Source organism: Schistocerca nitens, chromosome 5 (assembly GCF_023898315.1).
Source record: "Schistocerca nitens isolate TAMUIC-IGC-003100 chromosome 5, iqSchNite1.1, whole genome shotgun sequence".
Taxonomy (NCBI): Eukaryota; Metazoa; Arthropoda; class Insecta; order Orthoptera; family Acrididae; genus Schistocerca; species Schistocerca nitens.
In genome coordinates this window covers 147818200-147962378 of record NC_064618.1, presented here as the reverse complement: position 1 = coordinate 147962378, position 144179 = coordinate 147818200, and the positions used below count along the sequence as shown (strand labels likewise).

The window sequence follows — 144179 nt, the reverse complement described above, 5'->3', positions numbered from 1 at the left end:
TTTCAGTTTTTTGCTGAATATAGCTCGCCTAAATGTTCGTAGTTATTAATCAAAGAAATGGTTCATCGCGTTTACATAGGTACGATGCATAATGAATGTCATTAACAGTTTCTTTCACATAGGTTTCTGCGTAGTTGCAGAGTTAGTAATGTTCATTAATGTCCGTGAACAATGGTTCACTATGCAATGTCCTTTTGGCACTCGTTTTGTTCAAATTTCTTTTACATAGTAACAGTTACATTATACATCATTGAAAGAGAAGAAAAAAAAATATAAGTAATCATACATACACACGTCACATATTTTCTTAGCATAAACATAATACAGTTGCACATAAACATGTTTACATCATTATTACATAGCTATGGGTTATTACATTGTGTCACATTTGATTACATGAATTGCAGATAATTACGTCCTCTTTAAGGGTTTTGCTGGGATTTTATCGATGTTTATTTTGTGATGTCATCTGAAATTAAGATAGGTTAGACACAACATTCATTACATCAGTAGGCAAGACCAGGCATTTTCACTACTCAATAAATATTCAAAATAGTAAGAGAGAAAATGTTTGATTCCTCGCGTTTTGTGCGTGTGTGTATAGTGTCTGTGTGGCCTTGACTACTGATAGATGATTTTCGTGTTGAGAGATGTGCGTCTAATCTATTTCTCAAAGTAAAAGTTCGCTTCACAGATGACGTCTGTCGGTTCGTCAGGTGTCACACCAAGTCAGTGATACCTACAGTCACAAATGTTCCGTGAAAAAATTAATATATCATTCACTGGTACGTAAACATAAATTTTATTTTAATATTCCGTCTTCCAGGTGGTGGCGCGCGCTGAAAGAAGAGTTCTTCTGCCTTCAACTGCGTCACTGGAACCGCTGAAATGAAAATTTCTATACTACTTACTATCTGTGTTGTAGCAACAGAGTTTTTTGGAGTTGCTTAGCAATGTTTTGATGGATGTGACTTTGACATTATTCCGCATGAAATGCTCTAAGATCTCGGTGTGCGTATAGCCCAATAATTTTGTTAGTTCTACGATGTTGTAACAAATACGCACCAGGATGCGGTATGTTAACAATTATATAAGGTCCTTCATATAGCAGACGCCACTTAGCGTTGCGTCGTTTGAGTGCTACAGATTTATGATGAGTACGAAGTAGTACAAGCATTCCTACCTCGAATTTTTGTTTTCTTTTTATTATGTTTCTGTGATGTTTGTTTCGTATCTGTGCGTGATGTGTCAGCGTAGTCAAAACTTCTTTTATTTTCTGTTCAGGTGTGATTTCCTTGTCTGACAACTTAGGTAATGGTTCTATCCACTGATCGTTCTGTTTGCAATTGAACATGATCTCGTTAGGTGTGTAATTTGTATCGTAAATATTTAAGTTATTGTGTACGTCTTCGAAAAGACTTAGGTAGGACACCCAATTAGTATGTTTTGATGAAATATAGGTCCTCATGAATCGGTTTAATTCTCGGAAAAGTCTCTCAGTCGCGTTACATTGTGGACTAAACTTTGAAATAGATATACTTTTAATGTTATTGTCCTTCAAGAAATTTCTCCATTTGTACCCAGAGTAGTATGCTGCATTATCTGACAGAATTGCTTTAGGTTTTCCCACGTGCGTCAGGTAATCACTTGAGAATCTTCGTATTATAGCACTTGCAGTGGCGGATTTTAAAGCATAAAGTTTTACATGTTTAGAAAATATATCGTAAAAAGCCAAGATATATTTGACGCCTCCAGTGCTTGCTGGATGCGGTCCACTGATGTCAGTACACAGAATTTCCAGGGGTTTACTGGGTAAAATAGAATGTAGATCTGTCTTTGTGGATAAATTCTGAGGTTTTGATTTTTGACATATGACACATGTTTTCAGTTCCCTGTAAATTTTTCTTCTCATATTGCTAAAATAACAGTATGTGCTGAGCTTTGCTAAACACTTCTTCGTCCCATAATGACCCCAAACTAAGTGTGTGTGCCAAATTAGATTACATTCAGACTCTTTGGGAATGCATACACACCAGTTAGTAGCATTTGAATGTCGGCGATAAAATAACACATCATTGTGTAACTTGTAATACTTAGTCAAAGGATGATTGTGTTTTTCTACCAGTAATGTTATTATCTTATACCAGTGAGGATCAGATTTTTGTAATTTAGCCATGTTTCTGCACATATCAATATAATATTGGTGATACTGCTTGTCTTGCATTAAGAGAATCCTGTAGTCATTTATATTTTCTAAGTGACTGTTGGTTTCATTCATACCTTGTGAAAGTCTAGACAAAGCGTCGGCAATGGTGTTGTCCTTACCTTTTATGTACTTAATTTCAAAAGAGTAGTTCTGAAGTGTAACTGCCCATCGTGATAGTCTAGGATGTACAAGTTTACAAGTTAACAAAAACGTCAGGGCCTAGTGGTCGGTATAAATTACTGTATGTTTTCCAAATAAATAATAATTGAATTTCTTGAATGCCCATACTATGGAAAGTGTTTCTAACTCAGTAGTGGAGTATGTACGCTCACATTCAGATAGAGTACGACTCGCAAACCCAATAATTCTTATCTGTTCCTTATCTTTATTCTTTACAACTTGAAATAAGCAACATCCCAAACCAGTACGTGAAGCGTCACAAGTCATACAAAAATCTAAATTGAAATCTGGATGGCTCAATAAGTTTGCATTCACTAAAGCATGTTTAATTGTATTAAAGTCATTCTGGCACTGTTCCGACCAGATCCAAACTTGATTCTTTCTGAGTAGATTTAGCAGATGTTTACTGTTCAAAAGTGGTTGTGGCAAAAAAGTCTGAAAAATGAACATAGCCCAAGGAATGATTTTAACTGCTTTTTAGTTCGAGGACTAGGAAAGTTTCTGATAGCATCTAATTTACTGGGATCAGGACGTATGCCCTGTGAATTAATGATATGTCCTAAATATTTTATCTCACTGCAACCAAACTTTGATTTTCTAAGATTGGCTGTGACTCCAGCTTGTGCAAATTTTTCTAAAATTCTTTGAAGTGTGTCAACGTGTTCATTCCAAGACTGTGTAGCTATCAGTATATCATCAACATAGTGTGTGACTGTCTCAACTAAATCATCGCCAAGCACGGTATCCAGGGCTGTAATGAATACCCCAGAACTGACATTCAGTCCGAAAGGTAGAACACAAAACTGATAGGTTCGCCCCCCGAACATAAATGCAGTATATTTCCGAGAATCAGGAGTGATACTCACCTGCCAAAATGAATTAGCGAGATCTATTGTGGAAAAATACCTTGCATCTAGAAATTTCTGTAATTGCTCTTCTAAATTTTCGGGTTTTGTGTGAACTGGTAAAATTATTTCATTAATTGCTCGTGCGTCTAACACTAACCTGATGCTTCCATTTGATTTTTTGACAACAAGTAGAGGACTACAGTAAGGTGAGGTGGATGGTTCAATGACCTTCCAGTCTAACATTTGTTTTAATTCTTGCCACACAGCAGGTCGTTGAGATAACGGTACGTTATATGTCTTGTGGTAGAAGATCTTGTGAGGCTTAACTTCAATCTTGTACGCATACGTGTTGATAACACCTATTCGTTTGGCAAAAACTTGTAAATATTTGGATAACACTTCCTGTAGTTTTATACGTTCATGTGCACTGAGAGCTGTAGCTTCATTTATCTTATGATCAAGCAATGTTTTCAAGTCCATTAGCTCTGTGTCAAATGAGTGTGTGTGCGTGTCTTGAATGTCATTGTCAAGTACTAACTGAACCTTGTACCCTGTACAGTGTTTGTCATGCTTTAGAGTTCTCCTGTCCAAATCAATAATAATTACACTGCCTCTATCATTTAAAATACATTTACCTTTGGAGAAGTCTATAATGCAGTCCTTCTCGCTCATAATATCTATTCCTAATATGCAATTTGTCACAAGGTTTTGTACAACCAGGAATGGCCATTGTACGGTTCCATTACCTATTTTAATGTTTACAAAAACTTGCTTCGTAACCCTACATGACTTATTACCTAGTGCAGTAGTTATTTTACAGTTTTGGGCAGGAAACTCAGGCACAGGTTCCAATTCACACATCTTTTTATAGAAATTAAAAGACAAAACGCTCACAGCTGCACCTGTATCTAGAATAATAGTAGTTGGAATCCCACCTACTACACCAGTGGTAGATGCTAAAACAATTTCATTTGTGTTTGAACGACATTGTGTACTGTCTTGTAAAAGTTCATCTGATATATTGTTATTGTGGTTGTATCTTATAAATAAAACAGGTAATTTTTGTTTAGAATTATTCGGCATATCATTATTCTGATGTTCAACTGTGGTGCCAAATAACTGATTAACATTGAAGTCGCCCCCCAAGAATTCCTCAGCCACGACCTGGGGCATAGAAGTGACTGTTTCTAGTTTGTTGGATTAGCATTTGTACTAGGTACTGACACAGATTGAGGTTGTGTGTCAGGTGTCATTTCTATTATATTCACATTCGGATATTGCCTATTGTGATCTCCAAACTTTTGCGGTTGTTGTTGCTGTTGCGCATTATAACTTACCTGTCGGTCATAAGGTATGCTCCAATTTTGTCCTGGTGGCTGCTGTGTTAAAGCAGTGTTTGAATGAAAGTACTGATCGTTACGAGTCCAGCCTTGACGCTGTCTTGGCTCGTAGTTATTATTATTATTTCTGTTTCTGTTTGTGTTTTTGTTGTTGCCTATGTATCCGTTGTTACCGCTGTAGTTATTACCGCGGTGCCTTTTGTATGGATTGCCGCATGAAGTGTTATTACTGTTGTAACTATTGTTTGTATTGGAATACGCGTGTTGATTTTGATTTCCGTATTGAGACAGCATGTGAGTTTGCTGTTTTTGTTGTACCGCGTATCCAACTGTGGGCGCGCCAGAATTGAGTTGGCAAGCCTGCATGTTTTGCATTCCACTAGTGTAAACATTGTGGCTGCTGTTTTGCCGCGCGAAGCGCTGATCTTCAAGTAACATGTCAACCGAATCTAAAGCTGTTAAAAAATAATCTGAATCGTCATCCGGGATATGTAGGAGTTTTTCTTTAATGTTGAAAGGCAATTTGGCCTTCAACGCACGGAGTATATCGCGTGTTGCGACTGGTTCGTCTAAAAAGTGTCCCATGTTCAAGTATTTTTCAAAATATCTTCGTAAGTTGCCATTTTTACTGTTAAAAGTTTCAGGTTCTAGAATTTGTCTTCTGAGTCGCTCCTGGACGGATTGCGACCAGAATTTGTTCAGAAAAGCACGCTCAAACTCACTGTACGTGGTACATACGTCAGCTTGACTGTATGCCCAGACAGCTGCATCGCCTTGGATGTAACCGACAATATATGAAATCTTTTTCCGGTCACTCCAAGTGCGTGGAAATGCGTTACTAAAAGATTTAAGAAAAATCACCGGATGAATGGTTCGTTTTTCTGGGATAAAAATCTGAAATTGCCTGTGTTTCATTAAGCTTTCTTCTTCCTTCGCATTGTGATATGGATTTGTTCCACTGTAATTACTGCAATGTTCAGCTGGCGAGTAATTACAATAATGTTGCTGTGGTTTACCATGATAATAGCTTGTGTTTGTGTTTGTACATCGTGGTATGTGTTGTAGTCGTGGTGTGTTTTGTTCTTGTGTGTTTGTCGTGTGCGGTATGTGTGTGTCATACTCGAATGTATATTGGTTCCTGAACTGTACATTTTGACTGATATTTTCGTTACATTCAGACTGTGGTCGATCGGTGAATTGTGTCATTGGTCCAGTGACGGATTGTACTGCGTCACTGATCAGCTGTTTGTTATTAGTAATGTATTGCGCTACGGAGTCGTGCACAATTGTTGGTAAATTTTCACGTAGGCATCTATCAAAATGTTTGTCTTTGTTCACTACCCAATCATGAAATTCTTTATTAATGTTTTGAAAATGAGCTGTAGCATCAGATTGTAAGATGTCAGTCAGGTGTTGTTCAACATTGTCAAATTTATTCTGTACGTCAGTAATTCGTTTTTCAAGGTTGTCGTGTACTGAAGGATATGTTTGAATTTGTTCAGTAAGAACTTCACACGTGACATTAAGATTTTTTACTTGTGTCTGTAAAAGTGCTACGTCAGTTGTAGTCTTTTCTTGTGTCGTATTAAGCTGGGAAAATTTAGTACTGAGTTCAGTCATCTGTTTGGTCAGTGTGGCGTCTATAAGTTCCACACGTTTACATAAAGTGTCATTACTCGTCTTGAGTGCTATGAGGTCAGATTTAATTTCGTCATTTTGTGTCTGTAAGGTTGCCATGTTTTCGGCGTTCTGTTTCATTATCATTTGTAACATGTCGGCAATGTTTACCGTTTGCAACGTCTGTGCCCCCGCCGCGTCATTAGACGTGACGTCATGCATTAACATGGGCTCTGACTGAGACTTTGAAATTTTTGTGGTGGACGGTCTACTGTCAAAATTTCCGTCAACACTTGCGTCAATGTTTGATAAATCGTCACTACCGGTTGCTGTCGTAAAGTCATTTTCTAACATTTGTCTCTCGTCCGAGTCGGATTGTGTCTGAATAGTACGTCTTTGCTGTTCCATTTTTGCGTATTGATTTCTAGTCATTACCATGCCACACGTGATTTATGTTTCAAGAAAATATTTGACACTGATTTTAAAATGAAATGCAGTTGAGCATGAATCGCTCGTAGCAACAATGGCTGTCCCGTTAATTTAAAAATATAAACTGAATTTGAGATTATTGGTAATGGCTGCTGGCCATGTTACATCATATCGTACAGAAGTCGGCCATATTGTACACTCGTGTATTGGTATTGTTGGATACGTTATTGTTTAGGGAAAAGTACTAGGAATGAAATTTGTTACTGAAAACTGTTATGCGCGAAAGAAACACTACAGAATTTACTGAAAAGCTAATACACTGAATTATACGTCTGGTCAAGCCTGCTAATGCAAAGATGCTGCGTCTTACCTTATTTTGCTGGAAGCTTCATTGCGTCTTCCGGCAAAACTTTAGAATTGGAAAATATCTTCAGATTTTCATTATCTCTCATACATTCACGTCCAGGTCCAGAAAGTTGATTTTTGACATGAAACAAAAAGAACAATGTAACAAATGACAAAATAACGAGTCCGACACGCAGTCGCCAATATAAAATAAATAAAAATAAAATGGAATAAAATATTAATGATTAATTATTCTGTATGTATGATGATTGGTTGTAATTGGTATTTGCTTATCTGGAACGTGGACGTTTAATTATTCGGTATCAGACGCTTGACAATGGCTATTTGGAAAAGGCAATGTAACTCGTAGTTGACCGTGAAATAAAACTGAAATAATCGGACTTCGTAATTAAATCGTTTCCAAAGACTGCTGCGGTAGGTACGGACTCATGATCTAATCTCAATATTACAATGATTTGCCAGCCATGCCAATACGTCGTACAGAGGTGATTGTCTACTAAACATAAAAAAGTTACACAGTTAGTTAAATCAGATATATTCAATGAAATAGCCTACAGTTCATAATCCTACTTACTTTTATAAATATAAATTCATTACAGAATCGAGTGCCTAGTGTGGTTGCAACTCGCAGTATTCTTCTATAACATGAAAATATGGCGGTGTGCCAGACAATAAAATAAAATACGTGCTTCTCGCACCACTTCTACCTGAGCTCTCCCCTCTCTTAAAAAAAACATAAGAGTAACGTAATTATTCTTTTGTCTTTATCAGCGACACAGCGCTGCAGTTGTGTGCCATAGGCTTTATTTATTAGTCACTGATTATTTATTTAATTAATATTTCGCGTTTCCGCGGAAACTCACGCTCGGCATGCAAATGTGCCTTTATACATTCTATGTCTACTATTCAGGAACTTTATTTTTTGCTTGTGGGTGCAAGGTTTCACACAGTAAAATACCTCAGCCAAGATATAAAACATTCCTAATGGTAGCAGTTTCTGGTCTATTGAATCTAGTATATAATCTGTCAAACTCTTCAGCTGACAGCTCAGTTTGGTATACACTGACGGGAAAAAACATCGCAGCACCAAAAAATAGTTAATATAGAGTAATGAAATTCTGGGAATACATTTGCCTAGGTAACATATCTAAGTGATTAACTTTACAAGATCACAGGTTAACGTATGCGTGAGGAAAGCCATTGCAAATGTGGAATACCGGTGCATAAATAACCGGTGTAACTGCCAGAATGTTGAATGCAAGTAAGCAAATGTGCATGCATTGTGTTGTACAGGTGCTGGATGTCAGTTTGTGGGATGGAGTTCCATGCCTGTGGCACTTGGTCGGTCAATACAAGGACAGTTAATGCTGTTTGTGAATGACGCTGGAGAGGTTGTCCGATGATCTCCCATATGTGCTCGATTGGGGACAGATTTGGTGATCAAGCAGGCTAAGGCAACAAGTCGACACTCTATAGAGCATTTTGAGCTACAGCAGCGGTATGTGGGCGAGCCTTATCCTGTTGGAAAACATCCCGTTGGAATGCTGTTCATGAATGTCAGCACAATACGTCGAATCATCAGACTAACGTACAAAATTGCAGCCGGGGTACGTGAGGTAACCACGAGAGTGCTCTTGGTGGCATACGAAATCACACCCCAGAATATATCTCCAGATGTAGGTCCAGTGTATCTAGCATACAGATACGTTAGTCGCATACCATCAATTATCCTCCTTCTAACCAACACATGGTCATCACTACCACTGAGGCAATCAGCTTTCATCGGAAAACACAACAACCTCCACCTTGCTCTCCAACGTGCTCTCGTTTGACACCACTGAAGTTGCAAATGGTGATGGTTTTGGCTCAGTGAAATGCACGCTACAGGGGTCTGGCTTGGAGCTGTCCAAGTAACTGTTTTGTAACAATTCGTTGTCACTGTGGTGCCAAGTGCTGCTCAAATTGCTGCTGCAGATGCAATACGATGCGCCAAAACCATACTCTTCGATGGCGAGCCAGAAATCAGTTCAAGGACTTCGTCTGGAGCAAAATCGTGTCCGACCGCCGAGTTCTCCGCAGGCGTGACTACGGTGGGCAGAGCACGCACGATATCGCCGCCGTCATCACCATATGTATCACATTGCGAGTACAGGTCCGTGAAGTACCGTTTAACTGCAGTAAGAATATCACTCTGTCGGGTCAAATGGAGTCCATCAGCTGTGTCCAGCTCCCCGATACAAGCTCGCTTGCGATTGGCGCGATGTTTTATGAGGTGTTACAGCGATGCAAGTTCGTCCTCTTGAAGCGATTTTGCTTTAGATCTGATCTTCAGTCCTTCAAGCTGCGTTCGCTTTATGCCTGTTAGCTTCGCCTTTATTTGTTTGATGGTCGTCAGCTGAACTGTCTGGCAAAAATCAATCGTGCGTTTGACATTTTGCGCCCGTTGCCAGCTGTAGTGTTTTAATTATAATCGCATTTTCCGTTTGACCACAACATTCCACCAGGCTATCTTCCTCGGATATCTGCAGCATTGCTTGAGACAATCCGCCCATGTCGTGGAGATGACATCTTGTAGCGCGGCATCGGCGAGAATAGAAACATTTAGGATCCACGGAATCTTATGCCATTTAGTAAGCTGTTTGGCCAGATTTATCGTGACACAGAGGGCGCAGTGGTCGGAGAAACTAGCCGGAATGACATCGGCGTCCAGAACATGTAGGCAAATGTTCTCAGAGATGTACAAACGGTTTAGACGGCTACATGCGGTGGCGGTCAGGTACGTGTATTTTACCAGGGTAGGAAATTTTAGTTCCCACGCATCCTTCAGCTGCAGGTGACGCACCAGATCATGTAGTTCCCTACAGTAATTAAAGTTTGGCGATTGATCTTTCCTGTGGATCACACAATTAAAATCACCACTAATTATCAACTGGGTTGGGTTGCGGCGTAACAAGTAGATGATGTGTTGTTTAAAGAAGTTAGTTCTTTCTGATTTTAGAGTCGTTCCAGATGGAGCATAGATATTGACGAGGGTGACGTCAAAAACGTGGCAAGCTATGTCTCTACCGGAGTCCAATATTTCGATATTGCTCACTGTGATTCCGTCTCGTGATAGAATGGCCGTACCTGTACCCCCGTCCACCGCGGTGTTTACGATTGTTGCAAATCCTGATACATGAAAACTTAAGATAGACACTTCCTGTAACAGAACTATATCAGCTTCGGACTCGTAGATAAACTGCCGTAGCATTGCTAATTTTAAATCTGTCCTAACTCTATTAATGTTCAGGGACAAAAACTTATAAGCTTGATTCATAATCGTCAGAGAGGTGTGGGTGTTGGGAAGCGTAGGAAGCACCATCGGACTCCGAACCTACATCCGCAGGTTTTGTACCAGGTTTTGCGCTGACTTTACTTTGTGACTTACTTACAGCCACGGAGTCATTTGGTTTAACTTTATTTTGCCGTCACACAGTTGTCCGAAGAAGACGGCGGAGTCGGCTAGTCATGGCTGTAAGCAGTATGTGACAGTCCTTGCTTCGGAACGGGTGACGGCAAATCCGAATACGCGGCTTCAGTAGGCTCACTGCGTTTGTTTGGAGCCGCACTGACTGCTTGTATACAACTTTCCGGTTCCTCGCGTTGTTTGGAAGCAGTTCCGAGGTGGCGGCTGTTTATGTTATGTTCTACACCGCGTGCATCATCCTCTGTGTTTACGATTTGCAGTTGACTGACTGCCGCCTCTTGTGTGTTGACCACCTGTGGTGAGTCGAGAAGAGGCATCGGAACGGATTGCTGTAAACACTCGACTGCACTCGTATTGACAGTTTCTGCGTCGGGCGGTTGAATGTGAATTTGGCAGGTCGTAACTGACAATGAGCCATCCGACATATGCGTGTCCTGTGTGGGGGCCCGTGACTCCGCGTCATCGATTTGATTTTTTACGACCTGGCCAACGAGCCACTACCGTCACTAGTACGGCGTCGTTTGTTACCGACAGATACTGCAACACCGGCGGCTAGGGGTGAGTAGCCACGGGTTTATGAGGTAAGGGTGGGAAGGTGCCGTTACCGAGATCGTTGTCGTCTGACACAGATGCACTTGGTTGGGAGTCAATCAAAAAGGCGTCTGATTTTGAGTTAGGGCATCAGCCAATGTTAATCCCTGTCGTTGTTGCAGATTTTATCGCAGTACGACAACGCGCCGTGGGCGATCATCTCGTAAATTGCCACTCGTGTTACAGATAAAACAAGTGCCTACTTGTCCATCGTAAATGACATGAACCTTATAACCACAAACCGTTATATAGGACAAACCGTTATATAGGACTTTAACAGCCATGTCAACTGAACGAACTCCACTATAACATTGGAGTTTGTGACGGCTCGACCATTTTTCGTTTCTAATCTGTCGGATGTCACCGTATTTGGCGAGGACATCTCTAAGAAAACAGTTCTCAACCTCAGGTGGCAAATTGAACAATCGCACTTGTTTATAGTCAATGTCAGCGTTAGTTATTGAAACTGTACTCATCGACTGATCACGATGTCGGAACTCTGCTTTCCCACCAGTATTCATCAAAATTTTCTCCAGTTGTATCTGGTCTAAAAACTTCAGAAAGAAACAGTATTCCGCCATGTCATAATATGCTGTGTGGACCTGGTCGGAAGTGATGCCAATAATATCTACTATCCAGTCATGGATTCCTAGAGAACTCGGTTGCACATTCCTGGAAGATTTCTCAAATGCAAAACACAGGGTATCTTACGGGGTACACTGGGAGCCAAAACTGCACTATATGCGCGGTCGGGACCGCTGTGAGTGAATTAAGAAGCGTGTGTACGACGGTAGTGAAGAAGCACTGAGAATATCACAGGTCACAATCCAAGAATTTCTATAAACACGGCTTGCGGCGCTACGACTACGCGGAAGTACCGACACGTTCGATCGCTGTCGCGTCCCAAGCGGAACTGGGCCGCAGAGGGCACAGAGGATAGTGCGCGACTGCAGGGACTATCTCGCGCACGCCTCGCGCGAGACAAAAATTCTCACCTTACAGGTCCACACACTACATGCGTAGTGTCCCTACCCAACATACTCATCACTCGTGGAAGACATTTTTACCAAGTCCCGTAAGAGTTCGGGTAATATGGTGCATCTGCACAGAAGAGGAAGGTCATTGCCGGTATTGCCAGAACTATATACTTATATCGATATAGCGTCTGTTCTTTCGGACATTTCCGAAAGAACAGACACCATATCCATATAAGTATATATTCTTGACTAACGTCCACTCACCACGTCCAGTCTCACAAGTGACTAACGCTCACGACCGTGTTTAAAGCAAACCTTATTTGCATCCTAATAATGGTGGTACTAGCGCCACTCTTATGCAACTGGTGCGGAATTTGAATAATGTGGAAACAGGCCTACCAACTTTCGTTTACGTCGCACAACTCATTCATGGCGCTGCGATTTTTTTTTCGTCACTGTACAAACGTTTGCTATTGAACATGTTTTCTTATATTATTCCTTATATTTATATGGTCTATTGTACACGACCTTATCGAAACGTTTTGAAAATACTGTCAGTGAAGCGGTTGTTTAGTATATCTACCTCATTCCTTATCTTATCTCTCCACCTAATTTCCAACATCTTTCTATACCATCATATCACAACTACTTCGATTTTCTTCTTTTCCAGTTTTCCAACAGTCTACGTTCCACTACCATACGATGCTGTGCTCAAAACGTACATTCTCAGGAACTTCTTGCTCAAGTTATTGCCTGTGTAGAATACTAGTAGTCTTCTTGTGGCCATGAATCTCTCTTTGCCCATGCTAGCTTGCTTTTAATGTCCTTCTTGCTTCGTCCATCATGTGTTATGTCTTGGAAGACATCAGAATCCCTTAATTTCGACTAATTCGTAGTCTAGTCCTCAATTTCTGATACTCTTCATTACTTTCGTCTTTCTTAGGTTTATTCTCAATATATATTCTATGCGCAAAGGACTGTCAATTTCATTTAATATGTCCCATAATTCTCCTTGTTTCCTCACAGAATAGCAATGTCACCAGAGGGTCTTATCATTGGTACTCTTCCACCCTAAATTTTAATCCTGATTTTTTTTTATTTCCGTCATTGTTTCCCCACTACAGAGGTGGTACAGTTGAGGTAAAGAGCTGCATCTCTGTTCTTTTTTATGCTAACATTTCAACATTTGTATTCCATTTTCATTGTTTCTTCTTGGTTGTTATATATATCGTATGTTATCCGATGTAAGCTGTCAAAGAAAAACAGGATGCATATATAAAATACTTAAGCAGCTCCACTATTTAGAACAAACAATACTATAAGGAGAAAAGAAATAACGCAAAATGCATAGTAAAGAAAGCACATCAGTAACAGTGGGATAGGTTTATTTCTAATATCAAACATGATATCCACAGAAGACAACAAATGGCTTATAAGGTTTTAAAAACCTTAAACAAAACAGAAAGAGAGAAGATACAAATAAATAGTATTGAAGAAGAACCGTGGATAAATCATTACAGCGAATTGTGGTACGATCATACAGCACAAGAAACTGAAATTCAACAACTAGACGAGAAAGGATTACATGAAATACAGTCTGACGAATTAACATCTGAACATCACTTAAGAATAGAAAAGCAACAGGGAAAGACGGCATCAATGCTGAATTATTAAAATATAGAGGAATGATGGAACACCAACGACTGCTATATCTCTTCAACGAAGAGTATTCCCCCTGGAAAACAGCTAGAGTGATATCAATTTTTAAAAAAAGGAGATAAAAGCTTATGAAGTAATTACAGAGGAATAAGTTTACTGGACTCAGCAAGGTGTATGCTAAGATTTTAAATACAAGACCCAAAAACATTTCAGAAGCAGTACTGGATCAGGAATAAATGGGTTTTAGGAAAGGACGCTCCACAATAGATGCAGTTTTTATTCTACAGCAAATAATAGAAAAATGGAGAGAGTATAATAAAGAAACACACATTGCTTTCATTGACTTTAAGAAAGCTTTTGATAAGTCAGTAGACAGAAACTTCGGAAAGTAATGATGGATCTAAGATACCCAAAGCATCTACTAAATGCGATAAAAAGTTTATATCAAGACACAAATACTCTAGATCTCAATGGTAAAACAACTAATGAGATACCAACTAACAAAGGGGTACGACAAGGCTGCTGCATCTCTTCAACTTTGTTCAACATCTACATTAATGAAATAATACATATACGGAAACCAGAAATTCAGAAAGGCATCTACCTATACAGGAACTTTTTTTTAAATACTTTTCTATATGCTGATGATACAGTGATCCTAACAGAGAAGGAAGATGACCTTCAGAGAGGAATCTACTTGCTAAAACAAATAAGTGCAAAATTTAACTTGGAAATTTCAAAATAAAAAACTAAGACAATGGCCTTCATTGGGAAAGAATCAATCAGAAACAAAATAGTGATAGATTAGAAGATTTTAGAGCAAGTAAACCATTTCAATTACCTCAGATGTGAAATGAAATATAGCTACAGCTGAGATATTGAAATTAAGCTTAGTAAATTCAACCAGGTATGTGGCACAATTAACAGAAACCTAAAAAAACAAAATCAGGAAAGACACTCATATTAAATTTTACCAAAAATGTAGTTCCCACACTGCTCTATGGAAGTGAAACCTGGGTGTTTACCAAGAAGCAAGAAAGCCCTATTCAGGCACAAGAAATGAAATTCCTTAGAGATGTTAAAGGTTTCACAAGAGAAGACAGGCTAAGAAATCAAGATATTAGAAAAAAACTGCAAATCTTTAGCCTCAGTGATAAAATTCGAGATTACATAAGAAAATGGAACGAACATCTACAAAGAATGCAGAGTGAGAGACTTCCCTTAAAGGCAAGAAATTGTGAGTGCCATGGGAGAAGAGACAGAGGAAGACACCGACAGAGATGGGTACCGTAAGAGGCAATTCCTGCCTAATAGCTGAAGAGAAGATGAAGATAATGATGATGGTGATAATGATGTTATCCGTCCTTTTCTACAGGTGATACCAATTTTTCTGAGAATTTCGAACATCTTTCGCCATTTTACATTGTCGAACGTTTTTTCTAGTTGGTCAATTCCTCCGAACGTGAATTAATTTTTCACAAGTCCTGCTTTCGTCATCGAGAGCAATGTGAGAACTGCCTCTTTGGTGCCTTTATCTTTGTTGAAGTCAAACTAATCCTCATCTAACAGATCCTCAATTTATTTACCTTCTTCTGTACAATATTCATTTTAGCAACTTGGATGATATTGCTGTTAAGCTGATTGGCAGTTGCTCTCGTACTTTCCTGCTGTTAGTTCGTAGACTACTTTGAACACTTTTTCATAAGAAATTGATCAGTGGAAGCCGATTAAATGAACCTAACCTCTGGGTTACAACCGTAATCACAATATCATACAAAACGGAGAGAAGACTGCTTTGCATCAAGTGTCACAGATGATGACAGGGTCGAATCACATGATAACTTCATTGTAAAATTTTAAGCAAAGTCGCCAGAGCATTAAAATAGAAGTACATCCAAGAAAATATAAGGTCCTCCAGCAACAACATAAGAACTATTCGGGCATAATAAAAAATAAGATAAAAATGAATTCGGAATATGAAGAAATTTTTAAAGGTAGTCAATAATAAACTGATGAAAGATAGCTAATTGTTGTAAAGAAATTTAATTTTTTTTTCTCCCGGGAACAAATATTTAGGTAAATGTGATTTGAGACTTTCTCGGCGTATTCCATTCGTGAAATCTTCTCGGGTGATCAGCCGAGTAAAGGCGTCGTCTTCTCGCAACGTTTCGAAGGGTTTCGTACCCATCATCTTCAAGCTTGAAGATGATGGGTACGAAACCCTTCGAAACGTTGCGAGAAGACGACGCCTTTACTCGGCTGATCACCCGAGAAGATTTCACGAAATATTTAGGTTTCAGCTCTCTCTTAGTAGATAGTTTACAGTGTCTAAGAAAAGGATTCCAAAATAAGTTTGATAAAATTCAACTTCATCCTGAATCTCCAAATAAAAGTTTTCAGTGTTACAACTCTTTTAAAAATAAATTTTCAGGTGGTTATTATGAAATCAGTAGCCATACTCAAATGATGCTAAACTATATAATATAGTGCATTACTAATATGAGAGTGCTTTTCCAAGCTGTAATTTCCCAGAGACGTTTAAACACGCTGTTGTCACGGTACTTAGATATATCTATACTACAATTGAAGAAAGAAGGAACATGTGAAAACACTGACAAGAACAGGGTACATAATTATAGGATCAGGACATAGCTTCCATGGTACTGGGGGGACCTGCAGAATGTAAAGACTGTAAGGGAAGACAGACATTGGGAAACATTCAACAGACGATTGAGAACGTAGGGTGCAAATGTCATTATGAAATGAAGAGCCGGCCGAAGTGGCCGTGCGGTTCTAGGTGCTGCAGTCTGGAACCGCAAGACTGCTACGGTCGCAGGTTCGAATCCTGCCTCGGACATGGATGTGTGTGATGTCCTTAGGTTAGTTAGGTTTAACTATTCTATGTTCTAGGGGACTAATGACCTCAGAAGTTGAGTCCCATAGTGCTCAGAGCCATTTGAACCATTTTTTGAAATGAAGAGGTTGTCACATGAGACATGTTTATAGCAGCCCGAATGTAACCAGCTAGAAGATTGGTGACCCTAAAACAATGATTATAGTACACAATACATTACGTTGTTCATTAACACTAGTCTTGCTGTTTACGTCTTTGCAGTATTTGACAAATATTTCTTGACTTCCGTCAATTCCTTTATCATTTATTTCCCATGTAGTTTGCCAGTTCCATCTACGAGTATGTACTCTGATAATCTCAGTAGCTAACTACTGATGCCTGAGAGACCAATAACTACAGGAATTACAATATGAACTTGCAGTCTCAGTGCATCCACCAAAATGTTGTCGAGTGTATTGCTGCTGATACCCATAAATCTTGTTGCAAATTGTATGGCGAGAGTTAGACTGTATGAAAGGGCAAGGGACTCCAGTATAACCTCAGAACAGATATGCTTTTAAAAACGGAAATTTATATCTTGACTTAGTATTACGTCGCTCTGCTTCGGAGTTAAGAAGTTTAATAATATATGAGTCAAAATTACCAGATGAATCCCAGTATATTGTCACTAATTATATTAACTTTCCTTGAATATTTACCTCTGCAGCAAAAGTTTCAAAACGCTAAATTGTTCAAAATCTGTGGGTATCAATACTTTTATATTACTATCCCTTTTTAATGTAGATGATAAGCCCTCCTTTTTCTGTGCCTCACCTGCAGGAACTGGATGCTAAGTTATAGCGATCCTTATTTAGCATTCCTATAGCAGTGTCAAATTATGTTCATAAGCACACTGTTTTACTAAACAGGTATCTTGAAAACCAGTTTACTTGTTAGTGATTAAAAATCACGCATTTACTTATATACCTTAGAATGGAGAAGTGGGGGCATTTGGGGAAAATAACCATGACATTATAGGTAATGTGATCATATTTTCTGAAGCTGAAAAAGTGACACTTCTCAACCGAGCTTTTTAAATTAGGCTACTCAATGTATTTTTTATGACAAACGCAATGTTATTACAATATACAAAATAATACTATGTATAACATACTAGTACTATAAATATAAACACAAAACAATTATCATATTATATAACTCATAACACTGTTATTGGACATATTTTTCTGAAGAATGAATTTTCTTTAGGTTCCTCAGTCTGCTTCAAGTAATTGTGTATTTGAAATTTAGTTTGATAAGCAACATTGCTTTCAGCGTTTCAACTTTCAGTTGAGTTTTTTCTGATGTCCATATCAATATTTTGTTCATGTTTGCAAAATCTCTCCCTATAATTGCATTAGTACGTGGCAGTGATAAACCAAATTGTACTATCTTAGATAAGTTGCTGAATGATAACTTTTGAGGGGAGAAATACTGGAACATTTCTATCCATCTTAAATCATTTTTTTTCTCATTACTCCACTAAGCAATCCTGCCTGCAATAGCAAATTGCTTAACAAACAAAATCACTGAAAATGGTACACCATCAATATTTGTTGATTCAGCAGATGCATAGCTAATGACTGACAAACGTTTTTCAACATCACTCCATTTTGGAATGTTGTTAAGCAAGATCCATATACATTTCGCATTCACTTAAAATCTCTCATTCCAGACTGTTACATACTCAATACATGAACCATAGAAATCAAATACTACTTTTCAGAAATCCTCTACTTTCACCTCACTTTCATCTTCTAATTCACACAAAGCACATTTTGCAACATGTGGGATAAAAGTGTTCTCCTTTCCCTGAGTTATATTTTCTTTCAACTTGGAAAGAGCGTTTGCTAGTTCAACATCCGTTGTAAACTCACCTCCTACCCGGAGAACTGTCTTGTGGAAACTGGTTGCTTGGTTGTAGAGAAAAAGAAAGCAGCTTTTACCAGTGGGATTAAATAAAGGATTTTATTATCAATGGAGTTTTTCTGACAAAGTAAATAGAACCTTAGTCCTTCAAAAAGAGCAAGAACTCTTCCAAGTGTTGAAATTAATGCTAACCAACTATTATTACTATAACCCAATAATTTCCTGTTCTCAATTTGAGCAAAGCTGCAGAAATCATTCTATGGTTCTATTTGCGTGGTGTATGTGCGAAAACGATGGTAAATTTTGTGAACAACCGTTTCTAGCAGCAGTCTTAATTGTGTTGTTGACTGTATGTGCTGCTCATTGAACCCTGAAGGATTTCACGATTCGGTAGCATTATAGGTTTGTAAAAAATATTTCTTGTTCCTTTGTATGCTGCCCCACCAAAGTTACCACTGGTCTTACCATCATAGAACGCTATTATTTTGCTATCTAGGTTGTTTCTTACGAGCACATCAATTAGGTAATTGGTAACAATATTTGCTGTTTCACTGGTGCGTTCATCAAGTTTCAGAATTCGGACGCGGACACCCTGTAGTGGCAAAAAGTACCTAATTATAACAGGAAAAATGTTTCTCCCCAGGATTGGAAGTATCTGTAAACACTGTAACATAACTGACTTCCTGCAACTCCTTTTGTAACGTTCCACGAGAATGAGGGGCGAATACTTACTCAACAATGGCTTCAGTCTTCAGTCGACCACAAGAGAATTTTTGTTCTAATCAATTTCTTATTAGTTTCGAAGCACAGACATTTGAGCGAGAACTATGATTTTCTTCAACAACGTGGTAAGCATAGCCTCCTTCAATTGCAACCAAGTGCAATTCACGGTCTGGTGCTGAATTTCGCCAGAAAAATGAAGTTACACTTCTGGATGGTGCATCTGCCTTTCTATGTCTACTTGAATTTATATGTTGATCAATGTCACCCCTCTCTCCATGACATATGCAAGATTTGATGTTACAAATAGTGCAATGAACATCAGACTCGGACCGCATTTTCTTTATGAATATGTTGATTGATGCATAATCATTACGATTTAATTTAAAGTTCTCTACGATTTACGAGTCCTATGCCATGGGCCAAGATACTTAAGTTTTCTTGCAACGCAGCAGTGGACACACACTTTGGTTTCAGAATCCCGAATCTCTCACGAAACTGCCAAAACAATGCACATCACACTCTGGCTGTCACCGAGTCACTAGGGAGAACAGAATCGAATTGTCGAAGTGAAGCATGGAAAACAAAACAATGTCAGCAATGTGCCCATTTAGAAGATTTGTTTTCATAACAAATTTTGTTCATTGATAACGTAACTTTCGTTCTTAGCAATTATGGACACAAAGATTTAAATATTATATAGCATAACATAGCGAACAGAAAATAATAGCAGCTTTTTAAGAAAACGAGACAAAGAGGCGTCCAGACAAAATCTAGCGGGACGCCTGGATCACAGCCTGAAAACCAGTACTGTCCCTTTCAAGATGAGATTTCTGGGCACTTTGCCATAAGGGCAAGTGTCATTGGCAGTCTGGAAACAACGCAGCCTGGCCCCGTATGTACACTGTCGGCATTTAAGGAAAAAGTGGTAGCGGAGCACTAAGAAAAATGTCACCTGATTACGGGTTTTAAGGACATACATGCAAACAAGAGAAAGTTATGTTTATGGAACGAATGTCCGAGAAGTCGAAATATCAAAGAATAAGTTCAATGGCGATGATGCCTACAGACTTCTGCCTTGGTGGATACTAGCTAGCGTGACAGTAAACACCTAACCATGGCGAGTGAGCAACAATCACAGCAACGAGGAAACAATCAGTGTGGCGGAACAAAAATATAATATTGTGGGTTCTTTCTGTCAGTGTTGTTGCTGATGCTCAGTATTAGTCGACCACAACATTATTGCAGCTGGGAGTGAGAGCGCTTCGGTCGGCTTATGGCGAGTTTTTATCGTTATATTTCATAAGTACACTCTGAAACATTTGATAGGGTATGCACAACTTTTTGGAAATCATTCACAATACGAAATATTAGCTTTGGTTATCACTACTCTTGTTTACTGGAACGTCGTCGCATGTTTCCGATAACGGCCATGGGAGGTCATGTGCAATAATATCGCGTTCAGGTAGCAAGTGTTTAAGCAGACCAAACAGCAAAGGTCATCCGTCTCCTGTTTTCCCCCTAGGACAGAAGCAGTGTACCTAATCGGTCTGCATATGGAGTAATCTTTCTGTGCAAGTGTGAGAAAGTGCATTAAGTATTTGCGTAACATGTATCTGAGACATAACCTGGAAACAGCCCGGTATTTACCTGATGAGATATAGGAGACTGACCCAACGACGTTAATCTGCTGAGTCGTTTCGATTCTGGGCCAGCTTACCTCTCAGTCCTAAAAGTGGTCCCCCCAGGAGGCTCTCCACTCTTTGGCGGATTCATGCATGGTTACCACAGGGGCCCCAGCCTTTGCAACATTTTTTCCCCTCCATGCTGCATGTCTATCCTCTTGCTATTCTTTTTCCCTTCCCTTGGGGAACATGTCTGGGGTGTTATTGGAAACGTTCTGCATTGTCTGTCGCTGACATAAGAACAGTATCACCTTTGTTTATCGCTCCGTTTTCCTTTCTTTGTTTCCCCTCTCCTCTCGTTCCTCCACTTCAGCGTTTGAAGTTCGTCTTTTTCTTCTTCATCCTTGTGTGATCCTGAAGGCCGACCTATGCATCTGACGCGTAACAGTGACTGGGTAACGCGTAATTCCCAGCCCCAGGTCGACAGGTAGAGTTTGCACGTTCCCCCTAGTACAGGCCAGGCTCAGGGAGGGATGACTGCCTGAGCTGCAACCTTCCCAAATTGTCGATTGGTCCCTCTGTCAGGTATTCGAGAGGTGTAACCTGAGGAGTGAACAATCACCTAAGGCAGGTGCGCCACCTTGTGAAGGGGGCCCCCAGTTGAAAGGAGCGCGCCACCGGAGACTCTGGCAAACATGGGACATTTTCTCGATAACATGACTTTCGTTCTTAGCAGTTATGGACATCTTCATCTTCACAATCAATATCTACAAAACGTAAACGTAATGAGACCAATGACTCAAAGACCCTTCCCACTGTACCAAGGCTCCTCGTGGTCTCACATACCGAAGACGGTTAGTCTTTTGCGATAGTAAATCCGTTTATTATTTAGAAAGATGTTGATGCAATTGCTGGCCCTGTGAAATTTTGCTCTCGTTTATGGAATGGCACTTTGCTTTTGGATACTGCTTCAGATTCCCAAGCACAACAGCTGCTAGCTGCCTCGCTTCTCCAAGCTGTTCATGTCGAAGCCCATAGAACTTTGAATTCTTCGCATGCTGTCATTTACATTAGGCTGCTCAATGGTCTAGCCAAGGCCGAAATCCAATCTTACCTCTCTGATCTGGGTCATTGCCGTCCATCGTGTAATGAAAAGGTAGATTCCTCCTTAGTGCCAACATGCACTCTTTTTCTCACCTTTGATAGAGTGGTGCTCCTGTCCAAGATCAAAGCAGGCTATGAAGTTATCAGTGTCTGGCCATACATTCCAAACCAAATGCGCTGCTACCAGTGTCATCATTTCAACCACACTAGAACGTCTTGTCGACATCCACCTAAATGTGGAACCTATGGTACGGATATGCACGAGGGTGATTGTCTGCCCACTTCTCCTCGCTGCAATAGCGGCCATGCCGCCTCCTCTCGGGATTGTCCTATGTATCTTGATGAGCAAGCTGCCCAAGAGACCCAGGTAAAGGAAAAAGTGCCTTACCCAGTCGCTCACCAAGTTACTGGTTAGTCGCAAACCTTGTGTTTTTCAATATGGCACCTATAGGTCTGTTCTTGTTACCCTCTCGCTCCATGAAGGACATGGCCACGTAGACGTGTAACCTCAAATTCAGCTCTGAGGTTGTGAAATCGCCCAGTATCAAGGTAGCGTCGTCATCCCCCAGTCCAGCTGTCCAACAAGCAGTCAATCTCTCGCCTCAAGGGACGAAGCCTCCAGCTATACAAATGGTAGACCGGAAAGGACAGAAGGAGCATTCCCATGAAGACTTCCTCTGTCCCTGCAGCCAAACAACAAAAATGGTTCAAATGGCTGTGAGCACTAGGGGACTTAACATCCGAGGTCATCAGTCCCCTAGAACTTAGAACTACTTAAACCTAACCGACCTAAGGACATCACACACATTCATGCCTGAGGCGGGGTTCGAACCTGTGCGGTTCCAGACTGAAGCACCTAGAACCGTTCAGCCACACCGGCCGGCAGCCAAACAACACCAAGCCTTCCTCTAACTGGAAAGGCTCAAAGAAGTCCACAAAAAGCACACGGTCTTCTCCTTCGCCGACTCGAAGATCCTCTTCGACTGTGTTGCCACGTGATACCTTAGCGTGGGCGGCCTTCGTGTCGCCAGTGTGCACCACCAAACGTTTTTCAGTGTTGGACTCCACAGACGGACCGCGCAAGCAAGCCGATGCTTCTGTGGACCCCATGGATGCCATCCACATTCAGATGTTGCAGCATCTTTCTCTTGTGGGCAAGCTATTTCTGCTTAACACGTACAATGGCATCTGGACAGAGGCACATTTCCCAGATGCTGGCATGAAGCCACCATCATACCCATACCTAAGCCCAATAAGGACAAAAATCTTCCTTCTAGCTACCATCTCATCTCTCTTACCAGCTGCGTTTGCAAGGTGATGGAACGTGTGATTCATGCCCAGCTGGTATGGTGGCTCCAGTCTTGCAACCTGCTGACAAATGCACAGTGTGGATTTCGACCGCGGCGTTCTGCAGTTGACCATGTCATGAATGGTTTTCTGCGGAAATCCCAGACAGTGGCCGTGTTTTTCGATTTGGAGAAAGCCTACGACACCTGCTGGAGAACTAGTATCCTCCATACTCTTTACACGTTGGGCTTCTGTGGCTGCCTGCCCTGTTTCCTTGAGGGATTTTTAAAAGAAAGAGTTTTCAAGGTTTGTGTGGGTTCTGCCTTGTCGGACATCTTTATCCAGGAAAACGGTGTGCCCCATGGTTCCATTCTGAGCGTCGTCCTCTTTGCTAAGGCCATGTCTCTATTCTTCTCCTCCCTTCACCATCAGTCCCCCTCATACTCCCTGCTGCTAGCACTCCTATCTAAAATCTGTCTCTTCAATAATGACTAATTATAACAGTAGTTATGATCTACGAATATAAACTCTATATGTATGTATTTTTCCAGGTGTGCTTTTGTAATTGTTTATTTCACTTTTTGTACTAGATGTTGTTTAACATGCCTACTAAAACATATGAATGTAAAATAAGTAGAATGCCTGGTTAGATCTAAGAGAGGGCCTGATGGCCCTAATATTGCCAGGTTAAATAAATAAATAAATTAATTAATTAATTAACCCTATATTGGCCCGTCTCCCGCTGGGTATCTCTGGCTCCCTTTTTCTTGACGATTTTGTCATCTATTGCAGTTCTCCACGAACCTGTCTCACTGAGTGGCGTTTTCAGTGCTCTCTTGATCGTCTATAGTCCTGGAGCATCGTCAATGTCTTTCGCTTTTCGACTGACAAAACCATCTGTCGGAATTTCTGTCGACGCAGTTGGTTTCTCCCACTGGATTTACATCTTAGGCCTCCCCTGGTCCTCCCATGTGTCTTACCTGGTAGCCCGCAGTGTCCTCAATGACAGCTCCTGGGGTGCCGATCAAACCACCTCTTCTGTTTGTACCGGTCCCTTGCCCGTTCGAAAATCGACTATGGGTGCTTTGTTTATGAGTCTGCACGTCCATCTCTCTTATGCCGTCTCAACACTATCCACCATCGTGGCATCCGTTTGGCCACCTGCTGAAGCAGCTGAACTATCACTCTCCTACTACCGTGACTTTCTCCTCAGCAGGTATGCATGCCGTTCGTCTACCACGTGTGGCCACCCATCCTATGCCTCCTTCTTTGATGATTCCTTTGATCGCCAGTATAGGGCACGTCCCTCTTCTCTGCTACCTCCTGGAGTCTGCTTTCGGCACTTGCTACAGTGACTTAACTTCACAATACCTGCTACCTTCCTTTTGGGTGTGAACCCTTCACCACCTTGGCTTCGTGAAGCGGCCCGCATTAACCTTGGCCTTCATTCGCTTCCTAAGTGCACTACTCCAGTCTCTCTCTATCGCCTTAAGTTTCACGACCTTCTCATGGAACTTCGCGATAGTACCTATGTGTACACTGATGGCTCTCGGACTGACCGTGGGGTCGGGTGTGCCTTCGTTATTGGCACCCGTGTCTTTCGATATCGGCTTCCGGCACACTGCTCCGTATTTACAGCCGAGCTCTTCGCCCTGTCTCGGGCCATGGAGTACATCCAGCGACGCAGACTTTTCAGTTGTGTCCTCTGCTCAGACCCTTTCGGCGCCCTTCAAAATGTCTGTGCGCTGTACACCTCCCATCCCTTAGTGCAGCTAGTCCAGGAAAACTGTCACTTGGTCATTCTTCGTCTAGCCAGTGTGATGTTTCTGTGGGTCCCTGGTCATGTCGGTCTGCCAGGAAACGAGGCTGCTGACGCTGCTGCCAAGGCTGCAGTCCTCGTACCCCAGCCCACGAGTTCCTATATTCCCTCCGACGATCTCTGTGTTGCCGTCTGTCAGAAGGTGGAGTCCCTTTGGCATCGCCAATGGTCTTCCCTTCACGGGAATAAGCTCTGGCTTATTAAGCCTCTCCCAGCGGCTTGGACGACCTCCTCTCGGCCCTCCCACCAGAAGGAGGTCATTTTAAGTAGGTTGCGTATTGGGCACTGTCTTTTTAGCCATCGTCATTTGATAAGTGGCGATACCCTACCACTTCGTACACATTGTACTCAGGTTTTAACTGTCCACCACTTCCTGACGGAATACCCATTTTTTAACCGTTATGTTCCCGCTTGGGATTGTCGTCTGAATTGTCGGCCGTTTTAGCAAATGACGCGCGCGCTGTCGACCGCGTTTTACTTTTTATCCGCCAAAGCAATATGGCGAAGGCCATTTAATTTTTACTTTAAAGTCGGTACCGCCATTAGACTGTTATTTATTTACAGTGTTACATTTACACTTACACAATCATGATTTCGGCTTCAAAGTGACATTATCAAGTGTTTTAAGTGTTTAGGCAATTTAAGTGTTTTAAGTGTTCTAAATTGCCATCTTAGGCAATTTATAACACTTAAAACACTTGATAATGTCACTTTGAAGCCGAAATCATGATTGTGTAAGTGTAAATGTAACACTGTGAATAAACAAGTCTAATGGCGGTACTGACTTTAAAGAAATATACAGAGGGGTCCAAAAAATGTATCCACTGTTTAAAAGTCCGTAACTTACAAACTAATTGACGCAGTTGTCTCATTTTTGGCGAAAGTGTAGCTTAAAGTCCAACTTAAAGATATCGCTGTAGGTGTTCGAAATGGTCCCTGAGACTTAAAAGTAAACAAAGCACATGCTTCCAAGTGAAAGAACACAGTGAACTTTAAACAGAACAGACAAGGAAAATAAGCCTGTTTGGATGTCCAGTCAAACAAGTGTGACTGTACATCCAAAGGGAGCAATGTAGTGCTACAACGATGAAAATTAATATTACGACGATGTCAAACCTCATTTTCATGATTTAAAGAAGTATTCATGATATTAAAAATGTAATTATAATTTTATTGTTTTCATTTTTGTGCTGAGTGTATCAAAGACTTTCTAGTGTACGAAATAAATTAGCATTGTTTGTACTACGAAACTATATATGATTGTTAAGGGTTAAGCATGTAATAATTCGATGTAAGACATTTTGTTGAGTCTGAAATTTGTTCTCGTACTGGTCGGTAGAGAAGGAAAAGTTCCTTAATCGATGTGAAGGTATAAAGGCTGTAAAAAGGAGAGAGAAGGAAGGTAAATACAAGTTATTCAAAACAAATATCTCTAAAGTGTAACGTCTTGTGATTTCCTATAACTAAAAATTGCAAGGTCTAATCTGAGCCTGTCCTCAATAACAGCGAAGAACATTTATGTTATCATATATTTTCTTCGTTTGAGCCGGCCGCGGTGGTCTAGCGGTTCTGGCGCTGCAGTCCGGAACCGCGGGACTGCTACGGTCGCAGGTTCGAATCCTGCCTCGGGCATGGGTGTGTGTGATGTCCTTAGGTTAGTTAGGTTTAAGTAGTTCTAAGTTCTAGGGGACTTATGACCTACGATGTTGAGTCCCGTAGTGCTCAGAGCCATTTGAACCATTTTATTTTCTTCGTTTGATCACGGTTGTGATTCGCATGTTTCTTTTTGTTACGCGACGTGTTATGAATATTTTCATTATATGCGCAAAAGTGCACACAGCTTTAATCGAACCTGCATCTTTCGGAAACGATAACTTTTAATCAGTACAATTACGCGAATACCGTCTAAATCGCAACCGTGATCGCAAAAGTGTTTCCTGGACCAAATAATTCTTATAAAATGTGTATTCTCCAAAGCGAGCAGCATTGCACTATCGCTGACTCGCAACAATCGAAAGAGTAAAAACAGTGCTTGAATAAAATTGCCACCTTTTAATAATTATTATTATCCCATTAAATAAATAAATAGCAATTCAGTGGCTATCCAATCAATAAACAGAGAGGGCAATTCAAAGCTCCGGTAAGACAACCCACACCACACATTTACTCCTGGCAAATTCACGGCTTTGTCTACATGGACGTTCGGATTTTCGGCGGACCAGTAGATTTACTGTACCATTGAGTTTGAACTGCGCCTCATCAGACCACACAATCATCTCTGCAAACTCTTCATCGTTGCGCACCATGTTAGTAAACCACACTCAGTACTCCATTCTACGATGTGGGTCGTCCTCGTTCATTGCGTGTAGCAATCGTGGGATGTAGCGCTTCCACTTTGCTGTCTTCAAAATTCGCCGAACACTTGAGCGACTCACTCCAGTTTCACGGGCACACTGTCTCACAGACTTCTGTGGTGAATGAGTGAATTGTTGTAACACACAACGGGAGTTAGCTGGACTTGTTACTGTTACAGGTCGTCCAGATCGTTGTTTATGTACATCTTTAACACAGCTTCAAATTTGTCTCGAATGCGACGAATCGTTAAATGTGTCGGTGGCTCTGTTTGATACTCATTTCGCCATTGCCGTCGTTTTCGTACTTAAAATACCACTTCAAAACTGACTTTCTTTCATCGAATGTAAGCCTTGCGCTAGCCATTTTTACTCGAGTAACTAGGTGCAACTAAGAACAAAATACTATCTGGCAATTGTCATGTAACAAAACAAAACAACGCAATGCAACGCTTGTGTGGCGATTGCCGGAACTACAAACTATTACACAACCAAAGATGAGACAACTCCGTCAATTAGTTTGCCAGTTATGGACTTTTAAACAATGGATACATTTTTTGAACCCCTCTGTATTATGACTATGTCCCCGCATTATGAAAAAATTACTTTATTTTTAGTTTTGGACCTCCGTTTCTGTATGATGTCTTTTTTAGCCCTTTTTCCACATTCCTGTTTTTAGCTGTCTTCTCTTATGTCACGTGAGACTGACGTATAGTCATTTTTTTACTCGTCTCTGTTTTCGTGTTCTATAGTTTTGATTTGGGCGCGTATGACCCCAGTTGTTTTTTGTGTCCTAAAGCAAAACAAAACCGAAACTAAACCAAAAGTGGTCATGTTAACACAGGCGGCTACCCGGAAGGTTCTCTGTCAGTGCCTGCCTCCACCGCTGAGTGGTCAGCGCGGCTGACTACCATGTGGAGGACCTGGTTTTATACCCAGTACTTCCATGGATTTTTCTTTGGTATGAGAACTGGAACGGTATCCATGAAGCCGGGTGATGCCAACTGAGGAGACACGTGAATCAGAAGTAGCGGTTTCAAGGTCTACGACACCGAAAACGCCCGGAAGAGCGACGAGCTGACCCGCGACCCCCCATGCGGTATCCAGATGATGGCTTTTGGCTGAGGATGACAACCAGAATGCCGGAGCTTCGCTTTGCCTCTGTGTCAGTGCCTGATTTCAGTATTTACCAGTGACGACGGTCCACGAATAGCAGCATGAAGATTTTTACAAGTAACTCCAATTCTCCGAAAACGTGCGGGGACAAAGAGCCTTTTGTAAGTGAACACCGCTACCTTTCGACAGCGTACAGCCATCCAGGGACACCAGTGGAATAATGAAGAAGATACCAACAGGATAATCAAACTGCAGAGCAGTGAAGACGTTTGAAGACGAATATGGCGCCGCCTAATGTCTCAGGAGATTTTATTAGCAATACAGCAGACTTCCGTGCTTATTTTACAATAGTAACCGACTTGGAGGTATTTCTGCTATAAGTGATTTTTCCCTATATTTTTTATTCAGCAATCTACTTATTTTCCTCATGACTGGTTCATAAACTTACCACACTGCACCTAATCATGACATTGTTAAAATGTAACACAATATTGACTTTGATACTCATATACTAGCATGCAGTGCAGGTACCTGGGGGGATAACATAACAAGTTGAAGGTTTGTGCGAATACAATGTACAACAGAGAAGACGTGCAGGCGGGGGTGGCCGAGCGGTTCTAGGCCCTACAGTCTGGAACCGCGCGACCGCTACGGTCGCAGATTCGAATCCTGCCTCCGGCATGGATGTGTGTGATGTCCTTAGGTTAGTTAGGTTTAAGTAGAACTAAGTTCTGGGGGACTGATGACCTCAGAAGTTATGTCCCATTTGAACCATTTGAGCAGAGAAGACGAGGTAGAAATGCTACTAAAATATGGAGAATGTGAGCTAGCGGAACAGTCACGACTGGTGTACATTTGTATTTCCATTTGTTTACTGTTAACTCTAGCAACTGGGCGAGTTTACGCCAGGTACGTGTCCTGATGTGCCAGTACAGTAGTACGGGAAAGTCAAAGAAAGTTCTGTGTTTATATGAATGATACACTGTGATGCGTTTCTGGTCATGTTTTGCGGAGAGGAAATGAACTGCCGGTTTAAAAACCTAGGGTGTTCTTTAAAAAAGACCTACTGCTGTTCATATTTCCGTAACGGAAAAATACAGACGACAGGCAATCACGACTCATGCTCGTTAATGTCCCCCTAACAGTTAAAAATATGTTCTTGTTTTCTTCTTTATTTATTTATTTATTTATTTTTCTTCTGCATAGACGTTATTTGGGGTGGTCAGGAGACACTATGGTGCTGTTTCTGGATGGAATATTGTATAGTTTCCTAGGCGTTTGCGAAAAGTTCATGGAAGCAAACTATCAATCTCATCTCTTCCTGAGCCACTAGAAAGTGTTAGCAACTAACTGAGAGTACGGCAGACATAAAACTCCCTATCAACTCTAAATGAATGTAAGACTCAAAAAACCAAAGTCCATTATATCAAAATCATAATTAAATGATAGCATAGTCTATTTGAATACGCAGGGTATGCATCTTCGTGAAATTCGCGAGAAATGCTTAACAAATATGAATCTGAAATGCATATTTACGTTTCGTTTTAGCAAGGCTGAAGCGACAATATGGGATGATTCCAACAATCACATTGACACACATGAGAAACGGAGATCTTCCTGAAACAGGTCATCGAATTATTACAGCAGAGGAAATCAGTCAGTCTATCGCATATGTGTGATTACGATGTCAATACAGACCAATTGATAGCTTTCAGATATTAGAAAGTGAAAGCGGCAGAGGAACAAGTAAACAAAAAGATAAGTTTAAATAGAAATCCTTCAATAATATTGTTGTGTCCTGCCTACTTGTCGGCTATGGTGTGCCTAGGAAACCTGCTTCTCGGAAAGCTAGACAACAATTCAAGTATATCGTGTTAATTAAGTATTACGTTTATTACAAAAGGAAATTATTGCAATACTTAACTTTGTGAGATACAGACGTGTCGCGAGCAAAGGGCGACAGACAAACAGAAGCAAGCTCTTCAGTATATACAGGGTGGTCCATTGATCGTGACCGGGCCAAATATCTCACGAAATGAGCGTCAAACGAAAAAACTACAAAGGACGAAACCAGATGGCGCTATGGTTGGCCCGCTAGATGCCGCTGCCATAGGTCAAACGGATATCAACTGTGTTTTTTAAGTATGAACCCTCATTTTTATTACATTTTCGTGTAGTACGTAAAGAAATATGAATGTTTTAGTTGGGCCACTTTTTTCGCTTTGTGATAGATGGCGCTGTAATAGTCACCAACATATGGCTCACAATTTTAGACGAACAGTTGGTAACAGGTAGGTTTTTTAAATTAAAATACAGAACGTGGGTACGTTTCAACATTTTATTACGGTTGTTCCAATGTGATACATGTACCTTTGTGAAGTCATCATTTCTGAGAACGCATGCTGTTACAGCGTGATTACCTGTGACTACCACATTAATGAAATAAATGCTCAAAATTATGCCCGTCAACGTCAATGCATTTGGCAATACGTGTAACGACATTCCTCTCAACAGCGAGTAGTTCGCCTTTCGTAATGTTCGCACATGCATTGACAATGCGCTGACGCATGTTGTCAGGCGTTGTCGGTGGATCACGATAGCAAATATCCTTCAACTTTCCCCACAGAAAGAAATCCGGGGCGTCAGATCCGGTGAACGTGCTTCGACGACCAATCCAGCTGTCATGAAATATGCTATTCAATACTACTTCAACCGCACGCGAGCTATGTGCCGGACATCCATCATGTTGGAAGTACATCGCCATTCTGTCATGCAGTGAAACATCTTGTAGTAATATCGGTAGAATATTACGTAGGAAATCAGCATATATTGCACCATTTAGATTGCCATCGATAAAATGGGGGTCAATTATCCTTCCTCCCATAATGCCGCACCATACATTAACCCGCCAAGGTCTCTGATGTCCCACTTGTCGCAGCCATCGTGGATTTTCCGTTGCCCAATAGTGCATAATAAGCCGGTTTGCATTACCGCTGTTGGTGAATGACGCTTCGTCGCTAAATAGAACGCGTGCAAAAAATGTTTCATCGTCCCGTAATTTCTCTTGCGCCCAGTGGCAGATCTGTACACGACGTTCAAAGTCGTCGCTATGCAATTCCTGGTGCATAGAAATATGGTACGAATGCAATCGATGTTGATGTAGCATTCTCAACACCGACGGTTTTGAGATTCCCGATTCTCGCGCAATTTGTCTGCTACTGATGTGCGGATTAGCCGCGACAGCAGCTAAAACACCTACTTGGGCATCATCATTTGTTGCAGGTCGTGGTTGACGTTTCACATGTGGCTGAACACTTCCTGTTTTCTTAAATAACGTAACTATCCGGCGAACGGTCCGAACACTCGGATGATGTCGTCCAGGATACCGAGCAGCATACATAGCACACGCCCGTTGGACATTTTCATCACAATAGCCATACATCAACACGATATCGACCTTTTCCGCAATTGGTAAACGGTCCATTTTAACACGGGTAATGTATCACGAAGCAAATACCGTCCGAACTGGCGGAATGTTACTTGGTACCACGTAGTTATACGTTTGTGACCATTACAGCGTCATCTATCACAAAGCGAAAAAAATGGTCCAACTAAAACATTCATATTTCTTTACGTACTACACGAATATGTAATAAAAATGGGGTTCCTATTTTTTAAAAAAAACGCAGTTGATATCCGTTTGACCTATGGCAGCGCCATCTAGTTTGTAGTTTTTTCGTTTGATGCTTATTTTGTGAGGTATTTGGCCCAGTCACTGTCAATGGACCACCCTGTAAAATTCGTATCACAAGTGAAGTAATACAGTTCGCAAGTCGCTGCTGTAGAGCTCGCAGAACGGCTCGTCTTCAACTGTGCCGCGGCCAGGCGGTGCGGCGCTTATGTCCTCTTCGTGTAGAGGCCGCTGCTGTGTCGGCTCGTCCTAGAGAGGGGATGGTCAGCGTACTATTGGCTGACGTATTCTTCACAGCCCTCTCTGCTTCAACGTTCCTGAGCGGCGTGCCGGCGTTTAACGTTACGCCGGAACAGATACAATGGATATTAAATTTAACTGACGAAAGGAGACAATTAAAAAAGTTGGCGAATAAAACATGGAAACAGGAACACAGACAGCTAAAAAAATGAGTTTGACAGGAAGTGTAGTATGTGAATTCAGAAATCAGGGGAGGAGAAATGCAAAACTGTAAATGTATGCTTGACTATGTGAGAGATAGATGCTACCAATAGGAAAATTAAAAACGCTTTTGGAAAATAAAAAGAAACAGCTGCCTGAATGTCCAGCGCTCGTATGGTAAGCCAGTACTAAGCAAAGAAGGGAAAGTTGAAAGGTGAAAGTAATATATTCAAGGGCTGTCCAAAGCAAGAAACCTGAAGACTTTATTATGGGTAAGGAAAGAGGAAGCAAATTAATAGGAGATACGATACTGCAAGAAGAATTTTACACACCACTGGAAGATCTAAGTAAAATGGCACCGAGAGCAGGCCATATTATCTCAGTACTTCTTAGGCCGTATGTAGAACAAAACTATTCACCTGGTATGTAAGATGTATGGGACAAGTAAAGTACCATCAGATGTAAGAAAGAATGTCACAGTTCAAACAAAAAAATCACAGGTGACAATGTTACTGAACCACCAGTTTAATAAGTCATGGTTTCAGAATACTAACAGGAATTATTTACAAAAGAATGGAAAGACTGACAGAAGTCACCTCTAGGGGAGGATAGGATAGGACTCCAGAGAAGTACACGAACACAGGAATATACTGACCATATGGTTTAGCATAGGCTGTAGAAGATAGACTCCAGAAAGGCAAATAGTATTTGTAGATGTAAAAAGATCTTCAGGCAGTTTCTTTCCGGAATGCACTCTTCGAAATACTGAAATTATCAAGAATAAAACGTAGGGAGCAAAAGTTCATCTACTACTTGCACAGAAGAGTGTCTGCAGTTCCAAGAGTCTAGGGATACGAAAGCGTGGCAGTATTTGGGGCGAGACTGAGGCATGTTTGTTTTCTATTCCCCACTTACTGCCTTTGTTAATTGAGCAAGCCCTAAAGGAGGCTAAAGAGAAATTTGCAAATGAAATTAAAAGTTCAGGGAGTAGAAGTTATCTGCAGCATGTGAACATAAGTAACACAAGGGTAATGGAATGTAGTCAAATTAAGTCGGGGGTACTGAGGAAATAAGATTAGGAAATGGGACACTCAAAGAAGCTGATCCTTTTGCTATTTGGGCAAAAGAGAAAAAAAAAACTGATGATGGCATGGGGAAAGGAAAAAGACTGAGAATTGCATGAAAAATGTTTCTGGAGAAGAAGAACTGGGTACTATGGAAAATCTAAATATTAGGAAGGCTTTACTGAAGGCATTTTTATGATACGCAGCCTTATTTGGAATGAATACATGGCCGATAAGCAGTTCAAAAACGAACAGAATAGATGCGTTTAAGTGTGGTGCTACAAAGGTTGATAATAAGATGGGTATATGGATAGCCAATGAGGTAGTACTCAATAGAATTGGTAAATAAAATAAGTTATGGATAAATATGACACATTCTGAGGCATCAAGGGATCGTCGTTTTGTTAATGGAAGGAAGAGTGAAGGGCGAAAACTTTAGAGGGGGACCAAGATGTGAAAACAGTAAGCAGGTTCAAATGGATGCAGGTTATAGTGTGGGAGTCAGCACCCACACAAACAAGGAAGGAGATAAGTGCGATGGCTGGTGGCAGGAATCCAAAATCATTTGTATATTAAAATTCCAAATTAACAGAGCACTTTATTTCTGAAAACGAAAGACACATAACTTGTCTTTATTAAGTGGCTTGATGCAATTACTGTGCCTCCTACATTCAATTACTTTTCTCTGTCGCTATTCGGGGAGTTCAGGCTAAGTATTGTCTTCCTATTATTCAGTACTGATTCTCTCGAGGTCTGCGACCAAACTGGAGCCGACCAGCGATGGGCGTTACGTGAGCGTTGACAGGGCGCGCTGAAGTCTGTCTTCCTGCAGGTGTTGCGCTGCCCGCTCTTTCCACTGACGCTCGGATCAGCGCCTTCTTGAAGCTGCGCTGCTCGGTGTACAGTCGACGCCTTAGGACTGCACACAGGTTGCAATAGTTACTCAGAGAAAAAGAGCTTTGTACAGGATAGACTGAGATGGAGAGCGCTTCAAAACTGTCTTCAGATCACAAAAACAACAATCTCAAACCATAGCTTGACAAATTGTTCCCTTTTTGTCATAATTGTCCGTTTTCATCTGTCCTCTCTTTGTCAGCTTTTCTTATTGGATTTTAAGGCTCTTGCATATAATATTGGCAGTTACGCCTCCAATGAAAACTGTTGAATCTTTGTTTTATAATGTCCTCTCTCTCTCTCTCTCTCTCTCTCTCTCTCTCTCTCTCTCTCTCTGTGTGTGTGTGTGTGTGTGTGTGTGTGTGTGTGTGTGTGTGTGTCTGTCAGTCATATGAACAGTAATATTATGCTTGTGTCTCTTCTAAGTGTTCTTCCTTGTTTGTGAAATTAATGTCAGTATTATGTTTTCTGATATATAAATGTTTTATTTACTGGTTTGTTTTACATTGATCACACTCTGACCACTGCCTGACAAATGTGCCGGGCACGAGTTGAGCTTTAATTTACTGAAATACTTCCTTTCATCATTCTTCTAATTGTCTCCAAAAAAATAACACAATGAATATTTCTATTTGGCTAACAGTGAAAACAAGAATAAAACGCTCCAGTTACATCGTTTTTTTCGCTTACTTACATCATCGTGCTTTCTTTTTTTTCTTCTCTCATCACTACTTATATGCCACCACTTTTCCGGTACCATCTCCTTCTTCCATTATCCTCTCTCTCCTAACAGTAAATGCTGCCACTGTGCACAGTGCAAATCTACCTTTTCGTTAACTGTCTTTATATTCTGTTTTCTCTTACAATATAACATGAGTTAATTTCAGCTGTAGAATTATTATTTGTATTCTTTCAATCATTTCGATTTCTAAATACTGGATTCTATATTAAAAACACGACAAATTAATTTTAGAACATGATTCAAAATGAATTAAGCGATAAAATGTGAAGAATGATTCATGAGATATAAGCAGTTGCCTTAAGTCCCTAATACTGAAAGAATAAATAATTTTTCCGGATGTTTGGTCAGTACTGTAAACGATTATTGCTATCAGACTCTTTTAGCTTAATGTAGATTACATTGGGACATACGGAAAAACCTGTATGACCTTGGTATACACAATGTAAAAGCTGCAGCTGATCCCACAGTCCCAGCCAAAGAACTGAACCGGTGTTTCACATTACCTTTAATCATAATTGAACCATAAACGAAACAGACTCATTGATTGCTTCACAGGGGTAAACGACTATCTAAAGCATGTTACTTGCAATGCCGTCAAGAAATTCATCAGGTCTATCCAATTAACATCTGCTGGACCCTGTGGCATCCCAGTACAAATGATGAAGCTTGTTACTGACCTACTACTGCTCACTAAACAGATACTTTCCATCACTCCTTAAACACATGTGTTACCCCTGAGGCCTGAAAATGGGGACTATTTAAGTCACTACAAATAAAAAGACGTTATCACAGCGCCCTTTGATTACCGATCTATTTGCATTCTTCCTGCACTGTCCACAGTCTTAGAATATATACTCCAAGATCAGCTAACGAATTACCTGACCACAAACAGACCTAATAGACGAATACAAATCAGGTTTCCATGAATACTGCAGCACAACTTCTCCCTTAATAAAAGTAACAGATCACCTGAAGCTTGGCATGGATGCATAACAAGCGACTGTCTTGTGCTTCTCAGACTTCAACAAGACCTTTGACACTGCCGAATTCGACATTTTACTTGCCACACTTAGAACCAAAATTTTTCGCCAAGTGCCGTGCATTGGTTTCACTCATAGCTGACGTCTCACCAACAATGCGTCATGTCCAGCCCATAGTCAGAACGGAGGCAGGTAGTATCAAGCGTCTCCCAGGGTTGGTACGAAATACTATAGTCTTTTCATTGTACTCATATGTCAATGATGTATCATCAGTTTTGCCCTACAGCAAACACCACATGTACACTGAAGGCCTCCAGTTGCACCTAAGTGCAAAACCAATAAACCTGAAGCCAGCTATCTGGAATCTCAGTACCCACCTGTGTGAACTATCAAAATGGGTGCAGGATATGGTGTTAAATCTCAGTCCATCCAAAACCAAAGCGGTATAGGTTGGTCATTCTAGGTTCACTTGCCCAAAATATCGGGGATCCCTACCATCTTTAACCGCAATGGGACAAATATCAATGTCTCTCCTTCAGCAAAGAGTCTGCGAGTAATAATAGATGAAAATCTAAACTGGTAGGAGTACACAACTGCAATGTGCAAGAAGGTATCAGCATCTCTCCATGTCCTACAAAAATACAAAAACTTCTCCCCTCTTGACCTGAAAAAGAAACTTGTACAAATAATTACTCTTCCAGTTATTGATTACAGCGATGATATCCTTCAAGGTCTTTCTCATGTCAGGAAACACCATGGCGCCTGGAACTGGTTATGAATACCTGTGTTCATTATATCCATGATGTTCGATTCTCTGAACATATTTCACCATCATATGCACAGCTATCCTGGCTGCTTGCGGACAGGCATGGAGATTTCCTTCCCCTCTGTCTTCTCTGCTGTGTTATCAACATACACTGTCCACCATATCTTTCCATCACTCAGCCGCTTTCTCGACATCCTTCTCAGTAGTAAAACCCGGCTCTGAAATAACATTCTGCATTATACAGGATGCAACAAATATAAGTACAGGTATTTTTGTATGTGTTACGTTAATATGTACACACTTCAGTGTGTTAGCTGATTTTTCTGCATGTCGAAGAGTCTTCTCGCAAACACGTCACAAACTTTATGACTTCATGTTGTCTGCATGGTCGTGACTGCACCACTACGTGGACTACGCTTGTCGATACTGACTAACCCCTTTACATCCACACGTCCACACTTCAGCCTTTGACATGCTGCCCTGGAAAAACAAGTATTGATGGCTTGGTGTTACCATAGATACCTGGAGATACTAACCAACCTTAAAACATGTGACTCTCTTTTCCTCTGCAGTTTTTGCCCTCTACAGCTCCCTCTAGTATTGTGGAAGTCATTCCCTGATGTCTTAACAGATGTCCTATATCCTGTCACTTCTTCTTGTCAGTGTTTTCCACATATTTATTTCCCCTCTGATTCTGGGCAGAACCTCCTCATTCCCTGCCTTATCAGTCCACCTAATTTTCAACATTCGTCTGTAGCACCACATCTCAAATGCTTCGATTCTCTTCCATTCCGGTTTTCCCACAATCCATGTTTCACTACAATACAATGCCGTGCTCCAAACGTAGATTCTCAGAAATTTCTTCCTGAAATTAAGGCCTATGTTTGATACTACTAGACTTCTCTTGGTCAGGAATGCTCTTTTTGCCAGTTCTAGTGTGCTTTTGATGTCCTCATTGCTCCGACTGTCATTGGTTATTTTGCTGCCTAGGTAGTAGAATTCATTAGCTCCATCTACTTCACCGCCATCAATCCCCATTTTAAGTTCATCTTTGTTTTCATTTCTACTGCTTCTCATTTCTTTCGTCTTTCTTCGATTTACTGTCATTCCATATTCTGTACTCATGAGACAGCTCATTCCATTCAGCATATCATGTAGTTCTTCTTCGCTTTTACTCAGGATGGCAATGTCATCAGTGCATCATATCACTGGTATCGTTTGACCTTGAATTTTAATTCCACTCCTGAAACTTTTTTTTTTTTTTCATCATTGCTTCTTCAATGTACAGACTGAACAGTAGGGGCGCAAGACTACATCCCTGTCTAGCACCCTTTTTTATCCGAGCACTTCATTCTTGCTCGTCCGATAGAAATATCTGCACTTATACGCATTACATCCTGTATTAGAGAACAGAATGACGTCTTCAACTTCAGAAGACAGGTAATGAAATAGCTACTAAAGCAACAATAATGATTACCGTTGTTCATATGCGCACTTGTCATACTTTTACATCCTTCTTTCCAACCACATCTTCCTAATTTTCCTGTATTCTTAGCTGGTGCAGTTTCCTTAAATTTCCTTTCCCCAGAACTTGCTATAACAGAAAACTTCTATATTGTACACCTGTAAATTCTTTTTATTCTGTCACTATCATTATTGTTACTATTTTCAATATTATTACCATATTTATTATTATCATTATTACTGTTACCGTTACCAAAATTAGTGGTAGCTGCAGCAGTAGCACAAGTGCTACCAGTATTATAAACTTTATTTGTTCACAGTCAGTATAGAGAGTGAAATAATTTTAATACTATTTGTCACATTAAAATATTTATTTCTTTGGTAACTTTGATGTGAAACAGGTACTTATGTGAGAAAACCTGGTCCGATGCAACAGACAGAACAGGGTAAATAAATAAATTAATGATGTTTTTTGGAAAAACACAATTACTCTTGAAGAATCAAGTTAGTCAAGATCGCTAACAATTCTTTTTATCACTATGATCGATTTTGACGGATCTACGCTATCACCATCCGATCTGAAAGGTACAAGGTGGCCGTGGTGGCCGATCGGTCCTAGACGCTTCAGTCCGGAAACGCCTGACTGCTACGGTCGCAGGTTCGAATCCTGCCTCGGACATGGATGTGTGTGATGTCCTTAGGTTAGCTAGGTTTAATTAGTTCTAAGTTCTAGGGGACTGATGACCTCAGATGTTAAGTCCCATAGTGCTCAGTGTCCTTTTTTTTGAAAGGTACAAAAACAAACATGCCATGGCTGCATTACATGTAAACTTACAATGAACTGCCATTTTCTAAAAATACGTTGTCAATAAACATAGTACAGATTATTTATCAACACAAACCTTATCAAAAGAACTGACAGAAAAGAACATCAAGGTAACTATATGCAAGACAAATATAGGCGTTAGCCGCGGACCACACAAAATCACTTCATGACATACAATCAGGTTCACATAATCGTACCTTTCGCACCACATGTAATGAGCTACACTGATTTTTATGCGCTAGTGATGTCGTACTTGTGGTCTAAGCACAGGGCATTCATTAAATAACTGTGGGTTAAACTGTCAGTGCAATCGCTTAGCGGGTTATTGAAAAGTATTGTGAAGCTTATGGTACAGTTTCCAAAGTTTTCATGACAGCAGACCCACCCACCTGTGAAAAACTAACGTTTATTTTGGAATTCAAATCTTACATATGCTGAAGTGCTCATGGTTTTTACCTTCTAGTTTTTAGTCTAAGTAGGCACAAAGTATATTCGGAAATCATTTGTGAACGTGGTACTAAATGGCTACATCTTTTATATAGTAATTCCTTAATACATGAACGAAATTTCTATACATACATGATGTGGCGCTGGATGTTTATGTTTACTACAGCACTCTAAATTTTGTTTAAGTAGATACAACAATAAATACGTCATGGTAGGCAGATGTGTGATCATCAAGAATCAAAGATCACATGAAAAAGGTACAGTATTAATGATGATATTCCATACATGATTACATCTTAATCCATGAATGATAGATCTATTTGTAACTGATGCAATGCTCGATGTTTATGCATATTACAGAGCTTGAGATTTGCTTTAAGTAGACCCATTAGAGCCGGCCGTTATGGCCGAGCGGTTCTAGGCGCTTCCTTGGGCATGAATGTGTGTGATGTCCTTTAGGTTAGTTAGGTTTAAGTAGTTATAAGTCTAGGGGACTGATGACCTCAGATGTTAAGTCTCATAGTGCTTAGAGCCATTTGAACCATTTTTAGACCCATTAGGATGTTAAGTCTCATAGTGCTTAGAGCCATTTGAACCATTTTTAGACCCATTAGTAAATACATCATAGCATACAGACGAGTTACAACTACATAATTAAATTTTTAAATTAATTATATTCATAAGATGTGAAGTGAATCTGATACCATAATTATGTATGCTTGAGGTCTATGTGAAAGCGTGTCTGTACTGATACGGCTCTGTGTTGATGAATAATCTGTAAACTTATTTCTAGAAAATGACAATTTATTGTAAGTTTGCATGTAATGGATAACAACATATATTTCATTGTAAACTTTACTTTTTAAAAACGACGCTGCATATTTTCAAAACACATTATTATTTTAAAGTAGTGATTTGAAATGTTACATAAATCGTCTTGAAAATAATTTTAATGAGATTGGAGAGCAGACAATTTGCTGTGTGGCACATGTATCAAAATTTATCGATTATTGGACACCACTATGTAAACAACTGTGTACATTCTTATCTGTGAAAATACAGAACTAGCCAAGTCGCCATTGTGGTGTCAAGCCATTAGTGTATTACGGGATAGCAGCACAACATTTTGTATATTTTATTGATGCGTTATTTTATTTGTGACATGCTGATGTTGGCTGTAACGTTTGATTTGACATAACATCACTATGTGATTTCCAGTATTGTAACAAGCATGCACAGCTAATAACATCAGAAGGTACGTTCTAACGTGGAAGTAGTGTACACAGTGGTTATCTAGTACCTTCCGCCGCGAAAGTCGAACACGTGGCAGAACGAGTGAACGTGGTCAGCCCATAGAGGGCTCCGCCTCTGCGGCGGCTATTCCACACAGCGGCTCTCGCGAAGCGAGGGCGCCACCGCTAAGCCACGTGCAGACAGCGGCCAATAGCCGCTCCCTCCGGTTTCGTATATAGGGACCCGCTCTGCCCTAGTCCAGCTCCTGTCCGCCTCACCCCCACCCTCACCTACCTTGGCCTCACCATTGACCGTCACCTCACCTGGATCCCTCACCTCCGCTCCATCCAATCCAAAGCCCACAACTGCCTCCGACTCCTCAAACTCCTCTCCGGCCGGACATGGGGGTTGCACCCCTCTACCATCCTCCACACCTACAAATCCTTAATCCGTCCCATCCTCTGTTATGCCAGTCCTGCCTGGATATCTGCCCCCCCCCCCCCCCAAATTCTATAAGTCCCTCCAGATCCTTGAGCGTCATGCACTCCGCCTCGCCTTCCGTATACGCCTCCCATCCCCCACGCGGATCCTCTATGACCTCATTCCTTTCCCCCATCCGCTCCTATTCCTCGAACATATCTGCATCCTCTACACCTCCCGCCGTCTTGAACCCCCTCACCCCCTGGTTGCTCCTCTCCGATCCTCGCCCCCTGCCCCATCTTCACCATTGTGTCCCCCCTACCCTCCATCTCTACACCCTACATTTCCTTTCCCAAGGTGGCTTCCATCAACTCCCCCTCCCGGATGATTCCCTCTCTCCCTCCATTTATCCCTCCTATCAACTCTCATCCTCACTCCCCCTCCTTTCCTCTGTCCTTTTCCCGGGCTCCCTCCCCCCCCCTTCCATCCTCTTTTTTCCCCACCTCCCCTCTCTTCGCCCCCTTCTCTCCCCCGCGTCCTTTTACATTTCCCTCCTCTGCCTCCTCTCATTCCCTCTCGTGTCTGCCCTTCTCCCCCTTTATTAGTCCTCTCCCCCCTTGGTTCCCCCCCCCTTTTCGTTTTTTTCCTCTCCTCCCTCCTTGTTTTTCCCCCTCCTGCAGGTCCCCCCCCCCCACCCCATCTGCCTTTGGCTCGGGAGTGTCGTCTTTGTGCTGCCACTTTCGTGCAGTGTTCTACAGTGAGTGTTCTACAGTGCATGTTTTACAGTGAGTGTTCCGTGTTGTATTTTTGGGACTTGTTGCGAACGGCCATCATACTGTCGCTGGGTGTGCCTTTTATCTCTTGCGAACAGAAACCAGACTGTCGCCATGTTTTTTAATTGTGTGTCTACTATGTTACTTGTCTGATTCCTGTGTCTTTTATCTACATTGCCAACCCCTTTTGCTTTCTGTTTTAACTTTCCGCAATTTTACGCCATTTTACACTTTAAATCACCATTTTATCGCCTGTTTTTCCTTGTTTCTTTCTTCTTCCTTTATTTAAAAAAAGTCTGTAGGTTGTAGAGCAGCGTAGTAAGCTGCTGCCAGCCCGCCCCCTTCGGGGGGAATTGAAAATCAATAAAGAAAAAACAAAAAAAAAAACCTAGTCCAGCCAGTCTGGTACTCGCTCTGGATTTCGTTTCTGTCTCGGCGGTACTGCGTTCTGGTCGTTGCTCGTTGTTGACATTTGCCTGGCTCTGGTTCCGAATGGATTTACGTTTGGTGTTGTGGTTTCCACAAGCCTCCGTTGTTTATCTCTTCCTTGTTGTGTCGCTCATAGTCGGTTGTCGTCGGTTGTTGTCAGTTGTCATTGGTCTGTCGTCCGACTCGTCCTGTGTTTACCCGGTGATGCGTGCTCCACCGCCGGCGGCTTCCCCGCCTGGCGGCTCCGATCCGCGGCCCAAGGCGTTCCCGCTGTTGGTGTGGCTACAACAGGTTACATGAAATCGTATACGTTTAAGCCAGCTTCACTTGGAATGTTGGTTTTTGTAATTTTCAGAACCGGTGATGACACCGTAGATCTGTCGAGACCGCTCATAGGAATAAGAAAGGATTGCTAGCAATCTTGGCAAACTTGATTCTTCAAGAAGAATATAACTTTCAGATCGCCCTTATACTGAAGGAATGTCAAATATATATAAAAACATGATTATTTACTGTTTTTTACCAAGATAATCAAACTCCGGCCAGCTATTGTTCTAGACCAGTGCACTCTAGCTTTAATATGAGCTATTGAAAAAGCAGAGCTTTCTTGTTAGACACATTTGATTGTGTGTCTGGGACAGGCGTTTTCGGTTTCATTTTAATTATACCATAGACGTTTACAGGAAAACGAGAACTTTTCTATTTTTTTAAATAAATCTTTCGAGCTCAGAATCAGCTGTAACACATGCACGTGTCTTAAAGAAACACTTGAATAGATTAATTAAGTCTTGTAGATGTGATCCCTTGCATGAAACCGTGACGAACTCGTGAAGTTGAGATTTATAGGTTCAGTTAGTGTGTACAGTTCCCAGCCTAAGTCGACATAAGTACTGGAGAAGTTCTAGCGCAAAACTTTATCCTTCCTGTTTGAAATGAGATCAAAATGAACGAGTAGTGTCTATTTTTAGCTATTCTACAGAAGTCTGAAATTACGTCGACAGAAACTGTCGCTCATTGGAACGCGTTGTTTTCCTATTCCCGGTAGGGTTTCTAAAGACGGGTTCATCTCAAAAGTTCTTGACTTGTAAATACATCTTCTACATACGTGGGATCTATGTATACAGAAATTGATACTGACTGCTTTCGCTAAAATTACTACTGATATGAAGATATTCTGCAACCAAACGAAACCTGATCTCACTGTAGAAAAACTGTGACAGTAGACTAAAAGAAAATACATTAAACCTAAAATGTTCCACCATATACCTTCCGCGCGGTAAATGTGTTTCGATACCATGAGCTTCGGTCAGTAATAGAAAGAATCTTTCTCCATAGAGCGAGAGAGGCCAGTGTCAAGCTATTCAACTCGCTTTCGGAGGAGAGGGGGTGGGAGATGTATCCATATGAGAAGTACGTTATGAATAAAAGGTCTCTATTATGGCTTCGAGTATACACCTGTGGTTTAGGGACGCCGGCCCGGTAGCTCAGCGTGTTCGGTCAGAGAGCTGCGTGCTCTCTGAAAAATAAATAAATAAAAAGTAAAAAAAAAAAACTGAGTCGAGGAATCAACGATCAACTTGAACGGATGTCATGTGACGTCCGCCCTGACCAAACGCAACGAACTATATCGAACAAAAAAAGGGGGGTAACGTCTTTGATTAGTAATCAAAAAGTCATCGGTACCGGGTTCGAAATCCGCCACTACTTAAATTTTGATTAATAATCAGCATTTGGCGGCCGAAGACTTCCAGCATAAGAAGTCACCCTCATTGTGCCAACGGCCTTGTCAAAGAGGGTGGAGGTGCGGAGAAAGGTTCAGAGCACTCTCTTGTCCATGGGGTGGGAAACTGCCCCTAAAGACGGAAGAATCAGCAATGATCAACGGCATGAGGATGTAGAGGGCAATGTAAACCTCTGCATTACAGACTCATAACGTGTATACACACGAAATGTGCCCCGTAATTGAAAAAAGTGTCTTGGTGATGTCTCCAGTGGCAAAAGATTCCAGAATAGTCTCCTATTCGGATCTCCGGGAGGAGACTGCCAAGAGGGAGGTGACCATGAGAAAAAGATTGAATACTCAACGAAAGGGGTGTGGAATTTCAGAAGTATAACGTGATAGGGAAGCTAAAAATTCTTAAAAGGGAAATTCTAAGTCTCAGTCTAGATAAAGTAGAGGTCAGTGAAGTATAATAGAAATAAGACAAGGATTTCTGGTGAGATGAGTATAGGGTAATATCAACAGCACCAGAAAATGGTATAACGGGTGTAGGATTTTTTATGAGTAGGAAGATAGGGCAGAGCGTGTGTTACAGTGAACAGTTCAGTGATAGGGTTGTTCTGGTCAGAATCGACAGCAGACCAACACCGACAACGATAGTTCAGATATACATGCCGACGACGCAAGCTGAAGATGAAGAGATAGAGAAAGATATGAGGATATTAAAAGAATAATACAGTACTTAAAGGGAGATGAAACTTTGCCATGGGGGACTGGAATGCATTTGTAGGGGAAGAACTAGAAGAAAAGGTTGCAGAAGAATATGGTTTTGGGACAAGGAGTGAGAGAGGAGAAAGGCTAATTGAGTTCTCTAATGAATTTAAGCTAGTAATAGCGAATACTCTGTTCAAGAATCACAAGAGAAGGATGTATACTTGGAAAAGACCGAGTGAAACGGGAAGATTTCAGTTCAATTACATCATGGTCAGAAAGAGGATCCGAAATCAGATACTGGTTTGTAAAGCGTACCCAGGAGCAGCTATAGACTCAGATCACAATGTAGTGGATATGAAGAGTAGGCTGAAGTTCAAGAGATTGGTTAGGAAGAATCAATACGCAAAGAAGTGGGATACAGAGGTACTAAGGGATGACGAGACACGCTTGAAGTTCTCTAAGGCTGTAGATACAGCAGTAAGGAATAGCTCAGTAGGCAGTACAGTTGAAGAGGAATGGACATTTCTAAACAGGACAATCACAGAAGTTGGAAAAAAAATCATAGGCACAAAGAAGTTAACTGCGAAGAAACCATGGGTAACATACTTCAGTTGATCGATGAAAGAAGGAAGTACAAAAATGTTCAGGGAAATTCAGGAATACAGAAACACAAGTCGAATGAAATAAACAGGAAGTGCAGGGAAGCTAAGACGAAACGTCTGCATGAAAAATGTAAAGAAATCGAAAAAGAATTGACTGTCGGAAGGTCTGACTTAGCACGCAGGAAAGTCAAAACAACCTTCGGTGACACAAAAAGCAACAGTGTTAACATTAAGAGGGCAACGGAAATTAAACTGTCAAATGCAGAGAAGAAAGCAGATAGGTGGAAAGAGTACATTGAAGGCCTCTATGAGGGGGAAGATTTTTCAGAAGAGGTAGAAGAAGAAGTCGATTTAGAAGAAATGGGGATCCAGTATTAGAATCAGAATTTAAGGGAGCTTTGGAAGACTTAAGTTCAAATGAGGCAGAGGAGATAGATAACATTCATCAGAATTTCTAAAATCATTGAGAGAAGTGGCAACAATTGACTATTCACTTTGGAGTGTAGAATGTGTCAGTATGGGGACATACCATCTGACTTTCGGAAAAATATCATCCACACAATTCCGAAGACTGCAAGAGATGACAAGTGCTAGAATTATCGCACAATCAGCTTAACAGCTCACGCATCCAAGTTCCTGACAAGAATAATATACAAAGAATGGAAAAGAAAATTGAGGATTTGCTAGATGACGACCAGTTTCTCTTTAGAAAAGGTAAGACAGCAGAGAAGCAATTATGACGTTGCGGTTGATAATGGAAGCAATAGTAAATCAAAATCAAGACACGTTCATAGGATTTGTCGACCTGGAAAAAGCATTCGACAATGTAAAATTGTGCAAAATGATCGAAATTCTGAGAAAAATGCTGGTAAGCTATAGGGAGAGAGGGGTAATATTCGATATGAACAAGAGCCAAGACGGAACAGTAAGAGTGGACCACCAAGAACAAAGGGCTCGGATTAAAAAGGGTGTAAGACAGGGATGTAGTCTTTCGCCCGTATTGTTCAATCTGGGCATCGAAGAAGCAATGATGGAAATAAAAGACAAGTTCAGAAGTGGAATTAAAAATCAAGGTCGAAGTATATTAATGATACTATTCGTTGGTGACGTTGCTATTCTGAGTAAAAGTGAAGAAGAATTACATGATACGCTGAATGGAATGAACACTCTAATGAGTACAGAATATGGACTGAGAGTAAATCAAAGAAAGACGAAAGTAATGAAAAGTATCAGAAATGAGAACAACGAGAAACTTAGCATCAGGATTGATGGTCACAAAGTAGACGAAGTTAAGGAATTCTGCTACCTGGGAAGCAAAATAACCAATAACAGACGAAGCAAGGAGGACATCAAGAGCAGACCAGTCCTGGCAAAAAAGGACATTTCTGGCCAAGAGAAGTCTACTAGTATCAAACATAGGCCTTAATTTTAGGAAGAAATGTTTGAGAATATACGTTTGGAGTACAGCATTGCGTGTTAGTGAAACATGGACTGTGGGGAAAATCGGAACAGAAGAGAATCGAAGCATTTGAGATGTGGTACTACAGGCGAATGTTGAAAATTAGGTGGAGCGATAAGGTAAGGAATGAGGAGGTTCTGCCCAGAATCAGAGAGGAAATAAATGTGGAAAACACTGACAAGGAGAAGGGGCAGGATGATAGGATATCTGTTAAGAGATCAGGAAATAACTTCCATGGTACTAGAAGGAGATGTAGAGGGCAAAACCTGTAGAGAAAGACAGAGGTTTGAATACATTCAGCAAATTATTGAGGACGTAGGTTGGAAGTGATACCTGAGATGAAGAGGTTGGCACAAAAGAGGAATTCGTGGCGGGCCGCATTCAAACAATCAGAAGTCTGACGACCTGGAGAAATATATATATATATATACGAGGGGCGTTCAGAAAGTAAGCTCCGATCGGTCGCGAAATGGAAACGACTATGAAAATCCGATAAAGCTTTGCACAGATGTGTTGGGTAGTGTCTCTAGTATAACCCTAGTTAGCATCACGTCACTCTTCTCATTTCTGAGCTCGCAGTGAGTGCGTAAAGATGTCTAGAAAATAGTGTCTGCCGCCAAGTACGAGGGCCTGGAGAGAAATTTCGCCTGAAGCTATGCAGCTAACATTACATAACTGTCGTGCTGTTTCTTCTTCAAGACAATTCTCAGCCGCATTCTGCAGGGGCAATGAAGATGCTCCTGGATCGTTTTCAAATGGAAATGTGAGATTACCCACAATACAGTCCGCAATTGTCTCCCCCTGAGTTTCATCTCTGGTCACATGAACCGCTGTCTTTGAAGACAACATTTTGACACAGACAACGAGGTGTAGGCCAGCGTGGAGAATTGGCGGAAAGCACTGGCGGCTACCTTCTATGATGAGGCTATTGAAAAGTTGGTACAACGCTATGACAAAAGTCTAAGTCAGAACGGCGACTACGTAGAGAAGTAGCTGAAAGGTGTAGCTAATTGTTACAAGTAAAACATTTCTGATGTTCACTGTGGTTTCAATTTGGCAATCAATCGGAGCTTACTTTCTGAACAGGCCTCGTATATATATATATATATATATATATATATATATATATATATATATATATATATGGGTTCTGCGGGGGAGAAGGGAAGTGGGGCAGAAATGACCTCCATCTCTCCCGGCACTTTCTGCAGCATATGACTCTAATTATACAATGACTGACTGGCAGCTACTGAAGAAATACCGGATATTAGATGGTGGGTTTCCGATTCCAATTGAAAATATGCTTCTAAGGTTACTAATCTTTTCAGAAACATATTCTTCAAAAAAGAAATAACTTTCATCCCTTCAGTACAGCAAGGTAAGGCCGTCGTCAGGCTCTATCACGTCAGTTACTCTGTGGTTTTGGTTTAGACAACCCTGAGAATTTGTAGCTGCGTCTTTCATCGTGTCTTTTCCATGTGTATTGATCTTCAGCGCTTGGGTCCCATTCCCTTGCTCTTCTCCCTGTACTACCTGAGGCCACCGGAAAGTACAACACACAGAGACGCTGTACAGGCGGCGACAAGCGGAACGTTACTGGGGACAATATCCCGAGTTTAAAGTCCCAGGTCAACGTACCTGAAGCTTAGAAGACTATCATGATCCCAGAAGTTTTCCAGGCTCTGCTGAAACCGTTGGAAAGTACATTAAGGTGGATTGATGACCAAGTAATTTTTTTTCTCTGGAAAACGGAACTCGTGTTTCTTGCGTAAGTTTTACAATCATTAGTCTCGGAATATGAGAGTAGGCTATGAGTTAACTTCTGAATATGCACATGTCGGTGTATTTGGCAAGCGAGGGGGAGGGTCTTGTGTTATCAAAAGCGTTTAATCAGATTTAACTCTAGAGAAGAGGAGTTGGATGTCGCGAGAGATTTTGTAGTCAGTGGAATTTCCCGCACTATATGGGGACTTGGCACGGCAAACAAACGGTTCTGCAATTCCCATACAACAGTGGCAGCACCTATTTCAATTATAAGTACCATTTCAGTGTTATTTATTTGCTCTCGTTGACGCAAATGATTTATGAATCAAAGCGGCTCGTTAGGGAACCAGGATGGCTTCGGCACATCAACCCCCACAGCCACTCTTCTTCAACAAGTAATCTCGGAAGTAAGAACTAGAGCTTTTTCTTTTGCTCAGGTTTGCCTTTGTTGTTTCCAGGGTGTTCTTTTTTGTGAGGAACGGTAGACAGTCATTTTATTTCACTGTTTCATTATAATCCATGGAATTAACCAACCATATAAAAGAAGTACATGATAATACTGCTCAAATTGTATGTTTGTTGCTGTTAGACCACTCGGTCAAAATGCTAAATCAAATTCGATTGCTTACGAAAAACTAAATCTTTTAGCAGTAAGCGCAGTAAAATGAAGCACCAAACTGAAAGAACTGCAGACAGGCGCACGTCTGTTACACATATCTTCTCGTATGGGATGGGGAGACTGAAACTTTATTTAAATGAGTGTGGCTGTACTTAAATTGCAGAATGACTGAGACCCACAATGTCCTAGCGCAACACAATCTGACTGCTCAAAAAAATTACAGCCTTACTTCAAATAATTAATTCAAAAGAATGGCCCTGACTAAAAAGAAATCTTAACAATAACCTATACATTTCATTAAGCACTTACCTCACAAAAATCTTCATTACGCGAACTACTGCAATACAGTGAGCGTCGCCCGCATCTCCTGGACGTGCGGTAGCGTTTTCGCTTCCCACGCCCGGGTTCCCGGGTTCGATTCCCGGCTGGGTCAGGGATTTTCTCTGCCTCGTGATGGCTGGGTGTTGTGTGCTGTCCTTAGGTTAGTTAGGTTTAAGTAGTTCTAAGTTCTAGGGGACTGATGACCATAGATGTTAAGTCCCATAGTGCTCAGAGCCATTTGAACCATTTTGAACAGTGAACGTCAATACTGCCAGCTAAATAAAAGATTCTAACTACTAAAGCCACTAACTACTAATAGTGATGTGGTTAGCCAAGGAAAGATCTTGTTGCAAACCAAATAATGTATTTTTTTACCTTAATAATGTAACATCCAGTATAAACACGAATATAAATCGTCATTGACATCTAGTGCAAAGATATATAATCATGTATAACATTCAATCTCCAAGTCGAACATGTAAAGATCATTAGCCTAAGCTAACACTTCAGACCTCTACCCTCCATCAATGCTAACTTCTCACATCTATCATCCATCACTGCTGGCTGTTCATCTCCATCTGTCCAACAGTACTTCCATCACTGCTGGCTACTACTTTCCAACTGCCCACTTCCAACAACGAGTACAACCAGCCACAGAGTCTCTTACAAAGAAAGCGCAGTCAGAGATCCAACGCAAAGCGCTACACAGCGCTGCCAAAACAGAAGCAGCCCGCTTACAACTCCGGCGCCTCCATACGGTGCGATGTGCGCAAAAGTCAGAGGCATGCTCGACTTCAGCTTTGGATGTGCCCGCTGGCCTCCTCGTGCAACGGCCGCGTGCAGTTAGTGCGAACGGGAAGTTGTACAGGTGTTGATCCACCTTTACTGCAGTAAAATTTACCAGGGGTTGCTACAAGTACAACCAGACGAGCAGCAATAATTTTTCGTTTCTCGGGAACTCGAACATTGAGCTTTGTAGTCAACTGGCTGCTCCGTGCCAATTGATTATTCCGAAAACGCTTCACAGCCTGACTGAAGGCTTAACTATACAAGTGTCTCTCTCACATGTCGAATCATACTGAGGGGTTGGCGAAGTAGGATCTTGCTAAGGACGCATGCACAGGGGTGGTGTAAAAACTGTCTGGGAGAGCAAAAAAGAAGACTTTTATGAATTTACCAGGATAAGCGCATCAGTTCTCGTACCAATAGTGTTCTTATATTCTCCGTTCTGCTTACAAGAAGAAGCCCTCCTCTCGGCCTGTAGCTGTAAATGCAAGCTGTTGTCACTGTGTCATTCAGTGGCAGCCGGCTATCATGTGCCAATGTGCTACAGCACGCAGTACACGTGGCATTGAAGTTATGGCATTTATCTTCAAATGCGAGCCAAAAATCACGCTAAAATTACGCCATTTCTCTTCGAATACGGGTCAGAATTCGCACTAAATTTGCGCCATTTCTCTTCAAATGCGTGATGGTATGCAAATAAAAAGGACGAAAACATGTTTAGTAGTACTCTCTCAGCGATAAATAGAAATCGGTCTTGAGTGCTGAAATGATGATGAGCTGCGCTATGATCACCTCAAACAAGAGATTTTTCGCAAAACTTATTTGTAGCCCTTTGTTCTTTAATCATTAATTAATTTATGTACTATTAAGAAGTAATGAAGAACAAATAAAATCTGCTCTTTATTACACATAATACTAAAACCAACGTACTGTATCAGCAATACACAGCACGATGCAGATGTGGTTTAACTTACAAAGTGTCATACGTTTAATTTATTGTGTGCAATATTTTTCATACTTCAGTGTGTGTGTGTGGGGGGGGGGGGTGTCAATTTAGCAGTTCTCCTGGGGACGCAAGATGACGTCGGTAGTGCTCCCTTGTTTACAGGCTTCACCGAGTGTATAACTAGGACTGTTGGGTCGTTTGTGTGATGATGTCATTAAAATTCAACGATATTTCGACGAAGCGCTTGCTTGTAATCGAAGATGACGATGGCGACTTGTGATATAGTTCTGTCGAATTCACCTCTTCTTTTACCAACCACAGATCGACTGCAAGCATTCAGTCGCCATTCGGTCGACATTCAATCGATTACTAGCGGATGGAAGCTCTTTGTTTCTTATAAACCAAATTTTGACATAATAAAAACTGGTTATGAATTAGTAAAATACACTACTGGCCATTAAAATTGCTACACCACGAAGATGACGTGCTACAGACTCGAAATTGAACCGAAAGGAAGAAGATACTGTGATATGCAAATGATTAGCTTATCAGAGCATTCACACAAGGTTGGCGCCGGTAGCGACACCTATAACGTGCTGACATGAGGAACGTTTCCAACCGATTTCTCATACACAAACAGCAGTTGACCGGCGTTGCCTGGTGAAACGTTGTTGTGATGCCTCGTGTAATGAGGAAAAATGCGTACCATCACGTTTCCGACTTTGATAAAGGTCGGATTGTAGCCTATCGCGATTGCGGTTTATCGTATCGCGACATTGCTGCTCGCATTGGTCGAGATCCAATGACTGTTAGCAGAATATGGAATCGGTGGGTTCAGGTGGATAATACGGAACGCCGTACTGGATCCAACGGCCTCGTATCACTAGCAGTCGAGATGACAGGCATCTTATCAGCATGGCTGTAACGGATCGTGCAGTCACGTCTCGATCCCCGAGTCAACAGATGGGGACGTTTGCAAGACAACAACCATCTGCACGAACAGTTCGACGACGTTTGCAGCAGCATGGGCTATCAGCTCGGAGACCATGGCTGCGGTTACCCTTGACGGTGCATCACAGACAGGAGCGCCTGCGATGGTGTACTCAACGACGAACCTGGGTGCACGAATGGCAAAAAGTCATTTTTCGGATGAATCCAGGTTCTGTTTATAGCATCATGACGGTCGCAACCGTGTTTGTCGACATCGCGGTGAACGCACATTGGAAGCGTGTATTCGTCATCGCCATACTGGCGTATCACCCGGCGTGATGATATGGGGTGCCACTGGTTACACGTCTCGGTCACTCTTGTTCGCATTGACGGCACTTTGAACAGTGGACGTTACGTTACGACCCGTGGCTCTACCCTGCATTCGATCCCTGCGAAACCCTACATTTCAGCAGGATAATGCACGACCGCATGTTGCAGGTCCTGCACGGGCCTTTGTGGATACAGAAAATGTTCGACTGCTGCCCTGACCAGCACATTCTCCAGATCTCTCACCAACTGAAAACGTCTGGTCAATGGTGGCCGAGCAACTGGCTCGTCACAATACGCCAGTCACTACTCTTGATGAACTGTGGTATCGTGTTGAAGCTGCATGGGCAGCTGTACCTGTACGCGCCATCCAAGCTCTGTTTGACTCAATGCCCAGGTGTATCAAGGCCGTTATTACGGCCAGAGGTGGTTGTTCTGGGTACTGATTTCTCAGGATCTATGCACCCAAATTGCGTGAAAATGTAATCACATGTCAGTTGTAGTATAATATATTTGTCCAATGAATACCCGTTTATCATCTGCATTTGTTCTTGGTGTAGCAATTTTAATGGCCAGTAGTGTAGAAGCAACACAATAAACACTTCCGGCTGTACCACAAAATTGAAACTGTCTTTTTTCATCTCAATAATTTTACTTATATTTAGTCTAAGCATTTTGCACATAAAAGACCGTGTTTTAATTTATACTAAATAATCAAAATAACAATACGAATATGTCGATAGCTCTCCAAATGCATTGCCTTGACGGGATCTGATTTTAGATTCGTGTCCTTGTTTCAAACGCCATAATTGGATATCGATGATAGCAACATTTGATTCAGTTTTCATTTTGGCATTTTTTGTTGTTGTGTGCTTTCTGCACTTTATCGTCATGATAACATTTTGCAATCTTCATTACATAAACACGATTTGCTTGCAAGCTGTACCGGCTCCCTATGAGGGACTTCCGTTTGTATTATGATTCATTAAATCACGTAGAAGACTGGCATTCAGTTTAATTTGAAATTGCATACAATATAAACGGAACTAAAATGTTGTAACAATGGTGTCACATACCACAGTTTCAAAAGAAGCTGTCGCAGCTGGAGGCGGGCAACGTCTTTCTGGCAGCGCTAAACGAAGGATAAGACACACTCGAGTTGGAATAGTGTTATAATTGGAAATGACCTTACTGCGGCTTCACTGATGTCAATCATGTGAGAAGTGTAACCAACGTGTGATTTCCATTCAGATCTTTCTATTTGAGCTGCAAGTGAACCAAGTAAAGACACATTACGTAAAGTTTTCATTGTTATTCAATGTAAATTACAATAGAAGCCATGATCCGCCTTTCTGGACAAAAACAACTTTGTCGCCTTTGGTAAGTATATCCACGCGAATTGTGGATCGGGGAATCTACAGCCACATATTCATGCAGGCTTGTTTACTTGCCAAAAATAATCATTAGGTAAATCTCAGACTTCTGGCCGAGACATCCACCGACGATTTACATAACATGGGTGCATGTGCGCGAATCGACGGTTGTGTGTTCAAAATCACAGAGCCTTGACACAGTGGTCAATTATCCACCGGAGGTAGTGCCTCAAGGTGAAATGGTGTCACACACTGCTTGTAACAAGACGTGAATTTGATATGTGAGACAAAGTAGCACATCTGGTTTATCTTTGTCATAAAATTAAGGCAAATGGCATTATTTTAGGCCGACACACCAAAAACAAGGGTAACTGAAACTCTGTGTCGTGGAGCAGTGTTTATAAAAAAAAGAGACACATTCTTACAGAGCATAATACTCGTCTAAACTAGAAGCAGTCATATAAATTTATGTATGGAAACATGTACTTGCTGATATATGGGCCAGTCTGTCCACGACAGCCATCTATCAGCTGAAACAACAAAAAGTCCTTACTGTGGCTACCATTCATTCTTGTACATATTCAGCACACTTTTTCAAAGAATCACGAACTCGTGCAAACACACCTGGCAGTTTTTGGAATTGGCCACGTGTTTGGGACATACGTCCCTGTAACGTGTGCACGTTCTCGATGGAGGTGGAATACATACATGCCTATAAATGTGACCTTACCCAGGAATCCAAGGGATTAAGGTCAGTTGAAAGGGTAAGCTTTTGTGGTAGGTAATGGCGCATGAGACGTGAAAACGCAGTGGTGCCCCATCATGCGTAAACCATGTCCATTTTCTTTCGTCATGGTAACGTTTGCAACAGCTCGGGTGATTTTTAGCATAGAAATGGTGATAAACGACAACCGTTAACCTGTACTATAAAATATTTTACCCAATGACACTATCACATATAATTCCCCCCTTACAGACATACACACACACACACACACACACACACACACACACACACACACACACACACACACACAAAGCATTGATACTAAAGCAACGTCTTGGTTCCATGATCACTTGAGGAATTGTGTCTATTCACTACTTATCTCACCGTAAGAGTCGGTTGGCTGTGATCTTTGTTCGGTGCCATGCAGGATAGCCCACCTAGCTGACTGCAGGTGTTACTCATGTGGCGCTGATGCGCAACATCTCGACGATGCTTTAGACTAAGGCACGCTGAAGGACCTCATAGGGAATGCCCCAGTCAGCGTCCAGTGGTTCTGCACGGGACGGCGATGGTAATGCAGAGCTACGACATTGTCTCTCTACCAAAGGAAGGCCATGAGGCCAATGCCAGCTCACAGATGTGAGTCAGGGCAACAGCAGCTAGCGGGCCTCCTGACTACAGCGACAGTGTGATAGCGCGTCAAGCACCTTCAGTTCGGCCCCAACGAGCCGGTCGTCACATCGGTGGAGAAGAGAATCGGAGCTCACAGCAGCTAAATCCCACAGACCGCGATGGCTGCAGTCTTGAAAGTAGTCGTCTTCTGGAGAATGGTAGACAGTACATCAAAGGTTCTACCTCGATGATGGTTCACTGCAACTAGTAGACTGAGGGACTCGGGAGTCCGAGTATTTACAGTTGTCTGTCAGAGGTGATGACATTATGTTTTGGTAAGGATGACCGAATGAGGCCTCGCTTTGTAGGTTTTTTAGCAGTCTCACCACATCTAGGTGTCCCAACTGTGACTTTCAGGTCTTCAGGTTGGTGCTTTCCTGCAGTATCAGCACGATGAAAGGCGTTCTTGTGATGATGATGTTTGGTTTGAGAGGCACTCAACTGCGCGGTCATCAGCGCCTGTACAAAGTCCCAATTTTCACACAGCCCATTTTCTTTGCACACTCCAATCCAGTAACTCTCACAAAAGATGATGATGTTGAAATGATGAGGACAACACAAACACCCAATCCCCGGGCAGAGAAAATCCCCAACCCGGCCGGGAATCGCACCTGGGACCCCTTGATCCAGAGGCAGCAACGCTAGCCCCATAGACCACGAGCAAAAGGTCGTCTTGTGTAAGATTTATGTGTTGTTGCAGCACCATGTAGCGCTGTCAGAATGACGTTATGTTCTTTCCACAGTGAGCTACTCTTTGTGAATTTGCGATTCATACTTCTTGTAAAGTGTGGCAATGGGCTCTATTGTGCATCACGATGTTGCAGTACCAGCTTTCCCGCCTCTTTGTCATTCCAGTTGCAACACTATGCTCGAGTTTGCTTGCGATGGCTCAGCACTGACTGGGAAGGGTCTAAAACAGATTTGCATTCGCCAAGTATATCTTTCTTTGGTGTAGCATTACTCTGTGTCCATCCCACTTCATACTTAACAAGTGCAAGCACGCACTGCAGATCTTCAGCGGTCCTTCCTAGAATCCACTGACAGAAAAAGCAGCTTCAGTTCTTCGTACACATCTTTCAGGATCACCTTCAACTTGTTGCAGAAGTCGCTGCTCCATATCAGGCGTGCCAACTGTGACAAGTTTACTGCAATTCGCCTCGTGATGACTGGGTGTTGTGTGATGTCCTTAGGTTAGTTAGGTTTAAGTAGTTCTAAGTTCTAGGGGACTGATGACCATAGATGTTAAGTCCCATAGTGCTCAGAGCCATTTGAACCATTTTACTGCAATTCCTTCTCCTTCTTCTGAATGATCTCGCTACCTACTGTTCACCGAGCGAGGTGGCGCAGTGTTTAGCACACTGCACTCGCATTCGGGAGGACGACGGTTCAATCCCGCGTCCGGCCATCCTGATTTAGGTTTTCCACGATTTCCCTAAATCGCTCCAGGCAGATGCCGGGATGGTTCCTTTGAAAGGGCACGGCCAATTTCCTTCCCTAATCCGATGAGACCGATGACCTCGCTGTTTGGTCTCTTCCCCCAAATAACCCAACCAACCAACCTACTGTTCATTTGTTCAAGTGAATTGCGGTGTTGATATCGTTCGCTATACGTGGGACGTTCTTGTTGGTTAAAACCAGAGCAGAGTACGACGTCTGCCATTTAATGCAGGGTAACAGGACTCCATTTCCTTGTTTACGTTGTTCATTCTTCGCGGAATCACTGCCTCTGTTCCGAGGCCAGCGCAACCTCAAAACCACATATACGGATCGATTGATGTATGAGACGGTTCTACGAGCTGTGTCTAACAACAGCATTAAGAGCTGAGGTCTAAACACAGAGACAAACACAACCAGTAAGAAATCGGCAGTGAATTTCAACAGGAAGTTAGCCTACACAACAACTAGCCATTCTCCACACATGGGAAACGGTTCAAATCAAATAAGGTTTTTTTTTCAGAAACACATATATAACATTTTTTTGTAGTTCTGATCAGTACTGTCTTCTGTACCAACAAGCCTTTTTTGAACAGCCCACAGATTTTTCGACTTTTTTGCGATGTTCTTAATATTCCACAAATAGTGAGAAGTGACAAAAAAGTTTCATTTGGTTGATTTCAGAGACTCTGAAGCGATTTCAACTTTACCACTGATGTGTCGGCAGAAGTGCCAACACCGTGTTGTTTGAGGAAGCCGAAATGCACGCTATAAGCTCACGCAGGATGGCGTGAGGTCTGAAACAGGATACTTAATGAATGCTATAAAGAAAAGTACGTAGCTGCTGGAATACTTAACTTTAATCCATAATTGGTGAACATTGGTCTTGTTACTGTACATGCTTCATTAGATACATAGCAAAGGAGAAATGGCGCCTTGCTAGGTCGTAGCAATTGACTTAGCTGAAGGCTATGCTAACTATCGTCTCGGCAAATGAGAGCGTAATTCTCACTGAACCTTTCCTAGCAACGTCGGCTGTACAACTGGGGCGAGTGCTAGTAAGTCTCTCTAGACCTGCCGTGTGGTGGCGCTCGGTCTGCGATCACTGACAGTGGCGACACGCGGGTCCGACATGTACTAATGGACCGCGGCCGATTTAAAGCTACCACCTAGGAAGTGTGGTGTCTGGCGGTGACACCACAACCACTGATAGGGCTGTCGTTGAAGTTAGCAGCCGCTAAGATCCCAAAATTCGCCCTGTATCGAGACAATCCACTTTCAGCGAATCGTTGCAGTTCTAATTAGGTTTAATTATTTTCTTGGTTCGTTGTCCTTTTTAGTCTTTATGTCGAAATAGTGCTATGTACGTAGTTCAAGAGGCACGCAGCAATACCACGAGAGATTGCCACTACACACTCCCCAGGCACCTCCACAGTTCTGAGCAACAGCCTCCAGAGGCCACTCGCCAAGAGGAACTCCTCCTTGCTTCTGCAACACGTCACCAGTGCATTATATCCATCCACAGGCAGTGTTGCAAGATGTAACAGACAGCAGTACCAACTGTGATCTACTTTCCTTCTACGATATGCGGATGCAGATGAAAGGAAGGGAGAGTTTGTTTAAGGATTCTATCACATTTGTATTAATAACATCACTATTAATTATATTATGTCTAGGAGAGCCAAGGTCATTATTAGAGATGGAGCACATACTGGGACTGTGTCAAGAAAAGGAAAGGGAAAGGAAATCGCCTGTGTCCTTTCAAAGGAACCATTCCTGTATTTGCCTGGATCAGTTTAGAGTAATCATGGAAGAGTTAAACCTGGATGGCCAGATACAGATGTGAACCTCATCGCCCCAAATGCGAGTCCAGTGTGCTAACAACTGCGCCACCTTGCTGACTGGGCACACGCAGAGATCCATTCGCTAACAGGAACCATTTGAGGTGAGGCTACTGCATTTCCGTCTATTCTACAGATATTTATGAAGTTCTGCAGTGTCTACAGTACTCTCACAGCAGTCGTTATATATGGAGAAATAGGGGCAGTTAAGTAATACCTCAAGTCAAAATACTTTCAGTCATAATTACAAAATCTTAGATTTTATCTCCTACTTCCAGATCGTGTATTAGGCAATCTTTGGCCACATACAATAAACTGCAAGGTGAGGGTAAAGGAATCAACCACTGTAAAATTGAGAAGCTCTGACAGTCTGGAAGAACGCTGAGCAACTGGAAAATGCTTACAGAAAATAGCGCTAGTATTTTGCACACACTCATAAAAACACAATAGAAAGTCCCATAAAGACCTGTTATGCACACTACAGGAAGTAGCCTGACTCCTAGTTCGCTTAGGTACTCGTCTTACCAATGGAAAGCGTCGTGCATGAACTTCAAATGTCGCTCACTGAAGCTACCGAGAAAGATGCGGTAAAATAGAGATGAATAAAATCACGTGTTAGCGAAGTGTTAAGTAGCCTTTCTACAATGAAATCTTGAGAACCGTATGGTTCAGAGAAGCTATTGTTCGAGCAGTTTCAATTTAAAATGCTACTTCCAGGAAACGAAATAATGGTTACGAAATAGACGTATTTGATACTGTACATGAAACATATGCGCAGCTGCGAACGTGGACGACCCTAAATAGTTTGCAAAGAGGTTCCGATATTGCGTTTTGTTCGTTAAGAGCATGAACTCGTCGATCATGTACTGCCACAAACCGAGGGCTTCCTTTTCGCCGTTGCAATACATGTAGTGTGTCGCTATTTCTTGTACCCAATTGACCGCATGCCATTTCGTTATCCGAGCACGACCCAAACATCCATATGTCGTCAACCATGTCAACATTGCGTCGTAATTCGGAATAAACATAGGCACTAGCATATCGTGTTTGATGCTGAGTCGTTCTTCCCACCCTAGATACTCGGTAGTTAAGTGAGTGTCAGATTACAAATCCAAACGTGCGGAGTTCAAACCACAGTTGGTTAATGGAGTTTTTCGGCACTTATCTCATCATTGACGTTTGGTAATGATCCGAATCTGTGAAAAATGCGAAGTCGCTTAGCGGTTCGGAGTGCACGTTAAAATGTAGATCCTTCTATTATTGGCTAGTTAAGTCATTTGAATAGAACTGTGTCAAGTAAAGCACTGCATTGTCCAAACCAATCTTAGTGTAGAGAAGAGTTTCGCCTTTATCTAATTACTAACTTGCTGTTCATCTACAACTAATAAATTTTTATGATAAATTCTAGCCTAACGAAACTCGAATACAGTGTAGCTAGGATCTAAGTGTTAGAGGGGAGCATATCCCGTACGAATGACTAAGGCATAGTCTTGATGAAAATAAGCACGAATTGCATAATAACCGATAACATACAAACCTGTTTCACCCGATGTGATAATGCCCACGAAAGAAGTAGTCGACTGGACTCGAAGACTGTAGACTTTCGCTATGCAATCCATGATAAACCACACCTATATCAACTAAATAAAATATATTCGCCATTTATGAGACTGGAGACGAATTTGCTTAAAATTCAGAAAATAGTTCTTAATCAGGCAAGGATAATTATCTACTGATACGCAAGAATTTCTTGTGGTACCCCTGGGAAGTGTGATAGTGCGGTTTCTGTTCGTGATATAGATAAACGAGATAGCGGAGAGTGTTAACTGCAATCTCAAATGTTTCGCCGATGGCATGGATACAAAGAAAACAGCTTTCTGCGGCAATAACTTATTTATTTTGTCACTATGCGTTTCGATGGTTCACACCACGATCATCATCCTCAGTTGGAGAACTGTTTATTTACTCGTGCTTAGCTGCTTTTAGTGAAGAGCACAGACGTCTTTTCTCAGCAGCAGAGCAAGAGTAATGTGAATTACGTTGCATCCTTTCCTGAAGATTTTTTTTTTTTGAGAAGGCACTTTGGAAGTTAAAAAAAAAAACGAATTTGTGACAGTAAATTGTGCTTAGAGAAAAAGTAGACGTTACAGAGATGCTTCCTCACATTGGGTACAAAGATAATTACGAGGGCTATCCAAAAAGTAAGTTCCGATCGTCCGCGAAATGGGCACTACTGTAAAAATCAAAAATATTTTATTTGCAACAGCTAGCCACAACTCCCAGCTAATTATCTAAATAATCGCCGCTCCGACTTAGACATTTGTCGTGCGGCTGTACCAATTTTCAATACCCTTGTCATAGAAGGCAGCCGCCAGTGCTTTCCGCTAATTCTCTGCACAGGTCTACAGCTCGTTGTCTGTGCCATAATGTTGTCTTCATAGTCAGCGGTTCGTGCGAGCAGAGATGAAACTCGGGGATCTTTTTCGGTCTGTATTGTGGGTGATAAAACACTTCCCACTGAAAACGCTGTAGTAGGATCTTCATTGGCCCTGCAGCGTGCAGTTGAGAATTTTTATGAAGAAGGAACGGCGTGACAGTTGTGTTACGTGGGCTGCATAGCTTCAGGCGAAATTTCTCACCAGGCCCTCGTAATTGGCGGGAGCCACTATTTTCTAGGTACATTTACGTGCTCACTGTGCGCTCAGAACTGAAAAGAGCGATGTGACGCGATCGACGGGCGTTCTACAGACACTGTCCAAGACATCTGTGCAAATTTTCGTCGGATTTTTACAGTGGTTTCCATTTCGCGACCGATCGGAACTTAGTTTTTGGATAGCCCTCGTAAAAAGTGCTATAGCTGGAGCTTGGTTATTCGTCAATCTACTTCACAATGTTGCACATGTTACATATGTGATTTCTTACACTGGATACAAAGGTGCAATCATAGCTGTAATGCAGAGTATCGAATAACCAAGCTCCAGCTATTTAACCTTTCAATTATCTTTGTCTCCAGTGCAAGTAACCGTATGTGTAACATGTATAACACCTTTGTAGTGACATTGTAAACATGATGGACAGCGGAGAGGACATACGCTAAATAGCAGTACGCAGACTTTTTACGACTGTACTGTCCACGTAACGAACATTTATTGTCACAATTCATGTTTTATAACATCCAAAGAGCCTTTTCTAGAAAACAATATTTATCATTAGCAAAAGACGCAACATAATCTACATTGTCCTTGGTCTGCTGCTGTGGAAAGACGTCTCTGTTCTCCACTAAAACCAGCTATGTAACTACACATTTATTCACCTGATTATGGTTGTGTGAACCACCGAAAGGCGTAATGGCAAAATAAGTAAGTGGCTGAGGTAGAGGAGGAGGAGATTAGTGTTTAACGTCCCGTCGACAACGAGGTCATTAGAGACGGAGCGCAAGCTCGGGTAAGGGAAGGATGGGGAAAGAAATCGGCCGTGCCCTTTCAAAGGAACCATCCCGGCATTTGCCTGAAGCGATTTAGGGAAATCACGGAAAACCTAAATCAGGATGGCCGGAGACGGGATTGAACCGTCGTCCTCCCGAATGCGAGTCCAGTCTGCTAACCACTGCGCCACCGCTGAGGTAGAAAACTGTTTTATGTATCGCAACAGTTGCAGTACTCATGGCGTCGTCATTTATGTATGAAAATATCAATGAGAAAATGTTATTTGTATAAAATTTTAGTAATATTCAACCATATCTTGTGAAGGATCACACTGGGTCTACTATGTCTTAATGAAAAGAACTGTGAAATCGTGCATCTCAAGATGCGTAAAAGTAGAGTAGCGTTCGACGATAGGATTAATGACTAGCAAGTGTACTTATTTATGTGATACAAATACTTGGGAGTAGCAATGTATGGAGCCACGATGTCGTTGGATCGTATAGGTTCAGTTCTAGGTAGGTGGAAGGGCAGATTGCGATTAATTAATGGGGTATCTGAAACTGTAGTACGTTTAGAAAGAGATTGCTTACATACGACATTGCATACATACGACTTATAGTAGTGTACTACCAAGATGTCTTTAATGTGAGAAGTAAGAGGAAACCCAGAGCGTGTGTAAAGGAGATTGGTGCAGGTGATTCTAGGCTTGTTTGCCATGTGAGACACTGCAACAAAAATGCTGAAACCAAGTCTGAACTGTCAGACACTACAAACTGACGCCTTGGAAATCGCGAAAAAACTAAGAAAAATCCAAGACTTGACTGTGGGGGAAAAATATGCAAGTGCTCTTCGGCCTACCACCTCTCGCTCCCGTCGGGTCCATGGCAGTTGGATTAATGAGATATAGCGTAGAGGAACGTAGACACCGGTTTTCCCAAAATCCGTACCCGTGTATGGAAACAGAAGAAACTCGGATATATTGGACAACTGATAATCGTTGCCATGTACAGTACAGATGTGCAGTAGCAAAAGAGACGCACTCAAGTTATTTGCTATGCGTCTTTGTCGTCTTAACCTGTGAGAGTCTCTCATCATCATCATCATCATCATCATCATCATCATTATTATCATACAACAAAAACATATCGTTACACTATGCATGCATCTATGACACTCACCTACCCATACGAAACAACTCTCATACATCCGTAAGGAAAGGAACCAATATGCTCTGGGGAAGAACACCCTGAACCCACCTCGTCGGATATGCGAGCCAACGGTACCATACTACGAGAGGAAATCCCAAAACTAAGGTCTACTATTTTTATAAGTACATAGACCTGTTTATTTCTACAATGGTTTACATCAGTTTACAGTTTGAACAATTAGCTATTTTTCGACATAATTACCATTTCTGTCGATGCATGTTTGTAGACGCTGTGGCAGTTATTGTATGCCCATGTCATGCCAGCTCTCCGCCATGCTATTCAGAAAGTTATGAACTTCTTTCACCTCGTCGTCGGAGCTGAATCGCTTTCCGGCCAAATGCTCTTTTAACCTAGGGAAGAGGTGATAGTCACTGGGCGCCAAGCCAAGACTATAGGGTGTGTGGGTGATTATGTTCCACTGAAACTGTTGCAGGAGAGCAACGGTTTGCCGAACGATGTGTGGGCGAGCGTTGTCATGGAGAATGTGTACACCCTTGCTCAACATTCCTCTTCTCCGGTTATGAATTGCCCGTTTGAGTTTTTTCAGAGTCTCACAGTACCTATGAGCGTTAATTGTGGTCCCAGCGATTCAGCTCCAGCCGGCCGGCCGTGCGGTTCTAGGCGCTACAGTCTGGAGCCGAGTGACCGCTGCGGTCGCAGGTTCGAATCCTGCCTCGGGCATGGATGTGTGTGATGTCCTTAGGTTAGTTAGGTTTAATTAGTTTTAAGTTCTAGGCGACTGATGACCTCAGAAGTTAAGTCGCATAGTACTCAGAGCCATTCGAACCATTTGATTTGATTCAGCTCCGACGACGAGGTGAAAGAAAGATTCATAACTTTTTGAACAGCACGGCGGCGAGCTGGTATGACATGTGCATACAATAACTGCGACAGCGTCTACAAAAACGCATTGACAGAAATGGTGATTACGTCGTAAAATAGCTAAATGTTCAAGCTGTAAACTGATGTAAACCATTGTAGAAATAAACAGGTCTATGTACTTCAAAAAAATTGGAGACATTACTTTTGGGATCACCCTCGTAATTGTGAGATACTCTCTTTCTTTGAAAGTATGTTATGAGACGTATGTTGTGCAGTAGTGTTACAACATCGTAGCAGGTGTTGCACGTATGCACATGTACATGTTGTCCCAGGTGTCGAGCTGCTTACTGGGTTCAGACTCGGGACCCACGGACGCGAGAAAGGACGCATCAGCCGGTCGGAGCTGACAGTATTCCCCCTTCTCTCTGCTTTGCGGATGTATAATTTACTCTCTCAATCCCAGCGCTAGGGGGGCGCGCTCTCTCTGATGCAATATTTACTCTCCATATCGACTTACTTTCATTTGCAATATTAAAATCGGCCGAGTGTAATTCAACGTTAATCGAGACTTGAGAACCACGACTTGGATGTAACGGGCGAGTAATTAATTACAAACCGTCCTGTTTACGCTGATTGAGAATTCTCTTTAGCCTGGTCGAAGGGAGAGGTTTGTAAAGAATTGCGGAGCGTTTAATATTGACGCTAGGTGGCGGGTGTATAAAAATAGAGGGAGGAAAGATGCGCGGGATACTGGGGGCCCAGTAGGAATTCTGGGAGTTTTTGGGAGGAACAGGTAGGGAGGAAGAGGCCGAGAGCGATGACGCAGTGCGAGACAGAGCAGAGGCGGGGCCAGTCGGTGCTGCGGCCCAACATCCGACTGCTGTGCGCGCTGGGGCTGTGGCAGCCGGCGGGCTCTGCGTTGTTCCACGCCTACACGGCGGCCGTGCTGGCGGTGGGGGTGGCGCACCTCGCCGTCGCCTCCGTTGGTCTCTGGTTGCGGCCCGGGGGCCTCGCCGAGGTGACGCTCGGGCTGGCCAACCTGTTCGTCATCTTGACAGCGCTCACCAAGTCTGCGCTCCTGCTGAGCCGGCGTCCGCTCTTCTACGCGCTGGTGCGCCGCGTGGACCAGCTGGCGGCCGAGCAGCAGGTGTTCTGCGGGCGCGACTCCTCCCTGCTGCAGCTGAGCCACCGCTCGCAGGCGCGCGCCACCCGACTGACCCTCTTCCTGCACTGGTACGTTCTGTTCGCCCTCCTCTCGTGGGCGGTGATCCCGCTGTTGGCACCCCCTGGCGAACGCCTCTGGCCCTTCCAGCAGCTGCCCCTGGAACCCTGGGGTCGTTCCCCGCTGTACGAGTGCTCCTACGCCCTCCAGTGCGTCGGTACCGCCTATTTCTCGCTCATCAACATGGACACCGACTGTTTCTTCATGGCCGTGATGGCCCACGTGTCTGTCCAGTTCAGAATTCTGGCGTCTCGCTTCGCCGACCTGAACACCGTCGAGGCGATGGTGGCCGAGTCTAAACCGAGCACTGTCCGCGAAGTAAGCTCTCAGATCCGTGTGGGTCACGACGTCGTTCACCGACAACTGCGTGCCTGCGTAGAGACTCATCAGAAGCTACTGAGGTACGTAAAGAAATGTTGATACTCTGACACCTCTCCGCAGTTCCTATTTTCCAATTTCTGACCTGTTTACTGGCGCGAAGATATTCATGGTGTTTGAAATAAGGTGATTTTCTTTGTAACTAAAAAAGCAGTAAGTGAAAGGAATATTTATTTACATAACTAAAGGATGCAACATGCAGCACATAATTGGCTGTGGTGAGGGCAATGACAGCTCAGTAACAATAAAAAAAACATTCAATAACCTTACATATTATCATAAATGTCAAAAATTAAGAAGTCAAGAATGATAAGGTGTGTCCAAAAGTCGCATAGTTGTATGAAGGTCCTTTATTCGCAACTATAGGTTTCACATCAGTATAGACGCATCATCAGGTAATTAATTCTTATATTTTCATGCTGTAGATGGACAAAGTCCCAGCATTCGGGAAGTTACTTATGTAAAGAGTCAAACTACATTGATCGGCTGTCATAATGAATTGGACAGATAAAGAATATGCTTTTCAAAATGTGAAATGCATGAATATTGACTGAGCCAGGCCGGATAGCACACCGTTGGATATATTATAGGATCCAGTAGACACGCGCTGTACAAAACCAATGCAAGTAGTATTTAAAATACTGTGTGACTTCCGCCATACTGCTAACAGGCCAATGTGGTGTAAGCAGTCCGTGGAGGCTAGTGTCATAATTTTTATGATAATTGGAACGGTTATTGAGCGTTGAGTCTTTTGTATTGTTATTTGCATTGTGTTCAAATGGATGTTCTGGTTGCGGAAGGTCTATTTAAATCAGGTGCTCAAACGAGTGGCCATTTTTCTGAATTCATAACTCTATGAGCCTTTTAAACTATCTGCAGACGAGACATAAAGAGCGATAAACTTCCTCGATATCATGTTTGAAGTCATCTGGGGTTTTGGATTCCGACATGAACAAGATTCCTTAGATATACCCCCAGAAACAAATCTACTGGTACTAAATTTGGCGACCGCGCGGGTCGCTGTGTCCTAATCATTTACCACGAAGTCTGGTGTTCAGTTCTCGTGCAGAATGCGCTGGGTCGTCATCGTGCTGCATCCGCTTACGGTCTTCAACGTCTAGACTGTCGAGTTCAAGCAGGGTACCCAAATTATGGACAATAAAAGCTTCATACATCTCACCTGGCAGAGAACCTGCGAGTTAGTGCGGACCAATGATTTCATCTCCAAGAATTCCACACCACACATTAATGAACATCTCCTTTGACGATCGACATGATGTACCAACCTAGGATTTTTCTTTGGTCCAGTAATGCATATTATGACGGTTCACTGAACCGTAATTTACGAACATAGATTCATCGGAAAACATAACACTCTGTACGGTGTTTAGAGTGAAATTATTCATGTCCGATTCGCAGAAAGTAACTCTCTGCTTGAAATCCTTCTCATACAGCTCCTGTGTCAGTGACAGGTAGTGCAGTGAAACTTGTAACCGTGTTCTATTCGCCACACAGATGTAGGGACTATAACAGTGACTGCAGAAACTTCTCGCAAGTTGACTAGAGGATCGTGGTGTATTGGAGTGAAAACAGATTCTTATCCTCACAACTTGCTGGTCATTGTCTGTTACGTCTATTACAGCCTCTCCTTCTCAAAAAAGCTGTTTCTCAAAGTTGTTGTTCAGCAAGTAAGAACGAAATGACTGATGGAGCTCTTCGACCAGGTTATCTCAAGGCGTAAACCAAAGCTGCTTCATTTACGTCGTATAGACATCTACCGAGCATCAGCAATACGTCAAACGTACTCGCTAGATGTGTATGTCACATTTGTTCCACGTCAATATCTGTGGCAGACCGAACCCTGTTTGTGCATTACAATGGACCTTGTATACGGATGTGTCAGGATACACTCTACAATTCAACCGAACACGACACCAAACAGCACATGGAGGAAGCTTGTCACTCCGTGACACCAGCAAATCCGCATCTCATCCGTAAGTCGTTTTTCAGGCTCCCTGACTTACGCATTAAGGAAAATGGGCAGTCGTCTGAACACCTCACGTAAATGAACGTTCCGTCACCAGTACATCCATTTGAACACAGCCAATTACGTACAGCAAGTTGCCTCCACCCCTAAAACTTTGAACTTTTCTAGCCCTACAAATAAAATTGATACAATTGGAATTTAAACTGATCTGTACATAGTTGCATCACCTACAAGCTAAAATTATGTTGTGTTAAAAATTATGACTCGTAGCTATGTCTTTCGAAAATAGGTAAGCAAACTACTTCATAACTTCACAGGAAAAGTAACGTTTCTTTCGTTCATCTATGTAAATAAATATTTCCGGCAGTTACTATTTTGTAAATTACAGAGAAAAGGCCTTATATGGAAAACCCTGCATTTGTGTAGGCCTAGCGTGTTTACAATTCGATGTTGCTGCTCAATGTGCCCGGGACTGACCTAATCCTAATTATCTAGTACGTCAAACATTTGTAAACGGTATCATAAATCACCACACCAGCCGGACTAGGTGGCCAATTGTAAGACATTAGACGCAGATACGGGAACTCTGTAGTTAATTCGAGCCTTCACATTGTTGTTTTCGCTCATTTGTACTGAACATCTACCCCACCAACAAAATGGTTCAAATGGGTCTAAGCTCTATGGGACTTACCATCCGAGGTCATCAGTCCTCTAAACTTTACTTAAACCTATAGATGAAGATGAAATGGAAGATACGACACTGCGTGAAGAGTTTGACAGAGCACTGATGGACCTGAGTTGAAACAAAGCCCCAGGGGTAGACAACATTCCATTAGAACTACTAACGGCCTTGGGAGAGTCAGTCATGACAAAACTCTACCATCTGGTGAGCAAGATGTATGAGACAGGCGAAATACCCTCAGACTTCCAGAAGAATATAATTATTCCAACCCCAAAGAAAGCAGGTATTGACAGATGTGAAAATTACGAAACTATCAGTTTAATAAGTCACAGCTGCAAAATACTAACGCGAATTCTTTACAGACGAATGAAAAAACTGGTAGAAGTCGAACTCGGGGAACATCAGTTTGGATTCCGTAGAAATGTTGGAACACGTGAGATAATACTGACCTTACAACTTATCTTAGAAGAAAGATTAAGGAAAGGCAAACTTACGTTTCTAGCATTTGTAGACTTAGAGAAAGCTTTTGACAATGTTGGCTGGAATACTCTCTTTCAAATTCTAAAGGTGGCAGGGGTAAGATACAGGGACCGAAAGGCTATTTACAATTTGTACACAAACCAGATGGCACTTGTAAGAGTCGAGAGGCACGAAAGGGAAGCAGTGGTTGGGAAGGGAGCGAGAGAAGGTTGTAGCCTCTCCCCGATGTTATTCAATCTGTATATTGAGCAAGCAGTAAAGGAAACAAAAGAAAAGTTCGGAGTAGGTATTAAAATCCATGGAGAAGAAATAAAAACTTTGAGGTTCGCCGATGACATTGTAATTCTGTCAGAGACAGCAAAGGACTTGGAAGAGCAGTTGAACGGAATGGACAGTGTCATGAAAAGAGGATATGAGGTGAACATCAACAAAAGGAAAATTAGGATAATGGAATGTAGTCGAATTAAGTCGGATGATGCTGAGGGAATTAGATTAGGAAATGAGACACTTAAAGTAGTAAAGGAGTTTTGCTATTTGGGGAGCAAAATAACTGATGATGGTCGAAGTAGAGAGGATATAAAATGTAGACTGGCAATGACGAGGAAAGCGTTTCTGAAGAAGAGATATTTGTTAACATCGAGTATTGATTTAAGTGTCAGAAAGTCGTTTCTGAAAGTAATTGTATGGAGTGTATCCATGTATGGAAGTGAACCATGGACGATAAATAGTTTGGACAAGAAGAGAATAAAAGCTATAAAAATGTGGTGCTACAGAAGAATGCTGAAAATTAGATGGGTAGATCACATAATTAATGAGGAGGTATTGAATAGAATTGTGGAGAAGAGGAGTTTATGGCACAACTTGACAAGAAGAAGGGACCGGTTGGTAGAACATGTTCTGAGGCATCCGGCGATCACAAATTTAGCATTGGAGGGCAGCATGGGGGGTAAAAATCGTAGAGGGAGACCAAGAGATGAATACACTAAACAGATACAGAAGGATGTACGTTGCAGTAAGTACTGGGAGATGAAGAACTTGAACAGGATAGAGTAGCATGGAGAGCTGCATCAAACCAGTCTCAGGACTGAAGACCACAACAACAACAACAACTAACCTAAGGACATCACACACATCCACGCCCGAGGCAGGATTCGAAGCTGCGACCGTAGCAGCAGCGCGGTTCCGGACTGAAGCGCCTAGAACCGCTCGGCCACAGCGGCCGGCACACCACCAACACTCAGATCCTAAGAGCACTCTATTCGAGTTTCTTTAGACCTTAAGAAATCATAAAAATTTAGTAGTGGACAACGGACAGCGAGTTAGTAAATAAGGCAACAGTGAAGCTCTTCTCTAGGCGAACATAGGTTTGGACGACGCACTGGTTTACTTGATAAGGTTCTATTGAACTGACTTAGGTAGCCACTTATAGGAGGATATACTGTTTAAGTGGACTCCGAACCGCTGTGTGGCATAGCATTTTTCACAAATTTGGATCGTCACGAAACGTGAAAGAAGCGATGAATGCAAAAAAAAAAAAAAAAAAAAAAAAAAAAAAAATCCTGAAAACAACTGTGGTTGGAACTACGCCCATTTGTGTTTTTACTTCTACAATTACCCACTTAATAGCCATGTATCTAGCATAGGTAGAACCACCCAATATCCAATCCGTCAGTTTCGTTACCGCTATTTCCTTTTCTGGAAATAGCATTTTTAATTTGACCTCCAGTGGTGAAACGTCCCCTTTGAAAATTATAAATTACAGCGCTGATAAACCTCTTACATTATTTGATTTTCAAACAGCTGAGCAAAGCTGAACGTACTCAGACATTTCGCTCTTTACTTATTCTGATCAACACTAAACTGACACACAATATTTTTAGCGCAACGCGATCTGACTTTTAATAATCCCTACAAAAGAATGGCCCTGACTAACAAAAACCTACACCTTTCATGAATCACCTCACACAAATCTTCGTTTCTCGAACGACTGCAATACAGCGAGCGCCAAAACTGCCAACTAAATAAAGGATTCTAACTACTGAAGGCACTAACTACTGATAGGAATAGTTGGCAAATGAAAGATTTTGATAGAGAACAAACAATGTATTTACCTTAATGATGTTAAAATGTCATTATATATATATATATATATATATATATATATATATATATATATATATATATATATCCAACTGCCCAACACTACAACCAGCCACAGAGTAGCGTTGCCAATTTAGCGACTTTGTCGCTAGAAATGGCGACTTTTGCCTTCGTCTTAGCGACAAAAAAACACTTTTTAGCGACAAAAATTATTTAGCGACTTATCTGGCGACTTTTGGAGTACTGACGACTTTTGAAGTACAAATCAAAACTATTTTGGGCCAGTATTTTCATTAACAAAACTAAGATTTTAACTATAGAAATTGTCTGAGTCAAGTTTGTCTGAAGAAAATAAAGTTTATTTGAAGAAGAGATGCATTCAGTTTAGTCTGAAACTCATAAAAGAAATTCAACAAAGACTGCGAAGTAAAGTTACGATCCTGAAAAAAATGTCAATGCTGAATGTTGAAGAAACACTAAAAGTGAATAAAAATAATGCTGTAGCGGATGTAGCCAAAGAACTGGGTTTTAGTGGCGATTTCATAGACGGTATGTTGCAAGAATGGCATAATATCAACTTCATTAAGTGGAATAACACTACTAACACTGTTCGATTTTGGAGTGAGGTTTTGCAGTATGAAAATACCGCAGGGGAGAATCCTTTTTCTTTGATTTCACAGCTAGCAATGACTGTTCTATGCCTACCGCATTTAAATGCAGAAGTGGAAAGAATATTCAGTTCTATCAACATTATAAAAACTAGACAACGTAACAGATTATCGTTAAAGACAATTAATGCTTTGATCATATTGAGAGACCAGCTGAAGAAACAAAATAAAGATTGTGCATCTTTTGACATACCGTCAGACGTATTGGGTCTTATTGGAACGAACAAAAGTTACTCTTTTGCGACAAAACAGTAGAACTGCAACATCATCTTTTGAGTGACGTTCAACCCTCTACATCAACTACAGTTCTGTCTGAGCATGAAACAGAAGAGTTATTCGATCTTCTGAGTGACGACGATGAATAGCTCACATTCCGGTATGTATATATTTTGTAAACTAATTTGTTTACTTGCTGACTTTTGTTACAAATATAATTGTATATTTCTAGTATATTTGACTACTGTGATTGAAACAACAATTTATGTGTTGTGTCAATTATGATAACATGTTTAATTAAACGTTAGCGTATTTTATATGTATGTTGTTGCAAGCGATGCATCATTTAATTAAAATAATATAGTAATTACGTATGAGAGTTTTTATTAATATTTTATTCCCCCCCCTCCCCCCCCCTCCCCCCCCTCCCACTGGCTTATTGCACCATTCACAGCACGAAATTTTCAGTACACCCCTAGTAAAACCAGTTTTAGCGACTTTCTAGCGACTTTTCATATTGAATCTAGCGACTCGGGTTTCTTAGAGTTGGCAACACTGGGCACAGACTGCACACAGCACAGTTAGTGATTTTCATATAGAGCGCTACGTGGCGTTACCAACACAAAAACCAAAACAGCCTACATACAGCGGTTTCGCTGAACCAAAAGATTATTCAGATTTCAGTGCAGAAAGGGTGATTAACTTTCCACTTCACCAACATGTGATTCTTGTCATCTCTATTTTACCAACTGTTTCTCGGCAGTTTCAGTGAGTGACACATGGTGTTCGTGCACCTCGCTCTCCTTAAGTAATACAAAGCCAATAAGAATCGGAATACCCCATGCAGTGTGCTTGACAGCTCTTTAGCGGACTTTCTATTGCGTTTTCATGGTTGTGCACAGAATGAAACCAGTCCGTCTATCGTCGTACTCTATCATAAAGCCCCTTTTATCCTCTGCATGTCTCCATTAGCGGTATTATTTGTAAGCAACTTCCACTTATTCAGCCTTCTTACGCGCTGTCAGAGCTTCTCAATTTTCCAGTGGTTGATTCCTCTGCCCTTGGCTTGCAGTTTATTGTTTGTAGCTAAAATTGCCTTCACTAATGACGATTTGAACATATGACATCAAATTTTCTTAAAACGCTGTCCCTGTTACCGTCAATGAACGTAGCGAGACATATCAGTCGATATGAACATGCCTTCTGAAATGGTACAATGATCTGCATCAGTTCGGCTGCTTAGAGACAGGTAGCTCCCAGAAGAATTGAGGCACTGAATTAAAATGTTGCGCAACGGATTTGATTTAATGCCGATGAAAAAAAGGGCGACCCAAGCACCGAGTCTTGGGTATTGACACTCCCAAACTTCAATATTTACAAACTGCATGAAAAGGGACTCACTGTGAACTCAAAAACTTGGTCCAAGAGCTCCCAACTTTTATTACAATATTTCCAGCGTGCACAAATTAATAAGGACATTACATAGATTTCTGCTGTGCGCACGACAAAGAACATCTAACTGATCGCTTTAGGCAAATTGCAGGATAGTTCCTTTAACAAGGAACAGTCAGTTTCTTTCCCCTATCCGAACTTGTGCTCCATCTCTCAAGAACCCGTCGTCGACTAAACGTTAAACCTTGGTCTTCCTTCCTTCCAAAACACCTGGCAAAGAAAACTAACAATTATAATGCACAGTCAATATCGCAGTTATACTTCTAAATTGGAAAGATTATGCAATACAATACGACCTTAATTGTACAGTATAATTAAGTACTATTAAAAATGATTGCGTATTTTTATTCAGACTTCGTATCTTCCGTTGATAAAAACGACTAAGTTAGTCATCGAAGTACAGAGTGTTTAAAAAAGATTCTACTGCCTTTACAAAGTCTATATCTTATACGTGAATGACGACTAAACCTATGATAGATTTCAACTTACCCACAAAACCACGAAGTTTTTGTTTACAAAAGAACCATCCGATTTTAGACGGATGTATTCATTTAAGCGCATGCGCATACGACGTTGTGGTGCATTTTACAATAGCGTTTAGGATCAAAGTTTCCATTTACCTTTCACAAATGACCAGTATGGCCTCCAACGGACGCACGACGAACATTCAAACAATACTGAACTCGTCCCATTCTTTTGCGAGCATATCTGGAGTTACTGCAATAACTGCTGCTGCGTCCCGTTCACTCGTAGTTATTTGAAGAGAAGGCACGTAGACGCATTCTTTCACAAATCCTCCTCCCCCTTACACACACACACACACACACACACACACACACATACACATACCGTGAATCAGACTGCATTGGCGATCAATGCGAGATTCGTTTGTCTCTTACGGTCGATCCGTCATGAAGCCATTTCATTGTTAACAAACACTCGTTACATGCAGTCACAGTGCGGTGGTGCTCCATTCTATTGAAGTATGAAGTCGTCAGCAGGTTCTCGGTACTGTTCAATGAACGAGCGAGCGAGCTAGCTGCAACAGGAACCACATGAATCGGTGAATTAAAAGTGGCGCCAAAGTTTCGATGAGTAAATTAAAATTCACCCCAAGTTCCTATCTTCATTCATGTATAAGATATAGTCACGTGAATCGGATAAATCTTTTAGAAAGGCCCAATATTTTGCAGGAAATCAGAGTCAAATAAATTAGCAAATGGGGCACTCAATGAAGCTTGCGTGTCAAACTATGTGGCAAAATGTGCGTCTCTCTGCGTCTTGTCGCCCCCATGTTGAACCACAGCCTTCTGTGAATTGGAAGAGTGACTGCAAGTGACGTATAGAAGGATGAAGGCAGTAAAGGCATCTCTGATCTGTCTTCCATTTAACAATACCATCAGCGTGGATTTTAAAATCTTTGAGAGACGTGAATTCTGTTGCCTAAATTAGTAGGCACGAGATTTTAATGTGTTAGCAGAGTGGCTGGATCATCAAATCATTTTTTGTAATGACCTCTCATATATACTTTTTCTGACATAGTATCCGATATTTATCTTGATTTCGTAAAGATAGCACCATTTCTAATAGCACTTGTGGCTACATGCTACGGCAACAATTTTAAAGTGTATGGGGGTCTGATTTGGCTAGTGAGTGAATGCCGCTGGGAAAGAACAGCCGAAATTTTAACAGTCTCATAGTTCTCATAGACCTGAGTCGAAACAAGGCCCCGGGAGTAGACAACATTCCATTAGAACTACTGATGGCCTTGGGAGAGCCAGTCATGACAAAACTCTACCATCTGGTGAGCAAGATGTATGAGACAGGCGAAATACCCACAGACTTCAAGAAGAATATAATAATTCCAATACCAAAGAAAGCAGGTGTTGACAGATGTGAAAATTACCGAACTATCAGTTTAATAAGTCACAGCTGCAAAATACTAACGCGAATTCTTTACAGAAGAATGGAAAAACTGGTAGAAGCGGACCTCGGGGAAGATCAGTTTGGATTCCGTAGAAATGTTGGAACACGTGAGGCAATACTAACCTTACGACTTATCTTAGAAGAAAGATTAAGAAAAGGCAAACCTACGTTTCTAGCATTTGTAGACTTAGAGAAAGCTTTTGACAACGTTAACTGGAATACTCTCTTTCAAATTCTGAAGGTGGCAGGGGTAAAATACAGGGAGCGAAAGGCTATTTACAATTTGTACAGAAACCAGATGGCAGTTATAAGAGTCGAGGGACATGAAAGGGAAGCAGTGGTTGGGAAAGGAGTGAGACAGGGTTGTAGCCTCTCCCCGATGTTATTCAATCTGTATATTGAGCAAGCAGTAAAGGAAACAAAAGAAAAATTCGGAGTAGGTATTAAAATTCATGGAGAAGAATTAAAAACTTTGAGGTTCGCCGATGACATTGTAATTCTGTCAGAGACAGCAAAGGACTTGGAAGAGCAGTTGAACGGAATGGACAGTGTCTTGAAAGGAGGATATAAGATGAACATCAACAAAAGCAAAACGAGGATAATGGAATGTAGTCAAATTAAATCGGGTGATGCTGAGGGGATTAGATTAGGAAATGAGACACTTAAAGTAATAAAGGAGTTTTGCTATTTAGGGAGTAAAATAACTGATGATGGTCGAAGTAGAGAGGATATAAAATGTAGACTGGCAATGGCAAGGAAATCGTTTCTGAAGAAGAGAAATTTGTTAACATCGAGTATAGATTTAAGTGTCAGGAAGTCGTTTCTGAAAGTATTTGTTTGGAGTGTAGCCATGTATGGAAGTGAAACATGGACGATAACCAGTTTGGACAAGAAGAGAATAGAAGCTTTCGAAATGTGGTGCTACAGAAGAATGCTGAAGATAAGGTGGGTAGATCACGTAACTAATGAGGAGGTATTGAATAAGATTGGGGAGAAGAGAAGTTTGTGGCACAACTTGACAAGAAGAAGGGATCGGTTGGTAGGACATGTTTTGAGGCATCAAGGGATCACAAATTTAGCATTGGAGGGCAGCGTGGAGGGTAAAAATCGTAGAGGGAGACCAAGAGATGAATACACTAAGCAGATTCAGAAGGATGTAGGTTGCAGTATGTACTGGGAGATGAAGAAGCTTGCACAGGATAGAGTAGCATGGAGAGCTGCATCAAACCAGTCTCAGGACTGAAGACCACAACAACATAGTTATCAGTCCATGATACTTTTAAAAATACTTATGTTTGCCTATTTTCTTTCAGAAACATTTAAAAGAGGCTGTTAAACGCCCGAACCTGACAGAATATTAGAAGTCTCTACATCATTGCTGGAATTTGAAAAACAGCTTTGTAGACCATAGGAAGCTGAAAAATGATGTATCAACGTTGTAACCAACACTGCATCTGGCGTTTAACTGGGTAGTTATTCATGTCTGGATGACGGCAGCTTCTAGTGGTGATGAAAATATCGGAACTTCATTTTACAGCACAGTACCATTTAAACTCACAAGACTTTTACGGAAATTTACTCCGGCTGTGGAAGCTTGATTCCTACCGCTTCAGCCTACTCCATGCTAGAAAAGCAGTAGAGCAGTGACATTACGTCCTTGCGTCATGCCTTTTCTCTTCAAACAGTTATAGTCTCATTGGTGGAACGCTGTAATTAAATACACTACTGGCCATTAAAATTCCTACACCACCAAGATGACGTGCTACAGACGCGAAATTTAACCGACAGGAAGAAGATGCTGTGATATGCAAATGATTAGCTTTTCAGAGCATTCACACAAGGTTGACGCCGGTGGCGACACCTACAACGTGCTGACATGAGGAAAGTTTCCAACCGATTTATCATACACAAACAGCAGTTGACCGGCGTTGCCTGGTGAAACGTTGTTGTGATGCCTCGTGTAAGGAGGAGAAATGCGTTCCATCACGTTTCCGACTTTGATAAAGGTCGGATTGTAGCCTGTCGCGATTGCTGTTTATCGTATCGCGACATTGTTTCTCGCGTTGGTCGAGATCCAATGACTGTTAGCAGAATATGGAATCAGTGGGTTCAGGAGGGTAATACGGAACGCCGTGCTGGATCCCAACAGCCTCGTATCACTAGCAGTCGAGATGACAGGCATCTTATCTGCATGGCTGTAACGGATCGTGAAGTCACGTCTCGATCCCTGAGTCAAGAGATTGGGACGTTTGCAAGACAACAACCATCTGCCCGAACGACGTTTGTAGCAGCATGGACTATCAGCTCGGAGACCATGGCTGCGGTTACCCTTGACGCTGCATCACAGACAGGAGCGCCTGCGATGGTGTACTCAACGACGAACCTGGGTGCACGAATGGCATAACGTCATTTTTTCGGATGAATCCAGGTTCTGTTTACGCATCATGATGGTCGCATTCGTGTTTGGCGACATCGCGGTGAACGCAGATTGGAAGCGTGTATTCGTCATCGCCATACTGGCGTATCACCCGGCGTGATGATATGGGGTGCCATTGGTTACACGTCTCGGTCACTTCTTGTTCGCATTGACGGCACTTTGAACAGTGGACGTTACATTTCAGATGTGTTACGATCCGTGGCTCTACCCTTCATTCGATCCCTGCGAAATCCTACATTTCAGCAGGATAATACACGACCACATGTTTCAGGTCCTGTACGGGCCTTTCTGGATACAGAAAATGTTCAACTGCTGCCCTGGCCAGCACATTCCCCAGATCTCTCATCAACTGAAAACGTCTGGTCAATGGTGGCCGAGCAACTGGCTCGTCACAATACGCCAGTCACTACTCTTGATGAACTGTGGTATCGTGTTGAAGCTGCATGGGGCAGCTGTACCTGTACACGCTATCCAAGCTCTGTTTGATTCAAAGCCCAGGCGTATCAAGGCCTTTATTACGGCCAGAGGTGGTTGTTCTGGGTACTGATTTATCAGGACCCATGCACCCAAATTGCGTGCAAATGTAATCACATGCCAGTTCTAGTATAATACATTTGTCCAATGAATACCCGTTTATCATCTGCATTTCTTCTTGGGAGAGCGATTTTAATGGCGCAGTGCACCGATCTACCAAACTCGATGTTAAACTGATTAGCTCGTATTAGCAGCCTGCTCTTGCTCCGTGGATTCATTGTAGGTTAAACGCTTGTGGTTACTGAACTAAGCAGTTGTGGAACTAACAAGGCAAAGTACACTATTTCCGAAAAATACATGATGTGTCTAACAAATTCAGTGATATAGATTTGAGAAGATGCAAAATACCATTACTTCTGGTCGTCTTGGAAGTAATCATCAGCTACGAAGTAACTTCGAAAACATTTGTGAAGTAGTTGGGCTGGTTCACAGAGCTATGTCACAAGTCTTTCGATGCCTTTTGCAGTGTAATGGAGGCAGTTGTGCACAGTGATTGTTATAAGTGGCAAGCCCAATCTGGAAGGGACTGATCGTACCCCTCGTTATGACTGTTTTGGAGAAAAGACGGATCTCGGCCACCCGTGTCAATGAAATATACAGCAGTTTCATCCATGTTACCTTCTCCTCGTTGGCTAATTTGCATGGTGCAACTCGAAAACAGATCTTTTGCGTACCTACTGTCGTCGCCAAACAGAATTTTCTCCGACATCTCTCACAGAAACGAACAAATGATTTTGTGCCAGCCCCTGTGGCACGTGCTCGATGTCGTCTGTCGTTAGGCTTCTCGACTGCAGATCTGGAACTGGTAGACCATCAGAAATTTCCGTTTCGTTGCGAAAGTAATAGGACGAGTCATCAACGTATTTCATACTCACGCCATCTCTTCCAAGCGTCTTGCACCAGCGTCGAATGCTAGCAATTTGTAACAAAAAAATGGTCCAAATGACTCTGGGCACTATGGGACTTAAATTTGGAGGTCATCAGTCCTCTAGAACTTAGAACTAAACTTAGAACTACTTAAACCTAACTAACCTAAGGGCATCACACACATCTATGCCCGAGGCAGGATTCGAACCTGCTACCGTAGCGGTCTTGCGGTTCCAGATTGAAACGCCTAGAACCGCTCGGCCACAACGGCCGGCATTTGTAACAAAAGGTGGTAATTATACGTTGTTCTTTCGCCCTATTACAAGAGCTTTTATCACGTACTTGCGTATGTACACACTCTTAATGAAAGCCGATTTACATATCGTAGGTGCACACACCTCGTGCTTGGTGAACACGAACCCCACCGAAAACGTTTCGGGTATTGTTTACGGATATTTTCTGTGTACTTTGGTACAATGGATCCATGTTATCCTGTGGCTTGTTACAGAGTAGTAATCCAATTATGATCTATTCGGTTTCTTAGTCCATTTATCTTTGTTTCTGTAAATATACTTTCACAACAGTAAAAAAGGCTGTAATATGCAACCACTAAAACATAATTAAGGGTCTGGTTTGTCGTAGGTGCCTATATACAGATCCAAAAGTACTGTCAACATTGAAGCTGAATGAGTCGATGGAGTGCAAAATACGACAGCAGCTACAGCACAGGCACGATGCAAAGCTGAGTGGGATTCTGCCTCAAAGAAGAAGAACCAACGTACGCACAATAAACATCGCATTGAAGATATGGGTAACTATGTTATTGCGGAGCAGTTTCTGTGATTTTATGAACAGTACAGAGAAATACCGACTTCGCGAACATTTCATGGCTTTTGTTGCATAGAAATTGACATCAAGGCTAGCGAAGGATTTCCGAGAAAAAATGTTGACCCTGAGACTTGATTTGTAAAGAGTACCACAAGCAGTAAGTCATTATGTGCTACAAATATGACGTAATTTTTAAAAAAGACGTACATGATTTTTACGAAAAAAATGATGCGTCATAAATAAAGTGGACTGAGATTTAGCCAGCCACATTATTCCATGAGTAAATGTTGTCACAGTTGTAGTGTGCGAGGAGTACTGTCAAACAAAAGCGCCAGTCACTGGTCATTTTTTGTGCTATGCAAAGCACTGGCGTACAGAGAATAGTACTGTGACAGAGCTCCGCTTACAAGAATACTGGAAAGGAACGAAAGAAGATTAGTATTTAATGTCCCGCGGACAGCGCGTTCATTGGAACACAAGCTCGGATTACGAAATAATTGGAAAGAAATTAGTCGTGCCTGTTTCGAAGGAACCATCCCGGCATTTGCCTTGAGCCATTTCGGGATGCCTGGACGAGGATATGAACTGTCGTCATCCCGAATACCCGTTCAGTGTGCTAACCACTGCGCCATCTCTCTCGCTAAGAGTAGTGGAGTGTACACTATTAGTACTGTAACTGGGTTTTCTCTTTTGATGCTAGTCAATTGTCAGGATGAGCATTACTGCAAAGGGCATTTGATTCTAAAGCATTATGGCAGGGTGAGAAACACTAAATAAATTACTTTTAATCTCTTAACAACATGTGGGCAGGGTGTGTTCTTCCTTGGCTCCGGTAAGAGGTAGAATGAAACAGCATTTTTACATAAGATAACATTTATTGAAAGATTTGTACAAAGGTTTTCTTACTGGATTGTTCTGGCTGGGAGAGCGGCAGCTGTGTCGTTTGCAAAGCCTTCTGCTGCAGCAGCGGCGGCGTCTGATTCACCTGACGGTGTGTATCTCGTGTCGCTGTTTCGCCCAGTTGGCTGGAGACGCGCATCGTGAAGCAGCCCGTTTAATTATTGAGAACGAAGTCGTGAATCGGATGGTGATACCTTGGATGTGGCGTCCCAGTGTTTCTCTTCTCTATGCGGCCGCGTGTGTCAGTGCTGTGCGTCGGCCAGCGGAGCGGCGCGGCGGGGGAAGGCCAGTGTCCCGGACTCGAACAACGGACTCCAGCTTGCCAGTCTTTGGCTGTCAGATCTTCATCACCAGCTCACAGGTGACTGCTGATGTGAGGCCGTCTCCTTCCCGTCCTCACGAGTCACCCGGGTACGTAAAAATCAGTCTTCAAATACCTTCTAACTTCTGTCTTCTGGCAGCGAGGCTGCTGCTTGCTATTCCATTACAGCGGCGGACTTAGTGCTTCTGTGTACGATGTAGTCTCTTCCTGCAGACGGTCTTCAGCACCGAAACTGAACTGAAAACTGCTCCTCTCGGGCCCTCCGCTTCTCGCGTATTTATTCACTTCAGTTCACTGGAGGTGAACGACTCCACGGTCATTGCCTCTTCTGTCACGTTGAAAAGCTTCTGGAAGAATCTTCTTAACGTCGGTCATTGGCTCTTGGAATGTAGGCGAGGGCCTTTGATCACATGTGACAATTGAGAAACACATGGGCCGGTCGGGCGATGCCCTGACGGCTGAATCGACAGCTTCCGCTTATGTGTGGAGAGCGATGGCTTCTCCTGAACTTGCTAACTTGCAAGGGCCGGCTGTTGCCAGGGCTGCACTGCCCGCTGTTTGCCAGTGTGTAACTCCTCTAAACTAAACTAAGTTTTTCATTTATTTTATAATTTCTACTTCACTTCACATTGATTTCACTAATTTATTTACCTATCTTAAGTACCACTCAACAGTACCTCCATTGCCTGTTTCTGGAGAGTAACAAGACGGTACTGCCACTGTGAGTGGGTTTCCAGTTCGCTTTGCAGACTGATGGGACTAGCACTACCAGGAAAACAAACACGAGGCGGAATCGAGCGGCACTGACGCAAGAGAGAGGGTCAGGTCTGAGGTGTGCATCACTGCACTCAGCTGGAAGTGCCCTGATTGAGAAGAACAAGTTTCCTTCCAACAAGAGACACAGCGCATACCGTCGTCATTTTCACTGTTGTGCAGATGCAAAAGGTGGACAAAAATAGGGAGACAGTAAAAACACAACACATTCAAATGCCTACTACAGTGTAGGAAAGCAGTTGGCACTCAATCAGTTTCCAGTCGTCTCGGAAGGGATAAACAGAGATCCTGTATCGCTTTCAAGGGAATCTTAGACCATTCTTCCTGCAAAAGTGGAAAGTTCAAGTAACTTGCTGGAGGCTGCTAGTGAACACGCGCCCTCCTTCCCGAAGTTGACGATGAAAGTTCAATAATATTGAGATCTGGGGATTGTGGTGCCCAGGAGAGATCCAACAATTCATCTATGTTCTTCCAAAACCAGTCTTGGACGATGCGAGATGTACGAACAGGGGTCCTTGTAAGCGTATTGTCGTATCGCTGGCTTGGTTGCGGAGTCTCTTTGCGGGCAGCGTTTTTGCAGAGTCGAGCGCGGGACACGGATCTGTTATGTTGTGTAGTGTGTAGCTCTGCATGTGAGAGGCATTGTTAGCATGGAAGTTGAAGTGTTGCTACAAGTGTTATTACAGTAAAGTGATAAAATATGCAAGTGATTCAGAGGAAAGTGCGTCAAGAAGTAGTTTAAGAATGAGCAGTGCTGGTGATAACGTATTTGCGTATCCTCTCGTTGCGTGTCGTACCGTACAGTATCAATCATCCGCGCCGTGTTCGGTCTCTCAGAATGAACTAATGTGAATCAGCAAAAATTAGTTACCATAAAAAAAGAGTGCAAACAAGTGCCAGTGTCTTGTAGCGAGCGTGAGAACGTGGGTTCGGTCATCGCGTTTCCGCATTATCAACAATCAGCCGCGCCGAGACGGTTACGTGCACGCTCGTACAACTGAGAACTGTGAACTGTAAATTTAACTTTGTGAAAGGTGTTAAAATTTATTACTAGCGTCAAGGAGGACTGGTACCAAATATCTGTGTATGCGTGACGAGCGTATGAACTTTCGTGCAATCCTTCGGCTTCCGCATCATCAACATTCACCCGCGTCGTGTCGGTTACGAGTACGCTCGCCCGAGTGATATTGTGGACTGGTAATCATACATTAATTGGGATAAACACTTATGAATTAGAATGTAAACAGTGCAACCTGCGATTTCCTTTAATCGTCTCAGAACGTAGTTGTTCATAACAGACGTAGGACAGTGTTCTGTTTAATGTTGAGTGGCTCCCTTAAATCCGCTTGCATATTTAGATACAAAATTTCAGGCAAGCCAGCAGCAGTGTGGAGCAGAACAGTACGACCGGCGCGGGATTATCAGGTACGTGGTGTGGGCAGGGTGCACGGTCTAGAAAAGCAGAAGAGACAACCAGTTTAAGGTTACCCCACCCCCATAAGTACTCCGGGGCGTGTTATACCCTGTCACCATGAGACACAACATCATCGTTGGGGAACAAACATTGTACTATGGGATGGACATGTTCAAGCAAAATGGTCAGATAATCATCGGCAGTAACGCAACCTTGCGGAGTAGCCATGGGTCCCATGGATTACCACGATGTGACGCCCAAATGATCACAGAAGCCGCGCCATGTTTCACACTAGGGACGTAAACTCGGCCAGAAGTTGGAAACGGTGCGAAGCAAGACTCATCCGGTCAAATGGCATTCTTCCACTGCACCACCGTCCAGCCGGCCGAAGTGGCCGTGCGGTTAAAGGCGCTGCAGTCTGGAACCGCAAGACCGCTACGGTCGCAGGTTCGAATCCTGCCTCGGGCATGGATGTTTGTGATGTCCTTAGGTTAGTTAGGTTTAACTAGTTCTAAGTTCTAGGGGACTAATGACCTCAGTAGTTGAGTCCCATAGTGCTCAGAGCCAGCCACCACCGTCCAGGTTTTATGGCTTCGTGAACAAGTTTACCTCTTACGGGCATTTGCGTCACTGATGAGTTATTTTCGGATTCCAGTTCGCCCTATGTTATGGAGTTCCCTTCATGTTATTCTGGTGCTGATATGTTTCAGGAGTGCGACATTTAGTTCTGCAATAAGCTTCGCAGCTGTCGCCTTATTATCTTCTGTCAGAATCCTCTTCGATGACAGTCTGTCACTATCACTCGACACACACACTGTCGTCCGCGTTGTGATTTAGCAGATGATGTTTTCTTCCACTTTCCCTATTAGCAGTGCAAATATTCGATACGGTGCCTCTTGAAACACCTAACACTTCAGATCTATTGGTTACAGAAGTACCCACCACACGACCACTAACAACTTTCCCACGTTTGAATTCACTTAGCTCCAACGTAATGCCCTCACCTCTACACAGAACACGGTTCTGACCACGCCTGACTCTTGCAACTTATTGGGGACGTTGCACAGGTGCCGTCCCTCCTAAAATACTCGTATGTATAACAGTGCAACCTGCAGACTTGGAGACTTGGTTAGCATCTCCATTAACTTTCAAGCATGTATTTCTCGTCATCATCATCATCATCATCTTCTTCTTCTTCTTCTTCTTGCGGACTATCTACAGCTAGCGTCGCTTTCCGCTCCCCGGTCGCCATCTTCACGTGACCTAACTTTCCTCAACGTTAGTGTCATATTCCTTTCATCCATTGCCTCCTCCACATCATTTTGCCAGGTGAGTCATGGGCGACACCTTTTCTTCCGATGGGATGGTATCTATCCTAGTATCCTATTTGGTATTCTGTCTTCATTCAGCCTGTTGGCATGTCTAACCACATCAGTTTTCTTTTTTCTTTTTTCTTTCTTTTTTTTATGTCGTCACAAACATCCTTATCCATTTTCGCATAACGCCATTTCTTATCCTATCCATCCTACTACAGCTTGAGCTTCGTCTTAAGCAATCCATCTCAGTGGCAAGCAGCTTGTTCTTACTTCTTTTGATAACGTCCCAGGTTTCTGCTCTGTACAAAACTACACGCTGGACTTTGGTCTTATACATTCCCCTTCTTCATTGTTATTATTTTTTTGTTCTACAGAACAGAATTCATTGCCCTCGTTACTGCTCGACCTCTATTAATCCTTCTGGTGATTTTATCATTGCTTGCACTCTGTTTATTAAATAATACTCCAAGATATTTTGCCTTTTCCACACCTACAATTACTTCTCTATGTACCTCTAAATTATTTACTTTTTCCGTTACAACAGCCAAGTACTCACATTTCTTCAACTTCATCTTCACACCAACCTTATTGCATTCCTCTTTAATCTTTCTCGTCATGTGGCTCAGATAATCTTCATCTTCTGCTGGTACAATCTGGTCTTCTACAAAATATTGGCTAAGTGTCTTGCTGTCCTCTTCTGTGACTCCCGTTATCTGGGATTTTCTTTTCAAGTCTTCAGGATTGCTCCTAGATGTAGTTTAAAGAGGATCAGTGGCAGCCTACATCCCTGCCGCAGGCCCTTATTCACCTCGAATTTTTCTGTTCAACAATTCATAATCCTTACAATTGCTCTGTTATTTTCATATCATTTCATAACAGCCTTTAGCAGTCTTTGATCTAACTATATCTCTTTCAACTGTTTCCGCAGTTTGTTGGTGGATACATCATCATATTCTTTCTCCAGCTCAATCAATGCAACATTTGTCTCCAGTCTAACATTTCTGCCTTTTTCGCACATTACATTCGCATTTACTTTACTTCGTTGTGAAGATGTTGTCCATTACCGATCTTCCAGATCGGAATCATGCTTGATCTTTTTGTTAGTTGTCTCTTTCTCTACCAGATCTTTCAGTACTTTCGAGTACGGTATTCAAACGAAGAGGATCACTGGCAATCCCTATAATTATTTAGGTCATTATGTGGCCCTTTCTAATGCACTGATCTTATGTAACATGTTTTCCATTTCGAAGGAACATCAGCTCCATTTAATACTCTTTAAACAGCCTCCTTAGCAGCTATAGCGATTTCGGTGGACCAAATTTCATCGCCTCTGGATACATTGATCCACAACCTGGTGCCTTCTTTCTCTTATAGCTCCTCACAGCCTATTCAAGAACTACTATAGCTGAACGCCATAACTCCTCCTCTTGTATCCTCACCTCACAACTACGTGAAAATTCAGGTCTATTTTCCTGGAATAAATCCTTAAAATACGTTTTCCATTGATCATGACTAATATTATTATGATGTAACTCTACACTAATTGACACTCCCATTGATCTGATTGTTCTCCATGCTTCAGCACTACGAGCGCCACCAATCACTTGTCTACATATTCGCATCTTCCTTCCCACGCCTTGTTTTTCCTTTCTAACACTTCTCTTTTTATTCCGCTAGATAGTGTTATATGTCTATCTCTACTCTATCATTCATGTTCAGGAACGTCAGATCTGCTTCTTTTTCCTTCCAATCATCTCTGCTATTTCTGCTTCCCACCAAACTGTTTTCATCTTCTTCTTTTATTCTCCAACGACTTCTTTCGTTGATTCATCTATGACCTTCTTTATGTGCTCATATTGCTTTTCTACTGCTCTCTCTGCACTTTTCAATTTGTTTGCCAGTCGCTGTTGGTACATGTACTTAGTGCTACCTTCCAGGAAACTGTCCAAAAAATACTTCATGATCTCAGGCTAGTCAGTATGTTGGGACCTCTTCTGTTCGCAACTACTCCAGAAAGTATAGGGGACATAAATTTAACGTTTCACCAAATGATGGTCGCTTCCACAATGTGCCTCTCTTTCAATGCTCACATCCCAAATTTTTAAATTGACCTTTTTCTTCAAGATTAGACAATCAATAATTAATTTCAATCTTCTTGCATAGTTAGACCATGTAAATTTATGTATATCCTTGTCCGCAAACAATGTACTTTGTACTCTTAATTCATACTGCTCCAATAAAACCACCAACCCTTTCTCATTCTCATTCCTAACATCCTCTTCATACATACCAATTGGCTTACTATTCCTCTCTTTCCCTACTCTGTTATTAAAATATCCTGCCATTATCAATTCGTTGCCACTTGGAACGGCTTCTGTTGTTCCTATCAGCATTTGTTCAAAATCTTTTACTTTCAATGGCGAGTCTTCAGTAGGTGCATACACGCCCAGTATCACTATATTCAAGGATATAGCTCTCAGACTGAGCTCTATCAACCTCTCATTAAGTGCTTCTCACGACGTTACATATTTTGATCACCGTTTGTTTAGAATGATGGATACTCCTGCTGTCGCGCTGCTGCTTTTGTCCACTCCGCAAAATAACGCGCGAACTCCACCAGATATTCACAACTTTCAAAAAGTACATCTGCATCAATGTCGTGTTGTCTTATAGCTATTAGATCTTCATGTTGTTTGTTAAGGAAGCCCTGTACATTCCAGAAACCAGAATGCAAAGTCCATTTTTGTTTCTGTTGTCGAATTTCATCAAAAGCATCCGAAAACCGAAGAATATACTGGGTTTTTTAGCTGGCTACCTTTTTGCTGTGAATAGGGAGCACGCCATCGTAGAACTGCCAACCTTGAAGACCAGGGTTCGTAATGAGGGTTTTCTTCCCCTAGGAAGACTGTCTTCACCTTGCCTCAGAGTTCTTACGAACCTATGATGAAAAAGATGGGAAGGAATAACTAAGAATGTCAAAAGAGGCTGAGTTACTCCGTGTTTGCATATCTTTGTGCAACTCCTATATTTTCAATGCAATGCACAAGAAATATAAATAGGGGTAAAAGTCTAAACGAATTACAATTACTATTTACCAAGCCACTGGAGTCCGTCGATCCCTTACAGTAAAATACTCTGAAAGTAACTCTTACCGGCGTCCGGAGGTTTTTAGGTGTAGTTTCTATTCATGTGACACGTAGTACAAGAGTTTGTCGACCAGGTTACCAATTTCACGCCAGCTACGTAGAAGCTTTATACTGGAGTTTCATCACATCGAAAACTCTGTAAGGTATACGATAAATGTCCGCCTTTGAAGCTGAGTGGTCAACGCAGGTGACTGCCACGCGAAGGACCCGCGTTCGATTCCGGTACTGCAAGGATTTTTGCTTGGTTGGCGAACTGGACCGTGGTGAACTCAGCCTCGTCGTGCCACCTGAGGAGCTGCTTGACCGAACAGTAACGGCTCCACACCATGAAAACTGACAGTCGCCGGGAGAGCCGCGTGCTGACCCCACGCCCGTCCATACCGCGTCCAGTGACGACAGTGGCGGAGGAGGACACGGCGGTCGGTCGGTACCGATGGGCCCGCCGGGGCTGTGGACGAAGTTCACGTGTCCAGGTGCAACAACATTTGAAGTGGGACAGGTCGTATAAGGACGATGAAACAATCTTAAATTTACTAAATTGGCGCATAAGACAATAGGGGTTTCGGACACTATCCTACTCATCAAGAATTCCTCTAAATGTTGACTTCATGTTCCTTGACTTGAGAAAGGCATTCTATACAGTTTCACATTGTTGCTTAGTGAACAGAATACGAGATTACGAGCAGCGAAAAAGGTTTGTAACTGGAAGTAGGACTTACTGCCACATAAAACGGGACGACGTTCTTAACGGGACGATATACACTGATGAAAAAGTAATTTCAGGATAAACACAGGGTAATGTTATCAAGCCTTTAAATGAGCTTTTTGGTATCGTCAGAAACTCCGTTAAGCTGTTCACGGACGACGCTACAGTATGTATGTAAATTGTAAAGCCAGAAACTGCAATGGAATGCTTAAGTCCAATGGGGGCCTCGGGCACAACGAATTCTCTAAGTGATAATACGTTTGCTCAATGGGCTACTACTGTTGGATTAAAATATCCATCTATTTCGCACTCACTTCTGAGTAGTTTCGGATATTTAGCTATATTATCTGTATTCCGACAGCCGTACGTAATGCGGCATTGGCCGTTAGATGTCACAAGAGGCGGTGGCGCCAATATAAAAGAAAGCAGACAGTATTCTGTTATCAGCAGAGCAGCAGTATCAATAGAATGGGTCGGTCAGGAGAGTTGATTGACTTAGAAAGTGGAAAATGGATGTCACCTGACCGACAAATCCATCGGCGATAATTGTACCAGTTTGAAGCCACCCGTGTTGACTGTTAGAGGTGTAATTGTGATCTGGGAACAGGAAGCAATAATCTCAGCTAAATTATAATAAGGCAGATCTCATGTAATGATGGACAGGGGCCATCGGGCATTACCGAGAGTGATTGTAAAGAGATTGCATGAAATGAATGGAAGAAGCCACTCGTGAATTCCAGAGTGCTACATCCTGTCCAGCTAGCCAATGAGTGTGCGAAGGGAGTCCAAAAAAATGGGGTACAGTAGTCGAACAGCTGCTCATTAGCCACACATTTGTGCCATTAATCGCAAGCGACACTTAAGATGCTGTACAGGGCGACGCCTCTGGAGAATGCATGACTGGAAACGAGTGATCTGGAGTGATATGCTCTGTGGCAATCGGATGGAAGCGTTTGGGTTTGACGAATGCCTTGAGAACGCTACCTGCCGTCATGTGTAGTGCCAACAGTGAAGTATGGAGGAGGTGGTGTTAGGGTACGGGACCTTTTTTCGTAGTTTGGGTGTGATCCTCTTATTGCGCTTAAGAAAACTCTTTATGCGGGAGGATATGAATACATTTTACAGATCCAGACCCCATCGTCCAATATTACATTATCTGGCTTCGTCTCTTGAGAAGCAATAGACTGCCATTCCTTCACAGAAATTCAGACACAGACCTCATTGTAAGCGTTACCAGCAGAGTTTAACCCGTAATAAAGGCGATGAGTGGTCTCACACCATATTAATGTCCAATAGGTGTCCGGATACTTTTGATCGGATAATGTATTTTCAAGTCACTGCGTACTACAACCCATCAATTTGTTCAGTTAAAGCCAAAGCATTCTTAAAGTCACAGTATACTGAAAAACTTAGGAGGGTAGTCGTAATTGGGAATTAAAGATATGGCACCAACAGTTTGCTGAACGTCAGTGATGTAGCATATCACTCACGAATGCAAGAAATACAGGAAGTGTTGTGACTGACAATTCGCAAGTTTTCAGAAACACAACTTTTATTGATGTAAGCTCACAAGGTTGATGACTGAACAGCAAACGAAAAGTAACAAAGCGGTGCCATTAAAAGTCTCCTAGTTGAGGCAAACTAAGGTTCACTTCTAATTTTCCACAAAGGTTCGTGGTAACACACACACACACACACACACACACACACACTAATAACAGTCCAATTCAGAGACGAAGACGTAATCTTCAACGGTCCAAGTACACGAAGTTGGCATCTGGAGTGAACTAGCCCCTAAATAGCTGTCTCCAGCCAGTCAGGTTTTGGCGTAGTGATACTTCCTGCAGGCCGTGGCTTGAGCTCCCTCCTCAGGAAGTAGTGCTCTGCATGTCTGTTTCCATTACCTTGTATGTAAATAGCCGGTGTTTACGATTGTGCTTTTGGTATGCCTTGGACATAGACAAACTCGTCCTCTGTGGTGTAATATGGGTTGCCGGCCCTCAGGGGCTACCTTGACTCCCATATAACAGGAAGACCTCCAGAGAATCAGGGACTTGTGCAGGAACTGGCAATCGACTCTCAATAAATGCAACATGTTCCGCAAAAAGGATGGAAATATCGATTACTGTTCCATTACACCATTGGTGATGTGCCACTGGACACAGACACCTGTGAGTAACAGTTCGAAATGAGTTAAAGTGGAATGACCACATAAAACTATCTGCAGTGGAAGCAGATCCCTGGTTGAAATTCATAGGAAGATTCCTAAGAAAATATAATTCATCCACGAGAGGGGTGGCTGATTCTTGAATATTGCTCCCCAGTCTTGTACCGTTAGCACGTAGCATTAACAGATGAGATAAAGAAGATCCAAATAACAGCGATGCGTTTCGTCACTGGTTAGTTTAGTAAGCACGAGAGCGTTAAGGACATGCTTTCCTAATTCTCGTGACAGACGAAGCAGTAGAGGTGTTACGCATCACGCAGGAGTTACGTTTAACCCTCTGAATCCTAAGAACAAGAAAAAAACGTAATTTTAAAAATTTTCAGGAAATCAGCCTTTATTATCGTAGTAAGCAACGAATATAATAAGAAATTGGCAAGAAGTAAACAATCAATTGTTTTAAAAAGTTTCTTTCACTTTGAAATGTAATTTTAAAATTTTTCGCAAAATTAACCTTTAATATCATACTAAGAAACGAATACAAGAAGAAATTGGAAAAAAGTAAACAATCAATTGTTTTAAAGGAGGTGGTTTCACTTTGGGACCACTGGAACAAACGGTTTCCAAACACCCATGTTTTCATTAGTTACATTTAAAAGCAATTTCGCATTTTTCTAGACACGATCCCATATCTCGAAACCTCCATTAATTCATAACTAAAACAAATTACATTTCTAAAGAACAAGCAAAAAATGGACCTAAAATTTAATTAATTTTTTACAAATGTACATAATGCCACGATTATTTCCTTTCGAAACTTTTCATAAAAACATTAGTACAGACCCAAATTTACATTCAAACAGTCCTGTCGGAGCAACATCCGCAACTGAGTATTATAGCAGAGATTGATTGCCGCTTCCGCTGTAAGGTTCTATTTATTTAGAATATGACAGGTTCGAGCGGTGATGCACCGCGTCCTGTCCTCCACCGCGGCGCTCGGGGTCACAGCGCAAAGTGTTAAGTGTCCTGGTGTTCACTGCGTATTTCTTTACCCAGGCAGTCGTCCGAAGTACTGTCTGGTGTCGCTTTGCCACTGAATTAGCTTTTAAAGCTCCTAGCCCTACCGCTGGTTTCTAAAATGTTACATGAAAATTCTGTTTCGCTCTTTTATTGTATTACTGCGTGTAAAACTATTATTAGCTCTAGTCTCTTGTTTATTTTCAGTATAACACCTAATGATCGGCATATAAGAGCCCGAAACCGGTCGTGTTCTAAATAAATAGAACCATATAACTGAAGCGGTATTTTCAACGTCTGTCAGATTTGCATTACAATAATTTTAGATAAGCTTACTTCCGTTTCAATTATCACAAAATAGTCACAATCTACAAGAATCACCTAGCACAATCTCCATGCCAACAGTTGCTTTTGCACCGTGAATGATTGCTACAGTGCACTAGGATATTCGTAGGAGCAGCGCAGTGTAAAACTAGATGTATGTGTCTTGCAGCAGCATCGGTACTTTCATAAGAGAGGCACTGGTACTTTAAAAAAATGTAGTAATAATAAAATCTTGATTTCAGGCAGAAACCACTGGTGCTCAAAGAGTTACAAATTCGGAAACGTACATTTCGAGAAGAGACGAGAAACATAGTACTTCGCACATACATCCCGTGGAAAGACCGCGGCAGACAATCAGAGAAATCGGGGCTCATAAGAAGGCTAATCACCCTCGACCGTCGCCTTTCCTGGGACCCCCATCTCCAGACAATCCAAGCCAAGGCACCCTCCCGACTCTGCCTCCTGAAAATCCTCTCCGGCTGCACATGGGGTCTGGACCCCTCCACAATCCTCCACACTTATAAATCTCTCATCCAACCCATCCTCTGTGATGCCCATCCCACCTCGATCTCCGCCCCTCCTACCTACTACAAGTCCTTCAAATCCTGGAACGCCATACACTCCGCCTCACCTATCGCATCCACCTCCCATCCCCCACGTGGCTTCTCTACAACTCAGTTCCTTTCCCATACCTCCTCCTCTTCCTTGAACAGATACGGATCCTTTACACCTCCCGTAAACTTGATCCCCCTCACCCACTTGTCTCTCCCATCCTCTCTCACCCAAATCTGCTGCTGTGCCTGTACTCCTGCATCCCACCCTCTCTCCATCTTACAACACTCCACACTCTTGCCCAAGGTGGCTTCCGCCAACTCCCCCTCCCCAATGATGCCCTCGTCTCCTCCATCTCCCCCTTCTACGAGATTTGATCCTCCCCTTCCTCCTCCTGAGTTTTTCCTCCTAGGGCTCCCTCTATCCCTTCACTCCCTCCTCCATTTCCCCTCCTCTCTCCCTCTCCTCCTCCTCCCCCCCCCAGGCTTACACACCCCACCATACTCTCTCCCCCATCCCTTGTTCTCTCCCACTGGCATCCTCCCAATCTCCCTCCTATCCTCCCCTATTCCCTGTGGCAGCCCCCCCCCCCCTTTTGTGCAATAGTGTCTCTAGTGCCGAAGATCGTCACCCATGTGCTACAGTGTTCTCTTTGTCTAAGTGCATTGGTGTTTCTTCTTCAGTGCTCCTTCGATCGCATGTGCATCTGTTTTGTCTACGTTTGTGGGCAGTGCTGAACTTACTTGTCCCACCAGTGAGTTCCGCGAACGCCTTCTTTTCATTTCTTATGTATGTCTCCTGTTTTTCACCATTCCTGTATGTCTGTTTTTATGTCTTCCTGTTTACTGTTTGTTTTTCTATGGCCGAAGAGCGGCGTAGATAGGCCGCTGCTGGCCTACCTTTTGTAAGGTATGAAAATAACAATAGAGAAGAAAAAAAGAACGCTAATGGCCAGACTTGTTCCCATGCGCTGTATGTGTATGGAACGCGAAAGAATGGAAATGATACTGGTACCAGTAAAATCCTCCACCACCTACCGTAAGGTGACGTGTAGGGTACAAATGCAGGTCAAATCAGACAATACCGAAATCAGTCCTTCAAGGAGCCCATGATTCATTTCCTCCTCTACCATTGTGTATCTGAACTAGTAGCCCATCCATAATGGCTTCATTGTCACTGAGACATTAAAGTGTAATACAACACGTCTTGATTCTGCATTCCGTCGCAGATGGCAAACCAATCACCGAATTGGGAAGTGGCCTAATTATGTGAGTAAATACAGACGTGGGGAAAGCTTCGCTGTAAGGAGCATAGGTTGGGTAGATGCGTAGCGCCGTAAAATATGGCTCGAGAGGGCTTGCGCTGCTGCTCGAAATCCACTTGCATCCCGTGTATGCTGTTAGACCTAGGTTATATTACCGCAAGTTCCATCCTGTTTAAGAATGAGTTAGTAGAGACAATGTCAGCACAACTGATGATTTTGGATCGGTTTCTGCCAGTTAGGTCTAACAGGTACATGTTGTATACTGGTGCTTGCGCCTCTGTATTTCCTAAATTATCGTAAATCTCGTCTCCAACAACGCTATTGCTCCCCTATAGCTTACAATGCTGGTAAGCTGCCATATGCATACTGACACATCCCATCAGCCCTACTCATAGACACATTCGATATCCTCCTTCAACCAAGCTTCCCCCCCTTCGTTCCCCTCTTCACTGCTTCTCCACCTCCCACCACCCCTATGAAATCTGCCTCGATGTTTATTCCTCCTGTCAACTCTTCTCTCCGTATCCCAACGTACACCAGGGCTCCTCGTTTCCTCTCCACCTTTTCCTGTCCTTTTTACAATATGACCTAACCCACACCCATGTCTCCTACTCCCTTTCTGTTTCCAACAATCCACCTCATCACTTATCCCGGTCTCCACAGTTACAACCCACCTGACCCTTATCAAATTCCTGACGTTCTCTCCTCCAAGCAGCCTTTCCCAGGACAAGTCCTAACAGTCATATTTAGTTTTTAATACCATCAATGCAAATCATCTATGCAGTGATTTTGGAAAACAAGCAAATTTTCATATTTTTAATTATATTGGTTTCTATTTTATGTATTTTTAAATCGATTGGCTAAAGGAGATCCTTGTACGACTGACAGCCCCTCGCCGCCCCAATCGACCTATTTGGGGTGGGGAGGAAATAAAAACAACTGGTCCCTAGGATGCAATGCTCGTAAATTTTGACAGAATATTTGAGCCATAAAATGTGGGGAAGCAGGATAGCTGCAGGCAGTCTATGACCCCATGGTGCACTAATACCGTAGGCAACACAGGTGGGAAATACAATGAGCTGACGAAAGTAATGTGTTACCACCTAATACCGTGTTGGACCCCCATTTGAAGCAGCTCGATGTGGCATGGTTTCAACAAGTCGTTGGAAGTCCCCTGCCATGCTGCCTCTAAGCCGCCCGTAATAGCGAAAGTGTTGCCGGTGCAGGATTTTGTGCACAAAATGGCATTTCGATTGTGCGCCATAAATGTTAGAAGGGATTCATGTCGAGCGACCTGGGTGACCAAATAATTCGCTCGAACTGTCCAGAATGTTCTTCAACCAATCACACAGCCGGCCGGTGTGGCCGAGTGGTTCTAGCCGCTTCAGTCTGGAACCGCGCGACCGCTACGGTCGCAGGTTCGAATCCTGCCTCGGGCATGGATGTGTGTGATGTCCTTAGGTTAGTTGGGTTTAAGTAGTTCTAAGTTCTAGGGGACTGATGACCTCAGATGTTGAGTCCCATAGTGCTCAGAGCCATTTGAACCATTCTGAACCAATCACAAACAATTGTGGCCCGGTGACTTTGCGCTTTGTAATTCATAAAACTTCCATCGTTGTTTGGGAACATGAAGCCCACGAATCGCTGAAGATGGTCTGGAAGTAGCCGAACATAACAATTTCCAGTCAATAATCGGTTCAGTTGGACCAGAAGACTCAGTCCATTCCATGTAAACACAGCACACACCAGTAAGGAGCCACCACTAGCTTGCACAATGCCTTCTTCATATTTTGATTTCATCCATTATAAATGGTTTGTGAAAGCCTGCGACTGTAAATACAATAGGTTTGTTTATAATTAAATAAATCTTCTGCTACCAGTCACGATTTTTCTTTATTTTACTATTCGCACGACGCGTTTCGAGAAATAATTCTCATTTTCAAGTGCGTTTTTTTGATGTGTGTTAAGCCATTTCTTTTGATGTTGTCAGTGTGTGTGAGTCTGCTTCATTTTGTTGACTTTTACTGTAATACATAAGAAACGCGATTTTTAGTTGGGTATCAATTCTTTCTGTGAGGTTAGTGGCTAAAGTTTGAGAACAATTTGTACTTACAGTTTTCTAATGGTCCATTTGTGTAGAGTCTCACACACACTTAACATCACACACAACTTGTACACTTTACACATCGAAAATACTGTATCTTATATAAACAAAACAGTTACAGAGATCTTCTTACAGGTAGTTCACAGAGATAACATTATAGGTCTTCCACAGATTATGATATGCTTTTGTACAGAGGTTATTTATCTTAACAGTTTGATTTTACAATTGTGCTTATTTATATGTTTTACTATTTTTATTTAAGTATATTATCGAAACATCTGAAGAAATTCACTGATTCACTTTCAAGTTTTTCATTTAATATTTTATCTTCATATTTTCTGTAATGTGAATATATCTCCAGTTCTTCAAGCAAATCCATTTTATGTCCTTTATTTAGTCGGTGGAGTACTTTGACATTTTGCTCTATTTTTCCAAGTGGGTGTCCTGTATTATGTATGTGTGTTGCTATTGCTGATGTAGTGTGTTTGTTGTGTGTGTATGCTCTAATGTGCTCTGTGTACCTGGTGTTAATATTTCGGCCTGTTTGTCATACGTAGAACTTGGAGCATTCCTGGCATGTTACCTTGTATATTCCAGAGTCTGAATATGGATCATGATTACACTTTATATTATGTATTAGTTTTTGGTGTAGTTTATTGGATGTAGAAAACCCAATTTTTACTCTGTGATTTTTGAAAATATTTGCAATCTTCTGTGATACATGGCCTATGTATGGAATGCTAGATATATATTTGTTTTTCTCTTTTTCTTCTGTGGTGCAGTTTGTACCTGGGTTTCTCTTCACTTTGTCTAAGATTGTGTCAACCATGGAAGCATTGTAACCATTGGCAACTGCAATCTTCTTCACTGTGTTTATTTCTTGTTGCATATTTTCTTGGTTCAATGGTATGTTAGTTGCCCGATGCAGCATTGACCTGTATGCTGGATATTTGGGTGACATGAGGTTGCAGGGATTGTGGTGTCAATCATTATGTTTTTCCTATAAATTTTGAATGTGCATGTGTTGTTGTGTCTTGTAATATTTAGGTCCAGAAAGTTGATACTTTTACAGGAGATATGTAGATGACACACTACTGTTAGTGAAAGGAGATACCAAAGACATCACAGACATTCTTAATCATTTCAATAATCTAAATGAGAAAATCAAATTTACAGTGGAACATGAGCAAAATAAAAGTATCAACTTTCTGGACCTAAATATTACAAGACACAACAACACATGCACATTCAAAATTTATAGGAAAAACACAATGATTGACACCACAATCCCTGCAACCTCATGTCACCCAAATATCCATAAACAGGCAGCATACAGGTCAATGCTGCATCGGGCAACTAACATACCATTGAACCAAGAAAATATGCAACAAGAAATAAACACAGTGAAGAAGATTGCAGTTGCCAATGGTTACAATGCTTCCATGGTTGACACAATCTTAGACAAAGTGAAGAGAAACCCAGGTACAAACTGCACCACAGAAGAAAAAGAGAAAAACAAATATATATCTAGCATTCCATACATAGGCCATGTATCACAGAAGATTGCAAATATTTTCAAAAATCACAGAGTAAAAATTGGGTTTTCTACATCCAATAAACTACACCAAAAACTAATACATAATATAAAGTGTAATCATGATCCATATTCAGACTCTGGAATATACAAGGTAACATGCCAGGAATGCTCCAAGTTCTACGTATGACAAACAGGCCGAAATATTAACACCAGGTACACAGAGCACATTAGAGCATACACACACAACAAACACACTACATCAGCAATAGCAACACACATACATAATACAGGACACCCACTTGGAAAAATAGAGCAAAATGTCAAAGTACTCCACCGACTAAATAAAGGACATAAAATGGATTTGCTTGAAGAACTGGAGATATATTCACATTACAGAAAATATGAAGATAAAATATTAAATGAAAAACTTGAAAGTGAATCAGTGAATTTCTTCAGATGTTTCGATAATATACTTAAATAAAAATAGTAAAACATATAAATAAGCACAATTGTAAAATCAAACTGTTAAGATAAATAACCTCTGTACAAAAGCATATCATAATCTGTGGAAGACCTATAATGTTATCTCTGTGAACTACCTGTAAGAAGATCTCTGTAACTGTTTTGTTTATATAAGATACAGTATTTTCGATGTGTAAAGTGTACAAGTTGTGTGTGATGTTAAGTGTGTGTGAGACTCTACACAAATGGACCATTAGAAAACTGTAAGTACAAATTGTTCTCAAACTTTAGCCACTAACCTCACAGAAAGAATTGATACCCAACTAAAAATCGCGTTTCTTATGTATTACAGTAAAAGTCAACAAAATGAAGCAGACTCACACACACTGACAACATCAAAAGAAATGGCTTAACACACATCAAAAAAACGCACTTGAAAATGAGAATTATTTCTCGAAACGCGTCGTGCGAATAGTAAAATAAAGAAAAATCGTGACTGGTAGCAGAAGATTTATTTAATTATAAACAAACCTATTGCCTTCTTCATAGTTTGGGTCCATGGCTTCCAGGGGTCTGCGCTACACTCGAACCCTATTATCAGGTCTTACCAGCTGACATTGGAACTCATCTGACCAGGACACTGTTTGCCACTCATCTAGGGTCCAACCGATAAGGTCACGAGCCCATGAAAGACGGTGTAGGCCGCGCCATCAGCAAAGACACTCGCGTCCGTCTTTTGCTGACAGAGCCCATTAACGCCATATTTCGCGGCACTGTCCTAACAGATATGTTTCTCGTACGTCAGAAACTGATTTCTGCGGTTATTTCATACAGTGTTGCCTCTCTCTTTCCCTGACAACTCTATGCTAACGCCGCTGCTCTCGGTCGTTAAGTGAAGGCTGGTGGACACTGCGTTGTTTGTGGTGAGAGGTAATGCTTGAAATGTGGTATTTTCGGCACACTCCTAACACTGTGGATCTCGGAATATTGAGTCCCGACTCTGCAAGACGGGGGCGAAGGTGGCCGCTGGGTTTCAAAAGTCGAATAGTTCTCAGTGACTGCTTAAGATGAAGTCTTCGTTCGCTGTTATAGAATTGTGCTAGCTCTCCCTGCGTCGGAATTTCTCTAGCCAATTAGGGAAAAGACTGCGAGTTCCGACCAACGATAAGCTCCGAAATACGAGAGCTATTCGGAAAGCAAGATCCGATCGGGCGCGAAATGGAACCCACTCTGAAAATTCGATAAAGCTTTGCACAGATGTGTTGGGCAGTGTATCTAGAAAGCCCGTCGGTCGCAGCACTTCGCTGTTTTCAGTTCTGAGCGTAGAGAGCGCGTGGAGATGCCTAGGAAATAGTGTCTCCTGCCAAGTATGAGGGCCTGATGAGAGATGTCGCCTGACATCATGCAGCCCACATAACACACAAGTCATGCGTTTCTTTCTTCATCTCAGTTCTCCGCCATACTCTGCAGAGGCAATGAAGTCGTTCATGCAGCATTTCCGATGGGAAGCGTTTGATCACCCACAATACAGTCGTAATTGGCTCCCTCTGAGTTTCATCCCTGCTCACATAAACCGCTGGCTACGAAAACAACATTTTGGCACAGACAACGAGCTGTAGATCAGTGTAGAGAATTGGCGGAAAGCACAGGCGGCTGCCCTCTACGACGAGGGTATTGGAAAGTTGGTACAATGCTATGACATATGTCTAAGTGAGAGCGGCGACTATGTAGAGAAGTACCTGGAAGAAGTAGGTAACTGTTGCAAATAGAAAATTTTTCACTTTCACTCCGGTTTCCATTTCGCGATCGATCAGACTTTACTTCTCGAATAGCCCTCGTATGTTACTAAAATCTCTTCTCTTACGTATTTCGAGTTCATTAACCAATGATGTTACCTGTCTCTAAAGTGGGAGCAGAAGTTAGGAGTTATTTCCCCGGAAAGAGTGACATTCCGTCCTTGCAAATGAAAGGGAAGGCAAGTACACACACGCCCCTCCTCCTTCTACTAAATAATTTCCGTCAGGCTACCAGTGCTCGCTTTACAACTTCAGTTAAAAAAACCTGGCTTCTTGGCAGAAAGAATGGCGAGCGTAAAAAGACAGAACTGAAATTAAAGGGATTGGTTCAAAAATGGTTCAAATGGCTCTGAGCACTATGGGACTTAACATCTGTGGTCATCAGTCCCCTAGAACTTAGAACTACTTAAACCTAACTAACATAAGGACATCCATCACACACATCCATGCCCGAGGCAGGATTCGAACCTGCGACCGTAGCAGTCGCGCAGTTCCGGACTGAGCGCCTAGAACCGCTAGACCACCGCGGCCGGCTAAAGGGATTGGCAGTAATTGTAATAACTCGTACTTGATTGCATATTCAAGTGCGCTACTCATATTACGACTTTACGGCAGTCTCCTAATTGGAATAAATGAATGATACTTTGATTACGTATCATATCGTCAAAAACTGCCACGTAACATTAGTAAATGCAGGTCCATCTCAATCAGCTTCCAACGAACACTGCGAAGGAAAGTGCTAGCAACTAACATTTGGATTCGCGAAAGGCCGTTGTTCACACCGGTGCATAAAGCGGCACGTCCACAATAGGCCAAAGGACACAGAGACTAGACAGTAGCCGACTGCAGGCGTTTAGCGTAATCCGACCAGTAGCGGCTTCGCACCTTTTCAAATGGCATAAGGTATCGAGCACACCGACAGTCCAATGAGACGTTGTCGGGGGAATTTTTCGTGCAAGCGTTGCAGAGTACCGTGCCGTCAGGTTTAAAAGGGTGGAATAGTTGATTAAACTTGGGTCACATTTTACATGAAACATTTATTGAAACCTTTATTGCATTTAACACTAACCCACTTCAACATTCCAAAGCCAACTTACATGGATTCACAGCTCAAAGAAATATGAATATAAGAACGAGCCAAACTTACTCAAAAGGCTTAAGCCTTCACTTATATGAATCACTTAAAAAACGAGTCTAGCAAATAGCCTCTCATCAAGACAGCTTTAGCCAAAATGTATTTCGACTCTTTAAACAGGTTTCCCAGTAACAGCAGATTCAGGAAACACAATATCAGAAAAAAGAAAGGGTGACACATAACGCAACAGTCAAAATTCTTATCTGAATGAAGAATTAATATCCTCTAGTAAAACATTCTTTGCTAAGATAGGCCTGCAAGTGCGGCGTAATTGTAAAAGATTAAACCAGACAGTACACTCATACAACCATGACTACCAAAGGAAATTCTTGGTCATATGGTTCTCTTTCAGAAATTATCACGCAAAAATAGAGAAAGACGTTGCCTAGAAACTTTTACATCAGTCGTAAGGCAAACTATCTTCCAACACATCCAGCTAACAATAGAATTACGTTAATATAGCAGCTGCAGTATATTCAGGATAATACGAGGCACAAAAAACATTAGCTGCTCTTGTTCACTGCGTGCTTTCCATCCCACATGTGCCAGGCATTTAGCACATCGATTCTTCCTAGTAATAAATATAAAGGGAATCCGACCTGCAACAGACCATAATTAAAATCCAGTAAAAGTGTTCTTAACATTAAGGCAGTTCAACACTTCTTCTTTTTACAACTGCTGGCCAGCGTAAATATCAGTACACACTCCAGTAATTGACACTATGATCGCGTGAGTATCAATCAAATAGGGGTAATGCAGAAGTAGGTTTAATAATGCATAAAAAATAGGAGTGCGGGTACGTTACTACAAACAGTACAGTGAACGCATTATTGTGGGCAAGATAAACACGAAGCCCATACCCACTACAGTATTACAAATTTATATGCCAACTAGCTCTGCAGATGATGACGAAATTGATTAAATGTATGAGGAGATAAAAGAAATTATTCAGGTAGTGAAGGGAGACGAAAATTTAATAGTCGTGGGTGACTGGAATTCGACAGTAGGAAAAGGAAGAGAAGGAAACGTAGTAGGTGAATATGGATTGGGGCTAAGAAATGAAAGAGGAAGCCGCCTGGTGGAATTTTGCACAGAGCATAACTTAATCATAGCTAACACTTGGTTCAAGAATCATGAAAGAAGGTTGTATACATGGAAGAACCCTGGAGGTACTAGAAGGTATCAGATAGATTACATAATGGTAAGACAGAGATTTAGAAACAAGCTTTTAATTGTAAGACATTTCCAGGGGCAGATGTGAACTCTGATCACAACCTATTGGTTATGAAATGTAGATTAAAACTTTAGAAACTGCAAAAAAGTGGGAATTTAAGGAGATGGGACCTGGATAAACTGAAAGAACCAGAGGTTGTAAAGAGTTTCAGGGAGAGCATAAGGGAACAATTGACAGGAATGGGGGAAAGAAATACAGTAGAAGAAGAATGGGTAGCTTTGAGGAATGAAATAGTAAAGGCCGCAGAGCATCAAGTAGGTAAAAAGACGAGGGCTTGTAGAAATCCTTGGGTAACAGAAGAGATACTGAATTTAATTGGTGAAAGGAGAAAATACAAAAATGCAGTAAGTGAAGCAGGCAAAAAGGAATACAAACGTCTCAAAAATGAGATCGACAGGAAGTGCAAAATGGCTAAGCAGGGATGGCTAGAGGACAAATGTAAGGATGTAGAGGCTTATCTCACGACGGGTAAGACAGATACTGCCTACAGGAAAATTAAGGAGACCTTCGGAGAAAAGACAACCACTTGTATAAATATCAAGAGCTCAGATGGAAACCCAGTTCTAAGCAAAGAAGGGAAAGCAGAAAGGTGGAAGGAGTATATAGAGGGTCTATACAAGGGCGATGTTCTTGAGGACAATATTATGGAAATGGAAGAGGAGGTAGATGAAGATGAAATGGGAGATATGATACTGCATGAAGAGTTTGACAGAGCACTGAAAGACCTAAGTCGAAACAAGGCCCCGGGAGTAGCAACATTCCATTAGAACTACTGATAGCCTTGGGAGAGCCAGTCCTGACAAAACTCTACCATCTGGTGAGCAAAATGTATGAGAGAGGCGAAATGCCCTCAGACTTCAAGAAGAATATAATAATTCCAATCCCAAAGAAAGCAGGTGTTGACAGATGTAATATTACCGAACTATCAGTTTAATAAGTCACAGCTGCAAAATACTAACACGAATTCTTTACAGACGAATGGAAAAACTGGTAGAAGCCAACCTCGGGGAAGATCAGTTTGGATTCCGTAGAAATATTGGAACACGCGAGGCAATACTGACCCTACGACTTATCTTAGAAGAAAGATTAAGGAAAGGCAAACCTACGTTTCTAGCATTTGTAGACTTAGAGAAAGCTTTTGACAATGTTGACTGGAATACTCTCTTTCAATTTCTGACGGTAGCAGGGGTAAAACACAGGGAGCGAAAGGCAATTACAATTTGTACAGAAACCAGATGGCAGTTATAACAGTCGAGGTACATGAAAGGGAAACAGTGGTTGTGAATGGAGTGAGACAGGGCTGTAGCCTATCCACGATGTTATTCAATCTATATATTGAGCAAGCAGTAAAGGAAACAAAAGAAAAATTCGGAGTAGGTATTAAAATCCATGGAGAAGAAATAAAAACTTTGAGGTTCACCGATGACATTGTAATTCTGTCAGAGACAGCACAGGACTTGGAAGAGCAGTTGAACGGAATGGACAGTGTCTTGAAAGTAGGATATAAGATGAACATCAACAAAAGCAAAACGTGGATAATGGAATGTAGTCGAATTAAGTCGGGTGATGCTGAGGGAATTAGATTAGGAAATGAGACACTTAAAGTAGTAAAGGAGTTTTGCTATTTGAGGAGCAAAATAACTGATGATGGTAGAAGTAGAGAGGATATAAAATGTAGACTGGCAATGGCAAGGAAAGCGTTTCTGAAGTAGAGAAATTTAACATCGAGTATTAATTTAAGTGCGAGGAAGTCGTTCCTGAAAGTATTTGTATGGAGTGTAGCCATGTATGGAAGTGAAACATGGACGATAAATAGTTTAGACAAGAAGAGAACAGAAGCTTTCGAAATGTGGTGCTACAGAAGAATGCTGAAGATTATGTGGGTAGACCACATAACTAATGAGGAGGTATTAAATGGAATTGGGGAGAAGAGAAATTTGTGGCACAACTTGACTAGAAGAAGGGAACGGTTGGTAGGACATGTTCTGAGGCATCAAGGGATCTCCAATTTAGTACTGGAGGGCAGCGTGAAGGGTAAAAATCGTAGAGGGAGACCAAGAGATGAATACACTAAGCGGATTCAGAAGGATGTAGGTTGCAGTAGGTACTGGGATATGAAGAAGCTTGCACAGGATAGAGTAGCATGGAGAGCTGCATCAAACCAGTCTCAGGACTGAAGACCACAACAACGAACAAAATAACTCGGTTTCAAAAAATAGTAAGCACAAATATCAGCACACTCTGTGTGCTTCAATACAAGAACACTGTCTCTCGGTGGACTCATAAGACAGCTCACTGCCGCCCAAGAGGGAACTCAGCAAATACGACAGCGCCTTTTAGCACGAAGAGCAAGCGCAGCCCAGGCTCGCTACATACACCACAAATGCAGTCTCCCATCTTACAGGCCCAGTGGTATACAGACGTTATACAGTCTTTCAGAGCATACGCCAAACCAACTGCGGATATCTGTTCTCAAGGACAACCGCCACAACTGTCTGCTTCCCCATTTAGCTCCGTATTGTCACTGTCCACTTCCTCCTTGCTGACCCACTGATAAACATATCTTTCTGGCAGCGGTCTCGTAAATCGCAGACGGTAGAAGTACTGCCAACTTACGTCTTACGTTAGAGCAGTGCCAACCTTGGCACACCATGACATGGCCTCGCGTTTCGTGAACCTGACCAGGGTGTTTATTTAACACCCCTGGAGATCTAGTGTTGCCCTTTGTTCTACACGTACAGTTACGTGCATGCTGAGGGTACTTCCGTCTTTCGAAATGACAACTTCCACATTCGAATGACTGCATGCTAACGCTCGTGGCTTGACGAATACACTGGCAGCCAATCGCAACTGGACTGGCCCACTGAATCACTCGATCTTCATCCCACAGGAAGCGTCTGTCATTATGTGGAACAGCGGGTGACGTGTAGCAATCAACATCCCACTACCCACACCATTTCAGTACTTCTACGGGATCTAGTCATGAATGAGAGGCTCTAATTCAGGGTTGGTCAAGCATTCCGCCCGCGGGTCATGCCCTGACACGAGTGCCTAAGTTCAACCGGGCTTACGCGTTTCCCCACCGCCATGCTGTCTGAACGTGAGGGGGAGAATACTGCGAACGCGCCGCATTTAAATGGCAGTGCAGTCGCACTACGTAATACCCGGTTTTATTTTTCATATTCTTCAACAACACGCATAAAACACAAAACAAATTTTCTGTATTATTTAATTTTTCTTGGCGCACTGAAGACATATAATTCTTATCTGATGTAAACCGTCGGCATACGGACAGACGCAGACAATTTCACAGATTGCCGCCCTCAGATTGCCACGAAATCGTGACTTATTTAGATTCATAATCGGAAAAACGTCTTTACACACATATGTTGATGGAAATACTGTAGCACTTTTGCAACCTTATTATGGAGACGTGCAAATTTTTCCCGCCAAACAACGTAGACGTACCGGAGAGTGTTAACGCCAAAGGGATTTGTCTCTAAAACGGGACCTAAGTTGCACATCAGTCACTTGTAACTGCGATTCTACAAGTGTTATTTCAGCTGAAAAGGCAAACGGTCTCCTTAAAACGAGTAGGAAACTAAACCTGTAATTCTTTTCAAGGCCACGATTAATTCTTCAAACCTCGCATTTTCCTTAACACCATTGAGCTTAGGAAACTGGACTGTGTTTTTCAGCCGGCCGGAGTGGCCGTGCGGTTCTAGGCGCTACAGTCTGGAGCCCAGCGACCGCTACGGTCGCAGGTTCGAATCCTGCCTCGGGCATGGATGTGTGTGATGTCCTTAGGTTAGTTAGGTTTAATTAGTTCTAAGTTCTAGGCGACTGATGACCTCAGAAGTTAAGTCGCATAGTGCTCAGAGCCATTTTGAACCATTTTTGTTTTTCAGAATGTGCCTCTTCTTTACATACATACCCCACAAATCAGAAACAAGTTGTTTCTCTCCTTGCAACGTCCTACTGTGGGCAGCGTGCAGTCACATCTCCTTCAAACGTGAGTTCTGCAGTTCATTCTGAATGTTTCTTTTTCCTTCATAGCTTCAACAATAGTGAGTTTTAAATCTAAAAACCGTCTCAGGCATGCCCCTTCACTTGACCAACGTACTTTTCATTAATATGTGAAGTCTCCATACTCTTCGTTCAGGTCCATCGAAAACTGTAGGAACTGACAGCGGAATGATACGTTCGACTTCAGAAACTTTCTTTTCGGACGACCAATTTCTTTAAGCGCTCCATGCCTGAAAATTTAGTACAAAATGCTTCTTGATGTAGAGAGCAATGAATCCCGTCTTGTAACACCCTACCCGTTGCTTGTTCGATTTTTGCGTGTGTTCGCCCCTGACAAACAACTTACAGAGAAATTGGGAGTGGAACCGTACGCAAAAATGGATAACGCTAGATTTAAATCTGGCCCTGTCACCTCTAATTAATCTGCGGTGGTAGTGTTGACGATAAATCACACTTATTTTTACTTCCAAACATGAACGATCACGAACACTTAGGGTGTTCAATGACATCAAACACATACACAAAAATAAAATAAAGCAAAAGGGCGAATTCAGGATCAACTACTGAAAGTAAAGGTTATTATAACCTTCAGATCAATGCTGAATAAAACCCATTGAACAATTTACAAATTATCCTCCTAACTGGCATTGACAGTAACTGTGTTAAAATCGGTAAAAACGCGATCTCTTATAACATATAAACGAAGAACCACTACACTCCAAAGTACTGTGAAACCTCTGTGGAAACAGCAATTGGAATTGGTCAACTATTTAACGTTGCTCCTAACACAGGCCGAAGCGGGAGCGATCTCACCGTAATGTTCCTGTTGTAGCGGCGGTCTCCGACGGCGACGGCGCGGCCGTGCGATCGGCGTGTGGCGTTTCGGAAAGTACAATCCTACAGTATTCGAACACCAGACTGCTGTCCGTAAACTTCTCTAATTGCCACAATGTTTCCGTCAGCAATGAGCTGGCGCGGCTAACGTCCTCTCAGAAAGAAAGACCAAGAGGGGAGACGGCTTGGCTAACGTCCTCTCAGTACGAGAGCCCGGAACGGAAGCCCCTCTATCGTGAGTCCAGCAAGATCGCTCTTCACCTTTGTTTTCTCCCCTCAACTTTTACCGAGCGAATCACATCACTAGAAGCTCTCAAAATACCCAGTTTGCCAGTGCCGACTAATGTACGGCCTGGGAACAGAACTCCTTTCCACAATTCTTTTATTTCTACAAAATTTCACAAGTAAACTCCGCCCTCGCCGGCTGGGAAGAACCACAGCTGTGGGCAATAACACGTTTACTGGAAGTTTTGTCCCAAGAGACCACTCGAGATTTTCCCGCCAAGATTCCCCGTCGCAGCGAACACAGATTCTTGCATAGAAAGTTTGTTATTCGGAATTCCTGGCCTGGTTCAAATGGCTCTGAGCACTGTGGGACTTAACATCTGCCGGCCGCGGTGGTCTCGCGGTTCTAGGCGCCCATAGTGCTCAGAGCCATTTGAACCATTTTGAACTTAACATCTTAGGTCATCAGTCCCCTAGAGCTTAGCGCCTTATCGGACTGTAGCGCCTAGAGCCGCACGGCTACCGCGGCCGGTTCCTGGCCTGCCCCACTTGAGTTACTCGAAGGCGTAAAACTAGTGGGACATAGGCGAGATCACGCACAGAAAAGCCCGTCCAGCTATCCACTGTTCTGTTTTGGTAAACACTTGAACACCTGCAGCCCACGTCAATCAGGCGTTGGCGACCGCTGTGGCCTCTCTAAACGGATTACAGAAATCCCCAAGTTCACCATTCATACCGTTAGGCTGTGACCTTCGGCGGCTAGGCGGGGACGTAGCCGAGCTCTGTCTCGCATACTGCCTTTCCGCAAAATTTTATAATTACAAAATCGCGGAATTCTCGCATGCCGGTGCGTTTCCACATAGATTTCCTACACCGTAATTTAGAGTATTACTCCAACAAACCCTAAAGTGTCACGTTAAATGGACTCAGGTAAGGTGCAAGGCCGTTGCCACCTTACAGTCTGTCGGTCATTGTAAATTTTGGCTCTGTCATTGCCAAATAAATCTTTAAGTTCTTTCTGCATGGTTCTGTAATGTTGTTTCATAGCAATACCTGTCGCTTATTCGACTGCTTAATATATACTGAGAATTCTCATCCCTCTCTCCTATCATTTCCATTCATTTATAACGGCTTGTACGACAGATCGCTAGCTGCCATTTTGTGCAGCCACTGGACCTGAGAGCGTCCTTCACAGCACGAACAAAAGGTGGAGGCTAAACAGCGCTGACACCACGATTCTGCCGAACTTACGAAAGCTGTACCGACCGAAAAAACGCCACACAGCAATACTGAATGAAATAGGACACAAAGGAACTAAAGACCTTGGTTGCGAGCGGGCATTGATTGAAATCAATGATGAAAGTTGAGAATTTGTGAAGGGCTGGGATTCGAACCCATGCCCGATGCTTACTAGGCAGATGCTCTGACCTTTGAGCCAACTGGACGCAGTAGTCATCGCAGTTGCACAAACTACCCTAACATGCCTCCCGCCAGACCCAAATTCTCAGTTTGTCCACACACTACAAATGTCGTACCCCTTGCCCATTATCCTCAGGATCTAAAATGCTGTCTGAAATGTCGCGCTGCTCCGAGTACTTCCGAAAGCCGGGACGGGCTGGGACTTGGCTCGCCCGTGGCCCACACACCCTCCATGCGTGAAATTTGGCTCGCCGTCGCCGGCCCTGCTCTAACTGATGAATCAGTGGATACGGAATCCAGCTGAATACGGAATTCTTGAAAAAACTTGTGGATTCACTCTCTCGCCAAACCGAGACGATTATCTAGGCTATTGTTGGGCTACATCGTTTTAACATGATGCCCCTTTGCGGGCAGGGGGAGGGGCTTCTCTGCTATTTTTTGTCGAAGTACTATCACCGAACTTAGATGAAGTGAAGAATGCAATTAAAAACTTAAAGAATAATAAAGCAGTAGGAGAAGACGTCTGTTAACTAATAAAGGAAATACGGATAAATGAACAAGTGCCTAAGGACTGGAGAATGGGGAACAATCTGCGCACTACATAATAAAGGCGATAAGCAGAGTGCAGCAATTACCGCGGTATTACTCTCTTACAAGGAGACGGCACGACCGTGGGGCCTGGGATTTGTCCGAAATTTTGTGTGCTGAAGGAGGACCCCTAACACCTCACGTGGTTAAAATATTAGGACGCACTACCCGGAAAATCCCGGGAAAAATCGATCCAAAGTTTCTTAAGTGCCGTAGTACATTACCGAGGCGCCGTCTGGCCTAGATGTTTAGGGCTTGGACTCTTACGCCAACGGACTCGAGTTCGATTCCTCCTCCGACACTTTTTTTTCCTTCTGTTTCATTTTCTTTTGTTATTCCACCAATTATTCAGAAAGTTTCCCAAACCTACATTATCTTTAACAAATTAGTTACATTATTGAATAAAAATTATTTTCTTTTTGTCCAACAACACAATTCATGGCAGTGAGTTTTCCATTTTTCATTGTAAGGTATATGAGGAGAAACATTGGGGTTTTAATCGGAATAACAAAGTCGATTGGGAAACATTCAATTTATATACATATAATAATTATAAGCAAGAACCGCAGTGGTAATTATCGTAAAAACAAATAAAGCAGTAGTTTTTGCAATATCTTGCGCAACATACGAAAACTGATTTTTTACAGTCACAGGGCGTTTGCAATAAATCTGTACAAAAACATGCCCCATTAACATTTACGAAAATGTTTTGAGTTTCTGATAATTTTGAGGCAAACCAGGAATATTGAATCATGTCTCGGAATATTGGTGACGATAATTGATGGTGCATTATAGAATGAATTTTTGTACAATCTTCCCGGGAATTAAGTTCACGATTCTCCTGTAACAATGCGCTGCAATTTTGCAAGCAACAGAAGAAAAAAAATGTGCTGGATGAGGAATCGAATCCGAGACCTCTGACATAATGGTCCAAACGCTAACCATGTAGGAAAAACGGCGGATCGGCAGTGGACTAACATTTTATACTCATACGGCACCTAAGAAACTTTGGATCGATTTTTCTCGGGATTTTCCGAGTAGTGCGTCCTAATATTTTAACCACGTGAGATGTTAGGGGTCCTCTTTCACCACACAAAATTGCGGACAAATCCCCGTCCCCACGGTCGTGCCGTCTCCTTGTTAGATACAACGTTTAAGCTGTATAGTAAGATTTTAACCTCTCGGCTAGAATACCTGATGGAAATGATACACGTAGATTATCAAGCTGGTTTTAGGAGAAATAGATTGACAATAGACCAGATTTCTTTACTGAAACAATTGCTAGAGAAATTTTATAAATAGAACAAGCAAAGTATTTTAGAATCTCGCTAAAATGAGTGAGGCTGAGTCAAATGACCATGAAAGCAACAGTATGAAAGTTCAGAACGGAGCAAGAGTTGTCAGGAGAATTGAATGTGGGGAGGGCGCTGCGGCGGGGAGACATACTCTCCCGCTGCTCTTTAACTTAGCACTAGAGAAGGTAATTCGGCAAATACCAACAAACCACAAGAGGAACCATATTTAAGCGGAAGGCCTAGGTGGTCACATACACTGATCATGTAACATTAACTGCAAGGAATATCAAAGCCTTGAAGGATAATTATGCTGCAATGGAGATAGCTGCGCGGAAAATTGGAACTGGAAGTTAACATAGTTAAAACAAAATAGATGACGATGGGAGATCCTGGTGGGGGTAGAGGAGAGACTTCAATAAAAATAAATGGGAAAGAGTACCAAAGAGTGGAAATGTTTAAATATCTTGGCTCGATGAGAACAGATGGTAATAGCACAGCAGCAGAAATTCAAGAAAGGACAGTAAGTGGAAAGCGATGTTATTATACCTTGCAGATTGTATTCAAGTCCAGAAATGTTAGCGGGAATCCAAAAATCCTAATATATTTGACTATATTGAGACCTATAGTAATGTACGGATAGAAATGCTGGGTGGTGGGCACATAGGAGGAAGGCTGGTTATTGAGATGGGTAACGAAGATTTTGTGAAAGATATTTGGGGCGGTGAGAGAGGAAGGAAGATGAAGAATAAGGAAAAATACAGAACTACAGACTATTTTTGCACAGATAAATATTACGAAATATAATAATAATGATAATAATATACAGAATTTGGTCTTCCAGCCACAAACAGGGAATTCCCGTCAGTTACGGGATGGTCGATTGTGAGCACATAGCTGGAGAACGATAGGAATTCATAAGAGTTCCATCAGGTTCAGGTCAGCATAGACATCAAAGCACGCCAAAAAGGTTCGAAGCTATAATCTATAAGGTGGTGACTGGATTAACTATTAGGTAATTGTTCAATTAGTAATAACATGTATTTTCATGTAAACTTATATTTATACTAGTGTCTTTTATTTCATACAGACAACGGCGTACACTTTCTTGTGGAACTATGTATGTAAAATGCAGGAAGATCTGCAAAGGTTTGATGATTGGTGTAAAAGAGCTACATAAGAGGTATTGATTTTAGAGGTGCACAGAAAATATATGTCCAAGTCAGAGGAAATCCACTCAAGAAAACCACTGAGTCAAAAATATCCAATCTCCGCAATACCTGTGAAATGTAGTATGGTAAACCGTCTCAAAGCGTTTTTTACCACCAGAAATCCGGAGTACGTCGTACAAGGTTGTCAACAGGACGATACCGACAAATGAAAAACTAACAGACACACACCTAGTCAGGACAGACGCCTGTGACAGGTGAAGTAAACCAGACACTCTGCAGCACACACTGCACAGCACAGTATTCTGTGCTGAACAGTTGCAGGCCTTCGGAAAACTAGTAAGCTAACACATAGCCTGATAAACAGAAACACGCCGAACTACATGAAGAGCCAAAGAAACTGGTACACCTGCATAATATCAGGTAGGGTCCTCGAGAGCACGCAGAACAGCCGCAACACGACGTTTCATGGACTCGACACATGTATGAAGTAGTGCTGGAAGGAATTGACACCATGAATCGTGCAGGGCTGTCCATAAGTCAGTAAGAGTACGAGGGGGTGGAGATCTCTTCTGAACTTCACATTACAAGGCATACCAGATATGCTCAATAATGATCACGTCTGGGGAGTCTGGTGGGCAGCGGAAGTGAGCCAGTATGTAGCAATTCTAGACGTTTGGGTTGTGGTATTGTCCTGCTGGAATTATCCAAGTCCGTCGGAATGCACAATGGACCTGAATGGATGCAGGTGACGTGTCACCTATCAGATCGTATCTAGACGAGTCAAGGGTCCCACATCACTCCAACTGCACACGGCCCACATCATTACAGAGCCTCTACCAGCTTGAACAGTCCCCTGCTGACATAGAGGGCCCATGGATTCATGAGGTTGTCTCCAGACCCGTACGCGTCCATCTGCTAGATACAATTTGAAACGAGACTCCTCAGACCAGACAACATGTTAAAAGTCATCAACTGTCCAATGTGGGTGCTAATGGGTCCAGGAGAGGCGTAAAGCTTTGTGTCACAAATGGTGCACGAGTGGGCCTACGGCTCCGAAAGCCCATATCGATGATGCTTCGTTGAATGCTTCGCTTCTTGATGGCCCAGCATTGAAATCTGCAGCAGTTTGCGGAAGGGTTGCACTTCTGTCACGTTGAACGATTCTCTTCAGTCGTCGTTGGTCCCGTTCTTGCAGGATATTTTTCCGGCCGCAGCGATGTCGGAGACTTGATGTTATTGGACTCCTGACATTCACGGTACAGTCGTGAAATAGTCATACGGGAAAATCCCCACTTCATCGCTACCACGGAGATGCTGTGTCCCATCGCTCGTGCGTCGACTGTAACACCACGTTCCAACTCACAAAATCTTGATAACCTGCCACTGTAGCAGTAGTAAGCGATCTAACAAGAGATAAAGTCAGTGAACTGCTTATAGATGTTGAATCTGAAATTATTGGTATATCGGAGCACCACTTAAATAATTTGACAGTTCAGAGGCTTTCCTTACCAGGATAAAGATTAGCTGGCTGTTTCTCAAGGAGTTCCTTGCGGGGTGGCAGAGTGGCCATGTACGTAAAACACAATATTCCATTTGAGTCCATATTTAATGAAACTAAACTTCTAAGTTTGTTGTTTATAGGTCCCCTAACTCTGACTTCAGACCATTTCTGCTCAAGCTATAGAGGGTTCTTGGTTCACTTTATAGGAAGTACAAGAAATTAGTTATATGTGGTGACTTCAATATTAATTTTGTATATGATTGTGCAAGAAAAAGGATGTTGGTTGATCTCCTAAATTCATATGATCTGATGCAGACGTGTTTTTTCCAGCTAGGGTGCAGGCAAACAGTAGCACAGCCATAGACAGTATTTTTAATCATTCTCCATAACTAGATTGGCATTCTGTTAGTAAAAGAGTGATGACCTTTCAGACCATGATGCACAAATTTTAACACTAAAAGGCTTTTGTACTCAAACTAATGTCACATATAATTTCAAACTATGTAGAAAAGTTAATCCAACGGCAATAGAGAGTTTTTTAAAACTCATCAAGGAAAAACAGTGGCACGATGTTTATAGTACCGATAACATAGCTGTCAAATATAATGCTTTCCTTAAGACATTTCTGTTGCTCCTTGAGAGTTGCATTCCATTAGAGCGTTCTAAATGAGTACTAGCAGTAAAAGGAAGCCTGGGCGGCTGACTAGTGGGATAAGGATATCATGTAGAACAAAGCGGGAATTATATCAAAATGTTAGAAGTAGTCACGATGAAGCTACAGCTGCCCAGTACAAACCGTATTGTAAGGTGCTTAAAAATGTTATTAGGAAGGCAAAGACTAAGTGGTGCGCCAATAGAATAACTTATTCACAGGGTAAAATTAAAACGATACGGTCAGTTGTGAAGGAAATGTCTGGTCAGCAGTACTTTCTAAAAACACGCGTAATACTATAGATAAACTGAATTCTGAACCCTTTTATATATAAAACTATCAAACGACATTTCATTCCCTCGACACAGTTTTGAATCAATTAAGTTTTAATACCGTCTCTGTTCTGTTACATCTGGCCTAATACAAAAATCCGAATGAAAATGGTCTGCTGAAGCTGCTCGGTATTCTTTCGGATACTAGCTGTGAAGATGCCCAGAAGACGTGCCCGGAAATCAGGAAAAATCTTGACATCACGTTGCACTGGCAGACCCACAGCACCCGCTGAGATAAGGAAAATTTGTCTCCATGCAAGCCTTCAGAAACATATATGTAGTTTAAACATATTATTTTCTTTTTTGCTTAAAATATTTGTTATGAAACCTTATAATATCTAGATTCTAGATGTGTAAGTGGTAAGTTCCTATCAGTAACCATGATTTGGTGAAAACTGAATTGCTCTTCGAGTGGCCGTTTTATATCCCCCGGTCCGAAGAGTCGCCCTACAATGTCAACATTGGCTCTTAAGCAAAAAAATTTGATGACCACAGCTCTATTCGGAGTCGGCCTCCCAGTAACACTTAGCAGAAAAAAATTTTGTGTGTCAAAGCGTTTCCAATTTACAATGTTTAATTAACTATGGAACTCCATAAGAAAATAATAAAAGTTCATTAGAAAATCTAGAACGTATATAACTTCAATATTCTGCGCTTGGATTGGGCAAAGAGATTGTTTGCTGTTGGACTATGCTATTGGTGATAAATAACAGGAGACAGTGACAACCATAAAATATCCAGTAGTTACTGTCCGGGACAACCAGAAGTGGAATGACGCTGTAGGAAACGCAGATGGCGGTACAGCATCCATTGGAATAATCTCAAGGAAATTTTTGTCCGAGAAGGAAATATCTAGGAAACACTTTTAAGGCCGATTCTTGAGTATTGCTCATCAGCCAGGGAACCTTATCAGGTTGAATTTATAGAAGAGATAGAAAAGACCCAACGAATAACACCACACGTAGTCACCGGATCATTTAGTCGGCGCGAGGGCGTCTCATAGAAGCTCAGGAAAGTCCAATCGCAGACGCTACAAGAAAAGCTTCGTGCATCACCGAGAGGTTTACACTTGAAATTCCGACAGCGTACATTGCAAGAAGGTCCCAAGACTTTTTTCTGTCGCATTACTTACTTTGTAAACGTGATAAATTCCAAATTGCAGTGTATTTCGAAGTAACGTTATGTCCTCCTGTAACTGATTGTGTAAGTCTATTCAAAGGTCGAAAGAAGGAAACGACTACCACATCTAATAATTAAAAGCCTAATTAAGCAGTACGTTGTTCAAATCAACCTTTGTGTTGAGGAGAACTTCACCTTTGCACTGAGGTGACGAAAGTCACGGGATACCTTGTAATATACTGTTAGACCTTCTTTTGCCTGGCGTTGTGCAGAATCTCGACGTGGCATAGTCTTAACGCGTCATTGGATGTCCCCAGCAGAAATACTGAGCCATGCTGTCTCCGTATCCGTTCATAATTGCGAAAGTGTTGCCGGGGCAGTATTTTGTGGACGGACTGGCCTCTGCTTTATGTCTCACAAATGTTGGATAGGATTCATGTCGGCCGAGTGGCCAAATCATTCGCTCGAATTGTCCAGGATGTTCTTCAAACCAATCGCGAACAACTGTGGCCCGATGACATGACATCGTTATTTAGGAATACGAAGTCCATAATTGTTGCAAATAGTTTCCAAGTAGTCGAACATAAGCATTTCCAGTCAATTGTCAGTTCATTTGGACCAGAGCAGAGGGCCCACCCAATGTCATGTAAGCCGGCAGCTGTGGCCGCGCGGTTCTAGGCGCTTCAGTCCGGAACCGCGAGGCTGCTACGGTCGTAGGTTCAAATCCTGCCTCGGGCATGGATGTGTGTGATGTCCTTAGGTTACTTAGGTTTAAGTCGTTCTAAGTCTAGGGGACTGAAGATCTCACATGTTAAGTCCCATAATGCCTAGAGCCATTTGAACCATATCATGTAAACACAGACCAGTTTTGATCACAAAATATTGCTCCCGAAGTTGGATCATTATGATATATGGAGAGTAGGTCACAGTTGGTTGGCCTCTTACCTTAACAAAAGACAGCAAAGGTCATTGTTCACAGTGTTGAGAAGGGCTATGACGTAGGGTCGGAGTGGGGATCAGTGGGGATCAGTGCTGGGGCCATTCCTGATCCTTGTTTATATAAATGATATGCCCTCTAGTATTACGAGTAACTCTGAAATATTTCCGTTTGCTGCTGACACTAGCCTGGTAGTAAAGAACGTTGTGTGCAACATTGGCTCTGTTTCAAATAGTGCAGTTCATGACATAAGTTCAAGGTTTGTAGAAAACAAATTAACGCTAAATCACAGTAAGACTCAGTTTCTGCTGTTTCTAACACATAATTCAACAAAAGCGGACGTTTTAATTCCACAGAACTGGCGTATGATTAGTGAAACTGAACAGTTCAAATTTCTAGGTCTTCAGATAGACAGTAAAATGTTGTGGAAATCCCACGTTCAGGTTCTTGCTCAATTATTTACTGCTGCCATTTTTACTATTCGTACGGTATCTGAAATAAGTGATAGTTCGACAGGAAAAGTAGTTCACTTTGCTTATTTTCATTCATGACGTATGGTATATTTTGGCGTAACTCTTCTCATTCTCAAAGGATGTCTTTGACTCAGAAACGGGCGGTTCAGGCAATAAGTGGTGTAATTACGCGAACCTCTTGTCGACCCCTGTTCATTAGTCTGGGTATTCTGACATTGGCCTCTCAAGACATATATGCTTTACTATCGTTTCTTGTTAACAGTATCACCTTATTCCCAAGACTTAGCAGCTTTCACTCGGTTAATACTAGGCAGAAATCCAATTTGCATTTGGAGCGTACTTCCTTGACTCTTGTGCAGAAAGGTGTGCATTATACTGCTGCATCCATTTTCAGTAACTTACCACAAGAATTCGAAAATCTTAGCTGTAATCCACGGACTTTCAAATCGTAACTGAAGAGTTTCCTCATAGATCACTCCTTCTGTTCTGCCGAGGAGTTCCTTGAAAAATTAAGCTGAGTCTTGTTTTATATTGTTGGTTGCGTTTACGTAAACTTATGGCTTGTCTTTTTTTTGGGTTCATAAACACTTTATTTTATCTGTTATTACTTTTATGTTGTAATTTCATGTACTGACACGTTCCATGATCTTGGAGATTCGCTCCTCAATTTGGTCCTACGGAACTCGATGTGTAAAATAAAAATAAAACCATTACAGAGCCACTACTAGCTTTGGCTTGTTGACATGGTTGCGCCACACTCGAGAGCTACCATCAGCTCTTATCAACTGAAATCTCAACTCATCTGACCAGACCACGGTCTTCCATTCTTCTAGGATCCAATCGATATGGTCAGGAGCCCAGGAGAGGCGCTGCAGGCGATGTCGTGCTGTTAGCAAAGGCACTCCCGTCGGTCGTCTGCTGCCATAAACCATTAACGCCGAATTTCACCGCACTGTCGTAACGGATATGTTCGTCGCATGTCCCACATTCTTTTCTGCGGTTATTTCACGCAGAGTTTTTTGTCTGTTAGCTCTGACAACTCTTAGCAAAAGCTGCTGTTCTCGGTCGTTAACTGAAGGCCGTCGGCCACTGCGTTGTTTGTGGTGAGAGCTAATGCCTGAAATTTGGTATTCTCGACACATTCTTGACACTGTGGCTTTCGGAATATTGAATTCCCTAACGATCAGGAGAAAGAAAACTGGCATTCTACGGATCGGAGCGTGGAATGTCAGATCCCTTAATCGGGCAGGTAGGTTAGAAAATTTAAAAAGGGAAATGGATTGGTTAAAGTTAGATATAGTGGGAATTAGTGAAGTTCGGTGGCAGGAGGAACAAGACTTTTGGTCAGGTGATTACAGGCTTATAAATACAAAATCAAATGGGGGTAATGCAGGAGTAGGTTTAATAATGAATAAAAAAATAGGAGTGCGGGTTAGCTACTACAAACAGCATAGTGAAGCATTATTGTGGCCAAGATAGACACAAAGCCCATGCCTACTACAGTAGTACAAGTTTATATGCCAACTAGCTCTGCAGATGACGAAGAAATTGAAGAAATGTATGATGAAATAAAAGAAATTATTCAGATAGTGAAGGGTGATGAAAATATAATAGTCATGGGTGACTGGAATGCGGTAGTAGTAAAAGGGAGAGAAGGAAACGTAGTAGATGAATATGGATTGGGGCTAAGAAATGAAAGAGGAAGCCGCCTGGTAGAATTTTGCACAGAGCATAACTTAATCATAGCTAACACTTGGTTCAAGAATCATAAAAGAAGGTTGTATACCTGGAAGAATCCTGGAGATACTAAAAGGTATCAGATAGATTATATAATGGTAAGACAGAGATTTAGGAAGCAGGTTTTAAGTTGTAAGACATTTCCAGGGGCAGATGTGGATTCTGACAATAATCTATTGGTTATGAACTGCAGATTGAAACTGAAGAAACTGCAAAAAGGTGGGAATTTAAGGAGATGGCACCTGGATAAACTGAAAGAACCAGAGGTTGTACAGAGTTTCAGGGAGAGCATAAGGGAACAATTGACAGGAATGGGGGAAAGAAATACAGTAGAAGAAGAATGGCTAGCTCTGAGGGATGAAGTAGTGAAGGCAGCAGAGGATCAAGTAGGTTAAAAGACGAGGGCTAATAGAAATCCTTGGGTAACAGAAGAAATATTGAATTTAACTGATGAAAGGAGAAAATATAAAAATGCAGTAAATGAAGCAGGCAAAAAGGAATACAAACGTCTCAAAAATGAGATCGACAGGAAGTGCAAAATGGCTAAGCAGGGATGGCTAGAGGACAAATGTAAGGATGTAGAGGCTTGTCTCACTAGGCGTAAGATAGATACTGCCTACAGGATAATTAAAGAGACCTTTGGAGAGAAGAGAACCACTTGTATGAATATCAAGAGCTCAGATGGAAACCCAGTTCTAAGCAAAGAAGGGAAGGCAGAAAGGTGGAAGGAGTATATAGAGGGTTTATACAAGGGCGATGTACTTGAGGACAATATTATGGAAATGGAAGAGGATGTAGATGAAGATGAAATGGGAGATAAGATACTGCGTGAAGAGTTTGACAGAGCACTGAAAGGCCTGAGTCGAAACAAGGCCCCGGAAGTAGACAACATTCCATTAGAACTACTGACGGCCTTGGGAGAGCCAGTCATGACAAAACTCTACCATCTGGTGAGCAAGATGTATGAGACAGGCGAAATACCCACAGACTTCAAGAAGAATATAATAATTCCAATACCAAAGAAAGCAGGTGTTGACAGATGTGAAAATTACCGAACTATCAGTTTAATAAGTCACAGCTGCAAAATACTAACGCGAATTCTTTACAGACGAATGGAAAAACTGGTAGAAGCGGACCTCGGGGAAGATCAGTTTGGATTCCGTAGAAATGTTGGAACACGTGAGGCAATACTAACCTTACGACTTATCTTAGAAGAAAGATTAAGAAAAGGCAAACCTACGTTTCTAGCATTTGTAGACTTAGAGAAAGCTTTTGACAACGTTAACTGGAATACTCTCTTTCAAATTCTAAAGGTGGCAGGGGTAAAATACAGGGAGCGAAAGGCTATTTACAATTTGTACAGAAACCAGATGGCAGTTATAAGAGTCGAGGGGCATGAAAGGGAAGCAGTGGTTGGGAAAGGAGTGAGACAGGGTTGTAGCCTCTCCCCGATGTTATTCAATCTGTATATTGAGCAAGCAGTAAAGGAAACAAAAGAAAAATTCGGAGTAGGTATTAAAATTCATGGAGAAGAAGTAAAAACTTTGAGGTTCGCCGATGACATTGTAATTCTGTCAGAGACAGCAAAGGACTTGGAAGAGCAGTTGAATGGTATGAACAGTGTCTTGAAAGGAGGATATAAGATGAACATCAACAAAAGCAAAACGAGGATAATGGAATGTAGTCAAATTAAATCGGGTGATGCTGAGGGGATTAGATTAGGAAATGAGACACTTAAAGTAGTAAAGGAGTTTTGCTATTTGGGGAGCAAAATAACTGATGATGGTCGAAGTAGAGAGGATATAAAATGTAGACTGGCAATGGCAAGGAAATCGTTTCTGAAGAAGAGAAATTTGTTAACATCGAGTATAGGTTTAAGTGTCAGGAAGTCGTTTCTGAAAGTATTTGTATGGAGTGTAGCCATGTATGGAAGTGAAACATGGACGATAACCAGTTTGGACAAGAAGAGAATAGAAGCTTTCGAAATGTGGTGCTACAGAAGAATGCTGAAGATTATGTGGGTAGATCACGTAACTAATGAGGAGGTATTGAATAGGATTGGGGAGAAGTTTGTGGCACAACTTGACTAGAAGAAGGGATCGATTGGTAGGACATGTTTTAAGGCATCAAGGGATCACAAATTTAGCATTGGAGGGCAGCGTGGAGGGTAAAAATCGTAGAGGGAGACCAAGAGATGAATACACTAAGCAGATTCAGAAGGATGTAGGTTGCAGTAGGTACTGGGAGATGAAGAAGCTTGCACAGGATAGAGTAGCATGGAGAGCTGCATCAAACCAGTCTCAGAACTGAAGACCACAACAACAACAACAACAATAACGATTTCCGAAATGGAATGACGCTTGCGGCTAGCTCCAGCTACCATTCAGTGTTCAAAATCTGTTAATTCCCGGCGTGCGGCTATAATCACGTCGGAAACCTATTCACATGAACCAGCTGAGGAGAAATGACTGCTCCGTCAATGCTCTGCCCTTTTATACGTTGTGTACGCGATGCTACCGGCGTCTGGTACATGTGCATGTCGCCATCCCGTGACTTTTGTCACCTCGGTGATATTTCTCTTATAACTTATGCAAACATGTTTATTTTGGTTGCAGTCTGGTGAGGTTCCTGAACATTGTGATGAGTCCTATGGCGATGATGCAGTTGGCGGTGGGCGCTATCAACACCTGCATGGTGCTGTTTCCGGCCACATATGTAAGTTCGCACATACTTACCGTACGTATCTGATCTTAACGCATCTCACAGAGATGCTTCTAGGAGTTTCAGCAGGTTGCAGCTAGGGCATTCCGAGAAATTGTCTGTCACTGATGAGGCGTCTCAGATCCCGGATCTTTGAAATAACGCGCACCTTAGTGACTGTCTACTCATCCCGAGAACGCGCACTGCGTTGCGAGTCTTCAAGCCACAGTTCGGAAAAATTCGGCTGGCTTGGCCTCTTAAAAAAGCGACCTACGCCGAAAACACCTGAAGGCGTATGCAATTTCTGGAAAATATTACTTTCCTTTGAACATAGCTTCGATATTGAGACTTCTTGGTGTACTGACGAAAAAAAAACACAATACCAAAAAGAAATTAATGTAGAGTAATGTAATTTCGGGGATAAATTTGTCTAGGTAACACATTTAAGTGATTAACATTGCGAGATACCAGGTTAATGTAAGAGTGAGATAAGCAATTGCAAATGAGGAGCGCCGGAACAAAAACCGATAAATCCGCATTTGCTGTTAATACAGAAAGTAACAAATAGTGATCTCTAAATGCCTCCACAAGCTACAAAAAGAAGAAACTCACCATAAAACACTTGATGTTGCGTTGTGCTGAAAATTATTTTGTGGCAGCATGTATTATTACTCCCGTTTCTCCACCCTATAGCTCAAACACGCGAATACAGCAAAAGTGGATATATCGGGTTTTGTTCCGGCGATCCTCAAATGTGAAATGCTGTACATTAATAACCGGTGTAACTGTCAGGAAGTTGAATGCAATCATGCAGACGTCAATGCATTGCGTTGTACGGGTGCCGGATGTCAGTTTATTGGATGGAGTTCGACGCCTGTTGCACTTGGTCGGTCAATACAGAAACGGTTAATCCTGTTTGTGGATAACGCTGGAGGTGTCATACGATGATGTCCCAGATTTGATGACTGAGCAGGCGAAGGCAGCTTGTTGACACTCTGTAGAGCATGTACGGTTACAAAAGCGGTATATGGGCGAGAATTATCCTGTTGGAAATCACTCCAGCCGGTCGGAGTGGCCGAGCTGTTCTAGGCGCTTCAGTCTGGAACCGCGCGATCGATACGGTCCCAGGTTCGAATCCTGCCTCGGGCATGGATGTGTGTGATGTCCTTAGGTTAGTTAGGTTTAAGTAGTTCTAAGTTCTAGGGGACTGATGACCTCAGATGTTAAGTCCCATAGTGCTCAGAGCCATTTGAACCATTTGAAAACACTCCCTGGAATGCTGTTCATGAATGGCGGCACAAGATATCGGATCACCAGACTGACGAACAACTGCGCAATTAGTGTGCATGGGATAGCCACGAGAGTACCCCTGTTTCCTGCGAAATCGCATCCCAGACCATAATTCCTGGTATAGGTCCAGTGTTTCTAACATGCAGACAGATTCGTTGCAAGCCATCAACTGTCCGGCTTCTAACAAACGCACAGCCATCACTGACACCGAACCAGACCCAGCTTTCATCAGATAACAAAACAGACCTCCACCCCGCCCTCTAACGAGCTCGCGCTTGATACCACCCAAGTCGCAAATGGCGGTGGTTTGAGGGTTGGTGGAATGCAAACTACAGCGCATCTAGCACGGATCTGTCCTTGAAGGAAACGATTTCTAACAATTCGTTGTGTCACTGTGGTACCAGCTACTGATCACATTTCTGCTGCAGATGCTGCACGATGCGCCAAAGCCAATGCCAAACACGATGGTCTTCTCTCTCCGTAGTGCAACGTAGCTGTCCGCAGTCCGGTCTTCTTGCGACCGTACATTCTCGTGATCACCGCTGCCAGTAATAGTGTACAGTGGCTACATTCCTGTCAAGTTTTTCTCCTGTTACATGGTCTCGTTCAATCTCAGTGGCGTGTTGATAATAGCGTCTTTGTCGCCTTAAATGCGTGCTCGACTAATATCAGTTCACCACGTCCAATCTCAAAGGTAACTATCTCTCCCGACCGTTACAGCGTGTATTGAAAGCAAACCACATTTGCATCCTCATATTGGTGCCACAAGCGCTACTCGTATGCGACTGGAACGAAATTACAATATATGTCATCTTGCAGATGTAGAAATATGCCTACCAACTTTCGTTTTATGTCGCACAACTCCTTCTTGGTGTTGCGATTTTTTTTCCGTCAGTGTAAGATACGGCAGCACACACCATGGACGAAGTCTCACAGTCACTGGTTTTCTGCTGAACACATTTTCCACATAAAACAAAGGGATCTGAGTAACTGCCTTTAGAGCATGGGTCTCAAACTTCAGCTCGCGGGCCGCATGCGGCAGACTACGAATATCTTTGCGGCCCGCTCGTGTGTTTGGCGGCCAACGATGTTCTTTTTTTGTGTACGGATAGCTTTTCAAACATATTGTGGACTTATTCTTTCAGTATTCACTGCGCAAAGAGCAGATGAATCCCACAGTTTCCTTCGCCGCTGCTTCTGGAAGCGTAGCATAAGAAGGCGTATTGGAGTGCCACTAACAATAACGCAAGCTGCAACTAAAACCAATATTTTGTTTCAATTAATGTAGGGGGTGTTCAAAAAGTCTCTCCGCAGTGCCGTATGATTGTTTGCCTGCCTGGGTTTTTCAACGAAACAATAAACGCACAACGATACTGCAGTGACATTCTGTACCCATTCATAGGAGAACTTGTGTTAAGTGAAATACTGAACGGTTATTTTCAACAAGATGGTGAACCACGCATACAGCTCGCCTTTAGAGTTGGTAAACATTCGCAAGTTTTACTGGCAGTGACTTCATTACGGAACATCTAATTACCTCTCACTCATAACTTTTTCTGTTTACATACACACTAGTGGAAAGAATTGCTAATTCATTAACAATTTAAGCATGCAGACCAAAGCAAAATCATCTAGCCTCGATGTCTTTTTCATTACCTGTAACGACAGTGTAGACGAATGTTGTTGTTGTTGTGGTCTTCAGTCCTGAGACTGGTTTGATGCAGCTCTCCATGCTACTCTATCCTGTGCAAGCTCCTTCATCTCCCAGTACCTACTGCAACCTACATCCTTCTGAATCTGCTTAGTGTATTCATCTCTTGGTCTCCCTCTACGATTTTTACCCTCCACGCTGCCCTCCAATGCTAAATTTGTGATCCCTTGATGCCTCAAAACATGTCCTACCAACCGATCCCTACTTCTAGTCAAGTTGTGCCACAAACTTCTCTTCTCCCCAATCCTATTCAATACCTCCTCATTAGTTACGTGATCTACCCACCTTATCTTCAGCATTCTTCTGTAGCACCACATTTCGAAATCTTCTATTCTCTTCATGTCCACACTAGTTATCGTCCATGTTTCACTTCCATACATGGCTACACTCCATACAAATACTTTCAGAAACGACTTCCTGACACTTAAATCTATACTCGATGTTAACAAATTTCTCTTCTTCAGAAACGCTTTTCTTGCCATTGCCAGCCTACATTTTATATCCTCTCTACTTCGACTATCATCAGTTATTTTACTCCCTAAATAGCAAAACTCCTTTACTACTTTAAGTGTCTCATTTCCTAATCTAATTCCCTCAGCATCACCCGATTTAATTTGATTACATTTCATTATCCTCGTTTTGCTTTTGTGGATGTTCATCTTATATCCTCCTTTCAAGACACTGTCCATTCCGTTCAACTGCTCTTCCAAGTCCTGTGCTGTCTCTGACAGAATTACAATGTCATCGGTGAATAATAGTTGTTTATTCGTGCTAGCGACATGTATTGTAATATTTACGGGAAATTTTTGGATCCGTTACGAGTGTACAATAATAACGAAGGGCAGGATATATTTAACTGTGTTTTTATTGTCTGCAAAAATACAGTTCACCTATGTCAAAATTAAATCTTGTAGCTACAGGAGGAACTGCTTTGATGACAGGAAAAACATGGTTTTGCCCCACGCCTTACAAAATCAAAGTTATTATCGAACTAAGATCAGTCACACTAATTCTACGCAGTGCATTATACATCAAGCGAAATATGTGCTGACATGTCTCAAAAAATAATTAATTTCACTACATGGAGTGGATTAGATTAGCGATATTTCAAATGGTTCAAATGGCTCTGAGCACTATGGGACTCAACTGCTGAGGTTATTAGTCCCCTAGAACTTAGAACTAGTTAAACCTAACTAACCTAAGGACATCACAAACATCCATGCCCGAGGCAGGATTCGAACCTGCGACCGTTGCGGTCTTGCGGTTCCAGACTGCAGCGCCTTGAACCGCACGGCCACTTCGGCCGGGTCAGCGATATTTCTCTGGCTTCTTAAGTGAATCAAAAAACTAATTTTTTATTTGTCTTACTATAACGACGTAGCTTTTTCATCATGCTCCAAGACCGTTAAGCAACAATTGGATTTAAAAATGTCAACTCTTAATAAGTAAAAATTGAAACAGAAGCCTAATGTAAGGTTCAAGATGTATTCTTCATTACTGATATAATAAAAATCTTACACTATTTAAATTTAAAACTGCAAAGAAATGTTCAGATCATTATGTGAAAGCAAGCTAAGGCATTCAAAGGTAATCTAGTTCTTTGGGGAAAGTACCATAATTCAGGAATGAAGATTTGATGCACGATCCGCCATGAAATATGAACAGATCATGTTGAAGAGAATCTGTTTTTCATCAGATATATGCAGGGAATAATTGCAAACCCAAGAACTGAATTAGTAAACACGTATGCAAAATATTTTAGCTTTCTTCAGATTTTTCAGTTAGTACTGAATCAATGCTTATCAAATGCAAGCAGAAGTAACTCAGATCCAGTGTGATTATGATTTTAAGACAGAGTTCAGTGAAATTAGGTGAGCCTGCATTTTACAAATTATTATGTACCAGATTTGAAAACAGGAGAAAGTACACATAAGACACAATATCCATGAGTAGCTGCTCAGAGCAGGTTCTGACGCAAATTACTGAGTGAGCTCCATTGTCACGTCACACTTGACCTTTTTTTATATCACTTCCAGTGTCAGGTAACACAGATGCACAACTCTTATTCAAGGTCCCCCAGAGGAAGCCCTGTCCTACCCTACCCCATCCCAACTGACAAGGATCCCGGTGCTGGGTTACACTTGACTTTGAGAAGGAGTATCATGTTACAGCTGAGACAACTGGGTAAAGTATGTCGAAGGTCAAACCCCACTCCTCCCCTCCCCTGCCCAGCACATATATGTGGTACATTCAAGGTCAGGATGTAGGTTGGTACTAGGTGGTTATAATTAAAGTGCAGCTACTCACAGAAGTCCACTATGGACTGCAGTTATATAGCAGCAAAACTCAGTAGATGTGCTAAAGATTGAATGAACGAACAAACGATGGAATGAATGAATCAATCAATCAAAGAATCCGAAACTGACATGCTGGGAAAAAAATTAGTTGCGATTTTGGTCACCAGATCCAAATCTGGCACTGTACAGCATCTCATTGACATATCCAGTGGTCGTATTGAACAGTTTGTGTAAGCAACCATTAATAATAAAATCAACATTATAACTTTCTCATTAGTTTGACCTTTCCTCCCCATATCCTGTTTCTACATGTAGAAACATTTCTGCAAGTCTTTCTTGCATTTATAGCTCCTGATTTGCACCTGGTGGCCAAAATTTAGAACTAATTTTTTCCAGCTTAAATCAGTTCTTCATTGACTCATTAGAATATCTACCAAGCTTTGCTGGACCTCTGTGAATAGTTGCAGTTTAATATAAGCACCTGGTATCGCACCCACACATGTAAGGCGATAAAATTGGCAGGAAAATGAAGGTCAGCCCTAGACCAAGGACACTTAAGTCTCCCCCCCCCCCCCGCCCCAAGCTTTTATAATTAGAGCAGTTGAGTGGGTGGCTTCATTCTTTAGCTATGTACAATAGGGAGAAGTCCGTCATGTTTGTTATTAACAACAACAATGATAAAGCGTTATGAAGCAATAACAATTATTTAACAAATTCGCTTGAGGTTTATCAGTAACAATTACTCTGCAATACTATCATTAACGGTTTTGTTGTTAATTTTTTTTTTACAATCCTTACAGTGTCTTCCAAATTTAATTTTTCACAATCAATTATATTTTTTATTTATTTTAAAGGTGACTGTATGTACTATCAGGTACAGGGATGCTTGGTATATACAGAGATTCTACTTAACTAAAACACTATAGTGCTGTGGAATGTGGAAAAAACCGCAAATTGGCGTTCATAAGAAGAAGAACAACACCAAAAATTCAACAGGAGCGTAATATGTATGAAATTGTCCACGCAACCTGCCACTGATGATGCCTTGCAGAAAATAAAGGCGAAACGCGTATGGCACTAAAATTGTGTTTTATTTAGTTGCTGTCAGACGGTCCATAAGTAAAAATTATCAATATACCGTAATATTACACGCAACTGAGGAAGACAGGACTACAAAAGTTGAAAATATGTTAGTCTCTCTCTCTCTCTCGTACTGTCACATCAATGCATAGCAATCTTATTAAATGATACATCACAATACAAATAAACACAAACACAAACAAGGTACCACTCATGCCCCACCCTTCAACTACTAGTACATCAGTTAACGGTTCCACTAGTCACAGCCACGTCATTCAACTTTTTACGGCGATAAACGCCCGAAACACTCTCCATAAATTAGTTAAATTTTAACGCTGCGTCCCAGTGTTCCGCCAGTTCCCAGAAGATGGCCTTAGCCGAAATTTCGGATCGGAAGACTCTACAAGAACAGCGTGGTATCAGTACGAGAGAACTTTTATCATCATAAGTACATTACTTACTTAATCAAGCACATTCCCAGCCTGTTCTGTTGAGAGAAGCTTGTGGTGTCATTGCAGAGTGAAGACGACGCGGCTGTCATGAAATGTTGGGGCGCGCTGCCTCTAATCGCTACACAGGTGTTCCTCTACTGCTCCGGGGCCCAGCACCTCATGGACCAGGTACAGCCTCTGTGTCTCTGTCTCCTGCTCTAACATTTTTCACCGTGCTTACTCTCGCGCGATATACACTACTGGCCATTAAAATTGCTACACCAAGAAGAAATGCAGATGATAAACGGGTATTCATTCTACAAATATATTATACTAGAACTGACATGTGATTACATTTTCACGCAATTTGGGTGCATAGATCCTGAGAAATTATTACCCAGAACAACCACCTCTGGCCGTAATAGCGGCGTTGATACGCCTGGGCATTGAGTCAAACAGAGCTTGGATGGCGTGTACAGGTACAGCTGCCCATGCAGCTTCAACACGATGCTACAGTTCATCAAGAGTTGTGACTGGCGTAATGTGACGAGCCAGTTGCTCGGTCACCATTGACCAGACATTTCCAATTGGTGAGAGATGTGGAGAATGTGCTGGCCAGGGCAGCAGTCGAACATTTTCTGTATCCAGAAAGGCCCGTACAGGACCTGCAACATGCGGTCGTGCATTATCCTGCTGAAATGTAAAGTTTTGCAGCGATCGAATGAGGGGTGGAGCTACGGGTCGTATCGCATCTGAAATGTAACGTCCACTGTTCAAAGTGCCGTCAATGCGAACAAGAGGTGACCGAGATGTGTAACCAATGGCACCGCATACCATCACGCCGGGTGATACGCCAGTATGTCGATGACGAATACACGCTTCCAATGTACGTTCACCGCGATGTCGCAAAACACGTATGCGACCATCATGTTGCTGTAAACAGAACCTGGATTCATCCGAAAAAATGACGTTTTGCCATTCGTGCACCCAGGTTCGTCGTACCGGGCGCCAGCTGGTCTCCGTAAACCACTGTCCCGTAATTTGGGGGAAATTAGTGTCCTGTGAGTGGGCATCTGGTGCCACTGGAAACGCATCAAGGACCTGTAGAATCCATGCCAAGCAGAATCGCTGCTGCACTGTATTTGTAAAGCGGACCAACACGCTGTTATACGAGCGGTCATAATGTCTTGGCTCGTTGGTGTTACCGGGGCTTTGTTTTTTCGAAGGCCTCTTGTTTAGTTGCCCGAGTATACTCGGCATTTTAAGTTTCCGTGAAACAAAAAAAGAAAAAGTAAAAAACGAGATAACTTGGGGATTTATGTTAAGGGGTAGACATATTTGTAAACACATCAAAAAAAATTGCATCACCCCAGTTCCCAGATATCCTGAAGACAGTCGTTGACTGTGGATATTGTATCACAGACACTGTCCCTTTGACTGTTTAGAGATGTCACTATACCCGCCCAAAGATGGTTGTTTAACCACGCATGGGCAGCGCCTTTTAGATGGAGGGGGCCCGACAGCCGATCTGTTCCAGTCATTCCACCAGGAAGAAGGTACACGGCTCGTGTTGTCTGTAGTTCAACCATGCCTAGACGGTCAGTACAGCGGTTCGATCGTGTCCGCATTGTTACTTACTTTGTGCCAAGAAGGGCTCTCAACGAGGGAAGTGTCCAGGCGTCTCGGAGTGAACCAAAGCGATGTTGTTCGGACATGGAGCAGATGCAGGGAGACAGGAACTGCTGATAACATGCCTCACTCATGCCGTCTAAGGGCTCCTATTGCAGTGGATGACCGCTACCTACGGATTGTGGCTCAGAGGAGCCCTGACAGCAATGTCACCATGTAGAATAATGCTTTCCGTGCAGCCGCAGGACTTCGTGTTACGACTCAAACTGTGCGCAATAGGCTGTCTTATGCGCAACATCACTCACGACGTCCATGGGAAGGTCCATCTTTGCAACCAAGACACCATGCAGCACGGTACAGATGGGCCCAATAACATGCCGAATGGACCGCTCAGGATTGGCATCATGTTCTCCTCACCGACGAGTGTCGCATATGCCTTTAACCAGACAATCGTCGGAGACTTGTTTGGAGGCAACCCGGTGAGGCTGAACGCCTTAGACACACTGTCCAGCGAGTGCAGCAAGGTGGAGGTTCCCTGCTGTTTTGGGGTGGCACTATGTGGGGCCGACGTACGCCGCTGGCTGTCATGGGTCGCGCCGTAACGGCTGTACGATACGTGAATGTCATTCTGCAAACGATAGTGAAACCACATATGCAGCATATTGGCGAGGCATTCGTCCTGATGGACGACAATTCGCGCCCCCATCGTGCACATCTTGTCAATGACTTCCTTCAGGATAACGACATCGCTCGACTAGAGAGGCCAGCATGTTCTCCAGACATGAACCCTATTGAACATGCGTGGGATGGATTGAAAATGGCTGTTTATGGAGACGTGACCCATGAACCACTTTATGGATCTGCGCTGAATCGCTGCTGATGAGTCGGGACAATCTGGACCAACAGTGCCTTAATGAACTTGTGGATAGTATGCCACGACGAATACAGGCATGCATCAATGCAAGAGGATGTGCTACTGGGTGTTAGAGGTACCGGTGTTTACAGCAATCTGGCCCTCCACCTCTGAAGGTCTCGTTGCATGGTGGTACAACGTGCAATTTTTGGTTTTCATGAGCAATACAAAGGGCGGAAATGATGTTTGTGTTGATCTCTATTCCAATGTTCTGTACATGTTTCGGAACTCTCGGAACCGAGGAGATGCAAAACTTTTTTTGATGTGTGTATTATCAGTTCACGCTACTTCTCAAATTTAAAAATAAGTTAGACACGTAAATGAAAAATTTATGGCACGACCACAAGGGAGTCCTGGCATGGCGCAACGGAGTCGTATGTGCGCAGGCAGAAGCAGTGTCCACGGCGGCGTACAGCTGCGGGTGGCCGGAGTCCAGCTGTCAGCTGCGGCGCTCCCTGCTGCTGGTGATCTGCCGAGCCCAGAGGCCACTGGCACTGACGGCTGGCAGGATGTTCCTCATCAACAGGGCCACCTTCCTCTCGGTAAGCAAACAGCTGTGCGCAACCTGACACCAAAGTCTGTACCAGCGCTCTCTACTCCTCTACTGTGGGCTTTGTTCTGTGTTCATCAGCCACTGTTGCTGACGGCTCGCCGTATGTTCTTATGTTCTCCAACAACTGGATTATCGTCGTCACTGCAGGCAAATGTACTCCGGTGATGTGATACTTTGGTGATATTGCATTTCAACATGCAGCGCGCCCCAAACTTGACTTTATCTAACATGCTATGAATCTCTGATTTCTGCGTCTACAGAGGGTGAGACAGCCAAGACAAGCCACCGCAAATACACCGAAATGGCAAGTCATCGGACCTCTTCATTTCCGGAGCAGTGCAACAATTCAATGTGACGTGTATAAACAATTCACTGGAAATCCCCTGCAGAAATAATCAGCCACGCTGCCTCTGTACCCGTCCACAATTGCGAAGCTGTTGCCGGCGTAGGACTTTATGTACGAATGATCTCTCGATTATGTCCCGTAAATCTTCGGTGGGGTTCATGTCTGGCGATATGGATAGCCAAACCATTCGCTTGAATTGTCAAGAACGTTCTTCAAATCAGTCGCGAACAACTGTGGCCTGGTGACATGGCACATTGTCATTCATAACATCAAGTCCACGAATGGCTGCAGATGGTCTCCAAGTATCCGAACATATGCAATTAAGGATTGGTTTAGTTGGACGAGAGGGTCCAGAACATTTCATGTAAACAATGCCCACAGGCCACCAACTGCTTGCACAATAGCTTGTTAGCAACTTGGGTCCATGGCTTTGTGAGGTCTGCGCCATGCTCGAACCCTCCTATCAACTCTTACCAACTGAAATCTGGTCTCATCTGACCTGACCACTGCTTTCAAGTCTTCTAGGGTTAAACTGATATCGTCACGAGCCCAGGAGAGACGCTGCAAGCGATGTCGTGCTGTTAGAAAAGGCACTCGCGTAGGGCGTCTGCTGCCGTAGTTCGTTAACGCCAAATTTCGCCGCACTGTCCTAACGGATACGTTCGTCGTACGTCCCACATTGATTTCAGCGGCTTATTTACTCAGTGTTGCTTGTCTACTAGCACAGACAATTCTACCCAAACGCCGCTGCTCTAGATTGTTAAGGGGCTCCGGAAAGGCTCAAAATCATGAAAAGTTCAATTTTTACTTTTTTGCGTTTTCTGAATCTGCAGACTATTACCTTTTAATAGATATATAACACAGCTCTACAAAATAAATTTTTTTTTTCGTTGCCAGGGAAGTTTGAACGAAAATGGGATATTGTTATGATACTCATTCCGAGTATATCTGTACTTTTTCCAAATTGGCTCTGGTTTTTGAGATATAGGTTATTTGTGGAAATGAGAGTTTCATGTGGATAATATCGACTGCAGGGTCCATATATGGTGTAATGTATTTGCTACCTGTTTTTTAATTAGTGATATTGTACTATCTTTATTAAACAATTGTGCTCAGGAAGTGCATCTGTGTGGTTGAGGATTACATCATCCAAACATCACACTGTCAGCATGTGTTCAGTCCTGTTGTGCGGTGCGTGTGTTGAAGATATTGAGGGTTGTGCAGATTTGAATTCGGCGGTACTCGACATTCATTTGTTGGCCGAGGTAATCCCTGGACTCAGTAGTGAAAAACTTAAGGCAGGAATATTTGATGGTCCTCAAATTCGCAGGCTCATCAACGATACCAATTTTACAAGTGTCATGACTGTCACTGAAGCATCGGCCTGGAACAGTTTTGTCGCTGTTGTAAAATGTTTTTTGGGCAATCATAAAGCTCCCAATTACGAGGAACTGGTCAAAAACATGCTCACTAACTTTCAAAACTTAGGAGCTAACATGAGCATAAAATTGCACTTCCTTCACAGCCACTTGGATCGATTTCTCGTAATCTAGGTGATTTCAGTGAGGAACAAGGAGAGCGGTTACATCAAGATATGAAAGGAATAGAGGAAAGATATAAAGGAAGATGGGACAGGCATATGATGGCAGATTATTGCTGGAATCTGCAACGTGACTGTTCTGAAGAGACCTATAAAAGGAAAGCGTGCAGGAAGCGGTGCGTCATGGACGGAAAATGATATACTTATAGAGAAACTTTTCAATTATGTTTTATACGTGGACAAATGCCTATCAGGTTTTCATAGAAGCTATTTATAAAGATTATTTTTTCATTGTAGTTTGTAGCGCTCGAGATCAGTATTAGCAATTTTTTCTAATTTTTTGAATAAATCGTGCATTATCTCAAAAACTAGAGCGAAACTGCATAAATGGTTGCTATATTCGTCCTCAGCACCACTAACCCATCCTAAAGCCACTCAAATAACCTTGGCAAGAAAATGAGTGTTGACCAGTGTAATTTATTCAATTCCGAAGACTACAACTATTTTTAAATTTTTTTGAAATGTTTTATACATGGGCGTGACCCACTGTGGCGCTGTTAAACTGCTGTCAAATGGTGTTATTGTTAACGTCCGTGTTCATCAGGTACATTTTAGTGATGTGAGATAAAGTATGTGTTGTGGCTAACCTGTGATGGTTCAATATATATCGCTGGTGTGATTGTCGATTGTTTCATGTTTATTTACTATGTCGTTATCTCGAAAATATTCGTAATTAATTCTGTTTCTTGAGTCTCTGTTTTGTTGAAGTATAATAATGAGTAAAAGTAAAGTTATTAGAAATCCTCTGATCCTTTCAATGATGGCAACATTGTAAGGTGCAAGGTATTTAGAAATATGGGAATGAAGATAGGTTCTAACATGGTACGAGCGATGCTTGCTTTAGACAAGGAACGCCTTCGGGCTGCAGACAGGGCTGTAAAGAGTCTAGAAATACAAGCAAGAGTAAACAGGAGGAGGAACAAGAGGAAGCTGGAGGAGGAGTTTGCAGAGGATGAAGATAATCCATCCTATGGACCTGGAATGCACTAGAAAGTTAATCCAATCTTTGTCGCTCGATTCCCAAAACTTTTATTTTCTCATACTAATTACATGTTTTCTAAGGATCTTCCAAACATATTTGTTTCAAACTTTCAGTAAATGTTACACAGTACCTTCTGCATAATTTAACACAGCCTTTTTCTAAAAAAAACTGTATATTTTTGAATATATAAATAAAAAATTGCAAAAAAATGTTGTGAATTTTCATTACAATTGAAAAAAAATCATCTTTAATAACTGAACTAAAATTTTGTAAAATCCCTGTGTTAAGTTGTAGCCCATATTCCAATAAATACTCTGTAAAAAGTTCAACTTCCTACCTCAAATACTTTGTGAGGAAAGATGTAATTTATAAGCGTTATTTTAACATTGCAAGTATTGGGCGTTCCGGAGCCCCTTAAGGGGATCTGGAACGATGGAAATGACAAAATTAACATTTTTTTCATTATAAAATTATTTGGAGTTTTCTGAATAAAACAAATCAAGTTTCAACCTTCCAAGTGAATTCTAAGTGTGTTCTTTAACGCTGCAAAGTTGACGCGCCGCGTAAACTGTTGTAGCGACTTGGTGTGTCACCTCTGACGGCGCCACTCGCTGGCTGCAAGCAGGGTATCTTTGCGGAATTAGACAGTGTTTTGTTTTCCAACGTTGTATGGCTTTATCTCTGTGACAAGTGACTGTTCATATCGGTAAACACAAACGCTATACCGTGTGTGTTGACTTGTTGAGTTTGCATTGTGTTGTTTAGCTGTTCAATTTTGCGTATTTGACGAATTTTGCTCGTACCTGTTTTACGTATTTGGTTTGTGGATATCAATATGTCCCGTTTCAGCAATCGAGTGTTTAAGAGAAGGCACAATGAGTGGAAGAAGAAATCTTTTGTTGCAGACTGCTTCACCGACTACTCCAAATGAATGTGATAGAACTTCCAGCAAGAAACTTTGTGACAGCAAAGAAAAATTTGAAAACTATGAAAGTGACAGTAATGATGTGAATGAAATAATTAACATTCCCTTGCTCTCTAATAGTTTGAACATAACGTTTTAGCCAAGTTCGCAAAGAATGAGGACTGGAATTGAAAATAACTTCACACATTGGTTAGGCATGTAAAATGTTATTGAAACGTAACAAATGTGCTGTAGAAGTTTCGTTTTCTAATTCTAACAGTATTCCTCGTAGTGGTAATAGTGGAAAGAAGGTGTATGATGTTAGGCTAGTGTATGACTTGCGTTGCATTGGCAAAGGCAGTGCTGCACGGACAATGTTATGTGGAATTATGAACTTGCCAAAACCACCAACCAAGTTTGAATTTTATAATGGATTAGTGAGATCTTCTGCTGAAGATATTGCTCAAGCAACAATGAAGAAAGCAGTTGAAGAAGCTGTGACAGATCATGGGAATTGTAGAGATTTAATTGTTGCTTTAGATGGATCATGGCAACGTAGAGGTCGTAAATCTCTAAATGGAGTTGTGGCAGCTACCAGTGGTGAGAGTTGCAAAGTAATTGATGTTGCTATTCTCTCAAAACATTGTAGATGTAAGGGCAATACCAAGGACGAACATAGTGAAAGCTGTGAAGCAAATTTTCACAGCATGAGTGGAGCGATGGAAGTAGAGGGAGTGAAAGCAATAATGTACGATACACTAACTATCTAAGAGATGGTGATTCTAAGGGATATAAAGCTGTAGAGGAACTCAAACCTTATGGAAATGAAATTCACATTATTTTTGCGCGTGGGGGCTCGCTTGCGCAAACTAAAGCAGACATTAGGATTTCAGAAGCTTAGTGATGGTAAGACCCTTGGAGGAAGAGGAAGACTGACAGATGAAGCAATGATAGATTGCAGAGGTATTATGGGTGTGCAATTAGACAAAATACAAGAAGCTTTGAGCATATGAGGAGAGCAGTATGGGCATTATTTTTTCATACTACATCAACAAATGAGCACCCACAACATGCACTGTGCCCCACAGGTGATGACTCATGGTGTAAGTACCAATCAGGAAAGGAATATGCCCATAAAAACAATTTGCCAAATGCTGCAATTGATGTAATTAAGCCCATATTCAGAGATTTATCACACCCAAGTTCATTGGAATAGTGTTTACATGGGAAAATACAAAATCAAAATGAAAGTGTAAATAATTTAATTTAGATTAGGATTCCCAAAAGAGTGTTTGTACAAATGAAAACATTGCATTTTGGAGTGTATGGTGCAGTGGCAACATACAATGAAGGAAACATTATCAAATGTGATGTGCTGAAACGTTTAGGTTTCCAACCAGGACACAACACCATTTCCACAATGCTCCTAATTGATGAAGAAAGACTAAGAGGAGCAGGAAGAAGAGACAAAAGCCTACAACATGCAGCAAAAGGGAAGGAAAGACCAGTGAAAAGGAAACTAACACTGGGAAAAGAAGAGGATGCTGATAATACATCATATGGGGCAGGAATGTATTAAAAAACTTTGGAAACCATTTCCTGTAAATTTAAAATTTTCATCTTTGAGGAACATTTTCTCAAAAACTGCTAACAGTATATCAATGAAATTTATACACAATATTGTTTACTTCTTTTCCTTCATTTTTTTAACAAATTGTAAAAAAATATTGTATAATTCAAGAGTTATAGAAGAAAAAGTGCAAAATTTTAGAGAAAAAAATAAGCATCTGTTTAAAAAAATTTTAAAACAAAAACTAATAATATTTCTTAACATGGCATTATAACTTTGTAGAGAAATATTCACTGAACATGTAGCCCAAATTTCAGAGCAATATGTTTAATTGTCTTAGTAAAAATGTTCATTCTATTTGCTAAAATTAACATGGAGGTGATGGATCGTTCCGGCTCCCCTTAAGTGAAGGAGGTCGGCCACTTCGTTTTCTGTGATGAGAGGTAATGCCTGAAATATGGTATTTCTGGGTCACTCTTGACACCATAGATATCGGAAATAATGAACGTCTAGCTCCAATAATCACTCTGCGTCCAAAGTCTGTTAAATCCTGTCGTTAGTCCGCCTTCATAGCTGAGTGGTAACGTGCTTGCCTACCATGCAGCGGACTTGGGTTCGATTCCCGGTCAGCTCGGTGATTTTCCCCGCTCGTGGATTGGGTGTTGTGTTGTTCTCATCTCATCATCACCAACGCGCAAGTCCCTCTATTTGGCGTCACCTGAAATAAGACTTGCAACTCGGCGGCCGAACTCCACCGGAAAGGCCCTTCCGGCCATCAATGCCATACGGTCATTTCATTTCATTTCCCGTCATGTGGCCGTAATCATATACCGTGTGTACGCGATACTAGCGCTATCTGTATATGTGAATATCGCTGTCCCATGACTTTTGTCACATCAGTGTATATCCAGAATGAATGAATATATCAAGGGGTGCGGTTTCCGCCAAGTTACAATCGACAATATGGCGAATTTCCTGATACTACAAATAAATTTTATCTTTTATAGTTGCCGAATAATGACACCGACTTTGTTTTTTGTTTCTAATGAAATTAAAAACTTCTTTCTGTGGCACTAGAAACAAGTTTCTGAGAGAAGTTCAAACCACATAACACGTATGGAACTAGGTCTTATAGTATCAAGATAACAGCACAGAAAACCATGTCCTGTCGTCAGGAGAAGAGGGGCCATAAACGGCTGACTTAGTGCACCAAGCTATGAAATGCCTTATAACACGGACCTGTGCTGCCGTTAACTCCGATCGAAATTCAACGTCTAGTATTGTAGCTGCAGAATCACTTTATACCGTGTGGCGATGCTCAAGTTCAACATTTTGAGCACTTGTGAAACAGCTGTCAAAATAAACAGACGAACCGTACCTGAGTTACGTGCTTACTTACATTTGGTTTAATAGCCGGCCGCGGTGGCCGTGCGGTTCTAGGCGCGTCAGTCAGGAACCGTGTGACTGCTACGGTCGCAGGTTCGAATCCTGCCTCGGGCATGGATGTGTGTGATGTGCTTAGGTTAGTTAGGTTTAAGTAGTTCTAAATTCTAGGGGACTGATGACCTCAGATGTTAAATCCCATAGTGCTCAGAGACATTTGACCCATTAGCCATTTGGTTTAATAGGGCGGACTTTGGTGGAACCGCTTCTCCTACCGAGGGGGGGGGGGGGGGGGCGTGGTTTTAGGCGCTGTTATTTTACGCAGATTCGTAAGTTGACAGAAAAACTTTGTGTTATTTCCGAATCGACCGTATTACGTATTAATAGTGCAGTAACATCGGCAGAATCTCCAGATGCAGACACGTGCTTGATTCCCAAGAAAGGAATATAAAAAAGCGAAAAATAAGGAATTTGATGAATTTAACAAAAAGTTAGTGTGCAGAAATGTATTTGGTTATTGTAACAAAGGAAAGAATCCGACGGCGAGAAAATTCAGCGTGATCTCTGTGAAAAAATTAATTATTCTGGCCGGGATGCCTCCGTTCTTCGTCTTGCCCGCTCATTTGGGTTTCTTTTCGGAAAATGTAATGTTGGACCAAATTTTTTAATGTAACAGAGAGACGTTGCAGCAGTAAGAGCCACTTGCGTGCTGAGGATAATAGTTCTATAGTATAAAAGTTGGGTTTCACAAAACCATGCGGATAAATATATATTACTCGGCTTTAACGGAAATAGTGGCCTGAAAGTACCTACAGTTACTTTTGTATAACATAAATCAGCTTTATGGGTGGAAGTTGCAATGATAGTCTGTAACAGCCGCAATTTTTTTTTTTTTTTTTTAATCGGGAGGTAGGGAATATTAGCAGTACTAATAAGGTGAGCCGTTGGAGCAATAATCCTGGTGGCGGCATGTAAATAAATTATATTCCTACGTGACACGACACAATGTGTACAGATCTTACCAAAATTAATTTTATAGTTTTCTTAACAATTATCTCGCTGAAGTTTCTATTGGGTTCAGTAGGTCGCAAGTACATCAGCGACGACATTTTTCGTTTCACAAGCGAAACAATTTCATACCTCTTACGGTTTTTTTTTCCTCGGGATGCTTTTACGATTTCACGATAAAATATGTATCACATGCATCTATAAAGTTTGAGAATTTTCATATTTTGTTCGGATCCAATATTTTAGTGTGCCTTTTTTCCTGCACAGGTTGGTAGTGGGTTAAGCCTCTTCCACTTTTGTCTGTCCACAGCCTGTCTTTTCATTTCTGAATATTTGTCTCCTTTGATATTGTCCAGCATCTGAAATCTTTTTCCTCTTCTCCTATTTCCCTCCACCATTCCTTCTATTCCTTCCTTCAATAAACAGTTCCTCCTCAAACAATGTCCAATCCAGTTCCGTTTTCTCTTTCTGATGACTTTCAGCATGTTTCTTTCTTCTCCAACTCTTCTTAATACTTCATTCCTTGCTCGGTCTTCCCATTTCACTTTTTCCATTCTTCTGCATATCCACGTCTCTTGTGCCTCCAGTCTTCTTTCATATTCCTTCCTCAATGTCCAGGTCTCCGCACCATCCAGCGCAACGCTCCAGATGTAACATTTGGTAAGTCTTCTCCTCAGATCTTTGTTTAGTGGTCCACAAAGTAATTTCTGTTTTCTCTTGAATCCTTCTTTTGCCATTGCAATTCTTTTCCTAATTTCTGTTGACCAAAACATATCATCCATTAGTACACTTCCCAAGTAATTGAAGTTATTCACTTGCTCTATTTCCTCTCCCCCTATTTTCATATGGCATTTTCTCCAGTTACCATGCTTTCCTCCAGTTGCCATGCTTTTCGTTTTCTTCTTGTTAATCTTCATTCTATATTCTTCCAATTTTGTGTTTAGATCATCTAACTTTTGTTCCATCTCTCTTGCACTCTCTGCCACCACAACCATGTCGTCTGCAAATCTTATACACTCCACTATCCGAGCCCCTATACAAACTCCTCTCCTTCAATCAAAACTTACATTAATAATTTCCTTCAGATAGATACTGAACAGTGTTGGTGATAAACAATAACCTTGTCTTACACCTCTTCCCAGTTCAATTTCTTCACTCATCACACCTCCTATTCTTACTCTTTCTCTCTGGTTCAGATATAAATTTCTAATTAGCCGTCTATCCCTCTAGTCAACTCCATTTTTCCTTAAAGCAAAAAAAATTATTTCTTGAAACTTTATTGTAACATTATTTATCTTTCTTTTTTTTTTTAACGAATGGCAAGAATTTTCTTTTGGAAGATACTTCATCATATTTTAGTACTTTACACTAAAAGTAGATATGTGTACATATGTTTTCGTTATTTTTACCAACATTTGGAATCAACGTTAATTGGTAATACTGTGAACACAGGAGAAGACCTCGCTATGTCTAATTTCGTGACGGCCACTTCATTAAGGTTGAGGATCCCATACACTACCGAAGGAAAGAAGTTGCCTCACAGCAACGCTAACTTGCAGGACTTTCTTTTCTGATTATTTGTAGCAGTATGATCAAAATTATTCTTCTGAGTACTTTTAGTCTGACAGATCGTTTTAGATTCGTGGAGCACCGTTGATGCATCGTTAAAACACAATACTACACTCAAACAAGATATACATAAAAATGCAATCAGACAGTAATTTAAATGTCTATAAAATGAATTAAATAATCTACATGTAATTTAATTACCAGTAGCATTAAGAAAAAAATCGTTCATTATACTCGTATCACCTTTTTCAATTTCAGAGAAAAGGAATAACTATTATTTATGTGAAAATAATTGTCAACACTTTTGCATTCCTTTAAATGATATTGGAGTTTACCTCTAATATATTACTATCCATAAAGCTAACCCTTGGTCAGGTAAAAAGTCATAGGTCGACGATTAGTCAGGAATAAATAAAGTGTCAACAGAACTGTAATTATTCAAGAATTTAGTAATGAAGTACAGATAAATCTGTGTGTAATGGCTACGATGTTTAGTCGCGACTGCTGACGTAGCAGATGCGACGAGGTCAGAAGACGAGTGCAATGCCCCATTTTCCTAATGTAAGAAGAGGACACTTTCGCTTGGGCTGTCGGCTCCCGGACGAATTATTTGTTGAAAAGGTTTACGTTCAACAACTCACAGTCAGTCTCACCTCACTATGCAGCTACGTCAAACGATAAACCACTGCGCGTTCGCCTACTTTAGCGACTCAACAACTACCACTACCGATAACAGACTGCTTCCTCCCACAGATATTCCATATGCAGCCTACTCTCTGGTGTTGTCTGCGTCATTAGCTAACCCACGTTGCTGACATCGCCCAATTTAATTAAATTAATATTTAACTATTTGCGATAAGAGCAAACTTCGGCAGTCGCGATGTATAAAATTATAACGAAGTATATATATAATTATAACGAAGTATTAATAGTGTGTGTAGATGCATAAATACGTCCAAAACTTAAGACACAAAGTTTAATAAAAATTCGAGAAACAGATATTTCATTATACAAATAAAATCACATCTATGTTGCCATGTTACATTTGTGAAAAGAAATTTCAGCGTACAGATAGCTCTTTGAGTTGCAGTTTCTTTACACAGTAAAAGTGTTTGGCTTCAAAAAAGTTTTTCAACCATTACAAGGTACTTTATCAAATAATATGCCTGTTGCCAGTGATCTGTTTTCCTGATAAAGTGAGTTAATATGAGCATGACAATCGCACATAAACGGTTTCCTTTCCATGGTGGATGGCGCCTATGCAATACAATGATAAATATATCTAAGCGTTTACGATCCAACAAACACTTTCCTCATTAAAACGCTTCTGGATGTTGTGCATCATTTTTTTTATCTCAGATATATTGATGCTGGAACTATTACGGGAATATTGATGGTGCGTTTGTTAGAGAAGAAACTTTTGCATTAAATTAACAGTATATGCCCCTGTGAACATAGTACGGGCCATTGCGAATCGGTTCGAAGAAACTCTGATGGAATGTCCGACAGGCCGTTGCTTATGTGAATAACGTCTTTAAACGAACAGCGATTGTTTCCGGAGAATTTAAGAACCACAGTTTCCATCTCCGGCATAAATTAATTGTTTATTTTTTAAGAAAGAAAATTGCCTGTTTCTTTGTGAAAAATGCAACATGTTATGAATGAGTTTTTTTTTCATTTTCTGCACTTAATTAAGCATTAGTTTAAGTCTTTGTAATGCCTGTCATTTGTCCTTTGTTTCAGTTGCTGCAGGCAACTTACTCATACTACACGCTGTTGCAACATTTCAACAGTCACTGAAGACAGACAGATTGATCTTGCTTTGTATCTCGGATGATGCTCTTCGGACAAGGCACGAAACAGCTTATAGTGCTTACTGCTTCAGCCAGACTGACTTCTACACTGATCCTGCATAAAGTAGCGGGATTGCTATAATGCAGAGAGAAGATATACCACATCAGAGGCTACGAGGAAAATAGATCGAATTTGGTAACTTGCAGCAGAACGCTGTAGCTCAAATTGTTCAATCACGTTAGAATAACTACGGAGCAACATGATACAGCTCGTTCGTTTCTTCCTGCAATATTGGTGTGCTAGAATGACTGGACAAAGCTGACAAACAACACGTACACGGTGAGTGATGGAAAGTGTGAGCTGAAAATGAATGAAAGGTGTAAATGTATTTGAGTTTAATTATATGCACATGCTTCTTTCACGCATCAGCTGGTGCAAACATCATCACCCAAATAAAACTTAATTCTATAATAATTAAAATTCAGTCAATTTAAACCATGCTTTTCAGTGTCTCAGTTGTCTCTAATAGTAGTTTAGATTGGTGCTCCCTCCTACGTATATCTCTCGAAGAGACCATGAGGATAAAATCAGAGAGATTAGAGCCCACACAGAAGCATACAGACAATCCTTCTTTCCACGAACAATACGAGACTGGAATAGAAGGGAGAACCGATAGAGGTACTCAGGGTACCCTCCGCCACACACCGTCAGGTGGCTTGCGGAGTATGAATGTAGATGTAGATGTAGACTGACATGTGATTACATTTTCACGCAATTTGGGTGCATCGATCCTGAGAAATCAGTACCCAGATCAACCACCTCTGCGCGTAATAACGGCCTTCATACGCCTGGCATTGAGTCAAACAGATCTTGGATGGCGTGTACAGGTACAGCTACCCGTGCAGCTTCCACACGATACCATAGTTCATCAGGAGTACTGACTGGAGTATTGTGACGAGCAAGTTGCTCGGCAACCGTTGACCAGACGTTTTCAATTGGTGAGAGATCTGGAGAATGTGCTGGCCAGGGCAGCAGTCGAACATTTTCTGTATCCAGAAAGGCCCGTACAGGACCTGCAACATGCGGTCGTGCATTATCCTGCTGAAATGTAGGGTTTCGCGGGGATCGAACGAAGGGCAGAGCCACGGGTCGTAACATATCTGAAATGCAACGTCCACTGTTCAAAGTGCCGTCAATGCGAACAAGAGGTGACCGGGACGTGTAACCAGTGGCACCCCGTACCATCACGCCTGGTGATTCGCCAGTATGGCGATGACGAATGCACGCTTCAAATGTGCGTTCACCGCGATGTCGCCAAACACGGATGCGACCATCATGATGCTGTAAACAGAACCTGGATTCATCCGAAAAAATGACGTTTTGCCATTCGTGCACCCAGGTTCATCGTTGAGTACACCATCGCAGGCGCTCCTGTCTGTGATGCAGCGTCAAGGGTAACCGCAGCCATGGTCTCCGAGCTGATAGTCCATGCTGCTGCGAACGTCGTCGAACTGTTCGTGCAGATGGTTGTTGTCTTGCAAACGTCCCCATCTCTTGACTCAGGGATCGAGACGTGGCTGCACGATCCGTTACAGCCATGTGGATAAGATGCTTGTCATCTCGACTCCTAGTGATTACGAGGCCGTTGGTATCCAGCACGGCGTTCCGTATTACCCTCCTGAACCCACCGATTCCATATTCTGCTAGCAGTCATTGGATTTCGACCAACGCGAGCAGCAATGTCGCGATACCATAAACTGCAATCGCGATAGACTACAATCAGACCTTTAGCAAAGTCGGAAACGTGATGGTACGCATTTCTCCTCCTTACACGAGGTATCACAA

At 42.0% G+C, this 144179-nt stretch overlaps 1 protein-coding gene across 1 annotated transcript; it reads left to right on the top strand.

The window, feature by feature from the left end:
- Positions 1 to 65140: 65140 nt before the first annotated feature.
- LOC126260315 (odorant receptor Or2-like) lies at positions 65141 to 142420 on the top strand. Its single transcript, XM_049957640.1, has 5 exons — positions 65141 to 65946; positions 121190 to 121289; positions 128171 to 128272; positions 131012 to 131167; positions 142284 to 142420. The coding sequence occupies exons 1-5, from the start codon at positions 65141 to 65143 to the stop codon at positions 142338 to 142340; spliced, it is 1221 nt and encodes a 406-aa protein (XP_049813597.1). The 3' UTR covers positions 142341 to 142420.
- Positions 142421 to 144179: the final 1759 nt, after the last annotated feature.

Bases quoted from the DNA above. Each gene is read 5' to 3' on its own strand.
- LOC126260315 (XM_049957640.1), top strand. From the start codon at position 65,141: ATGACGCAGTGCGAGACAGAGCAGAGGCGGGGCCAGTCGGTGCTGCGG. The intron at 121,290-128,170 runs GTAAGTTCGCAC...GTGTCATTGCAG, and splicing joins TGCTGTTTCCGGCCACATAT to AGTGAAGACGACGCGGCTGT. The intron at 128,273-131,011 runs GTACAGCCTCTG...GTATGTGCGCAG, and splicing joins CCCAGCACCTCATGGACCAG to GCAGAAGCAGTGTCCACGGC.